Consider the following 114,636-nt stretch of genomic DNA (forward strand, 5'->3'; position numbering starts at 1 on the left):
GGACTTGTGAAGGCTGGGATGGTGGAGTTATCATTAGTGGGGTAAAATTGACCAACCTCCGATACGCCGACGACACCACTCTTCTCGCAGCTAATGAAAGCAAGATGGCTGTCCTTTCCTACATGACGATCACGACCACTCTGTTAATAGTGACACGATTGAGAAGAAGAAGAAGCTGCTTTTCAATTCAAATACCCAGTCAATGAGAGGTTTTTGGACATGAATGGTAGGCAAGAGCTTGGCTCTGCCCCTGGCATTGCTGAAGTCCATGGGCGACGGTAACCACTCACCATCAGGTAGGCCGTATGCTCGTCTGCCTACTGAGACAATAAAATAAAAATATATGTGTTGAATGAACTTAATCATTACAAAATGTACATAAACAGAACAATTTCATGAGGTTTTAACGATATTGATTTCATCTCCAGCTATATTTATCTTTATTCCTTCATTCGACTTTGTTAAAATCATTAATTAATCCCTTGCATCATGTTTCAATTGATAATTAAAACGACGGTATTCTCATAAATAAATTTATTTTACACCAAACATACATATATCGTCATAGGCATAATCATTATATACAAAACACACAATTATATTGTCGTAGAACATTTAATGAAATTGACTAGAGTTCGTAGATATCTAGAAAATGTTTCGTATTTACACTTATAAGCTCCGAATCAATAGAGACTTTAATATCAGTCTGACTAAAATTAACTATTTACAGAAACTAATTATTAGTACCGTGCGTCCGCCCATTAATAGCAAGAGAAATAAGAAACGAAAAAACTTTGTAACAAGTGTTTGTTTAACTTTGAAATCCGGGGCCTGTTTGAGAAACCCAATATATTGTGATTTGTTACTTGTCTAGAGTCACAAATTTCTTTTCTAAATTTTTTAAATATTATAGTCGTCCGACACAGATATTCATTCAAGTTAAGTCTAGAAATATAATTTAATTAAATGCTGTCTAGAAATATAATTTAATTAAATGCTATAATTCTATTTTATTCAGAATATACATACGATATTACGAAGAAGCCAAATGAAATAACTAGTATAGCCAAAAGTGGCATTCGATAGATTCGCTTCTAATATTTTATATGTCTGTAGCGGAATGCGATTTAAAATTGAGGAATATACAGACTAATCTCTAATTAAACGTCTTGTTTAATTAATGAGTACCTACCTTAAATTGAATTAAAAGATGCGAATCCCGAAGATTCTCATTAGGGCTTATTCAGTGAGCTCCCTACCTTTTTTCGGTAACAATCATTCCCTTAAACCGACGGACGCACGCAATTTACCCTATAGATCTAGCTACAAACAACTACACCTAATGAACGTGTATTTGAAAAAGAATGATGCTTGGTAATTTCTTGAAGGTTAAATGATTTAAATGATGTAGGGAGGGATAGTGTCAAAAAAACGGTTGATTTAAAAGTTGAAACTATTTCTTTTATGATTTGGCAATTTTGACATAATTATTTTTCGATAAGAAAATTATTCTATATTATGAAATAAAAATTTAAATTGTCATAATAGTAAAATTTTCATAATTTACGGAGATCGAAACGCACTCACTTATTGGTAATGTTGCCAAACCCAAAAACGGTTTTTCAATCTAACATTATTATCTGACCACGTTTTGTTAACCCATAATCTTAATTCTCGACAAAAGTTCCGTAGAGTAATGTTTGTTTTTCTTGTCACTTGTTACTTTTCGCTTTTAAGTGGCCCGATTTCATTCAAAACGAGTTCACCTATAATTTGACTGAAATGCAAAGATCAAACTTAAAACTTAATTTTAATTCTAGAGTTCATTAATTTGAAGTCTTCCAATAGTAACGCGAGCTATTTATACATATTTTTAACACCCTTTTATACAACACTGAATAAGATCTAATTCACAATTATACGAATGTGAATTATCTGTGAAATATTTCGAGACTTATGATTATGCTAGCTGTAAAAAATTACGAACTAAATTAGTCCTTGTTAGTATATTATAATAGAAAAAAGAGCGATATATTAAAGATTATTGTAAGTATTAGTATTTTTTTAATAAATCAGTATCTATACATATAAATAAAATTGGAGTGTCTGTTTATAATATTGAAATAACCGTTTTTTACTACATACATATACGGTACCTACACCAACATAACTTTTTACAATTTTTGTCCGTCTGTTCGTTTGTTTCAGCCAATCTCTGGAACGCCTGGACCGATTTTGACGAGACTGATGATGATAGCTGATGATATAAGGAGTAACTTAGGCTACTTTTTTTAGACTAGCTTCGCCCCGCGGCGTCACCTGCGGTACGACAATAACCACGGGTAACATCGCGGGACTCAGCTATCAATAAAAAGCTTTAATGCTTCCGAAGCGAAGCGAGGGCAGGTCGCTAGTACTAAATATAATAATAGATGCTATGATTTATTAGATTTGTGTTATGTGTACCCAAAACGTGAACTCTGAATAAGTTTTATCAATTATGTACGTATTGTTTTAAACCTAATAATTTATGATAATTTAGCTAAAGATATTATTATTTCTTGGATATATTGCCAAATATGAAAGAAACGATTGTAATATACGGAAACAGATAAAAATAAAAACCTATTGAAAGGAAATTTTAAAACTAAAACCAGACTAGTACGTAATTGTTAAAAATATTGAAATATATCCTGTATTTTATGAAATTTTATTTATTTTTCACGATCTCGAACAAAAATATCACAAACCGAAGCTACCTATAATTTCAGCATATATTTGGCAGTGATTTTAAAATTTGGCACAATTTCAAATTACAGTCGTAAATTGAAGAGTAATTGTCGTAAATGGAACTATTTCCAGATACATTAAGTTTAAAAAAATATCTACTTTTTAAATATAGTTCGATGGCTTGCTCCAAAGACGATTTATTAACGTAACTCCTCACCGCTGGTGACATTGATAAGTTAAAGCGTCAACTTATTGTGGTCGACTTAATTAACTTGGTCTTAGTTGTGGTCGAACGTATTCTGAATCCGCAAAGGTAGACACGACGATCTTTAAAATTTTAGCCACGAATTGAGTTCCAATTTCACTGGTGATCGGGCTTATTGTGATCTCACACGCTTATGTACCAACGCCCTGCTACTTTATGCAGCGAAGCAATACTACGTTCCAGTTTGAAGTAGCTACTGAAACTGTACTGAAAGAAATGTTTATGAATAATTCCTCTTTTTTTAATAGCGAGAATAAACGTCACAGCTAAAATTATTGTCAGTGGTTTGTATGTTATAGATATCGGATCGAAAACGTCTACAAGATATGTACCAAATTTAAAAAAGAGCCGACTTAAATCTGTAGCAAAATTTCAAAAATAAAACGTCATCTGAAATGTTCCAAAACGGTTGACTTGTGTCGCAAATTCGAAATGTTCTAGTGAACTATGAAAAAGGCGACTTGTAGCAAAGTTACATCAGAAAGTACAATAAGGCATGAAAAAATATTTAATAGATCTGCTACATCATATAATTTGATTTAAAAATCTACCATAATTGTCACTCAGTTTAAACAATCGCATTAAATATTCGGATATTACACAAATAATAATAAAAAAAAAAATACAATTACACGACCAAATTACTCAATAGTTCCACGTTCATATTCGGTTAGGTTATAAAATGTTTATGTGATGATTAAAATTAGTTCTTGATAGGTTTATTTTGTGTTTGATATCCAGAGTTGTCATGATCATGCCAGAGATGTCAACGGAGTTTTTAATTTGAACGTATTATAGTTCGTGGTATGGCTGGAAAGGTCAACGGATTTTTTTATTTAAACGTATTATAGTAAGTGGTATCGCTTGGCTGTGTGAGGGCGGCGCTAGCTGTGCTCGAGGTGTGTACGAGGTGAGAGTGACCCCGGCCCCGACTCCACGCTGGAATCACCCGCGTACACTTCCGAAAACCCACCACCGCTGCCACCACCACCGCCGCTGCCCCCACCTGAGTACAATTCTAACATTATACTACCCCCTAATCTGAATAGGTTATGGAAGGTCGTAGTCATCATTGAAAACCTGTTATAACAATTAAATATAGCATAATTTTATTGACTTCGTAAAAATAATAAAAATTGATAAAAACTGGTCACGGAATACAAAAAGAATAAATATTAAAATAAAATAAACATGTTTATAAAATTAGTTTCAATCATACACATTTCAATAATTTTCACTTCCCACTTTTCTTGAATTGAAAAGGAAATTCCCAAACTTGATATGCCCTTCCGACATAATATTTCAAGTCAGAGTATTACGCAGTAATAAACCCGTGAATCAAGAATAATTATACACGGCGTTTGCTTATCGACACGTGAACAAACGGATAATACACAACTAAAGGCGTTTCAGAGACCAAAATATAAATAACATACCAGTTTATCAACCGACAGCAATAATATCTATATGCTAAATAAAAGTACACTTGCGCTCAAAAATACTTTTGATATTTATTTTTCACAGAAAAACTACGACCTCCCAAATAAAAAAAGGGTCTTCGGTTTACGATGGGTTCTTTAAGCCCTTGATAACCAACATTGTAATGTCTTACCGTGATGGGAAAGTGGTACACAGTAAGATGTACCAGCGCAGTGCCGCGGTCTAACTTTCTCGTATCGACTCAACTGTTGCAATTCGCAATCTGAATGATGCTTCTCAACTGTACAGGGAAAAAGAAAACGGTTTGGTATTCTGCTTACAGTTTTAATATCAGGACTTTTTTAATTAATTCTTACCACAATCAAGTTTGGTTTAAATAAGAAATTTAATGTTTACGGTGAGAATACTCAACAAGGGAATTGGGATCTAGTTCCCAGTCCAAATTCGTGACATGTGAGACTCGCTTCTCAGTAGGTCGCGTTTTCGATCCGGTGGTAGATTCTGCGAAGCACTGCTCTTGCTTGGGCCATGTTAGCAACACTTCCGGTTTGAGCCCCGAGAGCTCACCTACACGCTAGGGTAAAGCTGAAATAGCCTCTCAAGGCTATCAGCATGGATAACAAATAAAAAAAAGTGAGACTTACATTATACAAGTATAAGTTTAATGTCACGCATATTTAACCTGTCTAAATGGAGAGAACGAAACGCCATGTCATGACTATAATACAGAAAAGATGCGTAACAATTGTTAATTTACTATTAATCTTAAAATCATAATTCCGGTCCTGTACAAAACATTTCTGTAGTGAAATTGATTGTAAAAAATGAGATAGTACATTGTGCACCAAGTGAGAAAAGTAGGGCATTTCCTCCCGTGTGTAAACTCTCACTCATAAAAAACAATATAACTGTTTATTTTTTATTTTTAAATAAACTACTACTAATTGAATAAGAACTGTCTGATGAACTCATCTTTGTTTAATACTTCACTATTAAATTTATTGCCTTTTGTTTATCTCACTTTTACACTAAACACAATATTGCAAATTACCCGAGCACAACAATGGCGGATAATTTTAGGTGCGTGAGAGCAGACGTAGACACTAACGCGCATGCGCACTTGTCAGTACCCAGGGAGGAAAAGTTACACTTTCTTCTCTGTACATCGGGAGGAAAAGTTAGACTTTCTTCCCTGTATAGCGGGAGGAAAAATTTCGGCGTAGGTGGGAGAAAAAAACTATTTCGATGTTATTTTGATTCTGCAACATGCAACTTTACTAGACGACTTTTGGTTATTCTCCTTTGTTACCTTCAGGTCTATCTCGATGTCTTTGAGGATGCTTTCTGCACGGTCTGTGGGGGGGAGCATCGTTGTCGCGATGCCCGAACGTGCGGAACTGCAACGTGTGGTCCAGGGTCGCGGTCGCGGCCTCGCCACCCACAGCAAACGTCGCATACGGACTTATCTCGTATACGTCTATGTGCATACCAAATAATATTTACGTACTTAGGTCGGTCAAGTCAACACATGGACAAAAGACTTGTGGTTCCCTCAATATATGTACCTAGTCAGGTCATAAGTATTGTCACACAGTAAAAACTTTTCTTTTAGAATGCTGGCCACAAAAAAGTTGATTGAATTCGAATTTCGAATTGTTCATGAAAATAAAAATGTATACTTTTAGAATTTTACTCATTTTTAAATATGGAGTGGACGCTTAAATAATACCGTGTTGCAGTTATTGCGTTGCATCGTTGCGGTTACGCGCCAATTCAAATTTTTAACATACTGAAAAATTTGAATATAACCCAAAAGATTAGTTTATCGTACCATCAAACGATACAATGAAGACTCTAGTGTAGATGACAGGTCAAGAAGTGGTCGCCCTCGGTCTGTTAGGACTCCAGCAGTGATAAAAGCTGTGAAGGCGCGAATTCAAAGAAATCCCAAACGTAAGCAGAAACTGTTGGCCCTTCAGATGGGGTTAAGCAGAACCACGGTGAGAAGGGTGTTAAATGAGCTTCGGGAATATCGAAGAAAAACAGGATATCGTTTGAATGCTCGTCTAATGGACCTGAGACTGAAGAGATGTCGCGCTTTGTTGAAGCGGTACGCGGGAAAAAAATATCGGGAAATTCTTTTTTCGGATGAAAAATTTTTTACCGTAGAAGAGAGCTACAACAAACAAAATGATAAGGTGTACGCACACAGTAGTGAAGAAGCGAGCAACCGTATTCCGCGTGTCCAACGAGGTCATTTTCCATCCTCGCTCATGGTATGGTTGGGAGTTTCTTATTGGGGCTTATCAGAGGTACCTTTTTGTGAGAAAGGTGTAAAAACGAATGCAGTTGTGTATCAAAATACAGTCCTGACGAACCTTGTGGAACCTGTTTCTCATACCATGTTCAATAACAGGCACTGGGTATTCCAACAAGATTCGGCGCCAGCTCATAGAGCGAAGAGCACACAAGACTGGCTGGCGGCGCGTGAAATCGACTTCATCCGGCACGAAGACTGGCCCTCCTCCAGTCCAGATTTGAATCCGTTAGATTACAAGATATGGCAACACTTGGAGGAAAAGGCGTGCTCAAAGCCTCATCCCAATTTGGAGTCACGCAAGACATTCTTGATTAAGGCAGCCGCCGATATTGACATGGACCACGTTCGTGCTGCGATAGACGACTGGCCGCGCAGATTGAAGGCCTGTATTCAAAATCACGGAGGTCATTTTGAATAAACTTTAGTGTCATAAGAATCTATGTTTTGTTAAGTTCATTTTGGTATATGAATGGTTACATAATGAATAAACTTGTTTCAATTATTTTACATTAAACATGTGACAGAATTTATGACCTGACTAGGTATATATAGGTAGAATGATATGAATTGTGAGTCGGCACGGGTTGGTACCACCACCCTGCCTATTTCTGCCATGAAGCAGTAATGCGTTTCGGGTTGAAGGGTAGTGCAGCCTCTGTAACTATACTGAGACCTTAGAACTTATATCTCAAGCTGCGCGCTGCCGTTACGTTGTAGATGTCTATGGGCTCCAGTAACCACCTAAGACCAGGTGAGTTGTGAGTCGTCCACCCATCTAAGAAAAAAAAAATAGTGCCGGATTGTTCGGAAGTTTTTGCAGGACGAAACATCAGGCGAAACTAAAACTGAAAATGAACTCCACTTGGCATAGGCCCGTGGTTTTTCAGCGTTTACGGAAATTCATAAAAATTCGAGAGGAAAAACTTCGTACAGGAAAATAATAATAATAATAAGAAGATCGAAGACAGAAATCGACATAATTACTTCAGTACGCCGCGTAGGGCATCGTTGACCCACATGGCAGTCAACGTTTTAAGATACTTAACCTACGAACAGCACTTACCAGACGCCGGCGATAGTTTGTCGTGTTTGTAATCGTGCTGACAATTCCGTATGTTTTGCTGTTCTGGGCAGACCGATTTGTCGGTGCTACATACTGAGTGGTTGCAGCGTCGGACTTCTTCATCGGTTTGACCAGCGCAAGGCCACAACATGCTAAATGGACACAGACGACTCATTTAAGTAATTGATATAATTTTAAAAGACATTTTTTTTACGTCGCAACATCTGGTATTGAGTTCGAAGTTGCCTATTTTTGTCGTGAAGTAGTAATGCATTTCGGTTTGAAGGGCGGGGCAGCCGTTGTAACTATACTTGAGACCTTAAAACTTATATCACAAGGTGGGTGGCGCATTTACGTTGTAGATGTCTATGGGCTCCAGTAATCACTTAATACCAGGTGGGCTGTGCGCTCGTCCACCCATCTAAGCAATAAAAAAAAAAAAAAAAAATGTTCAATCTTCAGACATGTGATAATATTTCAAGAACAAACAATAAACCATTCAAACGCCGCAAGAACATTCATGAGAAAACATTTTCAGCATCGAAAAATCGACAGATGTAACAACATCAATACAAAATTCAGGCATTCAGACAATTGGGGCGTATATAGGTCGCCGGGGGTGATTTACGTAGGCTTCTCGTCCGCAATACGGAGCCGTTTATCTTAATTTGTTATTTTGTGATACTATATTTTTTCTCTTTAATAAAACCACGTAACACAACCTTCAGTGTATGAACAGAAATTTAGACATTATAGTATATCATGTATTTTTATTTGAATTTCTGGACATTCTACTATACTTGAGACCTTAGAACTTATATATCAGGGTGGGTGGCGCATTTATGTGGTAAATGTCTATGGGCTCCATTAACCACTTAACACCAGGTGGGCCGTGAGCTCGTCCACCCATCTAAGCAATAAAAAAAATTTAAAAACTTAAGTTTTTACTCCAATCGATGAGTAGACAAGCTTACGACCCAGCTGGTGCTAAACAGCCGCTTATATATATAGATATAAGAGCGTACATGCCACTACACACCTTAGAATGTAAGGTCATAGGAAGTAGCCTACGGCTAGTCTTCTAGACTACTAGTCTTATGGCCTTATATTCACGAAAACCAGACCTACGTGACGTTTCGGTATGCAGCGGATTGGCTCTGCCCCTGGCATTACTGAAGCCCATGGGCGACGGTAACCACTTACCATCAGGTGGGCTGTATGCTCGTCTGCCTACAAGGGCAATAAAAAGACACGGTCTCCACGTGTGTATCGTGAACTCAGAGGTATCCAATAAACACGAAAATTTTATGTATTTTCCTACTTTCATTTTAACACAGTGTTTTATTCCTTCATCTTGCAAAGTGAACACGTATTGAGTTCGTATTTGAAGGGAGGCATAGTCTCATCGCTCTATATGATTTCTCACGGTGTACTGCTCCCTAGACAACATTAATATTTTAGGCTATAGATACTTCAAAATGTGAGCAAACGTGTTTAATAATCAACTTCAGCTTAACTAATTTGTGTAAGAGTAAGATTATACTTTGTTTGTACACATGTAGGTATATGTGTATGTACATAATAATGCGCATACTGTTAATTATGCTCATTCAAATATAGCAAGATATGTACATATTAGTTTTGAGAAAACTAGAGGTAAATACGCAAATCCGTGAAATGGATAACGTAAAGATGCATTCAACATATTTATATAAACGTACAAATATACACAATAGTACATATTATTGTGATCAAATAAAGATAAATGAAATAAATAAACACGTGAAAAAAATTACATTTGACATAATAGTTGAGTAGTAGTACTATTTTTCCAACTGGAAAAGCAAAGGTATCATACCAAACAGCCTAAAATATGAAAAATGATATGAAATGAAATGAAATGGATCAATTTGGAACAATAATCAATTATCACGAAATGATATGAAATGAGATGAGATGATATGGGATCAAATATAATCTCAATAAAATGGTGGTTATTTACTGAGACTTTTTCAGTGGACTTTTTGGAGGATACCGAGATGTTACGTCCATCGACTTTGTTTCATTTTCCCACTTTTGTGCCCTTTCACAGATACTAAACAGTTGATAAACCACCTTTATTGCACATTTAAACCTGAAAAAAACACTAAATAGCCAAAATAAAACAATTCGCACAACTTTGCTCCTCGCGTTCTCGCCAGAAAGTCTCTGACATATATGGAGTTAATTGGATTTGTTGATGACATCTATACTAATATATAAATCTACAGTGGTTTTTACGGATGTTCCATTATAACTACTGAACCGTGCATCCGATTGACTTGAAACTTGGTATCCATGTAGAAAGAAAATACATGTTCTTAATGGATAGGCTAATATTTATATGAGTGTTGGACTCCCTAATAATAATGACAATAAATAATAATGTTAATGTTAAATGCCCAGCGAAGCTAGGCTAGTGCTAGGCGAGTACGGCTAGTTTGATTATAATGCTGTAAATTTACCTTCGTTTCGCGACAAGGACAAGCAATAGGGCTGTGACAGCAAGCGCGGCTAGTGCGGCAAACGCTAACGACACAGCCCCAAGAACTCTCTCAGTGTCCGCGTTGGAGCCGGCGGTGGTCACCTGAGGTCCTTCCGAGAGAAATGCCACGGGACGACGTAGACGCTCTGGATTTTTCAAATAGTAACTTAAGCAACGTCTTTCCATTTTCTATTTCCACCGATTGTTAAGTGGACACCGGATCCCATAAATGTCACAATATAAAAGTCACCTTGAGAGTTGAGGACGTTATCTCAATCTTATTGGATAAGCGGCGGAAAAAACGAGCAGGGCAGTGGTACCTACCCGTGTGGGCTAATATACACACTTATTAATAATAAAATCGTTTTACATAATTCTCATGTAGTGGAATCGGTGGGTGGCATTAAAAAATTTAGAAAAGTTTTTTATTGTTCGAGGTAGAACAACATCGGCCGCGTTCTATAGTAAGGTATGCAATGAAATAAGTCTTCTTTAATCACCATCGTATCCGCCTATTTCTGGCGCGAAGCAATCATCCGTTCCTGTTTGAAAGGTAGCCGATATTACATGCAACTAAGACTGACCTTACGTATTAGAATGGATTCGGTGGGTGCTCCATTAACCCAAATAATACGATTGGGGCATTGAGTCAATCCATCCGCAATAAAGAAGTCTATATAAAAAAACCCTCGATAATGGTCTAGGGATCGATAGAGCTATAGCCATTAGCACTGCTGATATTCATGGGTGATGGTTTACCACTCATCTCACTCATACCGCACAGAATTAATTGCCCTAAAAACATCCAATTAAGATTTAAGGGAAAGTAAATGTAAATTATTAAATTAGATAAATGAATCGTAAGAGCTAAGATTATTTTCCTAGTAAAATTATCAGTGAAGAAATAATCATACCTCCAGAATGCGTAGTAGTAGCCGCATATATTGTAGCTTGGTGTCTGGCAGATTCAGTGGCCGTCCACAAACGCAGTCCATACCAGGCTCCGGCGGTGAGGTCACCGATTACCACCTTATTGACATTATTTCCGACAAAATGTTAACTAAGGATAATAATTTAACTATCATTGTGTCAGTGCACGGTTTGATGACGAAAATCTTTGACCTTAAGAAGCGTTTGCTATGCAGGGGTTAAGGGCCTGGCGCAGAAAGCGATCACTCACAATACAGCACGCACCTTGAAGATAAAGACTCTGGAGCCCTAACCACTGGTTTCTTGCATCGCAGATATCGGCACTACCTCCATTGTTAGTGGCTCTTATAACTTTTTTCTTCAAATGAATATTTAACTTGAAAGTTTGTTTTACGCATTTACGCGCCGTTCCTCCGACTGATTTGAAACTTTATAGTTATCGGCACTTCAGAGAAATGTTTCTGAGAAAGCTTGAATTAAATATCAAAGTACGTTAGGTACCATAGGCATGCGAAACTTTTCAAGGAATCAGCTTATTAAATTCGTTGCGGGATCCAAAACAAATTAAGTTTTCCAAAAAAAGCTCACTCACGTAAAATCTGAACCTCATGATCTGTCTCCAGAAACTTTACAAAACCTACCTACCCAGACAAAAGTCACAGTGAGTGACGAACAATTATTATTCGCTGAGCCTAGGGGGCTATCCCAGCTAGCCCGGACGGGTAGGTGAGCTCACGGACTCAACCTGAGAGAATTTGCTAACTCTAGACCTAGCAAGAGCAGCGCTTCGCAGAATCTACTACCGGATCGGAAAGAATACGTAAGATTTATCAAAACAATAAATATACCTATTAAGTTAAGTAAAATTTTACAAAATCAACAATTACTCGTAAAAGTATCGATAAGGAAATATTAGATGGCTTATAATATTAAGTTTTATCTACAGCTTTCATACACTCTTAATCGCATTTTGGACGTGTTCTTTATATGAGTTTAGACAAAAACGCAAGCCTTTATTTTAGCAACCTTATCTCTGAGTTTATACAATCACTGCCATTTTGATTTTGATTTCTCAAGTGATAGGGGCAACAAGCACGTTTCATTTCGCTTCCGTGTGCCTTTTCACCTTTAATCAACAGATATTTCCACTTCCTTTGAGCGTATCACGGAGGCACAGTAAACTTGTTGGTATTTGCGAGAAAAAAAGGTATTTTAGCCGTTGCCGCGGATCATAACCTACTTTATATGGAAAGCGCGTCTCAATTTGCATGGTTTCAATTGGACGTTGTTTTCGCGGGATAGGGAAGACGAAAATTTTGAATATAGAAGAGGCGCGTTAGAGATTTTTCGATTACTTTTCATTTCTTTAATGCATCGTTTTGTTGATTCGTAAGAAGTATAATTATAACCATTGCTGTACCAGTTTCTTCAATTAAATCTTATTGACTATCAAATATACTTATTTATAAGATGGTAGGTGGACTGGTGGTAGGACCTCTTGTGAGTCCGCATGGGTAGGTACTACCGCCCCGCCTATTTCTGCCGTGAAGCAGTAATGCGTTTCGGTTTGAAGGGTGGGGCAGCCGTTGTAACTATACTGAAACCTTAGAACTTATATCTCGAGGTGTGTGGTACGTTGTAAATGTTTATGGGTTCCAGTAACCACTTAACACCAGGTGGGCTGTGAGCTCGTCCACACATCTAGGCAATAATAAAAAAAATAATTATAAGTTAACATAAGGGTACTTCCTTACCTCCCTGTGGTGGTGCAATGAGGTGAGATCAGCATCTCTCCAAGCAGCTGAGCCCGCAGCATCAGCCCTCCTCCACTGCAGCCTCACTAGACGAGCCCCACATCGTACAGCCCTACGAGCATCTATAGCTAACGCGCTGCTATTACTCCAAACAGCTGCTTCAGCAAGTTCCTCTGGATTGTCAAGCTCCCCTCCTCCTTCCCAAACTAAAACTAGAAATTTATTTGTAGTACTAATTATTTAAAAGGGCTACTACATAACTCAAAGAAGCATTTTAAATAAAGATTTTTAAAAATCCTCTACGCTATTATTTTTAGAAATGATTAAAATTTAAAACTAAAACTATTAAAACATGTTATTACATCATTAATTAGTAATTAATTAATGATCTAATAACTAATACATAGATGATATTATAGTACTCGACCTCATTTCTTAGTCTCTGTTTTTTACTGAGAAATTTACAGACCGCTTGTAAAACTTTGTGTGATAAAAAGTCCGATGTCTCATAAAATATTTATCTTACAACTTATGACTTTTAAAACTTTTATAAAGTCAAAGTGATTTAAACATGAATAGTTCTTTTTTTACTTCTGGAAGATTTCATTGGTCTACTTTCTATAAATGTACAACATATTTTATTATGATCTAACTCATACAATATATTATGTCTGAAGTTTTTTTTTTATATTATTATTGGAACGTTTGTCCAACACTTGACGTAAGCTGATGGCCACTTTAAAAGTTTGCAAATACTTTTATTAATACTATTTCAAATATATAATATATTTCAAATACTTTTATTTGATATATTTTATCTTATTTGCATAATGCCATCCCGTTTTACCTGGAGGTTTAGTTCGCACTATCAGCGGTGCGGAGAACGATGAGGGTCCCGCCCTAGAATGGGCCACAGCTCGGACTGAATACACAGCACCACAAGACAACGCCCTTAGCACCACACTAACAACTTCACCGCCAGTTTCTAATCTTCTTTCTTCTTCGCCTCGTGTATTCGTCTGTTCTGTTCCATCGTTCAAATCGTCTCTCACACGTAACCACCAGATCGTGAAACCTTTGAAAAAAATGCTAATTAACTTCTTCAACTCCCTACTCCTATAATGTGATTCTATTCTTTCTGCGAAAATGCCCGTTTATGAGCACGTAAAATTCATTTAATAATTATTTATTTATTTATTTATTTATTTATGTACACACAAAAAAGAATACATAGTACAGAGTAATAGGAAAATTATGTACAAAGGCACTGCTTATTTCTTTATGAAATCTGTTCCAGCAGACCTGCGATAGGATTATGAGAATAATAATTAAAAGTGATGAGTGTGTGTAGAACAGCTAAAATAACAAATACAACATGAGAATTATAGTAATGCACATACACATAGCAAATATTGTTAAACTTGAATAGAAAATATTATAAGTAACACAGTATATACGAAGAGTATAGAACAATGATCATTCGGTCGATGAGAGATATAATTGTTTGGAGAATTGTTAATTATTTTGTGGCCTCAATCTCAGTGGTCCTATTAAGTTTGGAGACTTATGTAAGTCGTCACAAATCTCAAGGTATTTTATATAGGCTTTATTAATATATCCACAATTCTGTAACAATTGATTGGTATCAATCACTGCGAAGTTGACTATGTCGAAGGCTATTAACGTTATAAAGCCGCTAAGCTTTTATTGTAATGACTAATTGGAAAAAGTATGCACATAAATCTCAACAGTTATTCGAAATGGTGAGAACCCGAATTTCATTACTGTCGATTCTCGTTGAAAGAAATCCTACCAAAACACATCCACACAAAATACCACAATATTTCTAAATGTTGATGACAAATGCTTACTCATAACTAAAATTGATCACATACTCCGAATGTTTTATCTTTATATTATTCAAGATGTCTCTCGTGTTGTTCTTAAAAAATATATATATGTTCTTTTATGTTGGGTACGAACAGACATTTTCCTATTTTAAATATGATATCTGTAATTTTTTAAATATTAGTAACAAAAACAAAATCAGACAAATTATAAAATATTGAATAAAATTTTTAGGAACAAAAATTCTAATATCCAATATAGGTATGTATGTATATTTAAAAAATGAAAAGTAGGGTAGTAATGATTTTAGGCAAGTTGTATCTTAAAAAATGTTTACTTGAATAAAAAACATTGTATTATATGTAAAACCAACAAAGTATTTTTAACACCCTTGATGGTCAAAGTCCCGATATATCCGATATTAGGTTATTAAAGGAAACCGTGTAAAATCACAATGTGTATGCTGCCATTGAGATGTAAAGCGGAAGTCCCAATCGTAGTTTATTACGATTAGGTCACCCTATAAAAGGAATGTCTCGCGGCAAAATAAGCAGGATAGTGGTGCGACCTTAACCTACGCTTTATCCGGTGATAAATAACTAGTTTGTTGAACTGTTTAAAAAAAAGCGTAGATTGATAAATGAACATACGGCCCATCTGTATTAAGTGGTTACCGGGCCCATGGACATCACAGCTTGACTGCCGTCACCCACTTTTTTACTCAAGGCATACGTCTGAATTGCTTAGTAACTACGTAAATTAAAAATTTTAATGCGTTAAGATTTGTGAAAGTGTCTTAAGTGCGTATTTCATTTAAAAACAAAAGGGGCTGACTGCGGGATTTGAACACTGGCATAGACGCATCACTCGATAGGAGTACACCATCGTATCTTTAAGGCCATGACGACTATAATTGACAATTCGTTACATTGTGATATAAATTTTTTTTTACACTATTCGCGGGTAGTTTCAATACTTCATAACCAGTCAATTTATACGCTCTTCTATACTGTAACAGATAATTGAAATAAACAAACCGCTTACCGTGAGGAGGTGCCGATGGATGATGTGTTGTTTTCAAGGAGAGCTTGGCCTCTTTATGCGCCACGTAGTCCAATGTGAGCGTAGGAGGTAGTGGCAGACTGGCACATTCAACGCGATACGTCACCTCTTCAGAACCGAACGTGTTACGAGCTGAGCAAGTGTAGTTACCGCTCGTAGAAGCATCCACTTCTGTTAGAAATAATTTTAATGACACCTTAAGCACGACCTTACCGAGTTCTAATACCTCTCACCCGTATTTCTCTTATGTAAAGTATTTTTTTTATGAATGAGGGATTATTGCTGGCCCCAAGGTCTTTTCAGTATTACAGGACAGGTGGGCGAGTAAAGGCTCAGCCATGAGGGGTGGGTTTTGCTAACAGTTACCTGAACGCCTCCAAAGGAGACGTAACATCTCAAGAGCAGCTGCTTTGTGAATGAATCCACTACCGGATCGGAATCGCGACCCGCGGGGAAGATCCAGCGAGAAACTTAGCGGCCTGATGCATGGGTTAGGTTGCATATTGAACTCTTTGCCGAGTTCGACGAGTACTGTTACCGGGGTCTCTAAGCCTGCTCCTAGTATTAAAGCTGAAGTCGTCTAATGCAAGAGTTATTGGATCTGTTGGATTCATAAGGATGTGTCTAGGGCGTCTACGGTGACTGGCATCAATGTGATCGAGATTCGGAGAGTAGTCAGCGCCGGCAATGATAAGGCAATTATCCTGACGCATCATTGGTTTATCGAAGTAAGTTTCTGACGCTGAATTCATGTGTTTTCGGAACGTAAGGTTCTCTGTAGTGTAGAATGAGATGAATATACATATATCTAAGTTGTTCTAATAAAACAAGACCGTTGTGAATATGCTAAATGACAAAAAGTACCTAAGGAAACTTTAACCTAACTAAGGAATTTTCAAATAAACTTAAAGAAAACAACCACCAATGCCATTAATTGTAATTAAATAACAGCTCATACATATTGTCTTTAAACATTTCATGTTTTACAAACATTATTTTCATAGCAAGACGTAAAAGCATTTTTATTTCAAACGATACTGATCCTATTAAACTAATGAAGTGTGTGCATATATGTATATATAGACGTATATGGTGTCCACGAAACCAAATAATATAGTTCCATATTTAAAATAATAATAAAATCTCACCATGTATTGCTAGATGTCCATGAGGAGTGAGTGTAGCCCTCGGGTCATGTGTGACCGGCCTGTCCCCTCGTAACCATCGCGCTCTTGGAGCCGGTTCCCCGCGCCAAGCACATGCTAACCTCAACGGATGACCACACTGTACTCGAACCCACACTCCGAACGACAGCAATCTAGCTCCCGCTACGAATATAATCAGTAATCTAAATTCCTTTTTAAATATTTTAATTTGCATTAAAAGAGGTTGGTTAACTCTGTGAGCAAAAATTGTAGTATTGGAACGAAGTTCTTTATGGGACGATGCGGTACCTTAACCGAGAAAAAACGTCCGTAACGTAAGATTTTTATTAGTAATGCACACAGTGCACGACTTAACTTTGTAATAACGTACTAAAAAGAACATATTTTTATTATATATTTTTTATAAATCATTGTGAATAAAATAAAGTTGATAACATTGTAAAGTAGTTTTTTTTTTATCAATAAAAAAATCATAATAAAAAATGTATACCCGAATAATTATTTTCTGTATACCTCGAATAGAACTTAAAATTAAATTTTTTATAATAAGGAACTTTGTTCCTATCCGGTGTCCCACGCCACCACACATCTTTTTTTTTCAATTCCCAGAAAATATTCAGTAAAAATAATAATTGAATGTGAAATTTTGAACGGCTAATTAAGTACGAGCGAGTGATCGAAATTCAAGAGTATATTCCGCTGAGCAGAAAAACATTGACTAGAATTTAATCCGCTTTAGCGTAATGTCATAGAAAATTCAGAACTTTTAAACGACGTTAGAAAAGCTGTGTTATTGTGAGCAAAATGTAGTATTTACCTCTAGAAGTCGTTGTTGCAGGTTGCGGAGCAGACGGCTCTCCTTCTCCTACTACAGAATGAGCTGCCACCCAAGCCTCATAGGTAGCTCCTTCGGCTAAAGCTCTTAGTTCTGTCGATCCTCCTAATCCGACCATAAACTCGCTATCGTCCGTTTGGACAGTTGTAGTTTGCGGGGGTCTGTCCCTAAAAAAAATACCTAGATCGTTAAAATAACTGGAAGCGAAATAATTAAAAAATATTTACGAGTAATTTTTACCTGCCAAGCTCTCTATAAAACACTGTGTAGTAAAGTATAGGACCGCTCGGGCGATTAGGTGGTAACCAACTAATGGCTAATGACGTTACTGAAGTGGGTACAACTTTTACAGCTGCGGGTGGTCCAGGAGCTAAAAAATAATGATAGTTTGTGAAAAAAAAACGGAGAGATTATAATAGGTACGAGTATTAGTAGTAAGTCGTCGTGGCCTAAAGGATAAGACGTCCGGTGCATTCGTGTTGAGCGATACACCGATGTTCGAATCTCAGGCGGGTACCAATTTTTCTAATGAAATACGTATTTAACAAATGTTCACGATTGACTTCCACGGTGAAGGAATAACATCGTGTAATAAAAATCAAACCCGCAAAATTATAATTTGCGTAATTACTGGTGGTAGGACCTCTTGTGAGTCCGCACGGGTAGATACCACCCTGCCTATTTCTGCCATAAAGCAGTAATGCAGTAATGCGGTTTGAAGGGTGGGGCAGCCGTTCTAACTACTGAGACCTTTAGAACTTATATCTCAAGGTAGGTGGCGGCATTTACGTTGTAGGGCCGTGAGCTTGTCCACCTACCTAAGCAATAAAAAATATGATGATATTAGCTAATTTGTACTTACTATCTTGTTGGGTGCTACAATGGACTGGATGAGCGGGAACACCGTCTCCAACATTAGTATAAGCTAATGCTTGAATAGTGTAATTTGTGTGTGGTCTCAAAGCCAACAGCAGGGTCTCAACAGCAGATACCCTTTTGACTTCAGCTCCCGGTCCTGCGTTAGAGCCCCCACCAGCACGCACCTCCCACTCAAGCCACTCTGCCGCTGCCAACAAACAACTACCATCACTCAGATTTGATTTAAAAAAAAAATGTATTATTATAATATTCCAAATTTTAAAGTCAATTAATTGCATCAGGAAATTTTTACTGAAAATTTTTACTACTCTTAAGGAATTTTTACTAGTGGTAGGAGCTCTTGTGAGTCCGTGCGGGTAGGTACCACCACTCTGCCTATTTCTGCCGTGAAGCAATAATGCGTTTCGGTTTGAAGGGTATGACAGCCGTTGTAATTATACTGAGACCTTAGAACTTATGTCTCAAGGTGGGTGGCGCATTTACGTTGTAGATGTCTATGGGCTCCAGTAACCACTTAACACCAGGTGGGCTGTGAGCTCGTCCAACCATCTAAGCAATAAAAAAAAGGAAAATTACTCACTATGCTCTGGCCGATAAATTAATTTATAGCCGATCAAACCACCATTGTGTGAATGGGCAGGAGGAGGGGACCATTCAACTTTCAAACTTTGTGGTGAAACTGCACGACATCTGACGCCACGGGGACCTTCGGATGGTACTAGAGAAAGAAACAAAATCGTCTCAGCTCCGACACGCAAATCTTTAAGAGCATTGTCATGATACATCATACCGATTATATCTAGTGGCCCCGCAGTAGTCGAAATTCGACTATAATTGATTGAAATTGTAAGTTTGTACACTATTATGATTCTATTTTCAAAGACTGTTATACGTCTATACTTAATCACAAATTTCGCCAAGACTACACTATAGAAAAATATTAATAAAGACAAACAATAAATAATGCATAGTATGCATGCGTATGTGCGTCAAATACATGGTAGTGTGTGTAATGTTTTTTTTATTGATTTAATGTATTTTTTAGGAATAATTTAAAAAAATATTAACATTCTACACTCCTTTTCTATATTCTCTATAAGTGTGGGACATTTCAGACTCCTCCGTCCGCGCAATTTTCGTAAAAAGGGATACAAAATTTTTCCTTCACGTATTAATATATAGATATGCTATTGCACATTGGCAAAGATTAAAGTATATCTTGAAATACACAAAGCATTTAAATACTTTTATCCATATTTGAGTATAAGGACGGGATTGTTTATTTACACCAAACTTATAAATTTCTCATTGGTTTCTGCATAAAGCAAGTTGCGAGCTGTGATTAATGGTAACCTCATATTAGATTCCCTAGCGCTTGTGACGTACAGCTCGAACTAGAAACTAGAAACAACAGAAATTTAAGGGTAATTTTACTAACCTATACCGCCGTATTTGAATGTATGCTATGTTGTGTATGTTTGTGTGAATAGACATGTCACATGGCTAAGGAAACACCGTGGAGGGGAGTTCATCTCAAAATCAGATGGGACGTGGCAAAAAAAGCCCTTTGGAAACAAACGCCCGTTGCTTTTTTTGTCCCGAAAGTATCGCTATACTCTGCTTCGATGGTGAGTAATGCGATGGTAAAAAGAAATGTCGGGATCATCTCAAACAATTACTCAGAACACTCCCCATTAACATACAGTACAAAATAAAGAGAAACCGAAGTTCCTTCGTAGACCCAGTGATTGTTTAAGACGACTGACCTGGGTCGAAAATGTATTTCCAGGTGGCCACGATTAGAGAGCTATCATGCAGCGCCGCTTTCTCGAAGAGATATCAAGCTGATAGTACTCCATGAGAGGTCATACTTGTGGTTTAATGGCCATTCAAATGTCGCATGTTCGAATTTCTACAATTATAACATAGCACGATTCAAGAAGTTAAATTTAATCTTACCGTTTTCTTGCGTTAGAGTATTAACTGGCGCCGATGCTGGACCGGCTCCAGCACTGTTAAAAGCTCGTACACTAACAGAATACCTGCAACATTAATATCTGTAAATGCCTGGGATATCAAAAAATATAATAATAAAACATTTGAATCAATATTATAAAACAAACCGTGTATAGTGCTCAAGACCCTCTATAATATATTTTGTAACCTGTCCTCGAACAGTGGCAAACTCCATGCCCACAGCACCACCCGATAATGAGCCATCAGCTGATGCCCACCACCATACAGTGTATCCTAATAATTCTCCATTCCACGAAGAAGCAGGTGGCGCCTTAAAATAAATAATCATCCATATATCCAATTCGGAATGTAGAAATAAATAACATCAGCTTTGTATAATGCTTCTAGTACCTGCCAACTCAATTCAATAGTAGAAGGTCTAGGAGTAGACGCACGCAAATTAATCGGAGTCCGTGATGGAGGCTCATGTAAAGTCAACGCAAGTAAGGCTCGCGTATGTGCTGAAGCAAACTGCGCTGTAACAGTACGCGCTCTAACCAAATAAGGTGTAGCTGGTTCCAACCCATTTATCGTCGCGCTTTCGGTCCTAAATACAAATTTTAATTCAAATTAATTATAATTATCCGACAATTTACTTTATATTAGCCATCCCATTTCGAGGCCATACTTACTCAGAGTAGGAATTACCGCTTTGCACAGATACTGTAACATTATGGGTCTCGGCATCTCTCCATAGATCCGAACTTGTGGAATCATGTTTTCTATACTGAACGACGTAGCCCAAAACTGGAGAATTTCCATCGTACGGTTTTCTCCATTGCAACCGAACAGAGCGTGAAGTTGTATCCAAAACTCGGAAATTAGATGGCGGTTCTGGTGGTTCTAGTAATATATTGTATTAAATAAGTTGTAGTTAAACTTTTAACACACAAAGCTGAAATCATAAATTACCTTGAACGGCGAGATGCACAAAATGATCCGATCTACCGAAAGGATTGGAAGCTTGGCATCGATACACTCCAGAATCTCTACGATCAGCTCTCTCTATAACTAATTCACTTCTCAATCCCTCAGTGCTCCTTGTTTCTGAAATACTCATTCTGAAAAAGTTAAAATTAATTTGAAACATTTGGTTATACGAGTATATAGTAGTAAAGCTTAATTACAATATCATCGATCTAAACAAATCAGACGCAATTCTTTCTACTACCTGTAGTCTGAGTTCGGTAGAGCTCTTCCGGAATGACTCCACGCCGTAGACAGGGGGCTATCTCCACGAGCTACGCATGCTAACCTCACCGTCTCACCAAGCTTCGCCGTAACGTTGATTGACTGAATTTCAAATCTTGCTGGCTCTATGATGAAAATGGTGTTTAAGTTTTGAAATAAACAAATTAGAATCACCTTAGACGTTAACAGACTTACCGTTAACATGTATATTAAGAGTTTTAGATAAAGGTGGAGCGACACCATTGTCAGCCCTGCAACGATACTTTCCAGAATGTTCCGCTCGCGCTGATTCTAATCTCAAAGATCCATTTGTCAAAACGACGGGGTCCGATACTCCACCTAATGAAGTTTCGGTACTACCTAAAATTCATAAATAAAATTTACAGCTCATATCAAACTTAGGAATCATTTTGGTTTGAAAATTTAAATTTACCCGAAAATTTAGTCCAGTATATATTTGGAGGTGGATGGCCACGTGCTTCACAACTAACGGTCAGCGATCCGTTTAATAGCACTGCAGCATCTGATGGTTCAATTTGCCAATACGGGGGTACTGGTGGGAAAAAAAACACGGATTTAGAAAAGAGGGTAACCCCCTATCTATATCCCTATCTATAAAAAATACATAAATCCACAATACCTTTGATAGCTAATTCCACAGAGACATTAGCTTTTCCAGCTGTATTCGTGACTACACAAGTGTAAGTACCACTGTGTGCAGCAGTCAAACTCTTGAATAGGAGCATACTGAAAAATTCTGCTCCTCTTTCATCTACCTACAATAATAATTGCCAAATTATTTAAAAAAGATCGCTAACCTTCTTCCGGACTATTTGGTTGTATTTCGAGATTTACCTGAAGTGCACTTGAAATTGGGATTTGATCTTTTAACCAGGAAAAATAAACGGGCATATCTCCAGATGTAACCGTGCAAGTTAGTTGAGCTCTATCTCCCGATCTAAGTCCCGGCGGAAACACAATTGGCGATAATACCGGCGGCGATACCACTGTTATTTGTACCTAGAAACAGAAAAGCATAGCGTGCCTAATTTTTTTTCAAATTTGAAATACCCTAATTTCATTTAAACTTATTTACCTCCCGCCTAGCCAGCTCTCCACCAGGAGTAAGAACTGAACAAACCCAGCTTCCTTTATCTCTATTCCAATCAACGTTTGTTATCGTCAACTGGCCATCTGACTGCTGGTACCGTGGATCTATGCCGGCGCCTCCCTCCCATTTCACTGAACTTCAAATAAAATTGATTATCTTTCACAGAATCATTTGAATTCAAAAGGCAAATACTGTGTAGTTAATTTTCTTTAATGTCCAAGACCCGAAACTATACAGCAGCTGCCACATATTCTATGGATAATCATTATACTAATCTGAATAGCCAGGGAGCGTCGAATGACTTCGTGCCTGGTTTGCTAATATAAACATTTCATGTATTTTGTATCAAGGCTGTGCGTTCTTAGTGATTTTTTTATGGACTCGAAGAAAACTTCTCATCTCATCTAAGTTGTTGAATGAAATAGATATCGACGTAGAAAATATTACTATCACGCCAAACTTAAAAAAATATGGAAATATTTTTTTATATCTATACATATAAATAAAATTGGAGCGTCTGTATGTAATATTGAAATAGCTGCTTTTTATTAAATGCATATGAATAATATATACACAGTAAAATATCATTTTTTACAATTTTTGTCTGTCTGTCTCTCTGTTTGTTCCGGCTTATCTCTGGAATTTCTGGGCCGATTTTGACGGGACCTCCACTGATAGGTAGCTGATGATATAAGGAGTAACTTAGACTACTTTTTTTAGAATAGCTTCGCTCCGCGGAGTCGCCCGCGTTACGATAATAACCGCGAGTAACATCGCGGTACTCAGCTAGTTTTAAATAAATAATTACTTCGGCCACATGATTGTTTAGTGAGAACAGTATGACCGAGATATACCTCAATAAATTTTGGGATGGTAATAAGATTACGACAAAACAAATATTCTGTAAATGGAAATAAATAGATACTTTATAAACAATGAATCCTCACTAAAAGACTTACTCTATAGGGAATCCGTAATAGGGACACCAAATGGTTACTTCAGTTCCGGCGACGGCCTTCACGGGATTCATAGCTCGGATGTAGGGGGGACCTATGCAAATCACATAACAATATTTGTGAAGCAATCATCCCATCTTAATGCTTATTTAGATAGGACGTGCAGATAAACAGACATTTTCATATTCGATTATTAACGTCTGTAACAATGTTGTTGCTCAAATTTTATTTATTTTCATAAATCGAGAACTCGATCCGCCTGGCGTTGAAACTATACTGAGACCTTAGAACTTACATCTCAAGGTGGGTGGCGGCATTTACTTTGTAAATGTCTATGGGCTCTGGTAACCGCTTAGCATCAGGTGGGCCGTGAGCTCGTCCACCCATCTAAGCAATAAAAAAAATATACTAATATTATAAAGCTGAAGAATTTTGTTTCTACGAATAAATACTTATTATTTATTCGTAGTTTTGTTTGTTTAAACGCGCTAATCTCAGGAACTACTGGTCCGATTTGAAAAATTATTTATGTGTTAGATAGCCCATTTATTGAGGAATATGTATTATATATGTATAATAAAGAATGTTTAAAAAAATAGGGGTTTAAATAGTTCTTAATATTCTATAATTCAAAAATATTTTCACTTTCTACGTAAATGAAGTGGGGATAAAATTTAGCGCTATGCCAAAGTAACTATTCCGCGCGGACGGAGTCGCGAGCAAAAGCTAGTAAATAAATAAAAAGAGTATACAAAATACATATTCCAAAAATTCTAGTAAACAAATAATTCTATAAAGAACTGGATAAATAAATTAAATAGTTAGCTAACTAGTTCTTACCGTAAACGTTCAATCTCGCTGCGTGAGCGACACTTCCGTGATTATTGGTGGCGCGACATTCGTATCTCCCGCCGTGCTCAACCCTGGCACTGCTCAGAGACAAAGTGGAAAGCACGTAGTTGTTACTGGGACCTAAACTAGACGGCCCAGATTCTCTGCCTTCAGTTATTGACGCTCTATACAAAAACAATACAATTTCCAATGAGCTAGTTATCTATACGTTATTCTTTTATATGACCCTCTTCAGCCGATATTAAGTGATTATCGAAGATATTGAACGTGAATACCAAAAGTGGACAGCACGTAGTTGTTACTAGTACCTAAACTAGACGGCCCAGATTCTCTGCCTTCAGTTATTGATGCTCTAAACAAAAACAATACAATTTCCAATGAGCTAGTTATCTATACGTTATTCTTTTACGTGACCCTCTTCAGCCGATATTAAGTGATTATCGAAGATATTGAACGTGAATACCACCTTGGATTCTGCAAAATATATCCCAAGCTAAATACGTCTCACTGAAATGATTAGTAAAAGTAAATTGGTATATAGCGAATATAACCACATGACCTAGGGCGGTCAAAATTTTCGACACACTTCATAGTTCCGAATATTTTGAATAAATAAATAGTGGATAATAGTTATCTTATACCTTTAAACGAGAAATTCTTGTATATTAATATATATATATATATATCATCTGAACCTCGGAAACGGCTACAACGATTTTCATAAAATTTAGTATACAGGGGATTTCGTGGGCGATAAATCGATCTAGCTACGATTTATTTTCAGAAAATGTTGTTTTATTCGTGTTTTCAATAATCAACTCTTCCCGACATCTATTGGCGAATAATAATAATATTTTTCTTATTATGGGGGCAACTAACCGCTTTAAAGACACAAGATAGCGTTATCAAAAAAAAACGAGCAAAGCTCGGTCATCATCTACTAGTTCAATAATCGATATCGTATGTTTATTTGTGCCGTTAATGATTTATATGTTATTTATTATATTTTATTGAACATCACTCAAAATCGACCAATTTTAGAGTTAAGGAGTTGGGATTGTACTAGATAGTTAGTTGAAAAAACGCGTGCCGGATGTAAGACGAATGAATGATAGGCTGATGCTAGTGAAATTTAGTGCTAGTTATAAGTGCATATGCCCCACAATTTGGATGTGATAGAAGTATGAAAGAGAAGTTTTAAAATGTTATTGAAATAACTATGTGACGACATTACTATGTGACTAATTTAGTGTAAGGTTTATGATCAACTGATCGTTTGTTTTGGCCCTAAACAAGGACACTCGTGTTAAGTTCAAGGAAATGCAAAAAATTGCCGTTGTAGTTTTCAAAAATATTATTATATAATATTTTACCGTTCTCTATATATAAAAAATTACAAAAACTATTTCGGAAAAAGTGGAATTGAGATCTTGCACTAGTAAAAAAAATTTTTTTTTTTCTTGTATACTCACCCGTGATGTGATGGTATCGCCTGACCGTCCACTGTCCACTTGAACCTTGGGGGAGGCTCGCCTACTGCCGAGCATTTTAAAGCCACCTGCGCTCCAGGCTGTACCGCTTGCTCAATAAACGTATACACCAGCTCGGGACGAGAATCTGCATAAATCATTCAACTAAGAAAAAACTCTACAAAAAAAAGATGTGTGGTATCGTGGGACACCGGATAGGAACGAAGTTCTTTATTGTAACAATATTAATTGTAAGTTCTATTCGAGGTATAAAGAAAATAATAATTATTCGGCTTTACATTTTTTTATGGTTTTTTTATTGATAAAAAAAAACTACTTTACAAAATTATCAACTTTATTTTATTCACAATGATTTATAAAAAATATATAATAAAAATACTATGTTATGTTTTGTACGTTATTACAAAGTTAAGTCGTACACTGTGCGCATTACTAATAAAAATCTTACGTTACGGACGTTTTTTCCCGGTTAGGGTATCCCTACGCATCGTCCCATAAAGAACTTCGTTCCAAAAAACCTAAATATTCCCATAATAACAATAACAAGCTCACCTGAAGAACGTTTTAAGCGTTTTCGTTTGAACGGGAGCACATTGCCCGTTTTCCTCACTAACGAGCATCGTGTTACTGAAAATATAACTAGGTGAGTTAGTGAAATAAAACTACCCGGCTTGTGTTCGCCAGCGAGAAGTCTTCGACGTTCGAATAACAAAATTTTGCTTGAATTTAAGTAACCAACTATTAGTATCAAATTTGATAGTTTTTTATTTTATTGCATAATAAGTGGACGAGCTAACAGCCCACGTGTTGTTAATTATTTACTGGAGCCCATAGACATCTACAACGTAAATGCGCCACCCACCTTGAGATATAATTTCTAATGTCTCAGTATAGTTACAATGGCTGCCCCACCCTTCAAACCGAAACACATTACTGCTTCACGGCAGAAATAGGTGGGGTGGTGGTACTTACCCGCGCGGACTCACAAGAGATCCTACCACCAGTAAACAGACAGAAATTTCAACGCAATTTTCGTAAAAAGGGATACAAAGTTTTTGCTTCACGTATTAATATATAGATGACTGAACTATGCTTTAGGACTGCAGAAATGTATTACTGAAAGAAAAATTCACTCCACCTCGCCTTTTACTGTCCAAGTTCGTTCAGAATTTACAACGCAGTAAATCGTAAAAAAAATAACAAAAAATTTACAACCGTGTAGAGGCCCGAATTGGTGAGGTAAACCGACACTCCGATAGCTGAGCCTTATCTTTCCTCATAAACAAGGGATGCTGGCTTCGTTACAGATCGCTTTAGCTACATGCATACATTCGCGCATAAATTTTGAAAGTTGAACCTCAGCCCTGAGTGCCCTTAGACTCGGAGGGCGACCGCTCAGAAGCCTTTTGAAGTTTATAAAGTCTTTGTAATTGTTCCTTTTTGAAGTGAAAACTTCTTTAGAATCGTTGTGATTTCAAACCGGATGCAACGGAAAAAACGACAGGTAAGAGACACAAATACAAAAATGTGTAGGATTAAGCCAGCAAAGAATGAGACAGAAATATACATACTATTTAATACAGCGCCATCTCTGAGATTTTTTAATACTAACGTGTGTATGAAAGCTCTTGTAGTGAATTTTAATTTAGGATTATACGTGAAATTAAAATATCAATTCACAGAGGGCGCTACCTTACAATTATTTACTAATGACAAAATTTTACATATACTTAAGACGTTTAGGATAATTGTATTTTAATTTTGGAAGGTTTCACTTCTACCACGTGTGAATTGCACACATGTATTTTTTTTTTATTAATTGACGAGTGAAAGACGCTCACATGCTGTTAATTAATCTGTTACTGGAGCACATAAATATCACCAATTAGTGCCGACATAACGGCTGCCACATCCTTCAAACTGGAAGGTATTAGTGCTTCGCTGCACAAATGGATAGGGTGGAGTTACCTACCAGTGCGGGCTCACAAGACGCTCAGCAGAGAAGACCTTGATTTTATGTACAAGTTTTTTTTTATTGCTTAGATGGGACGAGCTCACAGCCCACCTGGTATTAAGTGGTTACTGGAGCCCATAGACATCTACAACGTAAATGCGCCACCCACCTTGAAACATAAGTTCTAAGGTCTCAGGTATAGTTACAATTTATGACCTGACAATTGACAATGACAATTTATGAGCTTAATAACGAAATTGAAAATTCATTATTATTAAGTAATATTTATTGGCATCGTATCCAGACGCGAATACTACTCTTAATGGAAATTGGTCAACGCCCCTCATAGACACCAGTAATATGCCATAGCACAGTCAACAGGGGCATTGGGACTTAAGCCTCGCTTACCAGATATCACTAAGGCAATAAGATGCTATGTTTATAAATACGTTATAAGATTAGTAAAGAATCTATAAATACACTGGTTGGTCTGTATGCCGTTTAATTACCAATAGCCTCGAAGGGCTCTTCTACTTTTGAAGTCATCGTGGTCTAAGGGATAAGACGTCCGGTGCATTCGTGTTGAAGCGATGCACCAGTGTTCGAATCCCGCAGGCGGGTACCAATTTTTCTAATGAAATACGTACTCCACAAATGTTCACGATTGACTTCCACGGTGAAGGAATAACATCGTGTAATAAAAATCAAACCCGCAAAATTATAATTTGCATAATTACTGGTGGTAGGACCTCTTATGAGTTCGCATGGGTAGGTACCACCACCCTAATTATTTCTGCCGTGAAGCAGTAATGTGTTTCGGTTTGAAAGGTTGGGCAGCCGTTGTAACTATACTGAGACCTTAGAACTCATATCTCAAGGTGGGTGGCGGCATGTACGTTGTAGATGTCTATGGGCTCCGTAACCACTTAACACCAGGTGTGCCGTAAGCTCGTCCACCCACCTAAGCAGTAAAAAAATAAAAACTTTCGCTGAATGAAAGGCCTAGTCACCATTCGCCGTCACTATGGCTAATTGTATGTAAAACATCGATTTCTTGACACTATTCACGCGCCATCTAGTGTCCGTAAATGGTAAAGACATAAACCATCGCTTGAGGGATGTGACAACTAGAACTGTTTCATCACAATCTGATCAACGGTCGAAATGATCAGTTCAGTAACGCTAAGAGGACAAACATTAACCTTTATTTAATTATACATGTATAACCAAACTGTAGCATAAATGAAACCTTTGGAATTTCAATACAGCGCCTGAGCGCCATCGATTAGATACACCGCCATTTGTTAAAAACTTTCAAAGATAATAAAAAATCCTTTGTCACGTTATTATATAATCGATTTCGATTATCTCTCAAGTCGGTCTAAGCTACACGCAGCTTGCGAAGTTTCATTAAAATCGGCTCGTTATTCCAAAGGTCATCGGGTATAAACAACGTGACATAAAGCAAAACCAATTGAAACGATTGAATGACGAGAAATGTCGTTTTTCAATCGTTCGTTTCGTCTTCTCGGCAAATGATTTTCTTTTATTGTTTAATAGCAATTGATTAGCTTTATCTTAGCTTGGAATTAGATTTTGTTTTATTTAGTTTTTTACAATTCAATATGTAAAAAATAAAAGAGAAAAATACATAAAACAAACCGCAATCTCGATATTTTAGTGAATATGGTCGAATTACGAACACTGGACGCCACTAGTGTTAAGAAACGCACGGTGATGATGATGAGATCGCCTCGAATGACAGCACACAGATTTGTTAGTCGTTACTAATTATTGCATTTACTTTAAAATAAATTGGTTATACCATAAGCAAAATACATTGTCCTTTTAATGTCTCACTGAGTAGACATTTGTGTCTGAAAAACGATGAAATTGACGAAAGAGAAGAACTATTAGTAAAATATATTATCTTTTTTATAACGAATTGTACGGAATGACAATGCTTAGTGACATATTTGAAGAATTAGAAATACATGTGAGTGAGTAATTTAAGTTTTTGTTTCCCATAGTACTACATAACAAAATCTTATTTTGAAGCCAGATGACCGTGTGTCGATTACTTCCTTGGAACCTAGTGTGTGAGAAATCAAAAATATAATCTGGCACCTAAGCTATTTAGAAATTCAATCCTTTTTTGTTTGTGATCTGTCAAACAATATAAGGCACCTTTTTAATTACGGTTTTTTTTACGATACTAAAGAAATAAACCCGGCAGCATGCCTATTATGAACCAAACCGCACAATAACGTTTTGGCACGGCAAACCTGATTTTAAGCTATGGAGCCAAACGAGTCATTTAAACATGCAAATTACATTTACACATTTGGCCGATGTCAAAGTTAAAAACAAATAGGTAATATTCACGAAGTGGCTGTATTGGCCTGTGAAAAAATCGTCCACCGCTAAACCCCGCATCACCGCTAAACCCCGCATCACCAAATACTCCTATCAAAGATGGATGCTGATATGCGAAATATCGAACCAAACAATTCCGTTGAAACGATTCAATTCAAAGTTTCATTTCTATAACAATGCAAAATGAACTTTACACACAAGATATCAATACAGATAATAATTATGTATACCGCAATCAGCGTAAAATCACGTGGTAAACTATTTTATGAATGTCAACACCGCACACTGACAATCGTTTAAATATAGGAATTCAGTAAAAGAAACGCATATTAATATATTAACTTTAATTTAATTTATATTAAAATAAAGTGATATCACACTTAAGTAGTGTTCTCGGATTACTTCAATACTTATTTTATTGTTAATTCATTGTTAATATGCTAAAATTATTGTGTTTGTAAGTAGGTAATTCATTATAACTGCTTTAAAGGTTAAGTCACGCAGCACCATTTTAATATTTCCGACGCTTCGAATCAATAATATGTACTTTGGCTATGCAAACATACGTTGTCAGCCTAGATTAGCACCACCCCAATTTCTTCCGCTAGCTATCCTAAGTTACTAAGATAGTCACAGGAACGTCCTCTGAGTATTATACCACCATACTGCAATCGCAAAAATTCCTCACAGGTAGGGCATATTGTAAATCCACAAAGGTATGAACCACCTTACACTAGTTGGGCCGTAAAACCGTTCACCTAACTATGCTAAAAAAAACATACCCCGATACTAATAACCTCTGTACTAATAGAATCTTATAAAGAACCGAAATGCTACGCTCGAAATTTGTCTTATACCAATGGTAATACGTATAAATAATTCACTGTTTCGGCTATCGCATATTGCACGTTATATGTATATACCTAGCATATCCATTCAGTAGGATAGCTAACATTACTATGCGGCGCACACGGTGTGCACATAAAAAATTCGGTGGTCCAGTCGTCCATGTTTGTAGGTCACCGAACGCTTCTGTGTACCGTATCCTGACGAATCACACAAATTTCGGGGGCGCTGGCTTTAACTCGGCTATCCGTGTAACTATTGATTTAGTTTTAGCACAGGACTGCCGTTATACATTTATTACTTCAAATCAACTTTTTCTAGTTTATAGATAAGAGCTAAGGCATTAATTAGTACTCCATTCATGAATTAAGAAAAAATACTATCGTCGTTTAATGGGAAGCTAGTAGAAATTTCAAGGGTTAATTGCCAGACTATGTAATTAACCAGAGTTAAAGTTAAACTTTAACTCTTTTTTAATGTATATTTTGTATGCTTAGAAAATTTACACCATTATATATGCATATTTAGTTCGATATGATATGTGCATACATCGTGAGTCGAGAACAATTAATTTCTCGTAGCTATGCATATCTATGACTACATTCAATTAAAAAGTGTTTATTCTGTCAAAATAAACTCCAATAACTTTAGGTTACAATTTTTTTTAATATTTGATAGAAAGTGTACGGAATGCGTCGATGTTTATGTAAAACAATATGTATGTAAAATGGGTCGATAAACTAACAAAAATACTAAAAAAAAACTATTGATTTAAACCAGAAGGCAAAAATGCTGAGATTTATTGAAACGATTTTAATAGCGCATAATGAACATTCCTAAATTGTTTTTTTATCAATTAATGAATAATAATAATGAAGATATTTTCTGAAACCTGAAACTATTATTTGCTCGAGAATTTTTATAATACTTTACGTTTGGTGTTGACTGATGAGCAGCCTATAATGATATTGTTCTTCTTTCTTGAAATATTTCAACACAATTAAAACTACTTTCACGGTTTAATCTTACCTTTTTTATTGTCATTAAATTACTTCCAACGTTTGGAATATTTTACAGTTTTCATGGTCACGGACGACTGAAAATTTCGAGATTTATTCGTAAAAGTAATTTGATTATGTCTCTGATTCGTGAGAAACAATGAAAGCGCTATAATGAAACAATTCGTTATGACGTAGGCCACAAACAAATGATCATCAAAATTGCGCACATACCATAACATTCGAAATTGATAATTATGAATTTCCAAATTAAACTGAATTATTTCAAAATATTTTTCCAATAAACAAATCAAGAATCAAATCAAGTGGACGGTTTATTTGAAATACAAATCCCTATCTATAGTCTGAATAACATTTGAAAATAAACTTAAACAATTTGATTTTATAAGAGAACGAATTCGTTAACAAAAGATTGGGCGTTTGTTTACTGAATAGAAAGAAGCTGCATAATTTTGTTGGTAAAAACAGTTTATGAATTCGCTGTTCAAGCTAATTAAATTTAGGTAGTATCGAATGAGCGATGCCATTTTAAGCACCGATGATTTTACGTGAAACTGAACATATAGGGACCGCAGCCACCTCTAATTACCTAATTACGTGTTATTTTGCCATCATTACTATGTTGTATTTCTATGGTAAGGTGTTAATCTCATTTTCCTATTCAATTCAATTCATTGCTTCATTGTAAAATGGGAATTCATTCATCGAGGTAAGCAAAACTAAAGGCACGATCAAATTGCCTTTCGCTAAATGTTCTGAGGGAAATAAATTCCCTGAATCAAGTAACAATATGAGTACATGACAAACTTTCTGAAATTTGTCCTTCATAAACATATATGATAAGTATTATTATCTTCAGTAAGTATTATCTTCAGAAGTCATAAATATAATTAAAACTATTTTTAAGGTTTAATTTCGTGTATTTTAGCTTTAGTTTGCTGATGTACAACACCGTAGTCGTCCGTGCCTACGAAAACTGTAAAGTTTACAAAACTTCGGAAATAATGTAACGACAATTAAAAATGCAAGATTAAACCGTAAAAATTATTTTATTTATCACATATTTAATAAGATCTTAAATAAATTAAATCAAAAGTAAGTCCGGCAAAAGGCATCATTTGGGAATGGAGATGCCGGACACCAAGACGTGACCCGTGGTCCTTTACGATAAGAATAAACTAATAAGAAATCTTCGCACCATTATCTTTTGAGCTCCGAGCAGACCTTATTTTTCTCTGTGAGCGAGTGCGGAATTTATGAGAGACCCCAGAGCAATAAAATACCTTGCGAGAAAATGAAAGAGCAAATCGCAATATATTTGTTTCTTGGTGGCTAGAAGGAAACCGTTACAGCCATCTGCGGGTGAGTATTTTTATGGAAGTGTTATATGAAATTCATTCATCATAGACCCAAAACAAGTTCACTTTACGATTCTCTACAAATTTTTATTACTTTTATACGACATTGGTGCGATTTTATAATCACAGTCATTTAACTGGCAACGAAAAAGAAAAATACAGATATACAGATTACATTAAACTTATATGAAAAATAAATGTTGAAGACGTGTTTATATTTGAAAAAGAGCTTTATAAGCTACCCTTCTTTATTTTATATTTCTTATCCATTCTGTTATATTACATCGTATTATCACGTAAGCTGAGGCACGAGACTTATCTCAAGAATAATAAAATAAAACTCATTTTCCATTAGAGCAACAGGTTGTATCAAATTCAATAAGAATTATATCTATTTAGAAACTTGAGCTTTTGTAGCGTGAATGTTTTATCATCCGAGATGAATTATCGGATGTTACTCTGTCTTTTCTTTGCGAAATGATAAATTGTTTGCTTAAGTTGCGAGATCCCTTTCAATACGGTACATTACTTATTTATTGTCGAAAACAATACGCTAAAGTGTTCATGAATTCATGTTGTGCTTACTAGTGCTTTTAGGTAACATCAACATTTATTTGATGAATTTCAGAAATTGATATAATACGCGTAATTTATTTTCTGCAAAGTCATTTATTCGGTTCGTCTATTTCGTTACATTAATTTACTAAGTGAACGTACTTAGTAATTACGTGCTCAGATAAATTGATTGTGGACTGCAACGGTTTAAATCACGGACTCGCCCATCTTGCCTGATCTAGAACATTCTAAATGCGTTTATGATCTCACTCGGAGTTTAGTAGTTTTCGGAACCGATAGATATCAAAATTTCAATCACTTACATGAAATCAAAGTTTCAATGTTATTACATAACGGTTGTCCTACCTTTTTTCCTGCTCACTTTTCAAACTGATAGTCCGAGAGCAGGTACCAATTTTTGGGTAGGTATTTGAGGCAAGCTGAAAACTTGTCACATACCTCTCCTATTATATTCCAACACGGAATTGCAGACCTGGCTGGTGAGTAGCGGGGCTAAATCAACCCCTACATTTTTTTAAATATTAATTTTTTTTCCCCAAAAATATATTTGAGGCAATACGCAATTTATATATGTTGCAGTGTAATACTTAATAAATACGAAAAAAAATAAGCCAGACAATTTAATCGGGGTTGTAACATTACAAGACGCGTGCAAAAATTTTTTGCAAAAAATTATAAAAAATGTTTTTGAGGCAGCTTGAAATTTTAATGGAGTGTTATTTATAGCTAAAAAATAAGATTCCCAAAAAGACAGATCATTTCGGTAGGGCTTTCTACCTGCCAGGTGATCTAACAAATGATGGATGGGTACGGGCCTTGTACTGCTATAGACAAGCTGTAGTGTGAGAGAGAGCGCATATCGACAGCTGTCTTCGTTCTTGCTTGCCGCGTTACTATTGGCTCTAGCGAGGCCACGTGACTTACAATAACCCATGAGGTTTCTAGTTAGAATTTCAGAGTCAAAAAATAAAAATTTCTGAATTTGTACTAAATACATTTTGCATAAAATGCTATAGACAAGCTGTAGTGTACCACTGAAGAAATATTATATTTTTATAAATCTAGTTTTGCGATTTTATATTTTAATCATTGGTTTTTTTAATACGTAACCCTTATTAATTTTAAGATGAAAAAGTTTTATATTTCCGTATAAATTTTGAGTTGGAATACTGTCAGAGAAAAAAAAAACAATTTTTAGTTTTGAATGTAGGGGCAACAGTATGAATTCTGTACAAAAAATTTTGGAACAAAAATTGTTGAAAAATTAATTTTTTTTTAAATTCTCTTCAAAAACTAAATATTTTTACGGAAATATCAAATATTTAAAATTCAGTACGTTTAAATTCGCATTAAAATTGGCAAAATAACTATTTTTTTAAGATAAAAAGGAATCACAAAAATATGTCCCTCTAACGTCCATAAATCAATACAATCACTTTTATGCAAAATGTATTTAGTACAAATTCAGAAATTTTTATTTTTTGACTCTGAAATTCTAACTAGAAACCTCATGGGTTATTGTAAGTCACGTGGCCTCGCTAGAGCCAATAGTAACGCGGCAAGCAAGAACGAAGACAGCTGTCGATATGCGCTCTCTCTCACACTACAGCTTGTCTATAGCAGTACAGGCCCGTACCCATCCATTATTTGTTTGATCACCTGGCAGGTAGAAAGCCCTACCGAAATGATCTGTCTTTTTGGGAATCTTATTTTTTAGCTATAAATAACACTCCATTAAAATTTCAAGCTGCCTCAAAAACATTATTTATAATTTTTTTCAAAAATTTTTTGCACGCGTCTGGTAATGTTACAACCCCGATTAAATTGTCTGGCTTATTTTTTTTCGTATTTATTAAGTATTACACTGCAACATATATAAATTGCGTATTGCCTCAAATATATTTTTGGGGAAAAAAAATTAATATTTTAAAAAATGTAGGGGTTGATTTAGCCCCGCTACTCACCAGCCAGGTCTGCAATTCCGTGTTGGAATATAATAGGAGAGGTATGTGACAAGTTTTCAGCTTGCCTCAAATACCTACCCAAAAATTGGTGCCAGCTCTCCTACTATGAAAGGTATTAATTACTGCGTCACGGCCGTATTGTCATAGCTACTACGCGAATACGCTGTAAAAATATTTTCGCGGGTTTTGTTTTCATTTTACGATGTTATTCTAAAGATTAAGATCAAGAATTATTAATGTTTGACAATTCTCTTATAATCAGTTTATTAAACGTTAGCTTATCATAAATCATACCAAATATTCTCAACTTACATTATAAAAAAATCACTGATTAGTAAAACATAACAATGTTCATAAAAAAATAAAGTCCCTTTAATGAAATCGGTATATTATTAACGTAGACTCAGTTTTTTCTTCGGTTTCCGCAAACCATAGACTTAATCGAACTATTGGTATTTACAAAAAAAGTATTGATTTTTTTAAACATTAAATGAAAATTCGACGGCAGTTAACACGATAATCAAATGCGATAATCGATAATCGCGATAATGCGATAATCGATAATAAGCACGGTAATCGATGAACAGAGTGACCACACATAACCACAAAAATTGTAAATCGTAACGTCGAAGCGTCGGAAATAATAAAATTTAAATAATAAACGCGAGCTCAACCCCTGGAAATAGTTTTAATAATGAAGACCACTTGTAACGATTTCGTAAAATAAGAAATTTGTTTGCGTAAAATCTAGTGGTAGGACCTCTTGTCGGTCTGCACGGGTAGGTACCACCGCCCCGCCTACTTCTGCCGTGAAGCAGTAACGCGTTTCGGTTTGAAGGGTGGGGCAGCCGTTGTAACTATACTGAGACCTTAGAACTGATATCTCAAGGTGTGTGGCGCATTTACGTTGTAGATGTCTAGGGGCTCCAGTAACCACTTAACACAAGGTGGGCTGTGAGCTCGTCCACACATATAAGCAATTAAAAAAAAAGTAGTCTTAAAATAAGAAAATTATCAGAGAGCATGAGAGCACTTCAAGCTCAGAGCTCATACATTTTATACCAGTAGGTACATCTCCTGCTTTTATAACTCTAATAAATCGAGAGCACATATCGGAGGTGAGGCGCGCACTCGGTTCTATAATTTAGTACTGAGATATGTGACGTTACAGATATTGCTGTGAATTTTAATTGTTTGAATTCGATAAGGATATTTCCAATGATCGCCGTCGAAAATAGAACTTTCAAACTCAAGGAATCAATCCGCATCATTCTCTTCGTTTACATAAATTAAATGGATTCCGATCATTTTATATTGTGCATTGAGATACAGCTGTTTTAATGTTCGATAAAATAATAATAATAATAATATGAATAAATGACGTCCAACTCTTAATTAAAAACATATTTTTTTTATTTTTTTATTGCTTAGGTGGGTGGACGAGCTCACAGCCCAACTGGTGTTAAGTGGTTACTGGAGCCCATAGACATCTACAACGTAGATGCGCCACCCACCTTGAGATATAAGTTCTAAGGTCTCAAGTATATTTGAAGCGAATCCGTTAATGTAGATTGAAACTTACCATTTCTCCGCCGGTGAACCAACAAGTGTTCTGTGTCAGAAACGTCGAATCTAAAAAGTATATTTTTCATTACTTTGAAAAGACGATTCCTGTAACAAATAAAATAATACGACTTAACTTAAATTCTAAGCTAGTTACAAAAGAAAAATAACACCACTTTTATGCCTCAATCTCGCGTTGTTAACTGTAATAATAATAATAATGCTTGGATAAAAAACTTTTTGATTTTAATTTGATTTAAAACCTCGTTTGAAGATGGACGCGCCATAGTTAATATACAATATCTCTCTGTCATAACATACACATCATATTAAGTGTACTAGTGGCCCCACAGTAGTCGAAATTCGACTATAATTAATTGGAATTGTAAGTTTGTACACTATTATGATTGTATTTTATACTTCTATAATCAGAAATTTCGCCAAGACTACACTATGAAAAATATTAACAAAGACAAACAATATTTAATCTCAATTTGACAACAGACGTCAAGAACAAAAGTTTGACAATAAATAGTATGCATACGTGTGTGCGTCAAATACATGTTATGTAAGTAGTGTGTGTAATGTTTTCTTTATTGATTTAATGTATCTTTTATGCATTATTTAAAAATTTTTTTAGCATTATGTACTTCTTCTCTATATTCTTTATAGGTATAGAAAATTTCATACTCCTCCGACCGCGCAATTTACGTAAAAAGGGATACAAAGTTTTTGCTTCACGTATTAATGTATAGATAATCTATGATACACATTGTGTATGTAATGACAGAGAGATAGATATGTACGTATAATTCAAGACCTTTTAAAACGTAAATTATAATCCAAATTGAAATGTGTATTTACTCTACTGAGCACTGAGAAAATCGTTCAATTTGTTAATTGTTTCAAATTAAAAGGTCGTCGTAATTTAGGAATATTTTATTTGATGTAACAGCCACATCGGAGTCTCGACCCACGGGAGCCCACCAATTACACCCCACGGATACTGAATAACGAACGAAATCATTTCCCTCGACCTCGCCTTTTGATCCAAAACATTTACTAATTGCTCCCATATAAGCACAAGTATATAATTTATTTTAATACATCAAAATCATATGAATGCGATGCCGAGAAATGTGCGTTATTACTCATACGAGGAACGTAATTGCGTTACGGCTTTAACTCGCGCAATAAAATTATTACGCTCTAATTTGATTACACAAATTTCATCTAGGGGGAAAATCGAGAAATTCATCAAGAAAATCAATATAATATTCGATTAAATAGACTTTTTTGAATACTGTTAGATTAAATGGAGCTTAGCTACTTTGTGTAATATGTTTTTATTTGACTTACAAATTTCAAGAACTTGTACCGCTTGTACAAGATAACGCAATTAATTAATGACGATTTGGAAATAGATCGAATACACGCCCAAATAATATCGTAATTATGGCATCGGAAAACGGATCAGAACTCACAAACATACCATTAATTTTTTTTAATAGGCATTGTTTTAAGACATAAAGACTTTAGAGACTTTATTTTGGATTTTGCCATACACTAATGTAAGACTTTATTTATTTAAGAATAAAGACCAAACACAAGTTGCAAGTATGAAGTTGTACTGAGACGTGCTTATAAAAAACGGGATGTACTCAATATTATTCCAAGCCGAATGTTGGAGTACTTAAAGCACATAATAATAAGTCCTAAGAAATATGAGCTCCTAAATAATACAAGATAAAGAACCAGAAAACAGAAGTGTAGGAAAAAGAAGACAATCGTACCCGTAAAACCAACATCAAAGATTTAGCAAAAGCATTCGTTCTTTGTTTAGAATTGTTGTTTGTAAAGTCCAAGTCGTTTTGATGATCCTCCACCGCTGACTTTCGTTAGTACACTTCACTTGAAGAAGAAAATAACGATCATGTCATATAGTGGTATAGTCTACACGACATCCAACAAAAGCATTGAATATTAAATGTTTAATGTAACAACTAAATATTCGAGAGATCGTGATCAAATTGAGTACGGTATGCGTTTATTCTAATTCATTATAATTTATGTTTCCGAAAAAATCACAAAGGGTTTGTGGTTTATGCATGCAGCAATTCCGGTAATGTTTTCACTCAAGCAAATAACATTGTAAGAATAATAATAAAAAAAATCAAATATTTATAGGTTAGTGGAAACATGACATATACCTACTAAGCCTTTACTCGAAAAATATGGAAACAGAGGCTTTTCCCTCTATCGCATAATATTGTTTTATTCAGGGGCTCTGGAAAATGTTCAAATCATATGTAATGGAAAGAAAACATTACGTTCGGAGTGAACTTTAGTGAGAGCCCACGCTACGTTAACATAAATGCTTAGGAGTTCACGAACTTCACATTAAATATAAATAAATAATAATAAAATATAATAATAGTATAATATATTTTGTAGACTAATAATACACAGAATTTCATTAGGAGTATTTGGATTCCTTTGTCTCTCTATTTTCCTTAATACGGAAACATATTACGTGCCGTGGCCTTGAAGAACACCCAATGCGTAAAGTATGTAGAACTGGGTAAGTCAAGTATCCCCCAGAGACAAAATGGGTGATAAGGGGGCTAAACAAAAGAAAGACTTTGCGAATCTTGGACTGATGATAGCCAGTACAGACATCGTTCGATAATTTAGACTAGAAGCCGAAAAATCACATTTGTGACGGAATCTACAGTAACAAATACCTTATCTTTCGATTTAAGAACCTCACATTTATATATTTGAAGAATAATAATAATAATAATAATAATTTCTCTTTTTTTTTTTCTCTCCCAATAGTCCCTAACGCTCCGGCCGATTATTGCCCACCTCGCCGGAGTGTGTCCTGCCGTCTTCCCAGGCGTGGCAGTGCTTAATACACTATAATAATAAATTTTTATTTCAGAATTAAATTCCATATGAAGTGTTAGTAATACAAAATCTTGAAGTGTTAGTAATACAAAATCTTTCTTAAAAAAAGCAGTACATTTTATTTATTTTACATTGACCATGACTGGTCTTGAGCCAACATGAATAAGAAAACGTAAAATTATCAAAACTTTCATAAACTAACTGTAGATGAGTCGCGAAGTCAGATTAAGAACTGGGTCAAAGTCAAGTCGGGGTCGACGGCCCGTGGCGGTGTCGAGAGTCTAATAATTACGTAACAAGGATGTCGCGACGATACACTACCCTCCATAATAATTTGTTGTCTAAAGTACCGGCTTTAGGTTGAAAATCACGTGACGTCTACAGACTGATCTTGATAAGCTTTGTCATATCTGCTTGTTTACCTTGAATTTTTTTACTCCATTCTCGAATTTATTATTTGACGAGGTGGTCAAACGAGCCTATGGCTCATCTGATGTTAAGTGGCATCTGATGGCACATATAAATAAACTAATAACACATATTTCACGAATATCTTAATTCATCATCATCATCATCTTAGGTCTTACAGCCCAGGGCGGGCCTTAGCATGGTCCAGTATGTCTCTCCAGACTGCTCTGTTTAAGGCTTTCTCCTTCCAGTTCCTGATACCGATAATATCTTAATTGCCAAGGTATTATTATCCCTGTAAAGTACTCATAAATTTTAAATGAACTTACTTTCTCGCTGGTCGTGGTGGCTTACACACAAGTAGAGTACTGCATTCGGATAAACTAATTTCATCCAGTTTTGTATTAATTCCTGAAAACAGAAAATGATTTTAAAAGCAGTCAACAAAGAAGCACAATCATTAAAAATTTAAATAATCATTTTGATTAAATAAAATGTCAATCAGCAGCGTATCGATAAATTACCATAATGAAATTCGGGGATACAATTGTATGTTTAATGAAAAACGGCATAAGCGGGCCGCACTTTCACCTTTTTTATTACTTAGACGGGTGGACGAGCTCACAGCCCACCTGGTGTTAAGTGGTTACTGGAGCCCATAGACATCTACAACGTAAATGCGCCACACACCTTGAGATATAAGTTCTAAGGTCTCAGTATAGTTACAACGGCTGCCCCACCCTTCAAACCGAAACGCATTACTGCCTCACGGCAGAAATAGGCAGGGTAGTGGTACCTACCCGCGCGGACTCACAAGAGGTCCTACCACCAGTAAGACCCTTTAGATATACACTTCTAGATTAGTCAAATTGTATTCAACAATGGCTTGATTGCCTACTGGACTGCAGCTTATCTAGCGCACCTATTTGCGGATCACGATTTATTAAATCATCGGCCACTTCCGTAGAGAAGGCGATTCCATTTATATTTTCGGGCGTGCGCAATAAAATCGATACTGTGAACTTTCCAAGAGTACAGTGACCCAGTCATGCGCTCCATCCGAATAAGGCCACACGTTGCATAAAGTACAGTAACGTGAAATAAAACAGTCCAAACGAGACTAGCATCGTCCAATTAGTGTCAAAAGGCTCGCGCGCATAAAGAGAAACTCGACTCATTTCACTGTCAATCAAACCTAGAGACTTTATTACGAATGTAATTATTTTAAACAAGTTTTATATTACAAGGTTTAATTTAAATACGTAGGTATGTACGCGTCTACATAAATTTTCGAGAGTTAAGAAGTCCTAAGCAAACAAAGGGCACGAATTAATGGCGCATTTTGTTCCGACAGACTTACAAATGTAAATAATATACATATACTCGTATATACGTTAATCATTCTAAACATTTTAATTATCTTTTGCTAGATCAAAGGGGGAAATTTAGAGAGAAATCCGTAAAACCGCCACCGCACATGTGACGTTATGTAAATAGCGGATAAACATGCAATCGGAAAAAGGGACGTGGGACAGACGTTTATAACAGTGACAAATTGCGATCTACTGGCTGCTACGGTCCACCCTCGTGTTTTACCGATGTTTCGCTATTCCGGGCAGGATGTTTGAAAAATAGTTCAGTTCAGCAGTTTACAGCTTCCGATTTTGGTATTTTTTTTTGCTGGAGCCTGGAGAATACCATCCCCAATATTAATAAAGTAAAGAGAAACTTTATCAATATTTGGGATAGTATTCTCCGGGCTACAGGTTTTTGTGTCACTTGCCTTGCAATAACTATAACCTGTATTAGTTTAATACGTAGTTCTCAACTATTTCATTAAATAACTAATTTCATTTCGCGTCTTTTTATTTAGAAACATTAAAAAAAAAAAAAAAAACTAAATAAAACCGCAAAAATCTCTTTGGAATATTCCATAATTATCCGACTGAAGTTATAACGATGCAAAACTGTAGTTTATACAACTTAAATGAATACAGTTGTAAATAAACCTTTTAAGAATATTGTGCTGACTGTACGATTAGAGCCTACCACTTGAAAAGCGATAAAAATCCATTTTGAATGCGCATATTTTCCTGCAAGCCGGCGTCCCGCGCGGTCGGAGACAAAGGCCTGTGAAATTACAGTCTTGCTTTTAAATGCGAGAATGAATCGCAATGTCTCATCCCCTCAAAGCTTTGCGAAACTGTTTTGAAAAACGTTACTGCGCCCCTATTCTTGTTAAATGCAGTAAAACTTTATGACTCTGTTTTATTTGAAATGAGACTATATTCTATTATGATGTTCAGCTTTTTACTTAATAATGCTAAGGTATATGAGCCCGTATTGGGAAATTATGCATTCCGATCTGAAAGGACATTCACGTTATCATTTTTACTGGCTTCAATAACAAAAACCCAATAACTATTAGATAAAATGAGAGTTTACGATACGCTACATTATCGAAATACTTGCTGCACTAAATCTAGAGCTAAAATAGCAATGATCCTTTGGTGAATAAAACGCTACGGATGCGAGTTAGAACCCCCGAGCACACGCTCGAAATCTGCCCCGCACGGGAGCCATGTCCGTGACGCACAAAGAAATACTGGCGAGTCGTAGCGGGCGATGATCGACTTCTGCGAGTGCACCATCTTGCAGAAGTTGGAAGCAAGGAGTAGAGAAGCCATGCCCGCAACAACCGGTCCCCAATAATCCAGGGGCCACGAGAAGGATTAAGTGTTTGGGGCTTTCTCCGTATACCGCTTTGATCCAAGAGGACGATATATAGGCTGCTTTACATGCCTTTTGAAAAAACTACCTGGTGACAGATGAGCGCAATAACCCACCAAAAAGAATAAGGTGAAGAGAAATCTAATAACTGATAAATCTAGATGAATAGCGTTAGTTCCAAGCGATCAGAATGCCCGAATGACGAAGATATTTCGAAGATAAAGAATGCATCGTATAAAACCACGAAACGTGCTTAAAAGTCCATTAGCTGGCAGTGCGGCGTGAGTTTTTTTCCCTAGAAACGCAGCCGGCCACTGTGCATATTTAAAATGCAGCAAAGCACATTCAATGTTGGCATCTTTTCATTTGTAGAACGTGTTGCCGCAAGACAAAACCTCCGGGAATTACACGCTTGTTCCTCAAATACGAGAACGGAGTGCAATATCTCTCTCTGCCTTTGAAAACTAGGGAAACTCGTGAGCACACAAAGCCGGAATGCTACACTTGTTTTTCTTTGAGTAGTGGAATTTCATAATTATTGATGCCAATGAATTCATTTTGTTTTTGTTTGGGAGCAACATCCATAATATATCGGGAGAAGTCGGCTAGTTTACTCGTATTGATAACTATTGCTTAGGTCGGTGGACGAGCTCACGATCCATCTGATGTTAAGTGGTTACCGGAGCCTATAGACATCTACAACGTAAATACTGCCTACCTTGAGATATGAGCTCTAAGGTCTCAGTATAATTACAACGGCCCATCCTTCAAACCGAAACGCATTACTGCTTCACGGCAAAAATAGGCAGGGTGGTGGTACCTACCCGTGCGGACTCACAAGAGGTCCTACCACCAGTAATTACGCAAATAATTTTGCGGGTTTGATTTTTATTACACGATGTTATTCCTTCACCGTGGAAGTCAATCGTGAACATTTGTCAAATATGTTATTTCATTAGAAAAATTGGTACTTGCCAGCGAGATTCAAATACCGGTGCATCGCTAGATACGAATGCACCGGACATCTTATCCTTTAGGCCACGACGACTTCTATACGCCTTCTAATCCAATCAATCAAAAATCAGTCATGCGTTCTGGTTTCAAGGATTGAACAATCCAATTGCGACTACGACTTATTGTTTCAATCTGGGTGACAGCATTACCGTTGTCGTGTATGTAGGTATATTATTATAGACTTTTTCTGCGGTCTTTGCGTGTCATAGACATAATTAAAACCACATATGGCTTAATCACTCGTTTCGATCAGATCTTATAGGCTCCAATCGTTTCAAACCAGATGATCCATGAGCTCCGTAAGTAGATGGATGAATCACAAACACATACACTTCATAATCAAGCTTTGTACTTATGTATTTGTATGGTTGACGTATTTAGGGAGATATTGGGAAGATAAAGAATGCATCGTCTAAAACCACAATTTCAGGGCCCATAAATACTACAAGATGACATGACATTCGCTATCCCAGGGCCAACTGCAACGTCTCATTTTTACAGTGATGAGGGTTCTTCTTGCATATAAACTTGATAGTATTATTTTTGCGGTAAAAATCGACTGGTCCAATTTTATTGATAATCTGAATTAGATTTTCATATCGGCTTAACATAATTGCGCAGAATTAAAATACGCAGTAGGAGACCTAATGTGTTAATACATGTCTAACACTGATTTGCTTGCTATACCGTGCTCCAATTTCATAATTTACTAGCTGTAACCGTCCGCTTCGCTGGGCATTTAAAATTAACATTATTATTTCTCACCCCCACAAAGATTCTCATCATTAACGCCCCCGCAACTGGTGTAGGGAGTCCAACACTCATATAATTATTAGCCTATCCATTAATTACATGTATTTTCTACATGGATACCAAGTTTCAAGTCAATCAGATGCATGGTTTAGTTGTTATAACGGAACATCCGTAAAAACCACTGTAGATTTATATATTATTATAGATTTCGATACTTTGATTTTTCTGTTTTTTTAAACTTTTATTTCATATACAAGCCCAATCAGCACGTCTGCTTCGTCATCGCCGGTACCGAATGAAAATCAGTGTTGGTTATTTTCACGCAGCAAACATTACGGTCGGGGTCGTCGAGTTCGGATGATAATTTTTTTTTTTCTTTTTCTTGTTTTAAATCTGATTATTTCGCCTTTTTTTTCGCCTATACACCGTCTACGTTTATACCTATAATATCCATAACTAACAAAACATAAAATCTTATCGCAAAGAAGACATACAATTGAACGAAGAAGCGTTCGATTTGTCATTGACGTCTGTAACTTTTTACTGCTTCCTAATGGTTACTGACGGTGGAGCCACTTGTAACAAATGACAGTCTCGAACACCATGTGGTCCGGAAATAATGAAAAAAGGGAACGCTGAGACACTGGTTTCGTTTCTCATTTGTTCTCTGACCAAAAGACTTTGGACAACGTACGTATAATTGCGGACATGTCTTTAACGCTGTGGGCGTGGCTTGCCGAGTTTATCTATTATGTTTTATGTCACACACATAAACGACGCGTTATAAAACGGTATAAGCAATTGCGGATTATATTAAACCCATAGCATGTCTACATGTAAAACAGACAAATGTTTTTAATTAATTTAATTAATCAACTATAACAATTGCTGATTGCCATTTTAATTTAACACAAGAAGCAGGCATGACAACTTTGTTGATTGTGCTCAATTCTGACCAAAATGAAAATGTATTCTGACCTAATTGTTATTTTGGCGTGATGTATTATTATATCGTGACATATTCTATTTGACAATAACCTTTATCGTAATTAATTAAATAGCGGTTTTGGATGAAATTAGAACAAAAAATATATATTGTAATACGGACTAACAAAAAACACTATCGACAGGGACACAAAGGGTAATTTTGTGCTATTGCTCTTTATAAATTGTTTCAATAAACAGACACAGCTCTGTTGCTGTACAATATTAGTATTTATTTATAACTTTTTAAATGTCTTCCTCAAATCGCTATCAGAAAGTCAAGTAGTCGAAATAAATCAATGTTTTCACTTTGCAGGAAGTTTATGCGCGGGAAACAAAGTTAAAAGATGTTTTCGGTGTTCGCGTTTGAGCTCACAGAGTGATGATGATGTAGCGATATTTCAGAAAACTTTATATCAGTAACTCACCCGCATTCCTAGCTTCCTCTTTGATTACTGTTTCGCTGACAAGTCCCGCTGAACTGGAAATAATAAGTTCATGAAAACTTATTCGAAAATAATCACAATTTTATTAAGAGTGCCTGAATCTGCTAACGCTATTTACGATAGCTACTGTAAAACCTTCCACTGCTCTTACTGAATTCACAAATTAATTCTTTGAGAGGTCATTCCAGAACATTTTTTTCCTCTCACGGTTAATCTACTTCCCTATACTATCCCGTTTTAATATACTAATTCCAATACTCATCATTTCATCATTCTCCTGTCCTTCTCCCAGTCACCTGGGGGCATGTTTTCTTCTTCCATACTCTTCTTTCATATACCATTTCTTCGCTCACTCCCCTCTTACCCATATCGTCTCTCACGCAATCCATCCATTTCTTCTTAGGTCTACCTCTTCCTCTATATCCTTTCACATTCATAATTAATACTCTCTTACCAACCTCATTTTCATTTCCTTCTCATTCATTTTCATCACATGTCCATACCATTAATTTTGACATTCAACAAGTGTGTTATACTGACATCGGAGTTGAAATAAATGATTTTGAATTTGAATTTGAATCCCAAACGCGCACTTTCAAACTTCCTCTAACATATTAATTCCGTATTCTATCCATTCTCGTTACTCCACACATCAATCGCAACATTCGCATCTCTGCTGCATGCAATCGCTAATTCAAATAATAATAATTATAATTAAAACTACTTTTATCGTACAATCTTGTGTTTATCTGTTTTCGGTTAACAATTTTGCTATGTTTCAAATACTTTATAGTACCGAAAATAACTTTTACTATGGCTAAGAGTTGCTAAAGTCATAATTGTATTTTGGTATATTTGCAGATTGGTACAATAATAGCCAGCTTGGGACATATTACATAAATATACATAGGCTATAAAGTAAATAAAAAAGTACAGAGCTGGTCGTCTATATATTTATGGGGCTTGTGCGAACCTGTGTGCCGTGTAGTTACAGAATATTCAATCGCTGCCAAAATGTATGAACAATGGATATTCAGGGGGCTACGTTTGAGTGTTTTGATGTTTAATTATATTCCGAATTGGGAAAACATATAACATCTCAAAATTTGCTTTCAACAATTACAAATTAATCAACAGACGTATTAAATTTTCGCGTAATACGACAATTGTTTGATTGTCAAATTAAATAATAATAATGACTAAAGAACAGTTAAGCGTGACGTTTACCTGGTGACGTTTTCTTCCTTATTCATCAGTCCCGTGTTTTCGTTTCTTACACAAAGAGAATAACGTTTCCCTCCGCCGTGTGAACTCCGCGAGACGTATCTTGCTTTGTTCTCGACGCCTGTGACAAAATTTATTTAGTATAACGTAACAGAATTACACGAACGACGTTTAGATCAATCGTTGGTGGTTAAAGTAATGTAAGATTCTTAAATCATTTTCAAATTTACGCAGAGAATGTAAGCCCTTTTTTTTAAACCTAAATATTTTAATAGTCGGTAACGTAAGGGAATATTGCTGCTACATGCAGACGGGTAGGTGCACTCACGGGGCTCAACCGGAGAGAACTTGCTAATGTTAGGGGTTGCAAATCAGTGTCAAGAAAATAGTAGCATATAACATAGCACTAGATGATGACCGAGCTTTGCTCGGTTTTTGATAACGCCATTGTTGTGTCTTTAAAGCGGTTAGTTGCCCTCAATTAAGAAAAATAGTATTATTATTCGCCAATAGATGTCAGGAAGAGTTGATTATTGAAAACATGAATAAAACAACATTTCCTGAAAATAAATCGTACCTAAAACGATTTATCGCCTCCGAAATCCCCTGTATACAAAATTTTATGAAAATCTTTGGAGCCGCTTCCGAGATTCAGATTATATATAAGTATATATATACAAGAATTGCTCGTTTAAAGGTATAAGATATGTAGCTACATACAGGCTGTAAAAAGATAGTTCCTGAAGCCTAAACGCTAATAATCTGATAGATTAATGCAAACGAAAATTCAAGTGCCTTTTATTATTTTACTAAGCTGAGCATAAATACTTCTCATTTCAATGAGTTTAGATTTCGTGAATCCGCTATTCAAAATGAAACGATATTATAATTCATGAATCAGCAGATATCTAATTGAGTCTAACGCAAGGAATCTCAATAAATACAATGCTTGGTCGTGACATTTGTTTTCTTTTGTTTAATCACCTCCGTAAATAATTATAAACATTATTAATAGGCTACGTTTTTGAATTTTTTTCCGAAGCAGTGAACATAATAGTGAAAATACAAATCTTAAGGTAGCCACGCCGCGCGCAATCAATGTGGCTAACCTTTATCTTAAGTAGTGCTGAATGACCACGCGGCGCCACGCCATCCTGAGTATTGTGAAGGGTAAGATAGCCACTAAGCCAATGAAGATGAGACTTCAATTTGTTGTCTCAAGGTTGCATTCACGTTGTGCTATCTATGACCTGCTGTCTGTTGTAGCTACTTATGTATATTAAACTTTAAGCGTTGTCCTTTATTTACTTTCTTTGCTATTTTTTTATCTTTTATGAAATAAAGCTACGTGTGAATGTGAGCGACTGGCACAGACTTATTAAACATATGACACATCCCCAATACACTCGACTGCACCCTCGTCACCTGACTCTTACATTCTGTCCTTTTTGTGACACGTCGTTTCTATAATAGCAAAATTGTTTTTACTAATGGTCCCACAGAAATTGACTATAATTATTAATTTAAATTATAAATTTGAACATTATTATGGTTCTGTTGTCAAAAACTTTACTTCTTTAATCACATATTTCGCCAAGGCTACACTTTAGGCAAATAATATTAAAGACCAACAGTATTAATCTATTCTCGATTAGACCACAGACTTTAACAATAAACAAAAGAGTACTTGACTATAGAGTATATGTGCGCGTGTGTGTGTGTGACAAATACATGGTAGTGTATGTAATGTTTTCTTTATTGATTTAATGTTTTTTTATACATCTATATCTATACTAATATTATAAAGAGGAAAGATTTGTTTGTTTGTTTGTTTCGAATAGGCTCCGAAACTACTGGACCGATTTGAAAAATTATTTTTCCATTAGAAGCCGACATTGTCCCTGATGAACATAGGCTACTTTTTTTATATTTTATTTTTATTTTATTTTTTTGGTTTCATGTGTGTTTTAATGTTTCCGAAGCGAAGCGAGGGCGGGTCGCTAGTAATTAATAAAAATATTAGCATTCTGCACTCCTTCTCTATAAGTGTGGCAAATTTTACACTCCTCCGTCCGCGCAATTTTCGTAAAAAGGGGTACAAAGTTTTTGCTTCACATATTAATATATAGATAACTTAAATTAATACAGTACACGTGCGAAGTTCTGGAAGGCTACTAGTAATATTTTAAATGTGAAAATTTGAATTACACGGAAATGTCTGAACGGATTTGAATGTATTCCGCACAGAGATAATTTATAAGCTGGATTAACACTAGGATACTTTTTATCGTGGTAAAAGACACGACCCGGGTAACGACGGATAAATCTAAAGGATATGACTTCAGAGGTACTCGTATCAAGAAATGCGACTATACCCGTGTTTAAGATCTCTCAAACTGGTCATTTTATCCATAGAAAACACGTACTTAAATTTTGTTCAAGAATAACTTCCACCATGAAAGTATAAAACATCGTGTTATAAAAATCAAAACCGCAAAAATTATGCAAAAGATATGAAAATAACCTTACAAACTGAGGCATATACCTCAAATCTAATATAAAGTGATTTCTATATACCTTGTAATACCTTAATAGCCACTTAACATCAGATAATATTAATCTGTAAGCTCGTACACCATTCTGTACAGTAAAAAACATACGACAATATGATCGCTGGTTAATTATTTTACGTATCAACGAATCTACAAGTGAATAGGAATTTTCTGGGCCGAAGAGTAACACAAGAAGCTCTTTATTGCGAGAAAATGTTTCATCTGTCTGAATAATACAAATTTAACACCGATGAAACTCGTAGTACTAAACAAAAACTTAAATAATCATACACAAATTAATTAGAAAAATTATTCCGTACGCAGAGACCACAAATTAAATTTACGGCCTAATTAACCTTTTTGAAAGCGTCGCTTAAACGATAATCCCCCCCGAGAGGCTTACGTTTCACTCAACCATTTCAATTGCAATTAAATTTTGGGGCAAATTGAATCGATTCGGTTCGACAGCGTTCGAAACCGAGTGTTCAACAAATAGTCTGTCCCAATTTATTTCCATCGCACATAATGAGATACGTTTCGCAGCGAATACGTTTTCGTTTGGTGCGCAATGAAATTTTCACGCGTTTTCGTAATAAATCGTACGAAGTATTTGTTCGATAAAATGAGTTTCGGTAAATATTTTGGCGCGACGTATCTATAGACGCACGCTTATGTACTATTTGGTCTGTATTATTTGTTTATAAATTCTAAATTCAAACATTCAAAATTAAGTTAAAATAAAAGTACATTTTTCAATAAATGTGGTTGCAGTACACAGATAACACCCCATGTGCAGTAGCAGCCAGCTGATTGCAACCGGGAATATATGCGCTTTATAGCAAGATATTAAATTAAAATATTTTTGACTATAAAATAAAGTATAATCGAACTAACAGTATATAGAGTAGATGTGGCTGTGGTAGTCTTTTTAGATGGTATTAATAAATAAAAATTTATTGAAACATGCTTACGCTTACATGCACACAAGGTGGTCCTAGGAATTTCTTTACCATTAACAGTGTGAAACTTAAATGTAAACTAAAATCATCTTTTTTTTTATTGCCCGTGTCGGCAGACGAGCATACGGCCCACCTGATGGTGAGTGGTTACCGTCGCCCATGGACTTCAGCAATGCCAGGGGTAGAGCCAAGCCGCTGCTTAGCCTATGCCTATCATGTTTATAGACCCTTCTATATAATCCAAAACCGATTAACGTCACAAAGTGTACTACTGTATATGAATTATGTTTTTGTAATTGTAATAGTATTACTGGTGGTAGGACCTCTTGTGAGTCCGCACGGGTAGGTACCACCACCCTGCCTATTTCTGCCGTGAAGCAATGATGCGTTTCGGTTTGATGGGTGGGGCATCAATTGTAACCCTACTGTTACCTTAGAACTCATATTCTTTTTTTTTATTGCGCTCAATATCTCAAGGTGGGTGGCGGCATTTACGTTGTAGATGTCTATGGGCTCTGGTAAACACTTAACATCTGGAGAGCGGTGAGCTAGTCCACCCAACGATGCAATATTTAAAAAAAAAAGCTTGTGATTTAAACATCTGTGTTATCTGTGTTGTAACTGTATTGTTATCGAAAACATCAGGAAAATAAATAACAAAACAAGTGAATTTTATTTAAAACAGATAGAAAATTGATGAAAGTTTTAATACAATTACAACAATTTCAGGATCAACATTTGTTTATTTATTAACACGCTTCTGTGTATTCGATGTTTTTTGTAAGCGACATAAAGCTACAAATCATAGGTGGGACTCACCCATACCACGGAGCTTCGCCACCCCCGACTCACTCGCCGCCATTCGTCGACATCTGTGAAAAATAACAATATATCGACCTCTTTTAAGACATAACGCTGTATTGTGAAAAATAGAAAACGTAATTTGTTACGACACCTGATAGACAGAGAGAGAGGGAGAGAGAGAGAGATAGATATTATTAAAAATAACTACGGCGTTTTTTGTGCAATTTATTTATTTATTTATTACATTTCATGTAGAATTTACATTGGCGGATTTAATGCCTAAGGCATTCTCTACCAGTGAACCAAAGTTAGTGCAAAGTAAATAGTGGTAGGTGCAATGAAATTTATATTAAGTTAATTATTAAGACTTTATTTGTTTGAATATCAAAAACTTTTATCTTCAACAATTTTTCAATTCAACAATCTGTTTCAAAACAATTTTCATTTATTAAATGTGGCTTTCAATAGTCACTCAGGTACTGAAACATCTTATTTGCGTCCATGGCCTTAGCATAGCCTGTTAATAGGACGCACCATTTACTCATAGTCATTCTTCCGGCTTAATCCTCGATTTACTTTTCAACTTTTTTGTTATTAGTGACGGGGGGGGGTGTAAAGCCGTCCAGTGAAGCCCCTGTGCCTATTTATGCCATAAAGTATTAATGCGATACGATTTCAAGGGCTGGTACAGCCGTTACAGACAGAGGCAGTTTTGATGTGATGTGTTCAGTGATTGCTTGTGGATTCCGGTCACTACTGACTGAACAACAGATGAACCGTGAACCCGAATAACAAAAAAACTTAACCATCACTCTTTCTCTTACTGCCATGTTCTTAAGCCAAATTATTCGCGAGGATACCTTCTTTCAGGCGGACGTTAGAGGCGGCAGATCGTAAAAGTGTAAGGTAAATCAAATTACGAGCTGTGTCCGCATAGCTTTTTTATTTCCTTAGAGGCAAAATTCGAACCGTACCAAAAGAAGAAAAAAATGCTATAAATGGACAGCCCAGTTCACAATCCATCTAGTATTAGACCTAGACCCAGAGATATAAAAATGGGTGCTATCTGACTCACTCGCATAATTATTTCACGGAGTTAGTGCGATTGTGACACTTTCTTGGACTTACAATATATACTATAAGGAAGATACTTAACGAAAGCGCCTAGTACGCAATGGGTAGATTCTCTTTAATTTCACATAATAGCACACGCTCACACTGTATATATTCACAAAGTTTGGTGACACTTCTTAGTATAATCTATACTAATATTATAAAGCTGAAGAGTTTGTTTGTTTGTACGCGCTAATCTCAGGAACTACTGGTCCAAATTAAAAAAATATCTCAGTGTTCGATAGCCCATTTATCGAGGAAGGCTATGGAAGCTATATAATATCACGCTAAGACAAATGCAAGCGGAGCACTAATAAATAATATTTCAAAATCGGGGTTTTAATCCCTTTTGAGAGCTTCCACTGCGTAAATGAAGAGGCAGGTAAAATGTAGCGTTATGCCAAAGTAACTATTCCACGCGGACGGCGTCTCGGGCAAAAGCTAGTAGAATAATAAACTAAATGTTGCATCTACGAACGAAATACTTAATTGAGCCACTAGTTATTTAAAAACCATGAAGTGTTCGAATATTTGAATGTTTTTGTTGGCAACTGAAACTTATTAACAAAACATATATTATATGATGTAAATACTACCAGTTTGTTGATTCAGTGAACACTCTATTAAATTTATAGAATAATATTTGTATGATTTCTACAACAAAAGGATACCTGCTTGTTACCTGTGAATAAAGTTCATTGTAATGTAAAAAGACTGTAGTATTCTTAAGTCAAACATTCAGAGGGGCGGCACATCGCAAAGGTTGCTATTTGCGCCTCATTCGATTATTCAAGAAGCAGAGTTCTTTGTATTAAATAAAAGATTCGGTCGAAGGGTTCAGTTCGCGACCCGCCTAATGGTGGTTAAGTAACCGCCGCCCAAGATGTCCAAAGTCTCTGAGGATTTGCTCCAACATTCTCAGCTTCGTAGGATTTATTTCTTTTCATTGAGAGCGAATTCGGTGATGTTCGTAAGTTATATTTGCCATTACCAAATTTTCGGTATATTGATTTAAAAAAAAAAGATGCGTGGTGTCGTGGGACACCGGATAGGAACGAAGTTCCTTATTACAAAAATATTTATTTAAATTTCTATTCGAGGTATAAAGAAAATAAAACTGGAGGTTTCGCAACAACCCACGGTCATTCGGTAACGTGCGAACTTATTGTGGTACACTTTATTCACGGTTTTTTGCATAAGAGTTAGTGTATTGCGCAAACGAACGCTCTGAGATCGTGGTCAATGAATGATAAAAAAAAATGTTATTTTTTTACGTTATTACAAAGTTAAGTCGTACACTGTGTGCATTACTAATTTGTACGTTATTACAAAGTTAAGTAGTATACTGTGTGCATTACTAATAAAAATCTTACGTTACGGACGTTTTTTCCCGGTTACCCTCCCTCCGCATCGTCCCATAAGGAAGTTCGTTCCAAAAGATTCATAACGCATTTATTATGTGTGAAAACCTTTATGAATTCTTTTTCAATTAGAATGCATTATACTAAACACAAATACTTTATGTTGCAATGTAGTTTTTCTTGTATACACTTTACACGACTGTTGCACTAAACAACAAAGTGCACCTAATTGCGGTAATTTTGGCCGCCATGCTATCATTTAAACATTAACAAACTAACAATGCGTAGGGCTCCCACGTACTTCCTGCAATATCTCGAAAGTTTCGAGCCCTGTATACGAACAATACTCATTGTAAGCACGTCAAACAATGAAGGCACGGTGACAGCCTACGGTGGACGACTCGAGGGCCATCATGTATTCCACAAAAAATTCATTGTTATCATGAGCACTTTTCATAACCACGTAACCCTAGTCTGAGAAAAAAAATCGCACACATACACACTCGTATGACCGTATATATTTATTGTTTTGGTTTAGTGTGGCTATTTGGCTCAATCCAAAAGAATATTGAGTAAAAGGTTCGTGTTAGGAACAATGAGACAATTTCTAATGACCGACTATGTTTTTTTTGGTGCTTAGACGGTTGAATGAGCTTACGGCCCACCTGGTGTTAAGTGATTAGTGACAAAGCCCATAGACATCAACAATGTAAATAAGACCGCCCACTATGAGACATGAGTTAAGACCATAGACATCAACATCCAAATATAATAGAACCGTCCACCTTGAGATAGCAGTTCTTAGTCTTAGTTCTATACAACGGCTGCCCGTCAATTCGAAGCAAAATGCATTACAGCTTCGCGACGGAAATGAGCAGAATGGTGGTATCTACCAGTGCGAGGATACCAAACTACCAATTATGATTATTATAATTTCCGCGACTAGCATTTCTTCCTTGTGTAAGTCATTCGTGAACATGTGTTAAGTACGTATTTCATTAGAAAAGTGTCCATCTTTCGATATGAATGTACCAGGCATCTCAACCTTTCGACAAACTGCGACTTCACACACTACTCAATTATTTGACTAAATTAACAAATTCGTTACTGTATCATAAAAAATTACATGACTAAATATAGTCTTGAACAGTCTCAAATATTAGGCATTGTTCATAAGGGGGAAACGTGGAATGTATTGACAGTTGTGATTGATGAGGCAGATGGGAGCACCATGGTGTAACGGAATACCTAATGGCCTCGAAACAGTAATTTATCACATCCGGATTATTTGCTATTTCAGTTAAATTTAAATACACTTTTTGACTGCTGACTCATTCGAATTTAACAGCAAAATTTTTAATTCATTTAAAATATAAGTATGAATAACGCATTATTTAGTACCGATTAAAATTCCTTGCTTTTTATTTGGAGCCTACTTAATTACTAGTAGCCTCGTAAGCCTATATTCTCGTAGTAAGATTTCGTAGTGGAACTTCTATTTTTCTCAATTAGACACATTCAGATAACTCAAGAATGCTTTACATATTTTCCTTTAAATTTCAAATACCTTCATTTAAGATAAAATTACCTAATCTTATTTGGGACACAAATTATAAGAAGAATTAAATAATAGGAAACAAATTATAAGAAGAATTAAATAATAGAAGATTTGAAATCTTCCAACCTCCGACGTTTATTCAATACGATTAGTTTTCGAGGGTAATACTCATCATAATGTACATATATGTACATTATGTACATTGAGCAGGAGCGTGATATGATACACCCATCGCTAACTCTTGCGCTAGAGTAGAAATGGCGCGATAATAGTCATCTGTTCTAACGGAGCTTTTCCTTTCTCATAAAGTCTCCTCAGCAGATGGACAAAGTACTTAGGAGTATTCAAGGCCAAAAGAGTTTCCAAAAGATTTGGCCATTTGACAGAATCAAATTCCTTAGAGAAATCTACAAAGCATATGTACGTGCGTAGGCTTGTTGAATTCCCGGGATTTTTCTATGATCTTTCCAACGGTCAACATTTGTTCTTGGGTACATTTTCCTTTCACAAAGCCAGCCTGTTCGGGAATAATTACTTTGGAGAGATACGATTTAAGCCGCTCATTATGGATGTGCAGTAAGATTTATCTTGCGTGTAAAATTAATGCTATGAGGCGGTATTACTACAACTTTTTGTCGAGCCTTTTTTATGCATCAGGATGAAAAGCGCCCATAGCCATATGAGCCCATTCTTGAGGCCAAATTCCATACTTCCCAGATGTCTCGATGACTTCAGTTCGAATGGTTTTCTTTCCTATGGCTTTCCCTTTTTTAATGTGTTTTATTGCAGCTGGAACTTCATCCTTAAGAATATTCGGTTCTATCTCTTCGTCTTGAGGTTTTTTTTTTATTATTGCTTAGATGGATGGACGAGCTCACAGCCCACCTGGTGTTAATTGGTTACTGGAGCCCATAGACATCTACAACGTAAATGCGCCACCCACCTCGAGATATAAGTTCTAAGATCTCAGTATAGTTACAACGGCTACCCCACCCTTCGAACCGAAACGCATTACTGCTTCACGGCAGAAATAGGCGGGGTGGTGGTACCTACCCGTGCGGACTCCCAAGAGGTCCTACCACCAGGGAAGAGCTGAAGACAGGCCGTCGTCTAGTCCCGATCTTAATCCGCTGGATTATGATTTATGGTCAGTTTTAGAGAGGCTGTTGGATCGAAATAGTGCGAGTTAGAGTTTTGAAACTGAACTTGAGATTGACAGTACTGTTTCCACGTTTCAGATGTATCTTCAAGGTCACTGTTTCGCCTTGCGAATTCTTAATAGTCCATGTTTTTGACAATAGAATTTTGGTTAAGTATTTTCATGCTTATATGTATGTATTTCTAGTTCAGTAGTATAGAGGTTTTGAAGATCTTGATTTCGGTTTCGTCTGCATGCTTTCTGTATCCGAACCGATTTAGCATTTAAAGTCTTCAGATCAGCTTTTTTTTTATTGCTTAGATGAAAAAAAATGCTCCCGACCTCTAACATTATTTATTCCGAAAAACGGATATACCTATAGTTAGTTATTTATTTCGTCCTCACTTTGGTAAGTGGCAAGTTGTGTTAAGAGGAATACACACAGTGCTTTAGATAAATACTTTTAGTTTCATATAACATCACGACAGCGTTATGATAGATGGACGCGCGAGTGTAATGCTAAAGCTATTCCAATTTATCACGGACTGACGTAACGCATCCATATTTATGAGAAAAACAGGTACGAAGAGAATTATGCATAGGTTTTTAGAACAGAGGCAGCCATGTGTTTATTAACTGATAAATATACGAAAAGTTATAAAATTTATAGCAAAATTGAACTAACAGATTTTTTACGAAGCATACCTACCTTATTTTTGTATGCAAAAAAATCCAAATAACTGAAATATACGTTAGTTTGAAATCATTTACATAGTAAGAGCATAAATGTAACTCAAAGGAAGAATATTACAGATGGAATTCATAATTATTAAATTTTACTAATAATTTATTAGATTGCTATTAAATATAAAATGAGAAGAAAAGTGGTGTTGGAAGTTTGGTGGTAAGTGGATTTTGTGAGTCCGCACGGGTAGGTACCACCGCCCCGCTTATTTCTGCCGTGAAGCAGTAATGCGTTTCGGTTTGAAGGGTGGGGCAGCCGTTACTGAGACCTTAGAACTATATCTCAAGGTGTGTGGCGCATTTACGTTGTAGATGTCTATGGGTTCCAGTATCCACTTGACACCAGGTGGGCTGTGAGCTCGTCCACACATCTAAGCAATAAAAAAATAAAAAAATAAAGTCAAAATATACAATTTATAAAAAACGATTCTTAAGGGGTTTTCATTTCTCACTATCAAATCGTTTATTGACACAACTATCGAAACAAATGTTAGTCGAATCGACATACCACACGGTAGTCTCGTGAGCTACATTTAAATATTTAATAAAGTTTATTATTAAATACAGAAACAAAAGCCTTCTTTCCTAGCCCGCCTGTTGTAATATAATCTCCTTTTTCTTATGGGTGGGTCATTGATTATTTGCCAAAAAATCGTAAAACGTGATAATAAACTTCAAAAACTTAGTCAGCTTAGAGCGCTCGAAAGATAATCGGATAGATTAAAAATAAAGGCTCGATTCCAATCTGCTTTTTAAACGTCTCTAATAATCTCTCGTAGTGATACGTTCCACGATAATCCTATTCAATAGAACGACCGTAGAGTTTGTACACCGGTAAGCTAGTGCACATGTGTTTGCACAGCACGTGTACCGTGTCGTCATCGGTAACAAGATAAGCCAGTGTTACACCAGCGTCGGACACGCCTGTCTCTCCTCATCTGTGAACGTGTGCTCTATGCATTACAGCTTTTTTTTTTCACTTTTAATTCCATTTTGTTTGTACAGTTCCTCAAACAATTGTTCAAATACATTCGAAAAAAAGAATAACAAGTATTCAGTGTTCGTTAGATACAACGTCAACACACGACAAATCGTGCCCATTGTAAATGTTTCATCTTTTTTAAACAATGAATAACTCTATTGGAAATTCCCTGATAAATTGAACACGATGCGGATATTTAATTTGATTGTTGTCCGTATTCAACCCTTTTTATTGTTTAGTTGGGCGAACGAGCTCAGAGCCCACCTGGTGTTAAGTGGTTACTGGAGCCCATAGACATCTATAACGTAAATGCGCCGCCCACCTTGAGATATAAGTTCTAAGGTCTCAGTATAGCTACAACGGCTGCCCCACCCTTCAAACCGAAACGCATTGTTGCTTCACACCAGAAATAGGCAGGAAATCAATTGTGAATATTTTTAAGTACGTATTTTATTATAAAAATTGGTACCCGCCAGCGGGATTCGAACACCGACGCATCGTAAGTTACGAATGCACCGAACGTCTTATCCTTTAGGCCACGACGACTTTACGCTTACACTTGACTACATAGCACTGTGAAAAGAAATATTCTCATTTCAAATTTACCCGCGAATCGTTATAAACGTAGAGAAAAGCGAAACCTATAAAGCGTTAAAGAAACAATGAAAAATACGAACCGTTTCACGTCGGGCGGCGGGGGGGAGATAGCCGGGGGGGCCGGTGCAGCCAGCTCCGGACCAGAGCACGAACAATACAGAGCCGGCGAGAGCGCCCCTGAAAGTAAAAAAAAATAACACATGAACAACCGTTCCAATTATTGACGTGGCTATGATTCGGTATGACAATTGAAAAAGTATTTTTTTTTAAACCTCGCATTATCGTAACATTCGTTTTCGCCCTATACACGTTCTTACGGACCCATCAGATCCAAAAACTCTTGTATTAGATGCCTTCAGCTCTAGGAGCAGACTTAGGGACTCTGGTAACCGTACTCAACAAAGAGTTCGACGTGGAACCTAACCTATTTATCAGCACGCTGAGTTTCTCGCCGAATCTTCTGAGCAGATGGCGACTCCTGTAGTTGATTCATTCGCGAAGCAGTTGCTAGATCTCCTTTGGAAGCGCTTGGGCAGTTGTTAGCAAACCACATCTTCTCCTGGCGGAATCTTTGTTCGCCCACCTGTATGAAACTGGAAAGGCCTCTGGGCCATCAGTTAATCCATAATTAAAAAAAGTATTCGTTTTCCTTTACACACATTATTAAAATGGATTTGTGTTTTCTAATATCCAAACTTATAGTTTTATACATAAATTAGATCATTTATTATAATTTTATAGCGAAATGCGTCGAGAAACGGAATCTAAATATAAAATTCAATAGGAAAAAAAAACACTTTTAAATCTGGAGATTTTTCCCAAAAATGAACGGCGTGATGCGCATTTATTTCAAGCCTTTTTGTTTCCATATTAATAGGTAATTTTTCGAAAGAAAATTGTAAGCTTTTTTACAAAGTTATAACACCATACTCCATATATTCTCTGTACACAATGAGAATTAACGAACTTCGAATGTAATTAATAATAAAATATTACGTACCTACATAATAAATACGTGAATTAAATTCGAGCCATTAATTCTGTGACGACGGTATGGTTTGGTAATAGATAATATTACCCGAGAAAGCATTCTCAGAAATCGATTTCCTACGGAAATGCAAAGGCTCCAGAGGATATTGCTTTTCCTATACTACTTCATTATTCTATTTGTCTTTCACGTACCTTAAAAAGTAACCGTCAAATATCTATCTAATTTACCATTAGCACCATAAAGCAAGTGTTTCACACATCCATGTAATAATATCTATATATTAATACGTGAAGCAAAAACTTTGTACCCCTTTTTACGAAAATTGCGCCGACGGAGGAGCATGAAATTTCCCACACTTATAGAGAATATAGAGAAGAAGTGCACAATGCTTATATTTTTTTTAAATAATGCATAAAAGATACATTGAGTCATTAAAAAACATTACACACACTACCATGTATTTGACACACACATATACTTTGTTTATTGTCAAACTGTTGTTATTGCTTAAAGTCTGTAGTCAAATTGAGAATAGGTTAGTATTGTTTATCTTTAATATTACGAGTATTTGTGTATAGTGTAGTCTTGGCGAAATCTGTAACAATAGGACCATAATAATGAAACTTATAATTTCAATCATTTATAGTCGAATTTCGACTACTGCGGGACCACTAGTTTTATAATAATCTGATCACATTCTAGAATCAAATGATCGATTGAACGAAAAAGGAAAAGTTACACAATCATCAACAAAAGACGCGGTGAGTGCTCCGAAAAAATATTTGAGATGATTCTGTCATGTGTTTTTTTGTAATCGCACCACACATCCTCGGAGCGGATCTTATTCTTACGACCTGGAAACACTGAATTCATCCAGAGTACGCTTCGAAAGATCACCTTTGATGTTGTTATTGCCTTGAGTGTCAGACGTATATCCTACCTGATGTCTCAGTACTCAGGAAACACAGGAGGTTCAATCCACAGTCAAATCCTTGATGTCAAAAATAGGCCCTTGAACTTCTCTTCGCGGTATAATCTGAGCGCCGTGACTTTAAACTAGGATTGATTGCTGACATCTATGAGCAAACGGTCACCCTCAGAATCAGCCTTTTTCTCAAATATCCGAGAAAGTAAAAAAAAACTTTGTTCAAAATTACAAATCACTTAACTCAAAGAAAAATCAACATCGTATTTCTTTAATGTTAACTTAACAGTAATATTCATGTACTTACTTCGCGAACGGAGGTTAATGACTCATTAAATTCACGTTTTTATCGTTATTTACGAAGCGGTATGATTATTTGCAAACTCAACAGTCTGAAAACGAGCCCAAAGCATTTATATTGAAATATAAAACGTAACAAGAACGTACGTAATGTATTACGCATGACTGAGGACAAGAGGCAAAAAAAAACCGAAGGAGAAATACATTGGAAATCATGGGGGCTGTGGGTGGTTTTCACGGAGGCGGATGTACGGTCTGCCGAGACTACGGACGCTAAGCACATTTCATATGTGATCCACGAGAGAGAAGGATATTGTGCTAATGTTATTACAAAGATACGGTTTAGATAAATATATCTGCCTAGATGTACGTACGTGCCTTCAAATGTTTTTGCTAAGAGAAATCTGAACATTTAAAATACGACTTTATTACGTAGTGTTGAATACTTTTTTTCGTTTCATGTTGAGTTTTAAGGAGAACTAAGTTCATGAATGTTATTGATTGTTTAATATCTTAATCTGATGGATAAAATATATAAATAAAATCAATTTATCATTTATTGAACAACTACAATTTATTTCGAAGAAACTTTATTAAGCTAATTTATATATGTATATAATCAATAATAAACTTAAGACGATTATAGTCTTCCAAAAAACCGCCTTTATCTGCCCAAGACTTAAATTTCCAGCGTTTGCTAAGCATTAGTCGAATTTACACAAACACACACATAACGGTAGCTGATAGAACAAAATAAGAAATTACTTCAATTTCTCTGTATATCAAACAACTTTTATATATGAGAATTCACGAAATATTTCCGTGAGCTCAGCACAGAGGTTTCTCCCATTATTCACAATTTTACGCTATATTCAATGACGCAGCAACCAAACCACGGTTCCACCGAATATATTTTATATCGTGTTTTTAAGGTTAACATTATCGCGTATGTGCTTCGATTGCTATATAATTTTCCTATTTATCCTTTCGTTTTAAAATCAGTAAGTATACTAGAAACTGTTTTAAAGAATAGAATAGATAAAGGGTACGCACGATTTTTAATTTTAGTGAGTTCCTGATTTAAGAATGTTCTTGCAAAGTTTAGACTGAGAATGCGGGTAGAATATTAGGAGCAGATAAATGTATTTACCCTCTTTGTATTCAATTTTGGACATTACCACTGGACGCGATTACTCATCTCGATATGCATGGTATATATCCATATTTTATTGCATTCCATATGTTATCACAATATTAGAACTTTTTGGGTGTTTTTGTTGGGACTTGTTGAGTCTTCGACCTTATGTCTGAAGGTGAGTGCTAAAGCTGGGCCGTATTCATTAGCCGTCTCACTAACTGTTCAGTTTCAAGATTAATAACTTCTATATTTTACAATTCTACTTGAATATTCATTTCGTACGTCTTGCCTGCTGAGCCGAGATTGCTTTGACGAGAATAATGGTTATGTCACTATGATCAACGTTTCTTTTTTAAATCATTATTTGTCTTTAGGAAATTCGTATAATTAATTCGTAATATATTACATTTTCAAATTTACTGCACAAGAACGACAAAGTTAGCTATAATTATAAAAAAAATTGAAAATGGTTGGTATTTATCGTTTCAAACACAAATATCAGTAAATTATTAAAAAATTAAATTAAAAATATTGAAAGCTATTTCGTTTCTCTATTTAAAACCTTTCAGTTTTAATCTCATTTTCAAATCGCGAATCAAAAGTGCCAAACTTTTAGTTTTTTATACGGTCCTTAGGCATAGCCAAGCTGTTGTCCACTGCACATTGTTGAGGTATAACATTTAAAGCTGAAACATTGAATTTAATAAACTATAAACCAGTACATAAATTTCCTTCGCCTTATTTTTAATTAAAGTCGGTCAATCCAACGACTTTAGACTATCAAGTATAATATGAATGACGTAACTTTTGCACATACAAGAACTGAAAGCCCTACTTAACGGTTTTCTGTGACAGGAACAGAATTCTTGAAACAATACAATGCTGAGAGCTGTATGTATGTAGATGGAGTCAAGTGACGCGTTTTAGTCGCTCAAATATGGAGTGCTACGTATGGACTCTTGTGGAAAACTCAATGTGTTTCCGTCACCATATCAAGGGGTGAAACAGCAAGACATTTAAAGCTTAAAATTTGGAAAAGTAAACTTGTAAAGAATTTCTTCAGCTATTATTTGTATGAGGTAAACTTAGTTAATTAAATTTCAATGAAAAACATGGAATTGTTGATACTATAATAATATCACATAAAACGAATATTTAATTTAAAAGATAAATGTAGCGTATTAAGCGAAATGTCGCTTAAACCAAATAGTCTTTCTTCCCTCGATGTAATATGACTGACTCATACATTTTTCTGCTAAATAATATTATTAAAATGAAGAAATTAAAACTACTTTCACTTCTTAAGCTCGCGTTTTTTTAATTCTTACTAGCTGACCCGGCAGACTTCGTAGTGCCTCAATCGATATAAAAATACCTAAACTTTTGTATAAAATAAACTTAAAACAAACAAAAGGAATCCGTCCGACGGAGGACGCATCACAGGAAAAACAAAACTTATTTTTATTTAATTCCGAGCATTTTCATATTTATCTAAACCTTCCCTGAACTAACACAAATAGTTTAAGACCAAAATTAGAAAAATCGGTCCAGCCGTTCTCGAGTTTTAGCGAGACTAACGAACAGCAATTCATTTTTATATATATTGTGTAGTTTCCGACTTCTTTTATGGCTTTTGTCAATATACCTAGTGAATGGTTACAGTCACCGTTATCGTCATCGTTTCGAGGACTTCACAATTTTTGTGATCACTTCAAATATTCCTTAAAAAAGTCCTCACAATTTCATTACAATGGAACAGACTACAATAGTAATAGTGTAACAAACAAAGATGCTCCTCATCTTAGCAATAAAGGCGACGAGGGCGCGATTTTCGTTCCAATCATATTTCTATAGAGGTCCCTAATGACACATGAAATCCGTAAATTGGCGAGGTGAAATAGAGTTACCAAACAAAGGCCTAATCCGACGCACGCTGCCGCCGTGTAGGTATGGGCGGAATAACCTCAATTTCACCAACAAGATCCTCGGTAATGTGTTGCGAATGGTACGGGTTGATAAGGAAAAACGGGTAAATAAGGAATCGTGCGAGGCGGCCGTACCGGAAAGGGTCAGGCGGGGAGCGGGCGCGGCGTTCTTCCGGCGCGGAGACGGCGTCGCGCCGGACGCCGGACACCCGCTATATTTCATCGTCGACGGCAAAACTCGTCCGCACTTTTATAAAACATTGAATGTACATTTGCAAGAGGGAGAGAGAGAGAGAGAATACACTTTATTGCACACCAAAACACAATTTACATTCAATAAACAATAGTTTAAAAAAACTAACAAAATATAAATTTTATAGAGAAGCCAACTAAAAAGCGTGGGGTGCATGGTATAAGTAGTTATAAATATTTTATGAACAGATATGAGTAGAAGAAGGGTTATTTTGATAATATCCTAAAAAGCACCTCACGTTTTTTTTACAATAAAATCATTATTTTCTTCCATAATATTTAATTCAAATTTATTAAATTTTATTTTCTATTTTTTAGTTACATTTTCTATAAAAGCGTATTTTGTTAGTTTTTTTAAACTATTATTTATTTTTTATTTTTTAGTTGAATTTCAATTCTAAATAATTTTTTTTCAATATTTTTTAAGTATTGAATTGTCATCGGTCCTTAATAAATATACCAAATTTAGAGTTAATCTGACGTTTTGAAGGGGGTCAAAATCATATTCAAAAATTCCGTTACAAACATACATACATACATACGTCTGAAGCTAATAAAAAAGCGTATTAAAAACAGTAAAAAAGCAGATAGATTTGTACAATAGGCGGTCTTATCGCTAAAAGCGATCTCTTCCAGACAATCGTTTAATTTAGAGAAACTCTAAAAAATATAAAAATATAGTAGGTGTGTTGCGGTGTACCATTGTCAATACATTATAATAGAAAATATATACATACAATAAATAGATATATACTGTTTCCATATAATATGAAATAACTATTTGATTTATATACCAATATACATACTTACATACATATAATAAATCAGCTCGTAAGCTAATTCGTTCATTGTAAAATTATCGTAATATTTCCGAACATTATGGCTAATTGGATTCGCGCTACGATTGAGAAAATGACATTAACCATAAAATGTCAGTATGAAGTCGAACGAGGCCGGTCCTGTTTCTAATTTAGATACGAAATCACATTAGATGTTGTTTAAATATTTTATCGTATTCATGTCTGAAAGCCTTTGTCCTATTTATTAATTGAATTAAATTTCCCATACCGGCCCCTTAAGGATTAGAATATTTTTTATACAAGTACGGCATCTCCTGAGATAGTGCGTTCAAAACAGCTTTGATTTCCTCTTGGCGCAGTCAAAGAAGCTTACCCGTAGGAACAAAAAAAAAGGAAAAGGCGACTAAAGAAAGAAAGAAATAAAAAATGCACAGAAACACGGAGGTCGGAGTTTTTCCTGTCACCGGGCACAAACAATGCCTCCATTGTAGGGCAGCGGCCTCCCCCAGCCCAGGCGGAGTACAGCCGAGGAAACGAGCATCTTTTGTTTCCAACCCGCGCCCCGTACGGAAACGAGAGCTTTGAACCCGCGGTCATCTGTTTACATCACGCCAACTAGAAAAAAAGACATCCGACTATTCCGTTCAGTAGACGGCGCGCGCTTATAATTATACAGCGTGAATTCTGAGCGTGACTTGTGAATGGGATTGATGTGAATACACAAACTAACCACAAACTTCTGTATTCAAATTTTTTAGACTGCAAATTACGACCCTTTATTAGAGAGCAGTTTGTTAGAAAGTCGTCGTGGCCTAAGCGATAAGACGTTTGATGCATTCGTGTTGAGCGCTGCACCGGTGTTCGAATCTCAGGCGGGTACCAATTTTTCTAATGAAATACGTACTCAACAAAAGCTCACGGTTGACTTCCACGGTGATGGAATAACATCGTGTAATAAAAATCAAACCCGCAAAATTATAATTTCCGTAATTACTGGTGGTAGGACCTCTTGTGAGTCCGCGCGAATAGGTACCACCACCCTGCCTATTTCTACCGTGAAGCAGTAATGCGTTTCGGTTTGAAGGGTGGAGCAGCCGTTGTAACTATACTGAGACCTTAGAACTGATATCTCAAGGTGGGTGGCGCATTTACGTTGTAGATGTCAATGGGCCCCAGTAACCACTTAATATCCACTTAACACCAGGTGGGCTGTGAGCTCGTCCACCCATCGAAGCAATAAAAAAATTAATAAATAAATAAAGTTTTTTTTTACTAAATGAATTCAGCCCTAAACAAAACGATTAAAGTTATTGGCATTGAACAAATGAACAAAGAATATATATTAACCATAAATTTTTCGTTTGACTTACCAATCAAACAAATACAATAGAACGTGATACAGTAATATAAAAAATTCAAAAAGATATCTCTTCTGAGTTTTACGCAGCCCTTTTAAATGAGTCTGGTATCTCAGGAGTTTTGGCTCTTATTTATATTTCTTCGTGACTTGCAGAATAATAAATTGTATTATTCTATAGACCTTTTGCTTTTATATGACAAAGTAAACGTTTGATCTTTTAAATATATACACTTAGAAGAACACAATATGTACTATTTTTTTAAGATCTACTGTACTTTGAAAGTATGGACACAGTACATTTTGCGCGCCTTACAAAGATAGTGTTGTTACTCTATCACTAACTTTTTTAATGAACGCTGAAAGGTCCGTAGAGCAAGCATAATCGCCCGAGGCTACTACTAGCAATAGGAAGGCAAAGAAAAAAAACAAAACCCTTAGATGAATGAGAATCATAGATAATATATACGAACAGAATTGAAGCGTCGTCGTTACGGCATAGGAGTAAACCCTGAAAATTGCCTTACTGCAATTTTGTTCTTTTATTGCACACATAAATTGGATCCCCTACGTCTTACGTATTCAATGTCACACTAAATTTCGTACTTTCTCAATTTTGCTAAGCGAAACGTTCCTCTGGCTATCATTATAATTTGTTTCACGTAAATTTTCATTTTCCCAAACGTTCACTGCTAAAGTTTATTGAGTTACCGGCCACGTACACGATGCACGGAGTAATTAAATTCATTAAATGCGATTATAATTAGCAAGTATCCTTGTTTTTTTTTTGTTATAGGATTATTTTTTTCTATTATAATTAAGAATAACCACAGGTCGGTTTGCCTGTTCGTGATTTTCATACGTATGAATATCCGTTTGCGAGTTGTCCATCGACTGAGATATTAATGTGATATAACTTATTTTCAGTTCTCGTTTCAGGGAGGGAAGGTTTCTCGCATAAAATATTAATGAACCACAGATGGAGCACAATACGTTTCAGCTAATGGGTAAGTTCATTTAGATGTTTTAAAAATAAATAAACCAATAGTTCTCAATATAGTGCTTAGACATGATGAGAAAAATAATATAATTATAGATTTTCCTAATCCAAGTTGTATAACAAACAAGCATATATAGGTTATATAAATATTTACAGTATATTACAGAATTTATAGACTTAGACATACAGTCATATCGATTGAGTAAGTCATTGTCGATATAACATTAACATTAATTTGATACTTTAACAAAATCACATTTCGTTAAAATTCATTGAATATAAGTCAGAACTAACGATAAGATAAGATAAGATAATCTGATAAGATTAATACAATATCTAATTAAATTATTTACATTGTTTCAGGAATATCTTGAACGAGAATAAGGTTGTGTGACTTTTAATGGTGTTAAATCGTATTGTAGGCCTGCAGAGATAGGCTCCACACCCTGCCCGTTGCCGCCAAGTAGTAATGCGTTCTGGTTTTAAGGGTGAGACAGTCATTATTTAATACAAATGAAGCTTCGCCCTTATATCATTATGATGACATTCACCTTGAGATTCTATTCTGGTAACCACTTCGCACCAGAAAATAATTGCATATTTTTTTATTGCTTATATGGGTGGACGAGCTCACAGCCCACCTGTTGTTAAGCGGTTACTGAAGCCCATAGGCATCTACAACGTATGTGCACCACCCACCCTGAGATATAGGTTCTAAGATCTCAAGTATAGTTACAACGGCTGCCCCACCTTTCAAACCGAAATACATTACTGCTTCACGGCAGAAATAGGCAGGGTGGTGGTACCTACCCGCGCATACTAACAAGACGTCGTACCATCAGTAATTAAGCAAATTACATATAATTTTGCGGGTTTGATTTTTATTACACGATGTTATTCCTTCACCGTGGAAGTCAATCGTGAACATTTGTTGAGTAACGTATTTAATTAGAAAAATTGGTACCCACCTGGGATTTGAACATCGGTGCATCGCTTCAACACGAATGCATTGGATGTTTTATCCTTTAGGCCACGATGACTTACAAAAGCATTAAGTATAGATTATATTTTTAAGCTATTGCGTGGGCCTTGGGCGCGGCTTGAGAGCGGAATCGTGAAATTCCGTAACGAAAAAAACCTTCCACCCCTCACTACGCCTACTATGAATTATGAAGCTCGCGTTCAACACATTCACACGTTGCGCTTGTGTAGTGTTTAAAATAAGAAGTCTAAACACCGATTTATGTACTATCAAAATATGTGATATAATTTCGTGGGTAACACAACGATAGCTTTTGCGTCAAACGCCATCTATCGGCGACAAACGGAATTGTAAAATAGAAAATTATATCACATTACAATGCGTTGGGCGTGCCATTTTCTATCGCTTAGTCGAAGAATTTTATTACTACTCCTACTACTCATTCAGTGATTGGAGTGGCATTAAAAATAAACTAGCTAAGCCGTTGATTCTGGGCGAATGAGAATTAGAACTAGCATCCAAAGGCGAGTCTCTATCCCAGGTAGCGCCCTCTAGTGAGTGCGCGGTCAAAATGGAATACTCACAATGTAGCAGATTCATTGAAAGTTAGCCCACTGAGTTTCTCGCCGGATCTTATTTTATTGTTGTTTTAATATTAAATTATTATTGTCGATTTATAATTGCATAAGTTGATAAAAAATGCTATGCAATAGTTTTACCGCGGCAGTCTCCGAGTGCCACACGTCTTTTTTTATGTAGTTTTGTTGTTAAAATTTCTAAATTTTGTCGTTAATATTTGCTTTGATTACTCCAAGGATTAAAACATCGGAAATTGTATAATAGAATACAAGCATGATATGATGGGTTAAAGTGTAAATTTGTTTGAATGAATTCGAAACGAGAAAACTTAATTAAAACAATATAGATCGATCAAGACTACGAATAACGAAAACGGGGGTAATACAATTAACGTAAAAATTCTGAACGGGTCCCCATTTCACCCAGTCCAGTTTTGAAGTCCACTTTTACGATGCAATTTCACTTTCACACTCCCACGTTTATGTTTCGCAATAATTTACACCTTACATTAAAACAGCATATAAAAGGAAAGATATCCAGTGAGCACCACCGCAAATTATGTAAATGAGAAAAAACAAAATTATGGACCAAACAACCAGCGATTAGAATTTTAATAAAGAAAAAGAAGAAATCTTGTGGAAAATTAAGTGCAATTTTGTCGAATTAGACATGAAAAATTACCAATTAACGTTCATGAAAATGTAACGATTTCATATCATATTGCTTAGGCTACATTGTGAAGTAATAATGCCAAGACAACCAGTGGTAGTGTGCCTTATGAGAACGGATAGGTACCTCATTAGTGATTAAGAGTGAAGCAGTCTTTAAAAAATACAACTGAGAATTCCACCTCATGTCTCATAGTGGGTAGCGACATATAAATTGTGATCCAACAGGGGTCTCGATAAAAGTGAACCATTTAAAAATTTATGTGTATTATCTATGCATTTAAATTTGTTTTATCCAGTGGCAACTCTAAACTTTGACAACTGTCACATATGATTGTTTTAATTTTTAAATAAGGAACTCTAAACAAAAGAATCACGTGTTATTATTGTGAAAAGCCATTACAAAAATGGCGGATGACACTGATGGACTGATGGATACTGAATTGTGTGACATGGATCCGGGAAATATAAATGGTTTCAGCGGGACTGCGCCATCTGCCGCATCGCGTATTAAACATTCAATTGATTGAAGCAACGATGCCCAGACCAAATCGTCTCACGAAATTGGGATGTAAGCTGGTCATCAAGATCATGTTGTTTAACGCCATTTTCTTTTTTGAGCTTTTCTGAAGTGAATTTCATTTAAGTGAATAAACCAGAATCATACATAGTACTTCCGTTGGCATTCACGAGTCGTAAGCAAACTTAAAGCCTCTGTTACGACTTAATCTGACGTTTTTAATCAGTTCATTGTCGTTACAGTCATGCGTGACCACGAATGTAAATTATTCGAAACAACGGAAATAATTTTTTATTTTTTTTTTAGTTTGTAAACGAAATAGTGCAATGAGATATAGTAACATTAATTCATTATTACATTTTCCGAAATCTACAATAAAATCAATATTAACCCAGTTATATTTTTACCGCACGTCGCACCTCCAACACCGATATAACTATTACCACACCAATCATTACCTATTAACGTATTTACAAATAAATTAGAACAACCCTCTCGGCAAACTCATTCTCGCTTCCCACGACACTCATTTATGGTAAATGACAGAATAACGGGTTTCAACGGTTATTTTTAATGGCTTTTATTGACACGAGAGTTCAATCATCTAGAATCGATAATACAAAATAAATAGAACGAATAAAGGGTGGTGAAAGGACATTTAACTTTTGAATCTCATTCGAGAACAACAAATAAGGTATTCATTTGTAACTAACTACAAGTAAAGGGATTCATTAGCAATATTTAGGGAACTCGAGTGGAGAAAGACTTTATTTTAAATTACTTTTGAGAGTCAATTATCAAATGCGGTAAAATAACATTCTGTGGCACAGCATTGGGTGGATTATTTAACCGTTATATGTTAAATTAAAATAAACAGTTACATCTTAGAAGTCTTCTTAATGTGGATATGGAAGAGAATCCTCACCCATAGGGATGCCGATGATTGGGCAAAGTGGAGGAGTTTAAGTAGGAAAGCGGACCCTGACACTAGACCGGGAAAACGCTAGGAAGAATAAGAAGAAGAAGTCTTCTTAATGTTATTCGTCTATTACTCGTAAGAAGAATATGAACTTAAACATTACGTATGGGTTTGCGATTTGATACGATTTTCAACTTAACGTTTTTCATTTATTTCTTGAAATGGGTGAATGAACTCAAGGACCACCTGGTATTAAATAACTGCTGGAGTCCATAGACATAACCACCTGAACGCCGCCACTCGTGTTGATACATGAGCTAAAAGTCATAAGAGTGTTGTATAAGTGCCGTATCACGCTTCAAATCGGAGAGCTTTACTGCTTCGGTAGAAATAGGAAAAGTAATGTAAATGATTTCACGTGAATCTAATCTGGATTTTGTGGTAAAGACGAGTACACTAACGCAAAGTAAACGAGTTGCGACCTAAGGATGAAGAAGGCTTGAGGTAATTAAAATAATGGTTCCGTACAAAGTTACTAAAATACCATACATAAATCGGCGTTAGAATCTCTAGTCTAGTCTTATTCATTAAAAAATTAGTTTATATTTTATTTTACAATCTAGAATAGATGACGAAAAATCTTTATTGTACAAACATAATATTGGTACAGAGGACTTAAATGTCATGTAGCATGTTACCGGCTCTACCCCTGTTGCGTATTGGACATTTTTGTGGTATTACATCTAAGTTGATAAAATTACGGAGTAATAATTTTTTATTTTTTATTGCCTTTGTAGGCAGACGGGCATACGGCCCACCTGATGGTGAGTGGTTACCGTCGCCCATGGACTTCAGCAATGCCAGGGGCAGAGCCAAGCCGCTGCCTACCGCTGCTTTATAATTAAATTATTTTTATTATATTTTCTTGAACATAACCAAAATACATGCATGTGCACTGAGTTACCGGTATTATAATGAATGCCATGATAAATTATGTGGAACCCTTCAGCTTAAAATTACTAAATTTTTTTCTTAGGTGTGTGGACAAGCTCGCGGCCAATCTGGTTTTAAGTGATCACCGGAGCCCATAGACATCTACAACGTAAATGCCGCCACCTACCTTGAGATATGAGTTCTAAGATCTCAGTTTTTACAGTACAACAGCTGCCCACCCTTCAAACCGAAATGCCTTCACGGCAGACATAGGCAGGGTGGTGGTGCCTACCCGTGCGGACTCGCAAGACGTCCTACCACCAGTAATTACGCAAATTACATATAATTTTGCGGGTTTGAAATTATATGACACGATGTTATTCCTTCACCGTGGAAGTCAATCGTGAACCTTTGTTCAGAACGTATATCATTAGAAAAATTGGTACTTGCCAGTGGGATTCGAACACCGGTGTTTCGCTAAATACAAATACACTGGACGTCTTATCCTTTGGCCATGACGACTAATTATTAAATATAGTATATAAAATTTAATAGAAATCCAGTGTTTTCATAACAAACATAACAACATTTTTATTATTATTTTCTTGGATAGATGGGTGGACGAGCTCACAGCCCACCTGGTGTTAAGTGATTACTGGAGCCCATAGACATTTATAACGTAAATGCGCCACCCACCTTGTGATATATAAGTTCTAAGGTCTCAGTATAGTTACAACGGCTGCCCCACCCTTCAAACCGAAACGCATTACTGCTTCACGGCAGAAATAGGCAGGGCGGTGGTACCTACCCGTGCGGACTCACAAGAGGTCCTACCACCAGTAATTACGCAAATTATAATTTTGTGGGTTTGATTTTTATACGAAATTAAAATATGAAACTACCTTAAAAATGACATATTTTGTTATTAATGGTAATCGTTCAATTCAAATCATCAGCTGCTTTATGTATTAGCCGAAGCAACTTCAGGTTATGTGGACTTATCTCTGAATTAAAACAACATTATTATGACTGTTTCGTAAATTAATGAAAATTCTACTAAACAAAGTAGACGACGAAAGAAAAAAATCAATTTAATTGAAATAAAAGTACACAGTTCGTTGCGTAATTTAAATTTTGTCATTCAAACGTAATCCCAAAGGAAAAGGAAGTTGCTTTTTGTGAATTCCATTAACCGGTTTCTCGATACTTTGCTCTTGGGCTTTTTGAAAAAAGAAATCCTCAACTCGCAAGATCCACAGAGCATCGATTGAATCGTACAAAGCGTTCTAACCTTTGCCATTCGTGTTTATTCGTCTTCTCGTTAAACTAACAAAGAACAGATCTCGAACTTTCTGGATGTGTGTAGATCGTGGGTAATTTAAAACGTCCGTTTTTTTTTTTGGTAATTGTTAAATAATACATTCGTTTTGTAAAAATTGTATGTACTCATTTATTTATTTTAAATGAAAAGAAAATGTTATGATGAAATGAACTTAATTACACGAAAAGCTGTTCATTAATATCCGTGGCTTATTAAAAAAAAGTGAGATTAAAACAAAACGTTTTCTTTTGGAACAACGATATCTGTGTAGTTCAACCGATATAAATCAATAGCGGAGAGATCGAGCAAACATAGACAGAATAAGCAAACAATTAACTACCGGCGAGTGAGGGAGGTGATCCCGTCAACATTAGCTTCAGACAAATCAATTTACCAATCTACTTATCCTTTTTAAAATGAATTTATTATCACAAGAAAAAGTTTTTTTTCTATCAAGACATACACAAACACAGCTGTGGTTTGTGTCCGACATTAACAATTTTCCCGAATGAGTTTAAACTTAATACGGGTTCTGTTGGTAGCTGTTTCTGAGAAGGTCTCTCCGGGCAAATAGATATATTAGCATTAACATACAATATATATTGCACGTGTCCCTGAAACAGATTGATGTATTTCACGTATTTAGCAATAGTTTCTCATTCACATTTTATGTTTTATGGGTTCAAATTTTATGAACACATGACCAACTAAATCCTTCGAATTTTTATCATTGAACATTGCAACTATTTCGTGTGGTAAAAACTTAGGTACTATTGCTAATAGAATGAATTCAGAGCACGGAGACCGATTAAAAATATTTTATTATTCTGAATAAATACGCGAAATATTGGCAATTTCGTAAATGACAAAGATGCCGGATAACTAGGTAAAAAAACGGCAATTTGATTACATGAGGCAGGATACAGTAGGCAACCCGGTCGGCGGTGTATCGCGTTGTGACCCGGCGGGTTGGTTCTGACCCAGAGGGGTATCCCGGAACACCAGCGGCATTGCCCGGGCGGCATAGCGGTAGGGCCACCATACCGCTGAGACAGGCGTCATTGGTCGTCAACTATCGCCTCGACGACCCATCGGTCGGGAGTCCTTGGGGTGAGGCCGCGTGTCTGGTTGTAGGATTGACCGGGGAAACCCCTAACTCTGACCGGGTTCTGACCCCAGGTGAGATCAGACGTCGGGTGTAAGAGTGCAGAGGAGTCGTTTAGTGCGGTAGGGTTCTAAAAATATCCTTGGACCCGCGGTCTGCTCCCAACATCTGCAGATCGTCAAGTCCGACATACCCCGCGCGCCCCCTAGGCGCGGGGACCTCGTAGGAGGTTCGGCCCCAGGCCCGAAAACAGAAGGCAACACTAGGCAGCGGCTTGGCTTTTGCCCCCTGGCATTGCTGAGGTCCATGGGCCACGGTAACCACTCAACATCAGGTGGGCCGTATGCCGTTCTGCCTACAAATTCAATAAAAAAAACCTGAGATAACGACAAGTTCAGCGCTCGTTTGATGTTAAGAGGTTTTCTGAATCCTCTGGCACCATTGGCTAAATTCCGCCGCTGACTGCGATCCTCCAATTTCATTACAATAGACTGTCAAATTCTCTTAATCGGAAAACACCATTACCTAACAAATAGGTAAGCTAAGCTAAGCTTGGTTTCAAAGCACGGCCCACTAACAAAAATCTATCCCGGAAACACCTTGTCTACCTTTTTTACGTGCGGATGACGTAATTGTATTTGAAGAAGGCTGAGATCACTTATGTTATATATTAGATTTGTTTTCGGCCAAACTATTTTCATATCATTTCATAATATTATCTATCGAAACTCTGACAGAACAGGTAGGTATTACGAAGAAAAACAACAAATTAAAAGTAACATAAAAAAACAAAGTAAAATAAATTGTTTAAAAATTATTGATCGAAGTTTAAAAATAAAGTGTTTTTTTTTGCAGTTTCTAAAAGTGTTGTTTGCAGATCTCTCACATTATTTTCGCTCCGTCTACGCTTGCCTAAAAAACTTTTTAATATTCGTCCAAATACATTTTATTTTAAATTAATTAAAATTTTATTTAACACCCATACTTTTCTTTGTCTTTCCTTTTAACAATAATTAAAAATTTAAGCCATATTATATTTCTGCATTATAAAATAGAACGCATTGCGTAAATGCAATTAATGCTATTTTAAGAAAACCCACTAAATATGCCTCGTAGATTGACTTTCATAATGAGATTTTTCACAAAAAGTGCAACGAAGTTTTTTTTATGGGTGTTTAAACAGCTTTGTGCTTTAACCTGCTAACGGGGCTCAAAGAAAACTCGCACTAACTACGTCACCGAACTACTTTACTTCTCGTAAGCGTGTTCTCATTTATAAAAATTGTTTTTTTTTCTTGACGGTCGAATCCCGATCCCAGTCTGCCTTGAAGATATGAGGTCTAAGTTCCAGTTTGTTCCATCCTTGAGAATGCAACGTATAATTGCCGCCATAATTACAGTGATGTGCCGTGGTACCGTAAATAACTTCCTCAAGTTTCGTTTGATTGATGATATTATTATGTCGTATCGCTCCGAAAATAGCTTAAGAAAAGTTCGGGTGCTTCCAGGTAAAAGTAACAAATTCTAGTTCAATGGCGAGTGGTAACATCGTAAAAGGTGATTAAAATTTGAATATAAACTGGTTTCATATAAGAGAATCTTCAAATAAAAATTATATTCAACAATAGTTGATTTTTTTTTGTCAAACAAACCTATGTCGTGTATGTATATAATGAATTTGGATGGAAATTGAGAGTTTCTCCACTTCAGACACAAGTTTTGATCATTTCTCGTGCAGTATGCTTCAAGAGAAATTCTGATGGCCGATATAATTCGCATCCCTCGGCTAACATCCGTATAGCAATGAATACCGTGAATTGATAGCATGTCATTGATATACAGGATAAAAAGCGTGGGGGGAGTTTAGAAACTTGTGGAACGCTAGCGTTAATAGTTATGCCAGCCGTCAACGTCGGCTATAACGCTCCGTCTATCTAGAAAGCTAGCAATCCACTTGCAGAGTTCCTCAGGGATTCCGTGAATTTGAATTGTGTCTGAAAGTAAATATTACTTACCTAATATTAAAATTAATTTCAGCATTCTGCATCTGAAACAAGCAAAAAATTATATAAATAAATAACGGCGATATATGTTTTGAGATAACAATAATCTGCTAAATCGATTAAAATGATTAATGACAAGACTCCTTTTAGTTTTGTACGTGATCAGTCGCAATTACAGCTCGTTTGATGTTAAGCGGCTACCAAAGTACATACACCCAAAACGTGAACTCTTAAAAAAAGGGTTATTAAATTGTTATGATTTTTTTATGACATACGTATTTAATTATTTATTTATATTTACTGGTGGTAGGATCTCTTGTGAGTCCGCACGGGTAGGTACTACCACCCTGCCTATTTCTGCCGTGAAGCAGTAATGCGTTTCGGTTTGAAGGGTGGGGCAGCCGTTGTAACTATACTGAGGCCTTAGAACTTATATCTCAAGATGGGTGGCTTATTGTAGATGTCTATGGGCTTCAGTAACCACATAACACCAGGTGGGCTGCGAGCTCGTCCACCCATCTACTAATATTTAATTATTTTTAGTTTGTTTTTTAGATCAAAATTTCCATTTCGGAGGTATTCAAACCAAAAACGAGTCGTGCGCTTGTTTGCAGTGTTCTCTTCGTACACGTCATTAACGTTGTGAGTCGCGTGTTTGCTACCGCGACGGAACTCGTATTCGTCGATAATTACTGGATTGTTACCCATATTGACATAAAAGATACCTAGGTGGAAACAAAAAACTAATTAATAAACAAATGGCTTCGAATTTGATAATTAATTGATTTGCTCATAAATTGAGTAAAATTAATTTATATTAACTATTTAATGTCGGGCTTATGTATGTACATAAGTTAGTTTCAAATAGCCGATATTGTAAAACGGCAATTTCATAAGACCTATTATTTTCAGATACGTTTTGCAAGTCATAGAATAATGTTACGTCGGTAAAAGTAACGCCATCTATCGCCGAATAGTCAAACGCATATCGAAGGTTCTAGAACGCTCGAGAAGTACAACGCCATCTATTATCGGATAGCGGAAACACGATACTCGAAATGTGTGGAATATTCTCGATAATTCTAGGGATTCTAGGATCTAGCAAACGGATCACCTGAGGCGAAGCGGAAGAAGCGAATTGAGAATTTGAAAGTTTTGAAGTGTTGTAAGTGTTCTAAATGCTAATACAGTGTTAACTTGTACTTCTTTGGAATTTTATTTATCCCGAATCCCAGCGCGTAACAATAAAAACCAACTTATTTTGAGTATTAATTAATAAATGTTTCTGATGTCAATAAATATATTCTTGGAATCATATAAACGATTAGTTACAAAAGCGACTTAATTTTGAGTCTTCATGCGGAGCTCATCACGCATCAAAGAGCTTTATTGATTAACTTCTGTAATTGGAGCGTGAGTTGAAAATAAGTCTGTCCGACAAAAACGGTTTCAATAAGTTTGCAAAAGTACAAATATTATCGTGTATGCAATGTTATTGTAAAACAAAAGCTGTTTTATAAGATTCAAAAGATAGTCTGTTTTCTACAATATCTTTTTTAATTTTCAATACAACAAAAAATATTTTGATTAACAGTTGGGCTTAAAGAAATTGTTTTTATTAAATTATTTTATATCAGCTTCGACTAAATTGCGAAAGTTAAGTCCGGAAAAAAAGTTGTGAAATTCTTTGTTGATTGCACTCGAAATATTTAAATTTTTTTATTGCATAAATGGGTGAGCGATCTCATTGCCTATCTGGTATTAAGTGGTTACCGGAGCCCATAGACACCTACGATGTAAATGCCGCCACCTGCCTCGAGAGATAAATTCTAAGTCTCAGTTTTAACAGTGCATCGGCTCTCCTATCCTTCAAACTGAATCCAGATTAGATCTAGCTACTACTTGTACGATTTAGCTAATATGTACTGTAATAATTGCAATTTGTTTTGTGCATCAATAAATTAAAAAAACACATAACTGTTTCACGGTAGAAATAGGCAGGGCGGTGGTACCCACCCGTGCGGACTCAAGGTGTCCTACCACCAGTAATTACGAAAATTATAATTTTTCGGGTTTGATTTTTATTACACGATGTTATTCCTTCACTGCGGAAGTCAATCGCGATCACAATTGTTAAGTACGTATTTCATTAGAAAAATTGGTACTTCCCTGCGGGATTCAAACACCGGTGCATCACTTGTATTGCACGGCAATGTATAATAAAGTGTATTTTAAAACATTAAGACCCTCCTCTCTCCACAACTATAAATATCGCTTTATTTATGTACCAACCCATTAAAAGCAGCTAGCTAAGTAAAGTCTGGACCACTTAGAAGCTATCAAAATTTAAAAAAACCAAGGATTTTCTTCGGTTTTCACAAATCGTAAACTTTAAAACTACTTTTACGATCTACAATTGTATGACTACAGATGTACAGTTTTCATGTATACATTGAACCAATTCTAAGTAATGTCTATTTTTAATAGATTTATTATATAAATAGACGATTTTAGTAAAAACAGTTTTATTAAATCACTAGCGGCCCGCTCCGGCTCCGTCCGGGTCTTTAACAAAATTTTCAAAGATATTTGACGTTGTTTTATTTATCTATCTATATATATAAAAGAAAGTCGTGTTAGTTACACTATTTATAACTCAAGAACGGCTGAACTGATTTGGCTGAAAATTGCTGAAGAGGTAGCTTAAAATCAGGAGAAGGACATAGGATACTTTTTATCACATTCCCATGGGACGTGACATAAAACGTATAACAAAACGCAACTGATATGGAATAACAAAACGCAACTGACAGCTAAACGTAATATATTCTATAGTTAATTATAGTAGAATTTTGAAGTTGAGCGGTTGATGTCAACTGACAGTTAAACGTTCTATGGTTAATTATAGTAGAATTTTGAAGTTAACCGGTTGATGTGTGTGAAACAAACCGTGTGGCGGAACAAAGTTCGCCGGGTCCGCTAGTTTTAAATAAAAGAACACATTATTGTGGCATAACTATAATAGTTAAATATATGGTGGCGTGACACTTTTTGTAAATAATTGTAATGCGCTCTACAAAGTCGTAGTACATTATTTTATTCTATCATCAATAGTTTTCGCGGGGCACGCGATGTAAAGAATATTTTAGGTAATTTTTTTAACCCTCGGGTAACATTACTGGGATTTTAGTAAGGATCCCTAATTTTTTTCAAAAAAGATTATAGCCTATGTCACTCAGAAATAGTGTAGCTTCCAAACAGTGAAATAATTTTTCAAATCGGTTCAGTAGTTTCGGATCCTATTCAATACAAACAAACAAACGAATCTTTCCTCTTTATAATATTACTATAGATAAACTTGAAAATCGTAAATAAAAAACAATAAAAAGAACCTTCATTGAATAAATCAGTCACCTAGAGCCCTGTAAAGTGAACTATCTTCACTAAAATATAATCGGAAACAAGTTTACTAAGCTTGTGCACCATGTTAATTGAATATTACTGTAACACCCAGGCAGCGTTGTATTTTCGCCACAATCGATTTAGTATGAAGGCGCTACGGATATTGCTACGGTTCTCGTAGAGCTCGCTACGATATCGTTCATTCAAACTACTCGAACTTGATACTCGGTTGTAATTATTTCTTTTGTACCTGTTGTAGCTTTTTAGCAAATCATATTTAATGCATTGAACTTAAACTATGAACCAGTCCTATATTTATGAAAAGCAGTAATTGTTTTAATGAAATTAAATGATATTTTTTTAAACTCCTTGATTACAGACACAAAAGTGAAAACTTAAGTTATTGATACTAAAACAAAGCCTATTGATTATTTTAGCAGTTAAAAAAACTTTTGTTTGCCGTTATTCTAGTTTTATAGAAACAAAAAATTTTAAATTAACAATTTATATAATTTCAATATAATGATGAAGAACTTAAGTGCCCTTAACAGCACACCGTTCGAAAGTTCTTCGAACGAGAAAAGCTGGTAAAAACTTTATTCAATACTTACTTGACTTCAGAAAACTTTTTTTTTCGCCATAACAACTAAGTTCAAAAATAAAGTTTCATTATACACTAAATAACTATCTTCGAAAAAGTGTAAATTACATAATTACTATGAATTTTACAAGACTGTCAAAGTGTTTAAGAGAGAGCATAATTAAACTCGCGACAACGGCCGCAGCATCCGAGTAGGGACGCGGAGATGAGATCGCGCGAGAGTACCGAACGCGACTGAGAGCCAGAAGCGCGCCCGACCCATCTATTTTATATAAACCGTTTATATAACGATTTATATATTTACCCGCACTCATACATATTTAACTTTTTTCCCATTTCACGTCGTTTATTCGCCGTATGTAAGGTCGGTCAGCGTGTGTGAGTGCGAGTCGAGCAGATCGCGTATTTACGTTTTTAGAAGGGGTAAAGCTTTTATACCTTTCCTTTGCTACTGTTCGGTTCTGTAGTTGAGCACGACGCCATGAATGCCGGACCGTGGTATAGCCCGCTTCGATTTATGGGTTTCATTTTTGCGAGTATTTTTTTTAGGTTGTAACGCTCCTACGATTTGAATGCATGTATCGCGTTAGTTTAGATTGTGTCGGGCACACAAAATGCTACAACGTATTCCGAGGAATTTTTTTTGGGGTTTCGTTCGGAATACTTCGAATTTATAAAACTTTAATTCTTTATTTCCAATTAAAGTAATAATATAATAATAATAATAATTTATTTATTTCTCTCTTAAAGGTACAAGGTACATACAAATTCAAATGGAAATAAATTAACCTTATAATTTATTTTGTAAGCCTTTGAAAGAGCTGAAGTCTGTACTAGGTTCAAAGACCTGTATTACTGATCTCCAGGCTCCCTCCTTCTTAAGATAGATTAGGTTAGGTTAAGTCGTGAACAGATGATGCGGACTAGTGTTGAGAGATCATTAGGTGTTATATTTTAAGAAGGTCATTTTACGTGTGTGTGCGTGTGTGAATGTGTGTGTATTTGGGTGTGTGAGTGTGTGTGTGTGTGTGTGTGAGTGAGTGTGAGTGTGTGTATATATGAGCGTGTGCGCGCATGCATGTTGTATTGTGTATGTGTGAGTATCTGCATCTATGCGTGTTTATTATTACTATTACATAGGTATAAATAATATAAATATAATAATATAAATAATTATTTGCTTAATTGGGCTCGAAAACAAAAAGCAGATTACTTCACAGTCTGGAGTAAGTTCTCTGTTTGCTCGTAGTCTAGGTCGTGAAGCCAATTTGTTAGTGCATGTTTGCATTGGGTCTGTGTCATGGGGTATATATTTATGAGCTTATTGATTTTATTGTATATGAAGCTACTTAGGAAGCCATAAAAGCGTTGAGCTAACGATGTAGAAACAAGTGTTGTGGGACGCACACCATACCCGCGCCGCTGACTTACGAGCAATGTCGGATCGTATGGAGTTTTCGAGTGTGTAGTCATAATAAGATTAAGAATAAATAATTTACGGACAGAAAGGACTTTACAGGTTTTGTAAAGATCATTTGTAGGAAACCTATAAGGGAGCCGCCATCCAACTTTTAAAATACATCTCTGGGCACGTTCAAGTTTTAAAAAGTGTGTTTTGGAAGACCCGCCCCATGCCACTATGCAGTACTGAGTGACTGATTGACAGAGCGCTAAATAAACGAGTGTAAGTACGTTCCTGTCGGTAACATGACGCAGATTTTTAAAAATGTAAGTGAGTTTGCGTAATCTGGACGACAGAACGTCAATATGGGAATGAAAGGATAATAGGTCATCGATCTGTATACCCAGATACCTAATGCAATTTGTCCTGGCAAGGGAGGGGCAACCGCAGGCAGTTTGTCCAAGAGCGTTACAGGAGTGGGCTATAAGTGAAAAAGGCGAAGATGATATTTTACCACGCGTAGACAGGGAAAAAGTGACGTACTTAGTTTTATCCACGTTCAGTGTCAGTAGATTTTTAGACAGCCAGTCAGTTACGGTGTTCAGGCCACATTGAGCAAAACTAAAAGCTGCCTCCCAAGAACTGCCATGAAATACGAGAGCAGTATCGTCAGCATAGGTGTAAATAGACCCGTTTGTGATATTTAGTTGACATAGGTCATTTATATATATTAAAAATAGGGTAGGGCCGAGAATACTGCCCTGTGGCACTCCATATGCTATAGGGAGTTCGTCACTGATAAGGTCACTGATTTTGACACATTGACGTCTGCCCGTAAGGTAGCTCCTGAAAAGAGAAAGCTGATTGCCTCTCAACCCAACGGCTTCAAGCTTAGTTATGAGAGTTGGGATAGAAATCGTGTCGAAGGCTTTAGCTAAGTCCAAGAATATACCAATTACTTTGTTCTTTTTATCTAGTTTTGTGACAATTTCATTAGTTAAGTTTAAAACTGCATCGCTAGTCGATATACCAGAGCGGAAACCATATTGAGAGGGGGAGAGAAGGTTGTATTTGTCTAAGAATTTTATGAGTCTATGGTTCATAATTTTTTCCAGAATTTTTGAGAGGGTTGGCAGAATAGAAATAGGTCTGTAATTGTTCGGCAGACGTCGGTCCCCCGTACCCTTATAGATCGGATGAACTACTGCAAGCTTAAAGACGTCGGGAAAGACTCCAGTAGAAATAGCCAGATTACATAAAAACGTAACTGGAGCTAGAAGGATGTGTTTAAATTTTTTTAGAATTATCCCAGAGATATTATCCGATCCAGTGGCACAGTCTGTTCTGAGACTATTTATTAGGGTTTCTATCTCGGATTGGTCAGTTTCCAGCATAGCAAAAGTTCTTAAATGAGAAAACAATATAGGTACTTTTGAGTGTGTTTTTTTTGCATGAATATTTAGAGCTAGTGAACTACCGACATTGGCAAAGTAATGGTTGACCGTATTAATAGAGTTTGCGGGTCCTGCGTGTGTGAGAAGGTCGTTCGCATGGGTATTTTGTTTTTTGGTATGTGTTATAGTTTTAATCGTTTCCCAAAGCTTCTTATTATTGTTTTGAGCATTTTTTATTTGGGCCCTATCATAATTGCTCTTAGCGCTTTTTAAAAGAGATGTACAGTAGTTCCTATATCTTTTAAAAGTTAATTGAAGAACTTCATTGTTAGGATATTTTTTCACTTTTTTGTGTAAGTTGTCCCGGTTTCGGAGGCATCTCAGAAGCCCCGGAGTCATCCACAATTTTCTGAGCCTTTTGCGATGTGGTACAACTTTTAGACTCGTGTTTTCAAGAATGATGGTATTAAGAGTGTTAATAAAATAATTAGTAGCTACGTTAGCGTCAGTGGAGTTGTATAAAAGGGAAAAATCAATTTGAAGTAATTTTTCATTAATTTTGTCATAGTCAATAAATTTTCTTGTTTTATTATTTTGAGTTAAATTATTATACTGGCTTGAGGTATGAAGAAATAGAAGTGTCGTGTCGTGGTCGGTCAGCGAAGTATCAGCAACCAAACAACAAGCATGATTTTTTGATTTTAAAATAATATGGTCAAGGCATGATCGATTTAATCTGGTCGGGAGTTCATGTGCAGGTAACATTCCGTGATAAGTTAGCAACGTGAGATAGTCGTGAGAACGCGAATCGATATTTTTCTCGGAAATATCAATGTTTATATCGCCAGCCAAGACAATATTTTTATAAGAAGAATAAGACTTTAAAAGTTCATTAAGGGATTCTAGAAACAATGTAAAATTTTGTTGAGCCGGTGGGCGGTATATAGCAATAACTACGGTATCCTTGTTTATCGTTAGTGCGAGGCAGTTAGCGTCATGAATTTCCGGCTCTTTAAAATATATTTGAAGCTGGGTGCGGCTATAGACTATAACTCCCTCATTTTGAGTGCGGTGACGGCTAGTAGCAGCCAAATTATAACCTTGCATAACTGGTATAGGGGGAGAGTGAAGTAGCCAACATTCAGTGAGTATAATCAAGTCCCATGTCGTTCCACTACGTTCAAGAAGGGTAGTTAATCCATCAAAATTTCTATTTATACTTCTAATGTTTTAGTTAAGGAGCTTTAGAGCACCCTGGTGTAGACTGGCAACATGGTGACAATCTTCTATCGAACAAGTCACTACGTCGGCCACCGATACTCGATCTAAATCAATGTGTAAATGGTTAAGGGTATCGAATTTTGTATATTGTATGAGTATAAGATTAAGTTTATAAGTTTAATTAGGAGGAAAATATAATTTGTTGCTTTGTTAAATTGTGATAATGTTTGTTTTTCCCAGGGTATATATAAAGTAATAATATATGAGTCGCTTAAACTATATGACAGATAAAAATAGGTGTACAGATAGTTAATTTTAAATGTTAATGTTAATATTATGAATGGGGAGCATGTGCTGTATAAATGTTTTAAGTAATAGCATGTTATTGTAGATGCAGACGTATGTGTAATCATTTTGTGTGTGAAATTAAGTGTAGGTGTGTGTATGTGTGTGTAATAGTCTGTGGGTATCTGATATATCTTATGTATAAAAAAGAAAGTTACAAAATTGTTTGAACATAAATAATGGAAAAGTAGACAAACCAGTGGTTGAACGTAACTGTTTAGTCATTTAGCAGTAGACATTAGATTTTGAATATCTTTTTCGGAGTTTACACAATACGGAACAGAACTAGCAGTTTTCTTGATTAAAATCTTCCCGTGGCTTGGCCAGCAGCTGTCACATTTTCCCTCTTTCTGAAGTTTGCGCCCCAGGAAATATAGATGCTTGGCTTGAGAGGTCAGAAATTCAGTTATATAGATAGGTGTTGGTGGGCCAGGCAGCTGGATAGAAGCGGTCGAGAGCTTAGACTTTCCATTCTGCTTATTATATAATCTTGAAGCTTTCAGGATATTATCTTTAGTAGTAGCTGTATCAAACTCAACGATGACGGTACCAGTAGATGAAGATTGATGTTTTGGTTTAACTCTGTATATATTTTTAATGTGGGTAGTTGGAATATCATAATTAATAGTTGTGCCAATTTTAGATAATTTTTCGCTTAAGGTGTTCTTATCTTCAGGTTTCGAGATTGGTAGATTGTTTATCTCAATCATAGCAGATCGGGAATTCCTTTCTAGCAAATCAATCTTCGTATGCAGTGTGCCAATCTGTTTTTTGAGTTCGTTGTTTTCGCTTTCCGCCGCTGACATACGGACTAATAGTTCGTCGTACTTGTTGGAGAAAAATGCAATAGACTGTTGAATCTGGTTGTTTTGTTCTAATATATCATCCATTTTAATTTTTAAGGAATCGAATTTCCGGTCTTGTTTACATTCAAAAGCGGAGAATAATTTTGTCAGTTCAGTTAGAAATTTAGGATATTCGGTCACGTGATCCTCGAAATGATCCTCATCGAGTCCACGTCGTGTGCGCCGACTGAAGTTAACAAATTTTTCTGTCCCTAGGTCTTGTTCTTTTGACTGTATATGGAGAAAGGGTTCAGACGTGGTAGTGTGTAAGCTTATAGAAGTCGGTGACAGATTTTTTTGCGCTGCCATGTTAGGTGGTACAATGTAATTGGACACTGTACGTCCGGTAAGCCCGTGTGTCGCAGAAGCAGGTGGGCGGGGCTGTGAGCAGTGCACCCGGGTCGATGCAAGGAAACGTATATTTGTCTGAATTTGTGTTCTCACTCACTCATATTATTTGTTGACACCACTTCCTTGTAGTTTTGGTCGCCTGGTACTTTATGATTTTATGCACTTTATTTTACGGAGTAAGAATTTAAATTAACATTTAAATAAAATTGTGACACGTCCGTAACATACGACATCCAAAGGAGGAAAGTGCAGGTAATATTTAAAATCTGCCGCGCGATCTTGTTTTTTTTGGAACGAAGTTCCTTATGGGACGATGCGGAGGCGTACCCTAACCGGGAAAAAACGTCCATAACGTAAGATTTTTATTAGTAATGCACACAGTGTACCACTTAACTTTGTAATAACATACAAAAAATTACATATTTTTTTATCATTCATTGACCACGATCTCAGAACGTTTTTTTGCGCAATACACTAACTCTTATGCAAACAACCGTGAATGAAGTGTACCACAATAATAAATAAATAAATAATAATAAATAATAAATATTTACTAACAATCACGCCACGTTAAATGGTCCCGTGATAAGTTCGTAAAGAACTTGTGTTACAGGTACCAGATAACGGATATAAATGTAAGATTTTTATTATACACATACATATATTTAATATACATCCATAACACTGGAAAAGACATTTATATTTATCATACAAATATCTTCCCTTGGCGGGATTCGAACCCGCGACCCCCTTGTGTAGTGACCATGTCACTTACCACTACACCAGACGGCCGTTAATAAGTTCGCACTTTACCGAATGACCGTGGGTTGTTGCGAAACCTCCAGTTTTATCTTCTTTATACCTCGAATAGAACTTAAAGTTAATATACAGTCAAAATCTGTTATAACGACATCGAAGGGACTGCTCATATTCAGTCGTAAAAACCGATAGTCGTAACAACCGGTGATGTTTAATCTGTATCGTGCAAGTACAAACAAATCGATAGGGAATTATGGAAAAATATATTTACATAATACGCGATTTTTCTTCCATATTAATTTGTTTTCTATTTCTTTGTGACATTTTGAAAGTTTCACGAATAACTCCACAAAGTTTTGGTGCGTCTTGTGTATAGATAAGTAACAAACTAACTGAAGAGATACGAAGAAGCGGGCTTTGACTCTACCGCATGCACGTGTTTTGCTTCTAAGAATTAGAAAAGACCCTGTACTAAACTAAATCCTATTGTTTTCTTTCCTGATTTTAATAGCCATTGAAGACAAATTTGGATACCTATTCAAATTGTTTACAATACAGCTTAGCCGGTCGTTCTAACGGATCTAATTCTCCGAAATATTAGTTAAATGTGGTCGTTTTATGAGGTATGTCGTTATTACCAATGTCGTAGAAAGCAATATTTTTAATAAGGTGGTCATATGACATTCAGCCGGGACCTTTGTTCTTGGTTATTATAAACGGCATGTTGTGTTAAACGATGTCGCACTAAACGGTTTTGACTGTATTTATAATAAGGAACTTCGTTCCTATCCGGTATCCAACGACACCACACATTTTTTATTGCTTTAATGGGTGGACGAGCTCACAGCCCACCTAGTGTTAAGTGGTTACTGCAGCCCATAGACATCAACAACGTAAATGCACCACCCATATATTTACCCTCAATCATGCCTTGAATCACAAGGCGCTCCACTGAGTCATCACACTGAGTGAGCGTCACGTGTCCGATCGACCGCGTGGCAGTTTACCGTTACAATGGACCAATCAAATAAAAGCATCTCCTAACAGTCCCGTCAACGACTGCACGAGAAATACCGCGGTACGCAACAAATGGCTACACGTCTTTGGGAAATGCACCATCACTTGACCACAACAAAAACTACCAATAGTTCAAACGACTACGTAGAAGAATATTGAAAATCGTAATTTGACATATCGTCGTTGTCAAACCAAAATCTGCTATGTGCACTTTTTGAGATTTTTACTTGTTGACCTTTTCGTATAGTTCACAGCCCTATCTACCGAATAAAAAAACTGTTAAGTGTCTATAGCTTTAATATTTATCTACAGCTTTCATTTAATATAGTTCTAAAAAATCACATTCATAAAAAAAAATTACGAAAAGGTTTTTACTCGTTAATTCAAAATAGAATTTTTGCACATAACAGATTTTTGTTTGACACCGACGATATACCTACAATTATTATTGGTAGTAAAAAATTTAAAACGAAGTACGAAATCCAGCAACGTCGCATTACTGCGAAATCGTAAATGTCCAGCATCGACCCTTTTTTTCTCTGCATTAAAAACATTTTTCACCCGATTTCATTTTTATTCACGAGTTCACGATGAAAATACTGTTCCATTATGACAGTTCGTATATCGACGTCGCAGCTGATAAAGAGGTCAGATAATGAAATTTATGTCCAACGACCGGATACCAATACTGTCGGCGCTGGCGTCATTTGAAATTTACGACAGTAAGGCCGGCGCATATCGTATTACGATCGTTCTACAGTTTGATGTGGTTCTGTACTGCACTCAGATGTAGGTAAGACCCCTTACAGCAATATCGCAATTACAAAGCATAGCTTAAGATCGTGTTTATTTGGCTTAATTTATTGTTTACTAGCTGACCCGGCAGACTTCGTAGTGCCTCAATCGATTAATAAAAGACCTAAACTTTTGTATAAAATAAACTTAAAACAAACAAAAGGAATCCGTCCGACGGGGGGGACACATCAAAGGAAAAACAGAATTGTTATTTTTATTTAATTCCGAGCATTTTCATATTTATCTAGATTTTAAACCTTCTCTGGACTTCCACAAATAATTATAACTACTGATACCATGCAACCCCCGCTTTTTTTTACAATAAAGTCATTTTTTCTTACACGACTTTTAATTCAAATTTATAAAATTTTATTTTCTATTTTTAGTTGGATTTTGTATAAAAGCGTATTTTGTTAGTTTTTTTAAACTTTTATTTATTTATTTCCTTTAAACCACATTTATCTTTGTAATTAAAGGTACGTTTTATTTGGCATTAGTATCAACAGTTCGATATTTTTAATTGAACTTCAATCAATTTTACTCAATTAAAATAGCTGAAGAAGTGTTTTTTTGTTATTTTTTTTTTTAATTTTAAACTTTAAATGGCTCTCCTGTAAGTGGCAAAAATGTCGCTTAAACCAAACAGCCTTTCATTCGGTATGTATGTACATACATGGGAATAATTACGGGATCTTTAGGTAGGAATAATAGAATAGTTCATCTATTTTCATTGTTCATTGGCAACATAAGTGCACGGCATAAACAGGGCTGACTGGCAGCGCCTAAAATACCACATTTTAAAGGGTACCAACCAGCATATCGATCACTCTTTATTGCTCGATGGAGCGTCCGTCTGCATCCGAGAACGCTGCTACTGCCAATCGATGCCAGACTTGAGATATATTAATTGGACTATACTCACTGCTTCAAGAAGTTTTTTTTTTTTATTGCTTTGTCTTAGTTAAGTGGTTACTGGAACACATAGACATCTACAACGTAAATGCGCCACCTACCTTGAGATATAAGTTCGAAAATCTCAGCATAGTTACAACGGCTGCTGCCCTATACCCTTCAAACCGAAACGCATTACTGCTTCACGGGAGAAATAGGCAGGGTGATGGTGGTGGTACCTACCCGTGCGAACTCACAAGAGGTCCTACCACCAGTAAAAAAAATGAGTGAAAGCAAGCTTTATATATACAGAAAATAGGCTTAACAGAAAATTTATTGTATTAATTATATACCTTGAACTATTTTTCCTTATCAACTTAACATTTACATCATTGTAGCACGTTTCACTGTCGCGTCTATATACATGCTTTTTGTTCGTTTTTTTTTTGTTTTATCTGTTCTGCGTACAAAATAATAACAAATTAATGTTTTAAATTACAAAACCTTTAACATATTGATTGATGTATTGGTATTTTTTACATGAATTAGAGAAGCTCATAATTGCGGTTCGCATAAAGGGCAGGCGCACCGTGGGCAGAACACCAGCCAGATGGTCAGATCTAGTAAGAGAAGCACTTGGTGGTAGTCTGTACCATGCGGTCCATGCCACCCATGATCGAACACAGTGGAAGAACGTCACATGTGGTCGCGATCTCAGTAGTGAGGGAACGATATAGAAGAGATTTTTTCGATTCGATTTAGAGGCTATTATATAGTTTTAATCCTATTTCAGAATACTACACTCTTTTTTTGCTTTAACGCTTGCCTTTTAACCATATATTCTACTGTTGTAATAGTATCGTAAAACTGCATACTTTCATGAATCAATATTGGACTTTATGTGATACGAGCTTCCCGCCAGCATTTTCGCCCGCACTGCACTTTATATTGGATTGGCAAATGCCCGGGCTCAGTAGTAAGAAGAAAGGTAGCCAGCTTCTTCCAAAGGGTTCAAACTGTACTGCCAAATTTCGTCAAATTATAATAGACAAAGTTACATTTGAATTCATAATATTATATCCTATATAACTTCAAACACCTAACATTTATAAGGATATGCCAAAAATCTACAAGCGCCGACTTTTTTAGAAATTGTGTAAATTCATTTAATTTTAATTCTAAAATAATTTAATGAATTTGTTTTATAATATTTTAGTCCATTAATTAGCCTAAAGTAATTAGCCTCAGTCTACCTGTGAAAATTATATATGAAATTCCGCACAGTAGATAAGCAAGAGCAAAGAAACCCACAGAGAGCTAGACAAAATTCTGGACTATGCTCTATCACTTCTATTCTGTTTTATTGTTCTTTTTTTGGTTACTTCCTTTCTATTTTTATTTGTTTTCTCCAATATATAACCAGATTCTGTCATTCGAATTGATTTAAGACTTGACGAAGAACATCGAAGGTTGTGTGGAAGTGGAAGGAAGTGGGGGAATGGGAAAAGGAGCCTAAGAAGTCGTCGTGGCCTAAGCAATAAGACGTCCGGTGCATTCGTGTTGAGCGATGCACCGGTGTTCAAATCTCAGGCGGGTACCAATTTTTCTAATGAAATACGTACTCAACAAATGTTCACGATTGACTTCCACGGTGAAGGAATAACATCGTGTAATAAAAATCAAACCCGCAAAATTATAATTTGCGTAATTACTGGTGGTAGGACCTCTTGTGAGTTCGCACGGGTAGGTACCACCACCATCACCCTGCCTATTTCTCCCGTGAAGCAGTAATGCGTTTCGGTTTGAAGGGCGGGGCAGCCGTTGTAACTATACTTGAGACCTTAGAACTTATATCTCAAGGTGGGTGGCGCATTTACGTTGTGGATGTCTATGGGCTCCAGTAACCACTTAAGACCAGGTGGGCTGTGAGCTCGTCCACCCATATAAGCAATAAAAAAAAAAGTAATGGATATTAAAGAAATACTTGAAAAAATCTGAAACAAAGCTTTTACTACGAATCTATTAATTACTCTCTACAGATGGGTACAATACCGTGATTGTACTTCGAAAATTGTCTAACCTAGTTTTTAAAAAATACAATTTAATAATTTATTATATTTAATAATCGTTATCTTAACAAGTCCCCATAGTTTAGTTTTGTTAAGCATTTGTAACTTTATTTTAATCTCAAAAATGGCTTAATACTTTTGTGTAATATTATAAGTATTAGTTATAAAATAAATTTATTGAATTTAAATGTTAAGTAAAGTTCACAGAGACAAGCTTAGCCAAACTTTCTTACAATAGTTTCATCATCCTCCTTCTTGCATTGTGTTCCTCAGTGCTAAAGGTCGTGACCTTTATGGAGCACTTTTGTTTGAACTAAGTTTTCATCATAAAAATGATATAATACTTTTGTGTCATAATATGGATACTAATAATCTTAAAAATAATGTTGTAACACGCACTAGATGACCAATAAGACACCCGCTCAAATATCACGCGTAATCACTTAATCCTATTCATTAATTCATCTCTTAATCAATACATTCATTCTTTTCCTCATTCCCTCAATCTTTCACCTGATCTTGTTACTCGTTTGTAATAATTTTCTTTTTGATTTACCTCCCTAGAATATACTGTGTATACCAATAGTTGCCATTCTTATAAATAGTTGTACAGATTGGGATTCAACGAGTGTTCCACACCGCGTGTGTAGTCTGATCGGCAAGTTATCCAAGCGTAGTCCATACATTCCCTAGGCGGCACCCGAAACTGTATATAATTTTAATGTACCAGAGATACTATTGTAAGTGTGCCCGAGGTTCCAAATAAGGTCACTCGCGCTACATATGTGCATTGTACCTTTTTTTTTTGTTTCACGCATGAATTTTAAATCTATACTTTCGTAACCATTTCAGATACAAACAAAATTAAAACGCGTACTTGTATTTTGATGTAGAGAAAAGAAACAAAGGAGTTTGAAGCAACCCGTCAAGTTTATCTAAATTTACCATTGTTTATTTCCATTGATTCTGTTCATTCGAAAAATTACATCAGCCAACAGTAAAAATACATGAATCAAACGACTTATTTTCAGGCCTAAATCTACCTCGTTGTAATTACAAATTAATTAAGCGTCCCAATTCTTATCTCCGTAATCCGCGCCGGACCTTTTTGGATCCAAGATTAAAATTGTAATGGACTAAATAATTCGAGACGATGTGTAAATTTTATCGACCTCCATAAAGAACGTATAAAAATGATTTTTATAGCCTAAATTCAGCACACGAGCTCACGAGGCATCTTACGGTAAGCGGTTAAAAGACTCCCATAAACTTCACAAAGTTAATGCGTCCTCAAAGATTGAAGAATTCCATTCGAATACTTATCGATTGCACGAGAATACATCAAACTCGACCCTACAACACGCTTGACCGATCCTTAGATCTGAGATATTATTTGCGTACCTACTTTCTTCACAACTTCGGTTTCAAAGCTTTGACGGTCTCATCAATGAACGAATTGTAACCCAGGAATAGTTATATGGTCTTAAATCATTTTCGAATTGAAATACAGCTGTGACGATAGAAAAACCCAAAATACTGAGTTCGCCTTTCTCAATAACAGACTCTCTAAAAGAAAACAGTTTTAATTAACTTTCAATTTAATATAACACTACGACGTAACTGCGTTATCAAGCTACACCGATATTATGTACTTAGCTAATTGTAACAAGAGTATCCAATTAAAATAAATTTGTTTTGCTTCTTCCAAATAAGTCAAATCGAAATAATATGTACCCAATTACTTTCATTTTGATTTGGCTGCCAGTTTTACAATAAGGCCGGCGTGAACTTTCTAGAAATCGGTACGAATTGTTGGTTAGAAAATAAACAAAAAGTTCAACAATTTCATGTTATATTCCTCCATTGTAGTCTTACGAAAATAGCTTAAGAGCTATAAAGTCTTCTTTATAATTTTGATAATATTGTCATAGTCTTATAGAGCTACAGAGTGGCACATAAACTACATCCATTAGGGGCAAGTCGAGCGCATTTTTCGCAATTTCCTGAGACACCCGCTCAGTTTGCGCGAGTCTAAATTTTTCACTGTGTCCGCAGTAATCTCGTATAGCTGTTTACTGTGTCCCCGGAGTGCTGAGACGATTTTTCTTTCAACTGATTTATTAAATTTGTCGTGTTCGGACCTCGCTCGGCAGTGGATTACGCGGATTGAAGTGGTTCTAACATTGGTTATTTATTGATACCTACAGAGTTTTTATGTAGGTGCATGATTTATACAAATAGCTACATTAAGGACTGTCCGTGGTCAAATGAATCAGATACGTTGTGCAGCCAAGAAATGTAGCTTAATATGTGACCTGAAGTCGCTTCTGTACAAAAAAAAAACCCGGTAGGAGCATAATATGAAATTGCAAGGGAATGTGCAACCATAGTATCAAATTCTGCTGTGAAGCATATTTTTTGCGTAGACAACTAACAATAATTCAATATTTAAAATTAGTGTTTGCCAAGTAAGGGCCAGCGTTCGCATTCTGATATCTATGAGCACTTTTAACCAAGTGAGAACTTAGTTACTAACAGTAGTTTCAGAAGTTAGAAGTTAGACTTTTAAACTAAGATGAGCCGAGATCTCGTCTGCCCATCTAAAAACAGTTTTAAGTCGTCGTGGCCTAAAAGATAAGACGTCCGGTGCATTCGTATGTAGCGATGCACCGATGTTCAAATCCCGCAGGTGGGTACCAATTTTTCTAATGAAATACGTACTTAACAAATGTTCACGATTAACTTCCACAATGAAGGAATAACATCGTGTAATAAAAATCAAACCCGCAAAATTATAATTTGCGTAATTACTGGTGGCAGGACCTCTTGTAAGTCCGGGCGGGTGGTTACCACCGCCTTGCCTATTTCTGCCCTAAAGCAGTAATGCGTTTCGGTTTGAAAGATGGGGCAGCTGTTGTAACTATACTGAGACCTTAGAACTTATATCTCAAGGGGGGTGGCTCATTTACGTTGTAGATGTCTATGGGCTCCAGTAACCACTTAACATCAGGTGGGCTGTGAGCTCGTCCAACCATCTAAGCAATAAAAATAAAAAGTTCATAGAATATCTTGTATGCAAGCAGCAATGTTCACTTAGTAGTCGGTTAACCTTCCACGCTTGTCTTCCGTGACTAAGTAAACGAACATTTCTAAATACATTGTCATAAAATAAGACAATGTAGGAAGCTACCAAACAAGTACTTAAGAAACACGGTTAGATTCCTAAATAGCTTTGTTACGTTTTCACGCGGCTGTTAAACTTTCTACTAAGTCTGACATTTGCACCTAAGTGTGGAGCTATGACGTAACATCACATATGACGTATGACGATACAATATCGCTATTTACCATATTTCACCTTATTCAATAAACTATAATAAATAAATAAATATTTACTAACAATCACGCCACGTTAACTGGTCCCGTGCTAAGTTCGTAAAGAACTTGTGTTACCGGTACCAGATAACGGATATAAATGTAAGATTTTTATTATACACATACATATATTTAATAGACATCCATAACCCTGGAAAAGACATTTATATTTATCATACAAATATCTTCCCTAGGCGGGATTCGAACCCACGACCCCCTTGTGTAGTGACCATGTCACTTACCACTACACCAGACGGCCGTTTATGATCCAGACTATGATCCCGCAGTAGTCGAAATACGACTATAATTCATTGAAATTATAAGTTTGAACATTATTATGATTATATTGTCAAAGACTATTACACTTTTAGAAATTCAGATATAGCTAAGACTACACTTTAGACAAATATTAATAAAAGACAAACAATATTAAATCTATTTTCAATTTGACCACACACTATAAACAATAAGAAAAATTTGACAATAAACTAATAGTATGCATGCGTGTGTATGTCAAATAGATGGTAGTGTGTGTAATGTATTTCTTTATTGATTCAATGTATTTTTTGTGCCTAATTTAAAAAAATATTAACATTTTGCGCTCCTTCTTCATATTGTCTACAAGTGTGGGAAGTTTCATACTCCTCCGTCCCCGCAATTTTCGCAAAAAGGGGTACAAAGTTTTTGCTTCACATATTAATATATAGATTATTAGATTAATATGTTATTGCTCTAAATGGGCAAACAGAATCTCAGGCCAATTAGTGCTTAGTGAATGTCGATGTCCATAGGCTTCATAACGTGAGCACCGCCTCTTCCCATATTAGGTTGAAGTTTAAGCTCTAGTATAAAGCGGCAATCACCTTCAAAGAGGTACTACATGAAATTTGAATTCATGGAGTCAAGATGTATCTACTACAATTATTGCCTCTACTACAATTATTCAAATTAAAAACACTTTTACAGTTTAATCTCGCTTTTTTTTTTAATTATTATTATCGCTTTTTTTATTATTTCCGACGTTACGAACACTACAATTTCCGTGATCACGAACTTCTAACGTGTTATTCGTCGACATTTGAATATTTTCTTAGCTACCGTCTGTTTTCCTATAAAAAATATGTCTCGATTTTTACGTTCCGTTTTACACAGAAGAAACAAATAGTACCTATCTGGAAGTGTGTTTGATATGGGTTTCTATCTGCATGGGAAGAGGATCCCAAGTGTTAGATAAGCGTCAACCATCTATAATGAAGTTAGGATGTTCTGCACGATACGTGAAATTAATTTGTTTTCTTAAGCGAGCTTTTGGAATTTGTTAAATCTTGTAAAATGGTTGGCACCACTGTCCCGAGCATGTTGACAAACTGCAAACTTGTGCACCCGATTATTTTCAACATGAGCAACGTCCTCTTTAACTCTGACCGAAATGTGTTTCTTAGTTTGTAGTAAGTATGTACGACTGGCGAAAACCGAATATAAGACTACAAATTATTTTGTTCATGTTTTCTAAGGGATTTTATGACCTGGTAAATAAGACCTTTAGGTCAAGTCTTATTTTAATTTTAATGAAAACTTTTTTATCTGAAAAATAATATTATGAAATGAAATGAAATGAAAACGAAACGAAATAAAATAAAATGAGATGATATTATAGAATGAAATATAATCTCAGTAAAATGGTGGTCATTTATTGAGACTTTTTGGAGGATCCCGAGAAGTTACGTTCAGCGGCTTTGTTTGCTTTTCCCACATCTGTGCACTTTCACAGATACCAAAAAGTTAATAAAACACCGTTATACACATTTAAACGTGAAGAAACAATAAATAGACAAAATAAAACAAATCACACAACTTCACTCCTCGCATTCCCGCCAAAAAACCCTTTTGTTCACGTAGTGCTAGTCCCCTACTGTTGAATGCTGTCCATGGCTATAAATCACAGTCCCGCTACTGCCTGCTGTAAAATACATATTATTGTGTATCCCTTAACAACCATCGAAGAATGAAATAAGAAAATAAAAACATAATATTATACCAACGAGTTTTCAGCATGTGTTAAATATATAAAAAGTTTGTCTATTGAAAACCAACATATACAATTCTATGGTTAGTTTATTCTAAAAAAAATATAGCTTCAGTTCTTTTTAATTTCAAAAATAGCCGGAAATTCATCTCAATTTTTGGTGAATGGCTGCCGTAGTTTAACACCATAATTAAAGTAGTACAGAATTATTTGAACATAAAAATGTATTCCATCGTACGGCATTTTCAAAGAGTAACAAGATAGATACTCCCCCGCAGTGATCCGATCATAAAGTTACTTGTAAATTACAATTCGCCAGTACACCCAGGCGCCGACTAATAAAAGAAAACCCACGGTCCGCGTATTTCTTTCATTCTACGTGCTTCACCAAACGACCCTTTCAGTTCTTAATTAAACTCGACCGAGTCCAACCACATTTTTAGTGAATCAAACGTCTACGCTACAACTACAAGTTTCGTTCGCGATTTTCGAACTTATTTTATTTTGCCCGAAAAAAATGAGGTAGGTGTCGCGGAAGCAGTCTTGATTGGATAGCTAATGCTAGTGTGGATATTATACGACCGAGGGAAAATCTACCACCAAGTGGGTATAATTGCTCGGTAAAGGGAGATTTGTAGGCAGCGGCTTGGCTCTGCCCCTGGCATTACTGAAGTCCATGGGCAACAGTAACCACTCACCATCAGGTGGGCCGTATGCTCGTAGCCTATAAGGGCATTAAAAAAAAATAAACAAACCGAGTCCAAATGTTGTAGTTCGGAACTTGTATATATATGCAAGCTAATCTTGAAAATGTCGTAAACGAGGCTCAGGTCAAATAACATGTGTTGTTTGATAGCTACCCGCCACACTATGTTTATTAAATCTAAAATTGAGAAATTACATATTTGAATCATGGTTTGTGAGATGTTAGCGTTTAATGGGATACTACCCTTGTCGCTTGAGTGCTTGATACATTGAAAAGCTAGCTATTATTTGAAAACTGAACCAACTTTTCAATGGAATTCTAAGACATAATTTTCAATGAAAACGTTTTTGACTACAATGTCTTTTATTGTCAGCTTACTTGATGAGCAATAGAACGGCGTGCAGCTGTGGATGCCGCGATACGATCTAATAAAATTGAGGAATGGCTTTCCAACCAATGTTTGATTCAACAGTAAGTTGTACAATTACAAATTTCGCATTATTTGAAATACCTTTAGAGAAATTAATTTCGCATTATTTTATATACCGTTAGAGAAATTAATTTAGGTTTTAACAGGGCCAATTAATTATGAGATTAGCTATTCGATTCAAGCCTAAATCGGTATCCGTTCCACGCTAGCTTTTCAACGGAATCCACTTAGTAGATTACAATCGCTAAATGCAACGCACATGCTACTGAAAGACAATTGTATAAAACGACGTGTGTGCGGCGTTGTCAGAACCTGATGCGCTGTGTTGCCAGGGACGGCAGAATGGAAATGAAACTCGACAAATTCTATTGTTTTAATTATATTAATACTCAGTAAGGCAGCTTAAAACATTTGAGCGCAGAGTTTTAATTTTATTTACTAGCTGTAATAAGTATTTTTGACGTTTTCAGGAATAGTAGACATTAAACACGTATTTATGTCGTGTTTATGTTATTCATTTGTTTCTAATGTTTACTATACTTTACCGTTGTTTTGTTGTCACGAATTATATCAACTCACTAGCTTATGCCCGCGATTCCATCCGCGTGGAAGAAATAGTTACTTTGGCATAACGCAAAATTTTACCCCCCACTTCATTTACGTAGAAAGTGAAAATATTTTGAAACATTCTTTATTGGTGCTCCACCTGTATCGGTCTTTAGTGTTATATAGCCTATAGCTTTCCTCAATAAATGGGCTATCTAACACTGAAAGAATTTTTCAAATCGGACCTGTAGTTCCTGAGATTAGCGCGTTGAAACAAACAAACTCTTCAGCTTTATAATATTAGTATAGATTAGTAATTATATGACCAAAACGCAAACGTTTCAAAGAAATTATGGAGGGAAAATTTGCATTACCGTTGATAAACGCCAGCTGCCGCTATTGTGTGCCGGCATAATGCATCATAGAAGTTGAGTTTCATAGATGATTAGCTCGGTAATTGACTTCGATTCGGTTGCGTGCGCTTTAATGTAGAACAAACACGATTAAAAGCTCCTTTAATAAGCTATAACATACACACACTACAATTAAGCTCAGTAGCTCTAACAGTCGCATTTAGTTTTGGAATTTTGAGTTGATTGACGATCCAAATCCCTATTAATGGTATATGTATATCCCTTAAGGGAAATCCTATATGAGAGTCAGTGAATGTAGATCCATTGAAACAACACGGCACTTGATATATTTTAGTCTAGTACGGCCGTTTAAAGAATGCGTTTCTGAGGGATCGTGTTCGAATATATTTGTGGTTTGTTATTTGTTGTTCGTATTCGCGAGATATTACGCTCCGAACATATAAAAGTCAAACACATCAATTCCACAATATATATAATGTGTACAATATTAAAATATAACCTAAAGTAAAGTAAACAACGCTAGGCACTAGAAGATACGAGTTAAAACTAAAATTACGTTTTTACAATAAACATAAATCGACGCGCGCGAATCTCGTTGCATGACGTCACGGGACACCTGCGCGTTCGGGAACTCCGATCGCATCCGATGACGCCCGAGTGCAACCCAGTGTTGCACGCTACATTATTATTACGATGGAACTTTAAAACGGCAATGAGTTTGCGAAAAAAAAAACTATCGATTTGCACTACTATTTGCACATCTACCTGTTGTTACCTAGCTACCACCACCCCGCCTCTTTAATGCGTTTCGGTTTGAAGGGTAGGGCAGTCGTTGTACTGTTAAAAGTGAGACCTTAGAACTTATATCTCAAGGTGGGTGGCGCATTTACATTGTAGATGTCTATGGGCTCTAGTATCACTTAATACCAGGTGGGCTGTGAGCTCGTTGACTCATCTAAGCAATAAAAATATTTATATTAATATGATACAGCTGATCGTAGAAATAAGAGAAATGAATTTAATACATTACCACATTTTCAGTAAAAATTCGATAAAAGTATAATTTAAAAATGCCGGAAGTCGAGTCAGCGTAAAACATTTTACCTTAAGCCTCAGAGAGTGCTTTCCTAAGTACCTAAGTACCCAGATATCACAAATAAATTTGAAGTTTGGATTGAGTGTTTAATAATTTAAAAAAATATTATTTAAGCTCAAACTTCCAGGGTCTAATTAAAAACTTATCATACAAAACGACACAGAAGCCGCTTTGATCGGATTTCTAGTGCATCGCTTTAGTACAAAGAAATCAATTTCTTTAGGTGCCTTTTCGTGGGTTCCGTTCTAACAAACCAAACACAGTTCAGACTTTATGAAACAAACGATTTTTTTTTTCTTTTTCATTGATGCCGAACCGTTTTGTTTCAATGGTAACAGACAGTTTCATTAACCGCAGCCGTTTCAACTAATGAAACGAATTTTGTCATTTTGAACCTTACCGTAACGCAATAACGATTAAATGCCGAGCTTTTCTTCGTTTGACTTAGTTCGCCATATTGTTTTGAAAGGTTTGGAACTTCCATTCACTGACAGCGCGGTAATACAAGTTCATGGAGGTGTAAGGTTTGCTGACATACTAAAATGTATCAACTTCGACATTTTGTCTTTTAAACGATAATATTGAATTCGTGAGTGGTGACATAACTTAAGTCAATTTTTTATTAATACTTTGACCAAAGTTTTTCTGGTATCCGGCCCTGCCCATGTCTATCGCGATATAGTCATGTGCGCTTAGTGCGCGTTTTTTAACTCCTCGATTGCGTAAAAGTTAACTAAAATTTCTATGGAGTTGGAGCACGTGCCGCTAGTGGCGCTGTTCCAACTTTTATGCGATCGAGAAGTTAAAAAACTCGCACTAAGCACACTAAATTCGAGTTCGATCATTGCGATAGTCACTTTCAAATATTGTTGAGACTTCGACCTCAATTCTCAAGGATTGCCGGCAATCATGTTACTCGTTCAATAGCAACGATGGTATATTTCAATATCATTACACTTTTTTGTATTTTTTTTGTATGTAACAAAGATCTTTACGTTACTTTTATAAAGTTCGAAGGCGAATGTGCAAGTTCGCTGTTTACTGAGAAACAAAAATCGTAAATTGGTGTAAAACACAGTCGTCCGGCTACTTTCTCTTTAATGCTTTCAACTTTGTCCGTAGTTCACAGCGAACTTGGTACTTTACTGTTTCGGGTGTAGAACATTATTTTTATTTCGTTCAACATTATAACTAATTGCTTCATAAGAAAACTTTACAGACAGCTGTGTAACAACTCTTGAGCCCCGACATACTGGGATACAACTTACAGTAGGTAAGTACGCTGGGTATCTTACCAGTAAGACCATGGACGCTTCAGAACTAAGGATCTTTCTTCGGTTTTCACGAGTCGGAGGCATAATTAAATACACTTTTACGATCTAATCTTTTATCATTTATCACTGTCACTATGTTATTTCCGATGTTATGATTTTCGGAACATTGCAAATCTTACGTTTACTAGAGAATCTTGAGATTCGCTGAATTTAAGCTTGAACAATGACTTATAGAGAAATATTTTGGAATTTTTTTCAGAATACACTTGCATCACATTATATTGATTGATTGTATTGAACTGTGCGTATTATCTTCACGCGAGTACTAGCAATAAGTTGAAAAAAAATTATCGCAATCTCATCAACGGTGTGACATTGGTTTTAATATTTTTATTTTATTTTATAATAATATTTTTTTTATCCGTGACTCTTACTCGATCAAGCTCATCTTTACATTCTATAATAGAGATATTAAATAATTTTCTACACATACTCCCACATAAATCGTCTAAGCTAATGGATGAAACGCGCGCCTATCGAGCAATACGATTATTTCATACGATGTTGTGACGGTGTTGAAATCCCGCAGGCAAGTATCACATTTTCATATTAAATACGTACTTAACGCATGTTTACAAATTGCTTCCATAACATGAAGAAATAACATGATTTCGTTCATCTGACGATTCAGAAAAGATCATGAAATCAACTGTGTATACAAGTTCTAGGTATAAGTAGATATTCTGCAATGTTTCAGGTAGCTTTTGTACGATGCATAATGTATAATTTTGAAAGAACAAAAATTAAAAATGAAATAATGCATGTAAAAGTCAAAAGATAACTTTGTTTACTTTCACAAAATTAACACTACAAAAGAAGGGTCAAATGAAATTTCATTAAAAAATTAATGAAAAAAAGAGTTTTCCAGGAATGAAAACAAAGTGAGGAGAGCCAGAGTAGGCGTTTTAATAAAACACTTTCGAAATAAAGAAAGCTTTTAGTGTCTCCGTAGACAATAAAACTGTCGAACATCCTCATAGCGTTAATCCGCGTCAAACGCCGAAAGACCATAAAGGAAATTTGCATAAAATTCTGTCTATTCGAGGAGAATTCGCGGACAGTGAGGATTTTTTACGCGCGCACATTAGGGGACATTACGCGATACCGGCCTTCCTTCGGCCGCGTTTTCCGAAATCATATTTTTCAAGCTGTTGAGTTGCTTTTTATTTCGAGTCGTTCCGGCAAATGAGTTTCTAAGCGTAAATAAATCTTCCACTAGCCCGGTTCGGTGAACGCTATTGTCATTACGATCATTATCTTTCCCTGTTTTGCTAAACTGTTTTGGTAATCTTCGTGGAAGATTTGTTCTTTTGCTTTTACTGCTTATCTTGTCGGTTAATATTTCTGATATTCAGTAAGTACTTTAAACAAGTCAACAAAAAAATTTTAACACTTTTCAAATGATAGTACATGTATTTGAGATGAATTTCGACGAATCAAAAATTTACGTTGACATTTATTATCATTGCAGTCAGTATTCAATGAAATAGTTTAAGTTACTTACTTTTTCTCAAAATATTCGTATATTACCTACACATTAAATATAATTAGTCTATAAAAGGTACATGTGATTAAAAAAATATAGAACTAACAAAATTATATTGTGTGTTTTGTATATATTATGTATGTACTTACGTTTTCGACAAAAAATAAAGCATAATACGGATGCTGACTATGGCGAATCTCGGGCGTGACATCCGATTCCGTCGGTGAATGCTTGACGTTAAATCTACAAGTTATTCCCAATATCCGACCAGACATCGCATCTTTCAGCCTTCCAATATATTTGTGACACACTGCAGATACAAAAATAAATTATAAGCTTGAATAAATGGAATTACATAAATTACAAACGTTTTAGAGCTGTAGACTTGTGTTCTGAAATGCAATTAGAGTTTTTTTAAAGGACTGGTTTTATAATTCTGTGAAGTTGTCGTGGCCTAAGGGATAAGATGTCCGGTGCATTCGTGTTGAGCGTTGCACCGGTGTTCGAATCCCGCAGGCGGGTACCAATTTTTCTAATGAACCCGCAAAATCATAATTTGCGTTATCACTGGTGGTAGGACCTCTTGTGAGTCCGCGCGGGTAGGTACCAACATCCTGCCTTCCTTCACCGTTGAAGTCAATCGTGAACATTTGTTAAGTACGTATTTCATTATAAAAAATGGTACCCGCTTGGGATTCGAACAACGGTGCACCGCTATATACGAATGCACCGGACGTCTTATCCTTTAGGCCACGACGACTTCAATTTATTTATTTATTACTAGCTGACCCGGCAGACTTCGTAGTGCCTCAATCGATAAATAAAAGACCTAAACTTTTGTATAAAATAAACTTAGAACAAACAAAAGGAATCCGTCCGACGGGGGACACATCAAAGGAAAAACAAAATTGTTATTTTTATTTAATTCCGAGCATTTTCATATTTACCTACTTTTTAAACCTTCTCTGGACTTTCAAAAATAATTCAAGACCAAAATTAGCCAAATCGGTCCAGCCGTTCTCGAGTTTTAGCGAGACTAACGAACAGCAATATATTTTTATATATATTTCTTTATTATTTATTCAATAATACCGGCGAACCATAAAATCGTATTAAAGATGAACGTCTAAGAAAACAGTGTCAAACAAATTTCATTCATTTCTATCCGCACGTAACGTTGTTGTGGTTGGAAACTGATTACAATATATCATTTCGTGAATCCTAACGCGAACGTGCTCGTACGTGAGAGGGTGCCTTGCCTCGATATATCTACCACCTTCGTACTCGCACACGGCTGCAAATCTTATTTGTGCTCGTTTCAGATAAATTCGTTTTCCTCCAGTACTAGCAGTTTTATTACCTGCCCTCTATCACATTCGAAATCCCATGAAATAGAATATCAGAATGTGTTTACTACAACATGACTTTTGAGAACAACGTATCGTACTTACCTGTGAGTTATAAGAATTCAGTTTTATTCGTCGTGAGTTCAATTTACATTTTTAACATTCATATCTACACAAATACCTACGTATTTTTTCTACAGACATTTTATCAAAATGTACCTACCACGGATCTCTAGCAGCGAGGTTGTTTTCAGAATACAAATCCAACGCGGAATGTCCAAGTTTGAAAGAGCTCTCTTTGGTTCTTAAAATATGTTTACCTTTTTGAATATAAAATTACGAACAAGAGATCAGGTTAAGGTGGTGCTCTCCCAACCGGGCAACTCGACCACCTGAGATTTCAATTTGCGACGCTGAATAAATTTATTCGTATTTTGCTGTCTTTGTTCGACTCCGCAATATAAGCCAATATCTAAATAGGTATTTTAACACTTAGATATGGTTTTTTATGAGCTACACAGATACCAGCTACATCATTGGCAAACCAACGCTTGTAACATATTTTCCTTATGAAGAAGACATTAACACCAAAAGCTACAGACATTATCAAGAAGAAATTAGTACAATGAACTGGCCACGGCTCACAAGTACCTAGCCATTAAAATATGACCCGCTTATTCTTCAAGTAGCAACTTCAGCTGTAGCATTTTTCTTAGAGACGGTGGCTTTGAATGATGGACGATGATGGCGCACCGTGGACACCCAAGCAGTTTCGCCACTCTCACAGTCTCACAGTTTTCATCTAACCTGACACGGCTACCCTACTACGTCTATTGATTGCACCTCCTTATCCCTAGAGCTCCCTTTAGTATCTCGTCCTGAACTATCAATTGTAGCAACTCATACTCCGCATAAATACCAATAGTATTAGAGAATATAAGCCATCTACAAATATTAACACTGAAAATTGCTATTACGATTTAAATATCGTGTTATCATTTTAAAACTTAATATATTATGTATTCGAAGTTAGGAAAATATTTCATTGAAAACTAATTAACACGAGACTAAGCTGTATTAGTAGTTTTTATGACATGTACGACCTTGACTTGTTTAAGTTCTAAGAAGGTACCTTGTTCAAATAATTCATATTTTATGTAGTATCGAATTAAGGCGTAGGACTTTCAAGGACTTATCGTAGGACGATTTTCTACTTTATCCCTCGTATGATCGTCCCGGTATTTTAATATTGAAAATAAAACCGCCTTTATTACATTTTTGGGTAAAACTTCGAGAAATTTCCATCGCATTACCGCTTTCTCCGTTCTTCTGTAAATAATTCAACATGGCTGACGTGTAACGGACAAGAGACCATTACTTTGATTGAAATAATATTTTCTGTTCCGGATAAGAATATTTGATGAACCAATATTAATTAAACCATATAATATACTACTATTATTTTCTGTATTATTATAAATAAATATTATACTTTTCATTTTTATATATGAAAATCTAAATAAATATAGAAACAAAACAATAGACCAATTTAAATTGTCACATTTGCAACTTGAATAAATATTCTATCTAATCTCTGATTACATTTACAACAAATCTAATTATTGTGAAATCACCGTGTGACTTTTTAAATGTATTCCCTGCTATATTTTCCGAATCGAAAACTCAAGTAGATAAGTGGAATGACTTATCGAGAATAAACTGTTTGTCGAACACTCCAAACCAAATTTTCTTCTCATTTTGTCTGGATAAGTTTGATTTCAGAAGCAATGCGTATTTTTACGTATTTCATGAAATGTATTATATAAAAGTTGTTACATATTTTATGATATTATTCATTTTAGTTTTTGTTTTATTATTATTATTAGATTTTTTGCTTTTTATTATTATTATTGCTTTTGTTTTATTCCAAAATAGTAGTTATTTATTTTTAATTCTGGTAAAGTATATGAAATGTTAATGAATGTAATATGGATGCAAAATCTGAAGTAAATGAAATAAATAAAATAAATAAATAGACATATTATTATTACTGATATTGCCGATTGTCGCCCGCATCAAATATTTGTTGACAATCTTAATTATTCATATTATTCGTCGGATTTCCATACAATGTGCAACTATAACTCTACTATTCCACCTGCTTATAATATATTATTCGCCACAAACAACATTGATCTTCCATTATTTCATAAAAGCGAAAAGGTTATGATTCACATGTTAGCAGCGTTTGCGGTAAAAAAAATACGAATGTATACTAATGAATATACGGCACGCCTGGTTTATTTTAGTTATTTTCATAGTGTTATATCCTATGGCATTTTGCTATGGGGCAATGCTGCCGATGTCGAAACGATTTTCATCCTGCAGAAGAGGGCTATTCGTGCTATTTATAATATGCACCCGAGGGAATCCTTGAGGGACAAGTTTAAGGAAATCAAAATTCTAACTTTAGCGCCCCAATACATTTTTGAAAATTTATTGTATGTGCGTAAAAACATTGAATAATTCCCCAGAGTCTGCGATTTGCACAATGTGAACACTAGGAACAAACATAGGCTTGCGTTGCCGGCGGCTCGAATTAAGAAAATAAGCAACTCTTTTAGGGGGCTGGGTGTACAGCTTTTCAACAAGATCCCACTAAATGTTCAACTACTACCTGTTCATAGATTTAAGAAAACTGTTAAGGAACGTTTGTGCAACAAGGCATATTATAAAGTTAAGGATTATTTACTAGATGGCACTACGTGGGAATGAGGCGCTCGCTCCTGGCCTTTTCATTTTTCATTATTATTATTATTTTTTAATTGTATTTTTTTGACTTGTTTTTTCTTTTATTGTGAATATTTCTATTTATTTAAAAAAAAGAAAATATTTGAGAAAAAACAAAAAAAAAAAGCCCGCTGAGTTTGTTTCGTCGGTTCTTCTCAGGACTGTGGCTTTTTTTGGAATCGGTGGTAGAGTTAACATTGTTATTTGTATTTTGACATTCAACAAGTGTGTCATACTGACATCTAAGTTGAAATAAATGATTTTGAATTTGAATTTGAACACTTCATAAATAATATAATTACCGTTAATTACTGCGTTATAATGTGCCTAAAATATTACCAGTAGCTTTGATTGCTAGATAACGCGTGAAAATTAAATTTTGAAATAATATAGCGTAACAAACTTTAGTACTGCCTGAGAAAAGATTCAAACCTCAGTTGCACATAAGATAAGAACGTAGAGACATTTATATCAATGGACTTGAATTCATAATGGTGATCGCGGTCACTTTGACCTCTGAAACTAATCAATCTTACATTCGCAAAGGCCCTATGAATTCTTATTAAAAATTCTTAGGTTTGAAAGGAAATTTTCCTTTCCAAGAATATTTAGGACAAAATTAATAGAATAATTAATTAAAATCAGCTCACTTATGTATGGATTTTTTTTATTATTTCACGTCAAATTTCGTCGTCAAATTTTCTACATTCGGCCCCCAAAGATTTTTTTTCAATCTGCTATTAATAATTTCCAGCTCTAAATTAAATATTTCTTTATGGTAAATATTTAAATAACATTATTCGACATTCAAGCAGCAAAGAGTAATTGCCTAAATACCATCACAATCAGTCGTACCTATTCATCGTAAATGTTAACATTCCTGATTTGAATTCGACAATTTTTGAAAACACAGAAGAAATCTGACGAAATCCTGAATCGCGCTAACGAGGGTTTCCAGAATTATATCATTACCTTGATACTTTTGTAATTTGTAGGCAGCGGCTTGGCCTTGCCCCTGGCTGTGCTGAAGTCCATGGGCGACGGTACCCACTCACCATCAGGTGGGCCGTAGGGTCGTCTGCCTACAAGGGAAAAAAAAGAAAAAAAAAACTTACTGTCGAACATAATTATACACAGCTACTATACCTGTTGGCGGATTATCTATCAATAGTAGCGTTAGGAAACTATAATTTCACATAACTACAATTTTAAACGTATCCTAGATAAGGTATCTTCTTTAGGAAATCTCATGACATCGCACTTATTTTCATACGCACAGAAAAGCTGACGACTCACCTCCTATGGAGTAGGTACCAACTTATATACATAGATCGTATTATAAAACTTACCCTTTCTTTCAGAGCATAAACCGCGATTGCTTCGCGGTAAAAATAGGCGAGATAGTATGATCGACCCATATACAACACGATCTAAGGATAAGATCACAGCAAAACCCCTACATAACGGAACTCTTTTCAATTTTAAGAACCAAGTTAGTGCCTTATTATTAAAATTGAAGTGACATAAATCATTAACGTTGTGTAATTGGAATGTTGGTAATCAATCTTCTCTATTCATATTTAAATGCTTACAGAAATTCACGGCACACTAATTGATTAGAGAAATCAGGATTGTCTTGGAGGATAAACAAACGGCAACGTAATCACCAGGTAGAGAAACTGGAGACGGTCAGCCCTGGGCCGGTAGGGCTACCACATATTTATTATTATATTATATATAATAAATTTATCGCATATTATAATGTTATAAAGAAATCTATTTATATTAACGCTTGCTTCACACAATCCTTATTCTTTATTACAAATAAGTGGGCAAGCTCACAGCAACCCTGTTCTTAAGCGGTTAAGAAAACTTTTCTTAACTTAAGAGTGGATTGTAATTAAAATTATTTACAATAAAAGTTGTTTTCATCTTTGGCTTTTATTTATCAATATGATCAGATTATAATCTCTGTTGGGCAACGCGGATGACGCTAAGGATCTGTTCTCTTATGATTAAAATTTGCAGTGTTTATAACCTGTATGAATTGCAACGAAATTCTACTGACGGAATAACCCAACGTGATTACGCTGTTCTAACAAAAACATATATTTTACGTACAGATAAACGGTGTCACGTTTATCTGTACTCACGATATATTATTGTATTCACAAAAATAAAATTCTCATAGCTTAGTGTCAACCCTTAGTTCACGTCACGACAGAAATGCAGAAAATGTGTTCTGTTTTATTAGAGAGGCCAATAAATTTTGTACGTGAGTTCTCGCATTGGATCACGACCCGACTACGTAGAGACCTACTGCTCAATGTACTCTTCACAGCTTTGTTATTTGTCGTATCATTTTTTAAGCTGCCCTATGTGACCGTTATCAATCACGATTGTCGTTTAATTAGTTCAGTCTCTATTTTTATAATTCATTTAAATTACTGGGTTACGATCAGTGATTATTTAATAATAATAAATTCCTATGTGCTATACCTCGATTACATTCCTGATGTCTGAGTCTTACCGACATATATAACATAGGCAGTTCCGGGCTCTCCACGCCTTTCACTGGCTGAAGGGTGTTTCTTCTGGAGACGCCTAACAAAACCCTAAAGGCCGTCTAAACATATGGCGGACCAAAACCAGGCGCGACACCCGCGACACGTCCTGCCGCTCCTGCCGCTGCTGTTCCGGCAAGGCAGCATCAGACAACGGGGGCACCAAAACCCGCCCCCTCAAGGCCTACCGGCCAGTCCAAGACCCAGGAGGCCTGAGGGTCCGGTAGATGGGCCAACGGGGCGCGCCTTTTGGAGTTCCCCGGCCCAAACATAAACGCCGCGGCCGAAAAACTAGCGGCCCGGCTGAGGGAGATCCTGCCGGACCCCGAAGTGGCGCGCATTGCGCGGCCCCTAAAAAAGGCGGAGATGAAGATTACGGGCCTTGACGAGTGCACCACGAAGGAGGAGGTCGCCGCGGCCATCGCGTCGCAGGGCAACTGCGCCCTCGCCGACGTCAAAGTCGGGGAGTTCCGGATGACATATTCCGGAACCTGGACGGCGTGGGCGCGATGCCCGATTGCGACGGCGACCCTTCTGGCTACCCCTCTACAGGGTCGACCGGCTGATAGCCCGGGAAGGCTGCGCGTGCTGGGTAGTGGCCCACGTGCAACTGCAGGAGAGCAGGCCGTGACGCTGTCTTCAGTGCTTCGGCATTGGCCACGGCCTCACCAAGTGCCCCTCGACAGTGGACCGCAGCGATCTGTGCTTCCGCTGCGGCCAGCCGGGGCACAAGGCCAACTCTTGCACAACAGCCGCGCCGCACTGCGTCTAGTGCGACGCGCCCAAAAGGAAGGCCGACCACCGGGTAGGGGGCCCAGCATGTAAGTCCGCTCCCTCCTCTACCAAAACGAGGAGGGGCGGAAAGAAAAATGAAAGAAGGAAAGAGCCGGCTGCAATAAGGGCAGCCGGCGAGTCAGTTCCCGCCGTGGCACGGCCGCGACCTGCGGTGGAACTGGGAATCTCACGTGGACGTAAAGTTCGCGTCCCTGTCCGCCATGCGCCGAACCCGTTGCTGGCTGACGTACTCGAGGGGGTGGAGACGCTCTCGGAGCACAGATATCTCCGATTCGAGCTCTCTGCGTCCTCCACGTGGTCTTCGCTTTCGTCTTCGGCATCAGCTGCGGGCGCCCGAGGTAAGGGGGAGCTCCCGCGAGGTACACCCCATTCGTTTCCCAGATGCGCCTTGAAACGAATGGACAAGGAAATGCTGATGGAGGCGGGCGCTGTTACCTTCCCCTGCTCTGATTTTGGTTTGTCGGAAGCAAGCATACATCTATTTAAGCACGCCTTTTGTAGATACCATTTAAATTGTGCTATTTCCATTTTAAAAATAAAAAAATACATTTCACGACAACAATATCAAGTGAAAAGTAAGCAGATCGAATGCGTAGAAGCGAATATCTGTCGCAGACACGTTCTCTCCATCCCGGGGACATATTTTGCAATTTCATTTCCCCCGGGAGGGCACCAGACACGGTTTACGCGACACCTTATTCTTTGCGAACTTTAATATTTCTGTGTAATATTTAGCCTGCCCCGACCCTGAAGATATGCAAAGTTGACACTTGCAAACGCCGTATTACGCCGTCTCACACTCTCTCATGTTTTCAGCATAATTAATTTAAAGAGTCTTGAAATTTAATGTAATATGTATAAGGATATTTATGTACGAACGGATAATGTACCTAGACATTCAGCGCAAGGGTTTTATAGTTTAAAATATTTATGTCAAACTGGCGACAGTCAATCCCAAACTAAGCAAAAAGCTTGTCTCTTAGGTTTCTGAGTGCAGCACTCCAGGATCATAGCGGTTAAATAGCGCGCGGATGATTTTCAAATATGCAATGCAACTAACTTTTAAAAGATAATAAAGAAATGTTGGAAAAGATACGAGTATTAAGCGAGGGAGGATTTTTTTGGCAATGTTTGCATGTTGATGAATCTGTGTATGTATATGCATAAGTGTGTGGATTCTGTGTGAAAGTGAATTGTACTTTAATTTAGTTTTACGTGTTGGTTGTACCAAAGTGAATATCAAGAATGAGGGTTTATTTATTCATTGATGATCCTTCTTCTTGCAAATGTAAATGAAATCAAGTATACTTATGTGTTAATAACAAAAATGTTTTTAGTGATGGTAGGACGTATTGTGAGTCCGCACGGGTAGGTACCACCAACCTGCCTATTTCTGCCGTGAAGCAGTAATACGTTTTGATCTGAAGGGTGGGACAGCCGTTGTAACTATACCTTTTTTTTATTGCCCTCGTAGGCAGACGAGCATACGGCCCACCTGATGGTGAGTGGTTACCTTCGCCCATGGACTTCAGCAATGCCAGGGGCAGAGCCAAGCCGCTGCCTACCGCTTAATACTCTCCACAAGCCTCGTTTGAAGAAGGACATGTCATAGCGCTCGGGAAACACCGTGGAGGAAACACCTTATACCTTAGAACTTACATCTGAAGGTGGGTGGCGCATTTACGTTGTAGATGTCTATGGGGCCCGGTAACCACTTAACACCAAGTGGGCTGTGAGCTCGTCTACCAATTTAAGCAATAAAAAAATAGGTTTTAGAATATTATTAACATGTTCATTAATTATGTTCTGAAGTAGCATTGTTTCACTTTTAAATTGAATTGCAGAAATGAATTTTACACAAAGGTGAATAAAACACTTCACAACTCAACGTAACCAACGATCCATGGCCAGAACCCTAAGCCTACAGACGTACAAAAGGTATTAAATCTCGGCCTGAGGAATTAAGTCGAACGCAGCGAGGCTACGGTGAGCACTCGACTACGCCCGGCGGACTATAGCGATTTTTACAAGTGCACCCATTACCACATTTAATTAAATTCTCACTGTTTTAATTTGACTCGGTAAATTACCGCAGAACTCGAGGAGGCTGAAACGCATGCACAATAATGAATAACGCCTAGAAATTGTTTCCGAAACGTTAAAGACTGAATTCCTAAAAAAAAAACTAGTATTTATTTGTTTGCAGATTTGTAAAAACATCTTTTAGAAAATCCTAACAAGAAAACAAAACATGCCTGAAAAGATTTCGACATCGGCCGAAACTAAACGAGATACCGAAAGTTCAATTTCGGTCGGACACTGCTTCTTATAGCTACCATTGCTATTTTCATATAATGAAAACCACCAATACATATGATAATAATACGTTAAAATGCATTTGATAATAATACATTGAAAATTCGCAAATAATGTTCAAAAACTAGCAACATTTCCGCTGTATGTGACAGGCCAGCTTGTCCAACGGACCCACGCCAACCGTGTGCTTTTTCCCAAAAAAAAATACCCCGAAACAAACTGACGCAACTGTTTTTAAAAACAAAACAAAAGCTGCCAGCGTTTCGGTATTGCAAAA

General features: G+C 36.2%; 1 protein-coding gene across 1 annotated transcript; it reads right to left on the bottom strand.

Moving 5' to 3' along the window:
• Positions 1–3,550: 3,550 nt before the first annotated feature.
• On the bottom strand, positions 3,551–82,231 carry LOC114247829 (cell adhesion molecule Dscam2). Its single transcript, XM_089738360.1, has 37 exons — positions 82,097–82,231; positions 78,096–78,127; positions 60,446–60,542; positions 52,888–52,940; positions 48,561–48,678; positions 47,316–47,368; positions 41,736–41,817; positions 38,108–38,196; positions 26,985–27,059; positions 26,415–26,559; positions 24,931–25,106; positions 24,094–24,184; positions 23,120–23,270; positions 22,879–23,043; positions 22,664–22,799; positions 22,457–22,576; positions 22,219–22,383; positions 22,004–22,148; positions 21,745–21,893; positions 21,465–21,675; positions 21,184–21,379; positions 20,940–21,103; positions 20,776–20,858; positions 19,397–19,534; positions 18,800–19,003; positions 18,178–18,307; positions 17,920–18,104; positions 17,085–17,264; positions 15,919–16,107; positions 13,874–14,101; positions 13,027–13,238; positions 11,257–11,371; positions 10,323–10,488; positions 7,819–7,970; positions 5,745–5,912; positions 4,608–4,715; positions 3,551–4,001 (listed from the first exon to the last, which is right to left on the bottom strand). Exons 2-37 carry the CDS (start codon positions 78,118–78,120, stop codon positions 3,880–3,882), a joined length of 4,986 nt encoding a protein of 1,661 aa, XP_089594486.1. The 5' UTR covers positions 78,121–78,127; positions 82,097–82,231; the 3' UTR covers positions 3,551–3,879.
• Between the last annotated feature and the right edge of the window lie 32,405 nt (positions 82,232–114,636).

The sequence above is a fragment of the Bombyx mandarina genome, chromosome 25 (assembly GCF_030267445.1).
Source record: "Bombyx mandarina strain Sakado chromosome 25, ASM3026744v2".
In the NCBI taxonomy this organism is placed as follows: Eukaryota; Metazoa; Arthropoda; class Insecta; order Lepidoptera; family Bombycidae; genus Bombyx; species Bombyx mandarina.

Bases quoted from the DNA above. Each gene is read 5' to 3' on its own strand.
- LOC114247829 (XM_089738360.1), bottom strand. From the start codon at position 78,120: ATGCTGAAATTAATTTTAATATTAG. The intron at 26,560-26,984 runs GTGAGCTTGTTA...TGATTTATGCAG, and splicing joins ACGCTTAAAACGTTCTTCAG to ATTCTCGTCCCGAGCTGGTG. The intron at 21,676-21,744 runs GTAATTTATGAT...ATATATTACTAG, and splicing joins TGTGCATCTCGCCGTTCAAG to AACCACCAGAACCGCCATCT.